We start from the raw sequence: 144,179 nt of genomic DNA on the forward strand, positions 1-144,179 counted from the left end.
ACATCGCTGTTAAAGATTCTGAAACCTATCTATCTAATTCTAAACTAAGCTCGATCGCTGGATTTTCTAAATTATTTGACATCCATTAGGAAACTCCATCCTACCTATCTATCCGAGCGTGGTGTTCAAGAACAATGTTGAAATGAAATCAAGTTTTACGAAAACGTAATGTCATCTCATCTAGAATAGGAATATGTATGTATGCTACAAGCTCACATCGAATGAAATGCGTCAGATGCGTTAAAGGTCAAAATTAAGTAGATTATATATTGCTGAGTCTACGATTGGACTTTGTCTTGATTCTTGATGACGTATTCTCTTAAATAACATTGCGGAAAAAGTAAATATGTATCATAATAAGTTTTTGAAAATAACGAAAATCACCGTAACCACTAACAATTTACGCCTGAAAATGGTGTATTAATTTGGACTTTACCTCTTACTATATTTGACGTTGACAAAAGGATAAGGTTTAACTGAGCTAAGGACATAAATACCCCGAACAAGTATGAAGAAACTTAATAACTTATTCAAACATAGATTTGATCTTTGAAAGACCCATCGGCGCATACAATAAGTAGGGACGTAATCAGGACATCACCTTCAGTTCCCTGTAAGCAGTTAGTAAGAACGATGTGGCCCCTTATAGCATTCTCAGTATTTTTAGCGTTCTATTTCCTCAAAAATAAATTCAAAAGACCACGCCTATATCCACCAGGTTGCATTTTTAAGTTTTCATTTATATTCGTTGCGAAAATATTTTATCGCTTGTAAACTTTTAGGACCGACACCTTTGCCGATTTTGGGAAACTTGCTATCCGTTGCTTTGAACTTGAGGTCTAAGATACCTCACCATACCCTATGGCGTCGTTGGGCAAACCTGTATGGGAACCTGCTGGGTTTGAGACTGGGACTCATCAATGTTGTCATTGTCTCGGGGAAGGATTTGATAAAGGAGGTGTCAACTCGTGAAGTTTTTGACGGGAGACCCGATGGGTTTTTCTTCATGATGAGATCGTTCGGTAAAAAGCTCGGTAAGCTATTTTCATTTTTTTTATAACACTTGGTAGGTAACGCAGTTTTAATCACTGTAACATATTTTCATATAAAGTCACTTTGCTTATCAATGCACCCACAAATATTTTAGGAATCGTTTTTAACGATGGAACCTCGTGGTCCAAGACAAGGCGCATTGTTCTAAAATATCTAAAAAGCTTTGGATACAACACACGTTTCATGGAAAACTACATAAGTGAGGAGTGCAGAGAGCTTGTTAAGTTGAGAACAAACGACGCCGGGAGGCCGATACTAGTGAATAACATGTTTAATATTACAATCGTCAATATACTGTGGAGGCTCGTCGCTGGGAAAAGGTCAGTACTGAGTTTGTTATTTACATACTTGCATATCATAAAACTTTAATCTTATTTATAGCCGCATACCTATACCTAAAGTCAAGAAAATAAGTGTTACTCATTTAGAATCTACAGACCAAAACACACAGCCACAAAAACAAATACCTATAGTTTTGCTGTTTATGTTTATGCACACTCAGTGCATAAATACCTAATTCATTAACGTATTGCAGATACGATTTAGAAGACAAAAGCTGAAATTGCTTTGTGACCTGATAATGAGGCTGTTTCGTGCTGTAGATATGAGTGGGGGTATACTGAATTTCATGCCGTTTATGAGGCATGTGTTCCCAGGACTGTCAGGATACAAAGAATTGAGTGGCATACATAAAGCTCTTCATGAATTCTTGAAGGTGAGGTGACGTATTAATGGATAAATAATCGGTGTGATATTTGCATGATTAGAAGCAGTAGTCAGAGGTGTTTTACAAACTTTTTGAATATTATTTCTACGTTAGCAGTTAAAGTTGTGTTTATTATCTTAACGGTGAACTGCAATGGTTTGAGTCTTATTAGAGTTATTAAAGTCTCATTTTACATTGATTAAATATTTTAAGTTATATTGGAAACTAAGTCAAATAATTGAGACAGACAACGCCAAAACAGAATTTTCCACATATTTTGACTTAGTGGTGGAGGGACAGAAACACGTAAAAATATAATATGGTGAGGTCAAGTTTACAATAACAACATATCTCACCAACGATAAAGTTATTATTCAGTTCAGGGACTGGTGTTGTGCGTAAGAAACTCTGAATACTGTTGACAGGTTTATTATCTTTTCAACAAGTATTTTTATTCTGAACCAATTAAATCTGCTTTCAATAAAGGCGACAATTAGCTCGGTTGACTGGTAATAACTTGCAATGCTTTGACATTGCGTATCGCGGGGCTTTATTTAAATTGACTTAGCATTTTCAAGTACATATTTGTGTGCAGAATAAATTTAAATCTACGTATGATTACCATGAATTATATCAGACTACCGACTGATAATAATATACATTACGTTTAGTCAGAATAAGCCTGTCCGCGCGTATAAAATCAAAAGACTGCTTTATGTATTGCTATCACTAGTTCGAGGTCTCCCACACTTCCTATTTGCTATAATTGTGCTTATATAATTAAATGCAATTTTGTTCTAATGCGTAATCAACAGGAAACCATACAACAACATGAACAAAGCATCGACGTCAACAACCCTCGTGACGTCATTGACGCCTTTCTCATTGAAAAATGGAATGCAAAGATCAATTCTGTACGTACCTATATATGGCCTATTCTATATCTGTGTCTATTATCTATATTACTTCCCCTACTAAGTACTAAAACTACTTTTAACATGAAACCTTGTTAAGATGGTTTCTCTGTTCTGTTTTTAAAGTCTTTTAGGAAAAATCACATACAAAGAAATAGTTTATTAACAAACATGAGAGTTGGAAATTGGGTGATGAATAAGATAAAGTGTAGAGTTAAAAAAGGTATGATGAAAAAAATCAGGGTTAAATAATACAGTTCACAAGTGGAACAAGTTAATGACAATATCTTTGCTTTTGCAAGATAATGTTTAAATGTAATTAACTTATCTTATATTTGTTAATGAAAAATAACTTATTTTTCGCTGACGTAAAAAGCTTGTCAAATAACAAACATGATGTTTTCTTAATTACATGGAAAAGACACTCATTTGTTAGGATTGTGTATTCTATCATAATCGTGTACCGTTTTTTGTTTTAATTTATTTACAGTTCGTTCGGTCATAATGAGTTCACTTGTTTTTATTCGAACTCATATCATAGGACCAATGTGCTACTTTTATCAGTTTTATTAAAGTAAGTTTTCAGTTCAAAATGGACCTAACACCATTGATGAAAAACTTAAAAGCCTCGGTGGGTACTTCTTGACCTAGTAATAGGACTATCTGTATACCATTAACCCTGATAAAACAAAACCAACAATAAAAATCCACGTTCATAGAAACTCCCACTGTATTACAATCTAACACCTTCAAAGACCGCAGAAAAACAAACTTTAATGCGCAAAGCAATTACTTATTAAATTACTTAATAATTTGATGACGAAATATGATTGATTCACAGAAAGACGCTCGTCATCCTAGGTTTATCAATACCGTTACCATCTTTCTATCTGTACTGATACCTATTTGTACGCATACAATATGCTAATGAGTCTGTTTGACTGTTCCAATCTGTGGCACTTTCCTCACAAACTTTCATGTATATGAAATCTATTTTGATATTTTCCTCTTTGCTCATCCATCATCACATTTAGTTACAGATGAAGAACTTCAAGTTGTTTGCCTAGATCTCCTGGAAGCTGGCATGGAGACAGTTTCCAACACCGCGGTATTCATGCTGCTGCACATAGTCTTGAACGATGATGTACAGAGACGGCTGCATGACGAGATTGATGACGTCATCGGTCCCCTCAGACCACCTGCACTCAGCGATAGAGCCAGGTTTCATATTTTCTGTGTGATTTAATAAGATACCGCATAATACTTATCTTTCACCCGTGCATCGGAGAGCACGTAAATGTCAGTCCTGCGCCTGATTTCTTTCCGGTCGTGTCGGATTGCCGTCCCATCGGGTTATGAGAGTGAAGGAATAGGGACTGCACCTGTGTCTGCGCAAATGCTCGTGCAGTATAATTATGTCCTGCGCAGCTGGCTAATCTCCTTAAAATGAGAACAGCCGCCGTGGCCGAAATCGGCCGTGGACGCCATTATTATTATAACAACAATGTTTTATTCACCTTGCTTTGAACAGAGGCTATTGTAGCTCACCTGATTTCATGATGATAGCGGTACTGAGTGCTCTAATTGCAGTCAACTTAGGGAAAATGTCCCTACCTGTTTTAAAGCCCCAGATTTTGATGCAAATGGTCATGTGCTGAATATAAATTCCCTGTACGTAACCGATGTCTGTAATTTGTAAGGATGGTGTACACCGAGGCGGTGTTACTGGAGTCCTTACGAATATCAAGTGTCGCAGCCATGGGCATCCCGCATATGGCCCTTGAAGACGCGAGACTCGGCAATTACATTATACCCAAGGTACTGCACTTATTGGAAACCTTTAACGTTTCGTTCCTATAATTGTGATTGCTTCTAATTTGTTTTAATTAATGGTTAACTAGAGTTTTCTATTGATTAATTGGTCACAACAAAGTTAGATTGAAAATACTGATAAACTCAAAGACAATCATAATTAATAAGGAAATGATTAGTGCCTTTCAACGGCCTAGACGTTGGGGACTTGGGGCTGACTAGATGCGGATAGCGGCGGATAGGTCTCCTTTCAGAATTAAACAGCACAATACTGGTATCTCTGTTTTATCAAGGCTTTGCATTTATCGGTAAATCTACGATTTTTACAATATTTTTATATTTATGAAGTTGATGATTACGGTGCTACAAAATAAATAGTAGTATTATTTAACGAGCATTGAATCAGCTAATTTACGTAATTCAACCATAGTCTGAACAATTTTACAAATGGTTTACCAATCCATTAACTCTTAATGCGTTACGTTATTTAAAAATGCTAATAGGAACGCAAAATTATATAGAAGGTGCGTTTAAATTAATTCGTGTTAATGACTTTCTAATTAGTGTATGTTTCCCAGGGGACATTCATTCTGTTGTCTATGTACGATCTGCACAATGGAACGCATTGGAAGGACCCCGACACATTCCGACCAGAGAGGTTCATCACTAAAGAAGGAAATCTTATTCAAGAAGAGTCGCTTATGCCTTTTGGAACAGGTTAGTTCTTTTTATTCTTTTAAAACCTGTTTTATGTTACCTTTGCTAAAACCAAACAGGCATTCTAATTTTAACTCAATATGTTACAAAAATGGTATGTACGACGTACGTAACTCGTTCACAAACTAAAGTTAGGTTCTTATTTCTGTTGACTGACATTTGATATTTTTTCCAGGAAAGAGACGTTGCATAGGGAAGGGTTAGCTCGATCGGAACTGTTCATGTTCCTTACGCATATTCTGCAAACGTTTCGTATCAAGATACCAGAAGGGGATACAATACCATCTATAGAACCTAACGACGGTCTCGCTGTCCGCCAAACCATTCAGAGTAATTTTTGAAAAAGAATTTGAGTCTTGTCATTTGTTCTAACTGCCTTTACCTACTTGATGAATGGAATAACACTGATTTGATTCTTGTGAATGGAAAGACGGTTTAACTAATTAAATGTCGTTAGCTCTTGCTCAACTTGTTTTATTGATGACATTAGCAGAATTGTTGTGAAATAAGACTTCCTCGTCATGATTTAAAAATCAGATTCTCAAAGCTAATGTAAATTAGTAGGCAGTAACAACACAACGTCTTTGAAATGTTACGAATTCGACTAACGTGGTCTTAACTGTGTAGCCTAAATCTGTATAAAATGTTCATGCATAATGCTAGCTAATTTGATACCTAATTTGTAGGTACCTACCTATTATTCCTAATTATTGCCTAAGTATTTCGAAACTAGTACCTGTAAGTAGTTACCACAAATGTTACTAAGGAACCTGTTAGCTGTTAGTCTTGAGGATGCCTAGGGGTAGCGACTCGCACCCAAACTTGTCCCCTCACTGAAAATCGATGTGTATCGCGCATGCGTAAAGATTTTCTTTCGCTGCCTGTCAAGACCGCCGGCGAAGAATATTGTTTATAACACAGTGAATATTAAATACTCTACAAACAAAACCATTCAAAATAAACCACAAATTTAATAATACTAATACAAAATTAGTAACTCAATCAAATGTGAATATAGTATTAAGTGAAACATAGAAGCACAAAGAAAAATCACGGATATACGTAGGTGTGATTAAAATTGACTCTTATAGATTTTAAAACAAAAGCTATCATCTATTAAAATAACTAACATGCGCACATTTTGTTTTGAACTGATTAAATCAATTGTAATTTAGGATTGTAACTGTAAACAAATAACAAGAGTGATTGTAAAGAAATAAAGGATGTAGGTAAATGTGAGAGTGGTGATACATTTGGCAAAATGAATGAGACGCTAGGCCGGGGTACGCCCGGATCGAGGCGATCCGTGCGGCGCGCGGCGAGCCCTGTCTTCGATGCCGGACCCGGGGGCGCCGCCGCCGGACCGGTACAACTCCGTCTACCTCACGCTGTTCGTGGCAGGAGCTGCATTCTTACTGCCATTCAATAGGTAATCTATCATGTGAAGCCCAAGTTCACCAACAAATAGAAGTCAGTAGGTATAACTGTTTGCTATGTATTTTCACGATCTTCAAAATAGAACAATTGTTTTAAGAAATAGGGACGTTTACACTATTGATGTACTAGGGCTAGCGTGAAGGTAGTTTAGATGTGTAGATGATGTTTTCCCTGATTTATTTTTAACCATGTTTCTTTACCTGCGGACACCGGATATTTAAACCTAAGGAATGCCTTCGATAGTTTTATATCCGTTTGCTCCTGGCGCCGGAAATTCTTCCGGGAAACCAAGTTAAGCAGATAATTGCTATGAGCTTTTCCTCTGAACATGCATAATGTGTTCTGGTCAAGATAAATTGCTTTACCCAGTGAAACTTAGTCCAATCTTATAAAAGGTCGTTCTACATATCTCTTTTAACATATCTTCTTTCTTTATTCATGTAAAACATATTATTAAAGAATTAAGGTCAAAAGTCGAAAACTTTAAGGTACACATCAGGTAGGTACTTATGTACCTGCCTACGTCAATCTAAGTATATGGGATATCAGGTTAATACCTTTGTTGTTATATTTCAGTTTCATCATGGCGGTCGACTACTTCCAGATGCACTACCCGAACACGACGATAATGTTCGACATGTCGACTGTGTACATAGCTTCAGCGTGCGTCGCTGTCTGTCTCAACAATCTCCTGCTCGATCTGTTTACTTACAACACTAGGATCACTTTCGGTTAGTTCCTTATTTATAGACACATTTCTAGAAACCCATTGCTGAACTACGCTGGTATATAATTACTTAAATGGACTCGCTTCATCGAAAACGATAAATTGCAAGCTTCTTCATGAAATGCAGATTTTGTTCAAACAAAACAAAGCCTAGTCGAACTTTCATCTAGTTTCATCAGTTTTTCCACGGAGTCTCTTGCTGGTTCTTCTCCAAGAGATTTACTTTTTATAATCAGCACAGGTGTGCGCCTTCCGTTCCATAATAGTCTGCACAGGCCTATTTAAAATGAAAAATTTTGAGGTTGACTATGGCTCACTTTCAAACAATTTCAATTCATCTACTCTAAATCTTTACTTTTACACTGCAGTCTTGATGACTTGTACAATCCTTGGAAGAACTTTATACTCAATAAGTTTCAATCTTCCAGGAATCCTAGTCTCCCTGGCGACGATGTTATTCGTAGCTGTGTGCAACATTGGCTGGGACGGGTTCTCAACGCGGGTGTCCTACACCATCAACCTGGTTGCCATCGGAGTGGTTGCTTTCGGGTGTACCGTGCAGCAAGCCTCGTATTACGGCTTCACTGGTTGTCTGCCGCCGAGGTACACCCAGGCTGTGATGGCGGGCGAGAGTAAGTTCCACAAAAAATCTTCTCAAGGAGGAAATCGACACTACTAACTTTTAGTCGGCCGATAGTTTGTTTGGGCTCATAAATCAGTACGAAGATCAATGGAAAACACATTACAAGATCTGGTATTTAGCCGGTTTAGAGCGGCTGAATAGTTTGATTGAATTCACGATTTTCCTATTTTCCCCTTATCGGGTATAGGGCCGTAATAGGGCAGATTACTTTAATCGTTACTAGTTACAGTCTTAAAGCACTTATTGTTTTGTCAATTAATGTACCTATCGGTTTTCTGTGTTTGTTATTGTACAACGTAATTATGTTTGGAAAGCTTTAGGATATAAGAAGCACAATTAAACATAAAAAGGAAATTGTATTTAGGCCCTTATTTCCTTCAGGTGCTGCTGGTTTTGGGTGTCCTTAGACCGGATTGTCACCAAGTACGGTTTCCGTCAGCCGCAAAGAAGCACATTCATGTTCTTCGTATTCTCCATACTGATCTTGCTGGGACATTCCATGTTGCATCACGTAATGATGCGCATCCTCTCGTGCAACATTACTTGCGCCTCACTAATGAATCACGCCACAGGAGGCGTATTCAGCTTCACTTGAATCCTAACGAAGATGCTACCTTGGTAAGACTAATAGAGGAATTTCACCTCTATATTGTAATAAATAAATACAGGAAACAATAAGCCTTAATAAATAAAACTGAATTTCAGATGGAAAGCGAAGCTGGTGAAGCTAGTTACGGCGTTTTAAAACTTCAAAGTCCTGTTCTCTCGACAACTGGACAAGGTATGAATCCTATTTCATGTACAAACTAAATAATTATACCTATCAAAGTATTTATAATTATTATTATTTTCAGGAGAAATCGAGAGCAATGCCTTTAGCTTCGCCAACCCAGTGTATTCGCCGACAGCTGTCGCGCCAGTGCCGGCAGAGGGCGCGGTAGAGCAGTTCCCTGAAAGCGTGGCGTCAGAGACCTCCTCCACTCTGCGCACCCCAAGACCTTCCTATAAAGTGGAAGACGTGGTCTTTGAGTCGCCTGAAAGACCCACCTCCTGGAGAGCCTTCAAACGTAAGCATGTTGATTATTTTATCGAATCATAAATGAGAACCAACCTTCTACATAGGCTGTTATTAGAAAGATGAAATTAGTAAATATCGGTTAATGGAATATTACAAACAAACAGGAATACCGAATACCTACAGTGCACAGTACTTTCTTTAAAGACAGATGTCGATGGTAACATTTTGTAACCTTGTCCATCTTAGTTTGAGGATTACGGCTTAGGAAGAGACTGAATATATCGAAATAAAGCTCGTCTCTAGGACAGCAATTGCGCTGTTTACTATCATCATCTGTTTGCCTTTTCCCAACTGATCAACTGCAGCTGAGCACCAGTCTTCTACATAGCACATCATCAATGTTATTACGTGTGCTTCCAGGTGGGGTGTTGGCTCGGTGGGCAGTGGCCCGAGCGATCTACCCGTACATGGTGTCAATCGGACTGGTGTACTTCACCACGTTGAGTCTGTACCCTGGCATCGCCTCCGAGGTGCCCTCCTGCCGGCTTGGCACCTGGATGCCTATTATACTCATGTCTGCCTTTAATCTTTTCGATTTTATTGGAAAAGTAAGTGGTTCTTTTAATGCCTTTTAGTCATAGTTAAGAATGTTAAGAAAGTACAGATACAAGCACGGACCACAAGAGTGAATTTTTGGTACCTACCTTTGGTGGCATAGTTTGGTGGATAAGTTTCACGTTCACGTTAACAATTTAATTGCACAATGGACCGATATTTTTTGTAATTTCCTCAATGAGGTGGCAGAAAAGTTACGATTTTTCACCTTGTGCTTTTGATTTCTCCCATTATCTCTCAGGGTTATAATTTTGCCCTCCATAGCACTGAAGATAAAAAGCTTCTTAGTAAAAGTTATTTTTGTTCAGATAGCGGCAGCATGGCCATATGAATGGAGTCGCAGTCAGCTGCTGATGGCGAGCGGGCTGCGGTTGCTGTTAGTGCCGCTCATGCTGCTGTGCGCTGCGCCCAGACATTCGCCTCACATCGTTGGAGACGTACGTAACCTATCGTATTCTATACTAATATAATAAAGAAGAAATTTTTGCTTGTTGATTTGTACCCCAAAAAGGAAGCTGGACTAGCTAGTAAAATATGCTAGAGGTACTTATATTTTTTTCAAATGCGGGAAGAAATTCTCCAGGTATGTGCATTAAATTGCGGGAAAACAGTCTTAGATACTCGGAAGCAACTTAACCTTATTTCAGTGAGGGCATTCGTCAGTATTTTACTGAGTGCACTACAGTACTATTTTTCTTCTACCTAAGCGAATCGGTGAAATACACAGCAATAAGGTAGCAAGTAGAGACGACCAACACCGACCTCTAGACCGATTTAGTTGTTATGTACCTAGTACATGTTAACTGTGTCATGTAAATAAAATTCATTTCAGGTGTACCCTATATTATTTTCCGTGGTGCTTGGCTTCTCAAATGGCCTGTTTGGCTCGGTACCTATGATACTAGCGCCATCTCGCGTTGGACGGGAACATCGTGAGATTGCTGGTAAGTATACCGTTCCGATTTAATATTTTTTTCAGTACCTAATCTACCTACTCGATATATTCCATTACTTTCTACATATACATATATGTATAAGTCGTTGGAAATAAATGCACTATCTCTGTGGTGCAGATAAGATAAATAATCTCAAATGTATTTGTTGCACAGCTGATTATATGAGATTGTAGAACAAACCTGTAAGTGAAGCAGGCAAAGTTTTAAAACACCCAAGTCATACAATTTTCTTCCTATACCTACCTAAAAGTTTACAAGGCGCACTTGGTTGCCCGGGTCGGGTAACTGGATTGAGGAGGTCAGATAGGCAATCGCTCCTTGTAAAGCACTGGTATTTAGCTGCATCTGGTGAGACTGGAAGCCGACCCGAAAATAGTAGGGAAAAGCCTCGGAGGATGATGATGACCTAAAAGTATCTCGTTGTCAGGTAACATGATGACACTTTCATACAACGGCGGGCTGCTATCGGGCTCGCTGGTATCGTACTTACTGGGCATGCTGGGAGCGCCGGCGGGCGCGCCGTGCCGCGTGTACCCCACGCCGCCGCTGCCCACGCTGCCGCCCGCCACGCCACCCAACGTCACCTATGCCGTCACCGCGTCGCACTAGACTAAGAAGGAAAGATGACCGAGATGATGATGGACATGCCATAAGGCAGGTAGGTCAGGCGCCTTCTTGTAGGTCAAGAAACTTAGGTATGAGTGTCCAAAACGATCATTTATTAGAACTATCCTCATTCAGAGACATTTAATGATTACTAAGTAACTCCTTATGATGGATTGTCAAGGAAATCCTTCACTAAGGAATGGCTTTAGTAACCATTAAATGTCTCTGAGAGGGATAAGAGGCTTTCGCCGTTCGGGTTCCTTGGCGTATGAGGGCGGAGCGAGTAACTTTCCTCGATCCCCGAACACCCGCGTTTAACGCGCTAATTTCTTAGAAATTTTGCGTTATGACATCTCCTCTAGTCATTTGGTTCTCCATGGCCCTATGTGTGAGATCTGAATACTCGCTCGTCGTGAGCACGCTATTGTCCTATGACGATTGATCGCATCTAGTACCTAAAGAAACAAACCTGTATCCATTCTGTTCTCATGTGCACCTGTCGTTATTCTATATTTCAACACAAGATGCAAGCAATCTTCATAGCACATAATGTGCGCATGACCTGTGATTTACTGAACAATAAGCCTTAGGAACTTAATATATATTATGTACTATGTTTTGTCACATTACCTACCTGATGAAAATAATAAGTTACCTGATTTGTATTATTTTCGTTCAGTAGATATATTTAAAAAGAAACTTAATTATTTAATAGCATTACTTATCAATAAATGGGAACGAAATATTTTAGGGCTGAAACGACTTTTCATTTTGTAACAACACGCTAACAAATAGGACAGTTTTATTTGTGAAACTATAAAAGGGAAATGAGTTTTTTTTTGCAGATATTTACCTATGTTAATATATTCTAAGACAACATTAACGATAGATACACACATAGATTAAAATAACGATATCAGGAATAGGCTAGGCTATTAATTCATAAGTTGCGTGTACAAATAACTTTGTAATTTGTAACCTATCAAAATAATAACAGTTGATCCTTATCCCTTTATCCCTAATATAAGTTAACTCGATAATAAGTCGGTTAAATACGAAGCGAGTGGATTTCTTACTGGCAAAGTTTTGATATAGTTTGCCAGTAAGATCCAGTGAATGCTGACACCTATCAAAATAAGTAGATATAGGTAATATTATAAGTAGGTCCATATTATATTGTAATTGAGCTGAAAATGTACAGCCTATATTCACTAAAATATACAACTAATCAGTAAACATTCCGCCGTTACAATTAAGTATGATAAAATATTTCGTGACAGCGACTTTTTGCTATTAAACTTACATAGGCACTTTGATTGTTACGATAGTAGTTAAATAGATAGTAAAATAATATTTTTTAATGATAGTTATTATTTAAATACCCTTACAAGAAAAATAATGACGATCGCTGTCATTAGTTAATCTATATTTTGCAGTTTTGCGTAAAACGGAATGGTTGTACATGTTAAAGAACCCTTGTGAGACTGAACACAAATGTTATTGTGAATGGATAAGTGACTTATTATGACTTGTATGTATTATTGTAAAATATCAAATATGAAATGGCTACCTCTTGCTTTTCTACGAAATGTATTTGTTCTACAATGTAGATATTTGATTGTACATAGCACCTGTGTAAATAATTATCAATTAAATAGAAACATATCTGATTATTTTTTTGTGTCATATTTATTAACTTGCCGAAGCTTTTAGTGCAGAAAATATTTCTTTTGTTCTTCTGCACTCAAACTTCAGCTGATACATTTATCTTTCCCGACTTTCCACCATTTCCCAGGTCCGTGAAAACCTGGAGTTTTAAAATATCCTATTTTAGTACGTAATATAGTGATTTAGCCAATTCAGAAACGTGTCAAAAGCGTCAAGCCTGGTTATTTCTAAATAAATATTTGTTTACACGAGCACATCACACGTAGGACGCATGCGAGTTGTCGACGCGCGACGCCACCCAGGGCGCCTGGCGTCGCGCGTCGCCTCTTAACGAAGGAAGGAGGGTAATGCTGTTCGAACTTATCACAGCATACCTAGTATATTGTTCTTTATAAGTATATATGTAAGTACGTTATTACTTATATTCAAGTACATTATGTTTTAGTTTACATGGGTAACTAAACAAGTATGTAGCAAATTTTTTTATGGATCAAGGAAAAGTTCAGCAGGTTAGGTACGTTTTAACTTCCTATGGTTTTTCCGTCGATTCCGGTGTAATATAAGCTAAAATAATCAAGATGAGGATATTAATACTGTCTTATTGACATTAATTTACGAAAATGCACATATGAATATCGCGGTTCCTAAGGTCCTGTTATACTGAGGTTATTTCCACAGAAATCTTTGCCTTATTATTAACATTTCTTTGGGTTTCTCTACTCAAGTAACTATAAATCCGTAAAACACGAATGTGACGTTGAAAAAGCAACATTTCTTTAACAAGTAAACAAAATCTGCTTCGACTTAATGATAAAGTCAAAAGTTTAATTAACGTAAAGTCGATTGATAAATCATGGCAAAGGTCGTCCTATTTTTAAAGAGGTCTGCCAGACAAAAGAACTTGTAACTGGCGGTTTCTAGTAACTACTATATTTTAATAAGCGCATTATTAGACTTCTTATAGAAAATAATCTAATATCTATGAGCAATTTTCTGCACAACTTCACATTACTGACTTATTTCAGAACGCTTATCAATAGTGTTCATTTGATCCGAGGGCAATGTCCCTACGCACGATATATGTCATTTTAGAATAATCTTCTTTGTCATTCATGAATGTAAGTGAATAGTTTCGCTGCTAAGTAGTTTATCAATTAATTATATTTTTATAGAATAGTAGTAGGCATATAGATAAGTGACTAGCATTCAGTTCTATGTATTGTGCTCTATCAATAGACCGTGCCTTCCGAAATTTGTCTCGTCTGAACATGACATAATAATTCATCCATTGGTTGCTTTAAAACATTATTAAACAACAGTACCTACCTAAATATTAAGTCCCAAGTACACCGCACTGACCACTGACGGATCTACCGTAGTGGACACTATGGGCAATTGGCACATTTCTTATTTTTATACTCTGTCTTACGTTCAGGGTATGTTATAGGTATTTTCCTATATAGGTACTAGCCTACGTTCCTCACCTTATATATATACTCCCTTTGTACCCCTTATTTACCTATCTGTAAGGGGACCTATGTACTCTCTTATGTACTATACCTATACTAATTCTATGAAACCCCGTATATGTTACCCTTTTACTCTTTTACTTTCTACGTGTTATAGGTACCTACTCCCCGAATATACTCCCTTATATAGGTACTACCACAGATTACTATAATAGTTGGTACTACCCTTACGAACTTCTACATGTCCCTGTAGGTATGTGAATATATGAGAGTTTTCATCATATGTTTGTGATGGATATACCGCCACAACCTTTTTAAAGGCTGATCGCCAACCTGGTTCACCAACAACATTTACGACAGTCAGTTTTCTTACAACAACTGTTTTATTTGAAAATTTAACATATAAAATCAAAATAAACAGTTGTTTTAAGAAAAGCTGACGTTTCTGTTGTCGGTGAATTTGGGTCTGACACTCCTAAAAATACAAAACGAGTAGTTTCACCGCGGCTTCACCAGCAGCATAAAGTACAAGTAGGTAGTGGTCTTGAATGGATGTTTCCGAAAATTCATATGTTAACTTATCTACCCAGGTGAACTTAACTACGCAGAAGTGAATACACACTACATACCTACATTGTGATAAGTTCGGCAGCTTTTCTCTGCAGTTTTTTTATTGCACTGACTCGCGCTCGTAGGTACTACTATTTCTTTCGTTACCTAATGTCCATACTTCAACGCTTCTCAACCAAATAACTATATCCTAACCAGAGGTATGCAAATGTGAGTTCGTTTATTTGTCACTCCTCCGCGGTTAAATTGAGAGACCGATTTGAATACTTTAATATTGTAAAATAGATGGGACCCTTCAACCCTTGCAACGGTCACAGCGTCCTGACTTATTTACCAAGATAAAATGCAAACGTTAGATCTCTGAAATGCGCAGGTAACGTTTAATACAGTAGGTAGGTATTTTTGTTAATCTGTAAGTATAATGTTTTCAAGATGAAACACGAGACCCAAAGCAAGCAACCTCTGCCACCAATCACGTTTACGTAAAGACGTAAAAGTAGTGACGTTCGCAACTTATTAGCACCAGATTTAATTGAACTTATGACCTGTTAGTATCGGTCTCGTTTAGGTAGGTACACGCTCGGTGCTTCATTACAATACCATTGTACAAGACTTAAAGATTAGACTAGAAGATAATTAGTAAAAATATAGCGTTAATTAAGATGACTTTGGTGTTATATCAGTGTTAAAGTGTTAAAGAGGTTGTAAGATTACCTACCTTCATTAGTTAATCTGTATGTATCTTTAGCCTGTTTAATATGGTCCAAAGTTTAAGGAGAGAGGATGTGACGTGACCAGCCTTAACATAATCTACTTCTCTTTACGCATCTACCGAATTTCATAGATCCTCAATGCGTCTTGCCTTTAAGCATCTTATCTACTCTAGGTTCACATGCCACGTTTACGACTCTGAATCTTTTCTGAAAAACCCGTAAAAAACTAGTTACTTACATAATTTGCTATTATTTCCGCAACAATGTATTCGATTACTCAGTGCATGATACAACTCTTAGAACGTTACCAAAGAATGAATATCTAAAACGAAACGTTTTACATAGATGAAGGTACATAGAGTACTATTTCATGGCTCATAATTATCAACATGTTATCCGGAAAATGATTACCTACTTATTTAGGGGAAAATTGAGTTAACTAGCGATTAATATTTATGCATCAATGATATAATTTTCCTTTTGTTTCTAAACTGATGATGTAACCACAATATAACTTACCAAATTACACCAAGGTCTGGCAAAATTACTATGTTCCATCCCTTGACAGCGGGCAACCCGTGACTTCCAATTCAATGTAGTTCCACGCTATCATTTCGACCTTGTTTAATACAATATGAAGGGTCATACATTGACCTTTGTACCTGAACTTCAAATGTTTTGCATCCGTTCTGGATGTTTGTGATTTATGAGCACATTAATTGTATCAGCTAGTAATACATTGTGTATCTATATAATTTATTATTCTCAGCTTCCTGTTCAACTGAACATTTATGACAATTTAGATTAAATAGAGGTCTTACTAATGGTATAAAGCGGATAAGATTTCTAATAATAGCATTGTAAATGTTCTATTCGTAAGAACAAGCTCTAAAACTATCATATTACATTACCTAATGAGTACCTACCTAAACCTTACATCAAGCTACTCAAAGACTCAACCATAGACATTGCAATCACATAAAATATCTGGATCTAAGGTTAATGAAAGACAGATTCGATTGTAAATAATAATTTAATTAATATCGTTAACAATAGTAAGTATACATTATGATATCACAATTGGAAGGAGTGGCTGGAGTGCCACCGGGTGGTCGGTCGTCAAGCGTTGGTGTCATCTACCGACGCTATTGAGGGATGGCATCCCTAGATGAAAACTCGAGTGGTGTGTTCAACACTTTCACACTGGCCTATCTCTTGCGGCGGCGCGTGCGGGAGCGCTGCGAGGAGCGCGAGCTCCACTCGAGGCTCAGATCACTGGACGAGGGCGGCGTCTCCGGGAACTGCGCATGCGACGTCCACCGGCACGAGTCACACGCTGATTTCGGGATCTCTGGTATTTTTCCTGGTTTCACATTCGGACTGTACGACTCCAGAATGTGCTTGTAGGCGCACTCCAAAGGTTCGGGACTCCGTCCCCTGGCTGCACACAAACGAGCACGCACGCAAGCTGTGCAATAACCACAACGGTCTTCGCGAAGAGCACTTCGAACCATTTTGAGTAATGTGTGAATATGGTGACGCACTTTGAGGACTGAAGCCGGTTGTCAGAGAGCGATGATATTTATGCGCACGCCGGGCGTCGCGCACGCGCCTCGCCGATAACCCCGGCTCCGGCGCCAGTGTTACCGACCGCGCAACACCAACTGAGCCAGTGCCAGAAAAAATCCTAATAATTTATTATTATATCAACCTAATCAACCACTTTAATGATCGCCAAGTTATCATGTATCTCTACTACTTATGTTATGTCCAAATAGTATGAGTAATAAACGTGAGTTTTTGGATGTTTGTTCGTAAATAAACTTTTAACTGACCTCTGTAAGATGACTGAATTTGCATGAAATGTTCACATGTAGACTACTATCTTATTTACGTACCTACTTAGATGTAAAATGCTTGTATTTGAAAGATTTTTTTCAGGATCTAACCAGCATCTAGGCCAGGCTTCATCCCCATGGAAAGAGGTTTTCAGGTCTAATAGGCACCTTATTACTTAAACAAAACGATGATGATCAGGAATTTCGAGTTGAAGTGACTAGGTATCGCACGATTCTCGTCAAATAGTTAAGGTTTAATATATTAGATAAAATAAATGGTGATTTCAGATGGGAAAAGTTAATTGAAAAGAATTGTACACGAGGCTGCCCTGGTGAGTAGATACAGCGCGCGTGTACGATTGTGCGTGTGTGACACTAGCAGTAAATTATCTTATAGTACCTACACGGATACTTATAGGTACCTAGTAGTAGTAGATACACAATCATATTTCAAGTAATGTCGTAGTAGTAAGTAATATTTTACGATTTACTGCTGCACATGGTTACAATCGGCTTGATAACACCGAGCTCCAGTGTCTATCACAAGCCGAAGTCGTAAAACACTGAAGATAATACTAGCTATCTCAATTAAAAGAAAAGTAAGGATCCAAGATGCAGAACAAATCCTTATAAATACAGTTGCAGTCCTACTTTCTGAAGCACACGACACGAAGCTTCTAAAAGGCTCAATCGTCATGTGTCCACTGCTACTACTGCGAAAAGCCCTAGGTTGGTATTTTGGTGACTAGGATTACCCGACTGAACTAAAAGAAGGGTTATGTTTTCAATACTTGATTAGGAAAGTATGTATCTTAAGAAAAATATTGAGTGAACATACGTTTTTACCCTATTCGGCCTCAAGAAACTGTATAAGTACGAATTTTAACAGATGTTCAGTAGTTGGAATGGCAAAACAAGACACTCGCGTGTAATGAGCTGAATCAAATCAACTAGAATATTAGGTGCGATTGTTATAGCATATTCTAGATAAAGGCAGCTTAGTTGCTCCACATCTCTACCGGTTATTACCAGTCAATGATACTCGTTAGTGATCGTAATGCATTGATGCGATATGTAAATAACTTATCTCTACAAACAAATAAATAAATTAGACGACGCCGAAGCGACGTCTCATATCTGAATTTAAAGCCAAACAGGACATATTCATCAAGTACATTTAAATTTTATGTGTATGGGTCAAGAATCAAAAATAAGTCACTGTATAAATATTAATAACGACTTTGAAGTTTGTCGTGCACGCAAATAGCCGAAGAAATGCATTCTGGAAACATCTGGACGTAGCTGTGGCTGTTATCTATCGGCAACACGGTGTAAACAAGTGGACTATTTATAAAGTCCTGCAAATAACTTGACCACTTTGTGACCGATCGTATCGGGACTTTTCAAAGCCTTCACTCGAGGTCGGTGGGGCCACCCACAATGATTCACAACCAACATTGATAGTAACGTTAAACTAAGCTGATTGATAGAAGTTACTACAATATCTATTAATAAGTAGGCAAGATAACCTTTACCTATTTGTTTTAAATATTTTATTTTCTTCTCTTGTTGCTAGTAGGTAGTACCAGGTTTTGCAGGGTAAAGTAGTCATCATAATTAATGTATTCCTAAAGTTCAAAAAAGGTACATAAGGTTGCAGAAGACTGCCAAATGATTGATTATGATCAGTGGAAACCAGGTTTCAATGACATTTTCAGAGACCGAGAGCGGGACTCTAGAGACTAGGATATGTGCTGTGTAGTATATAGCACACAGGGGCTTCGGGGATCGCATCGGCCCTCTTTTTTTCGAAGTTAAAAATTAAGTATCAAATGGCGATGAGGGAGTGTCAGGCTTTTACTGACTAAAAATCCGCCGTGTTCCTTCTTAGGGCTTTATGTACCTACCAGGGCCGCGGTAATATCCCGCAGCCCAATTCGCAATAGGACCGGCCCTGAACCTGTCATACAATTCCTATTAGCAAGCTTCACGCTACTAATGTCTCGAAATAGCTACCTGTGCATCCGGCTAAAAATAAGTCCCTAGTAAATGGGTTATCTTACAGTGATTTTTCTAATCTTATTTTAATGAAGTTCTGAGCGAGTTCACAATAACTCCAATACATTGCAAAACATAAACAGGACACACTTTTATTTAAAACAATGAGCATAAAAAGCCAATAATTGAATCATTAATTGGTGGTACGCCCTTCGAGATGATGAAACTGTCGTGTCTTATTACGGCCGGATTATTCTCATTCACTAATCAACGCTCGGGGTTGCCTGAGTAAAGTGATAAAATTCTTGCATTATGTCGGCCCAATTGCAAGCACTATTTCATTGATGACGCAATTTCATGTCTGTACACAGTTAGATTAATTTAAACACATTAATTCATTTGTAAACTCCTGTTTTATTTATTAAATATCAACAACACAATAATTATGATTGATGTAAACGTGATGTCTTAAAGATAAACTCCGTTATTGATTAAAGATTTTTAAGAATCATTATTAGGCATTTTTCTGTTGTTATTGTCTAACTGTAATTACTAATTAGCACGATCTGGATGACCGCGTAGCCACGGACATATCTTATCTCCTTTTACAAAATGTTTCTTTAAGAATTATCATATTCTTCATTAAGAGCGAGTGTTTTCCTTTGAAAAAAACCCTGAAAAATAACTATTTACATATTTATATTAAGAAGATTATCTTTTAAATTGAGTATGATGGATCATCACATACAGAAGTCTCCGTTGAGTCCTCATTAGGTGTAATTAAGAAAAATATGTGTAATGATAAGAGGTCATTGACTACAATTTTTATACTGTGCGTATAAAGACGCGATTTGGGAAGGCAACAGTGGTATGTTTTAAATTCTATTAGATAGGAAATTACAAATACTTACATAGAATTAGCTATAAGAAATAAATAAACTTAGGTAAGTAATCGCATATTGAATCAAAATGAACAACACAGGCGCCTGATAGCTTAACTGTACAGAATGGAAAACTAGAATGAAAAAGTGTATTTCTGCATAGAAGGCGCGAGAAAAGTTTAGGGAATTAAATTCCCTTCAAGGCACGTTGTAATTTAATTGAACAATAGTAAAACCTTAATGAGATCTGTTTAAATAGGTATGTATTATGCATATTTGTCTACAAAACCATCAAACGCAAAAACGGTTTACAAAAAAAGGATATTGCTTGTTGATCTGCCAATTCTCACACCAAGCATTACTACTTCGGCTGATGGCAGATAAACCGTATCTTCAACATGATTTCACTTTTACGCTCGCACTCACTGGTCGAACCCCGAAGTGTACAGACGTTTAGAACAATCTATTCACAATTCATTTATTTTATTGTCACATAGAAAGTTTTGGAAGAAACTTAAAATATACCTAACATGTAAGATACGGACTTATCAACAGTTCTAAATTTTCGCAGTCGGGTCACAGCGGCAGTTGGCGCCAAGTCTAAATTTACAAAGTCAAGAACTATAATAGGAATTCAAAAGATTGTGTTTATATAAACTGCCTGTTACCAAGTAATTAATTACATTGAAAAACATTAAACTTAAGACAAATTTGTTATTTTACAGATATTGTTATCTTCACACTTACGTGATTAAACAATCATTTTGTTCACAGACAGACTAAACAGGAATAAGTGCCAGTTGCCAACAGATAAATTGTATCAAGTTGGTGTTCTTTGAAAAATAACTTTAATTTTAGCAACATGATCAAAAATAACTGTTTTATCAAATGTTGCGTAATTATCTACATGTTTATGAGTTCTCGGGTAATAATGATCCATGGTCAGAGTTCGCGGACTTTGAAAAAAAACTTTCTAGCATATCTGATAAAGGCCCTAAATACTTATGCATCTAAAACAACAGTATACCACAAAGAGTTAACACTGGAAAATTACCAACTGGACATTTTCACCATAGTTATTTACATTTAAAAAATATGTAACTATACCATTTACTTACTATTTCCACATTTTGAAATAACTATTATTATTTAAATTAAATATTTTCTAAAATACAATTTACCTACAGTACAAGAAACATTATAAAATCATTCATCTATCATTCATTAAAATTATTAATGTTCAATTTAGTTCCCTCATTAGAACACAAACTGTCACAGAGGTTATCGAAAGTATCACTTTTACAAAGAATACTGAGCGATTTGAGATAGTGGCAGAAGCGATTGTTCCTCTTCATGTTGGTATCATTTTTGTTCTTTTCTAGCCTACATATAGTTCTGCAAGAGGGCCAGTAGTCCAACGCGAGACTTCTCCTGTCCAGCACAGCTGACGCATTCAAATACCCAGTCACACTGCTGTGCCGAGATACGACCCTGTCTCGTTGTCTGAAACAAATTACAAACACAATTAAACTAATTACATAACAATGTTACAAGATATCATTAATACGTAGAATCCCAAGATGACATTAAAACTTGACCCTTTGTTTCGTACCTAACTCCAATCCGTTTTACTCTTTCATTTTGTAACAATCGATTTATCACTCAAAAAAAAACTTGAAAATTATGAACCTAATTAAGAGATACATTTAAAAATCGTTTGTTAATTTGAAGCGGCCAAAGAAGTCGTGGAAAATTGTGGTTAAGTGACGAGAGAATGGCGTAAACATTAGGGCGTTTACACATTACGTCGAAGCTGCACCGGGTTTTTCTCTTAACGCGTAGTTTTTAAGCAGCGCTGCCGTAATGTATGAGCCACATCCATTTGGGACTACCGCAGCCGTGCCGCATACCAAGTCAGTGGTGGTAACGCTGCTGCTGCATGTGTAAAAGCTCTTATTGCAGCATCTGTGAGACTTTCGTGACGAGTTCAAGGGCTAAGTTTCGCTGCACAGCAGATCAAGTCTCAACAAAATAGGCGACCGTCATTTACAAGTAAAATCGTGGCCCGGTTGCGCGAGCCTTCAATATTCTGTAGATAATACAGAATTCGAGAATATGTTATAAAAAAATAATAATATAATAAGTACCTGTGTAAATTCATTCCTGGGAAATGTATGTTTGTGTTCCTATCACACCCCAACACATCTTGAGCTGTCACAATGGAACTGGTGACCATTGTTTGACAAATCTCATTAGTTACTTCATATTCATTATGATAAGAGTCTAAGTTCTCTCTCTCTGAAACACTGTGACCTTCAGGGAAACACCAAGGGTCTGATGCAATATTCGTATCGGAATCTGGATTGATGTGACTGATATAATCTGCTAAAGAAAACGCATCTGCTGCATTAGCCATTGCTTCAAGTTCCAGACTAACATTCTTCCTACTTGGTGGAGAGTCCTCAGATTTATTTTCTGTAGCCAAAAGATGAGGCATACTCCACCAAATATTAAATATCTGTGCAGGATAAGTAAAGTTTGTATGTTTTTCTGCAAAATCATTCCAAATTGTATTTGTTTCCAAATTCACAGTTGGGTCTACTAATGTACCAGTTCTTCTTTCTGAATCATCATTATCTGCCCATGACATGCAAGAATTTTCCTCATCTATATTGGCCTTGTATAAATCTACATTTTGGGATGCTGTTTCGTCTTCTGATGCTGCACCGTTTAAATAACTAGTTATATAGAACTGTAAATAATTAATCGTTTTTCTAATGTCTCCTTTAAAGTAATTAAGGAATTTGGCTCCAGCACCTGGCCAGCATGTCCCACTATCTGCCAGACACATTATATCCAGCCAAGTACCAAGCATCCGAGGTAGAAGTGGATACATCTTCAATATTTTTCCATTTTGCAAAAATCTCTGTAAATGAGGACACACTAGAGATGATGTGATTAATATGACTGGCCGTTTAGAACACTGGACCAACTGCACAATAGCAGAGGAAAATCCATCATCCTGATCAAACACAATGTCTGCGTCATCAATCAGAATAAGAGATGAGTCTGTTCTAGTACTTTCTTGGCTGTATGACTGTCCACTTGATGTACCACTTAGGACTTCGGTTTTTCCTACTTCTTTTTTAGTTTTCTCCTCTATGGACTTTTTTGGTCTTCCTCTTTTCTTAATTTTTATTTTAAAATCAGGTTGACTTTTCTCTTGTGACTTCTGACTGTTTTCCATGTTTCCAGTTCCTCTATTTACTTTATGCGACTGTGTAGCTTCTTGCAAGTCTTGCAACATTATTTTGCCTGTTCTTTTACTACTTGAATTAACTTCAATGACTTTCATAGATAAATCGGATGCAACTGCATAGATACTAGCAGTTTTACCACATCCTGTAGGACCAGTCAATATTAGGAGGTTGTTCATTGACTTCATACTTTCTCGACTGTCTGTGTCAGATTGATAGTAGTCAGAGGAATCTGACCCAGGTTTTGATTTTGCCTTGAATTTAACATTATTCTCAGTCCATGATATCAACCATTTCCTTAATTCCTTTACAGTTTCAAAATTACCTATGATTTGACTTGTTGACATAGCCTTGTATTTGTCAGTCCAGTTTAGTCTGTCTGGGCTATCATTGGTAACATCAACCACATCACCTATTATTTCAATACTGTTATCTACATCTACAAAATTCTGAATACAGTCTTTAATTTCTCCCCTTGCTTTTCCTCTCAAATAACGATATGTTCTGTAAACTGGAAACTTTGGATGCAACTGTTTTATTATTTGTAACATTTTTTGTGTACTCCTCTTCTGATTAGCATCTAAGCAATAAGAATGAAGTGGCTGATTGAGACATAACAATTTTCGAAAAGCATCTTCTCCATAAGACGATGGACAGGTTTCATCAGTTATATTTATTAAAGGAATATTGACAGGAATTTTGTTTTCTTCTAAATTGTTGTATTGGCGGACATGAACAACTACTGGAAAGCTTGTATCTGGAATAGAGTTAATTTTTGTTGTTGAATGATTTTCTTTAATTTTTCTGGCACTCCACTTTGCAAGAATTTTTGCTTAGCTTCTAGAGCAGCAGGATCTTGTTTAGGTGTAAATATGGGAGCTAGTTTTGCTGGTTTCTTAGATATAACTGTTTCCTTGACAACCTTCTCTTCTTTTTCTGGCTCTTACTTTTCACAGGTTCATCAGAAGTTTGATTAGATTTTGTATTCAGAGGTTTTTGTCATTGATTGTACCATTAATGTGTTTCTTCTTTTGGGTGTGAAAATATGTAAATCTTCATCAGAACTTGATAGACACATGTCATCTACATATTTCATTGGTCTTTTCACAGACCTCTTGGGTCTGCTGTCATTATTAAGTATAGTATCTTCAGATTCATTGGGTTTAGCATCAAGTTTAACAGTTCTTTTCCGCTTTTGTCTGTCTTTCTTGCCCAAATTAGCTTCAACCAGAACATCATCACACATTGTGATCTCTTCAACCAATACTGCTTCAGGAACATGAATATTCTCTACATCCACGTCTTCATTTTCATAGCTAAGCCCATTTGCTTTGCTCACTTCCTCTACCTGAACTATGGTGCTCACTTTATCTGGACTATTTTCTTCTATAATGTTGACTGTATCACCAGAATCCAAAGGCTCTTTTATCAAACTCAGCTTTTTCTTCTTTCCTCTCTTTTTGTTTCTTGTTTGTAACTTTACCTTTATAATATTTTCATTCTCAGTACTTGTAGGTGATACATCAGAATCCCTATCCACTTTTTAAAATAACAAAGCATACTTTCCTTTTTCTTTAAAGATGGGGACAATTTCTTTAGAAATTCTTGATCTTCTTTAGATATGAACTTTTAACTGGACTTACATTAATAGGGTCTTCAATTGTGTTAAAGATATCCACATTTGTTAATGTCTTAGGTTGTTTCTTTCTATTATTATTGTTGGTAACTTCTACCTTGTCTTTATGTTTCTTTGGGTCAATACTATCCTTAGAAACAGTTGCCTTTGACTTTTCAGTTTCTTTTACTTTATTGTCCTTTAAAATCATACTTTTCAATTTCTCTGCTCTCTTCTCCAATTGCTTTCTTATTATATTGTCTTGATATTCTTCTATTTCTTTGTTTCAGTATGGACCCTTTCGCTTCATTTTTTTGCAATAATAAGTTTCTTTTTTTTATTTTTTCTTTCAAGTGCTTCTTCATTATCTGAATTCTCACTGCTTTTTCTTTACCAGGAGAATTGGTCCCAAGACTTTTATTTCTAGAGTCCATTAAAAGCTTGAATGCATTAGTCTGTTTCTTTTCTTGGCTTGTGACAGCTAAAGGAATACTATCAGTCACATCTTGTATATCCACTTCTGTATTGGAATTCTTAATGTTGTCACTTATTTTAACAGTTTCCTTTTTTCGTACCATTTTAAAGAGATAGTTTTGGTCTCAATTCTTCAAATTCGCCTTCGATTATAAAAGGTTCTTTCCCACTGTTTGGAGACTTAATAACAAGAGATGAAATTAGGATTTTGAGACATCTAGCACATCTTGATCCTCCTCTCCATCCTGTCTGAGTTTATACTTCCTTAACTTCCTTTTGAGTACTTTGGTGCATTTGTGATTGTATGTATTTTCCTTGGACTTAAGAATATGTCGACGTCTACGATTCTTGCTACAAATTAAAGGATTGGTTTGTCGTCCACTGTGAAGAGTTCAGTCGGTAACAAAGTTGTCATTCCTTCCCTGAAATATAAAAGAATCATCTTAATTTGTATATTTTATTGTAATGAGCAGTTAAAGTGAAAAAATGGATCATGCTTTTCGACAACAAACTGAGTTACATATACTGACTATTTTTCTTCTGACGGATAAAATACCACCAATAACTTTATTGTACGAGGATATATTTCAAAACACTGAAAGTATTTCACGGAATATGTCTAAATATGTTATGAATACATACCGAAATCAATTTTGGCATTATTGTAAGCGACGAACGTCACTTTGACATTTTAAGTACAGTTGTCATTGTCAGGCATGGGCATGGGCAAAGTTGACACATAAAATACAGATTAAATTATTAAAAAAATGCTACTAAAATAAATAAGGCGCTTCCCAGACAAAGTTATTAAATGTGCACATGTATTGACGTGTGTGTGCAGTGCAGTGTAAGTTTACATAATATTGAAGTTTAGCGCAATTTCAGCGCTCTCTAGACGGTCAATATAATTGCGCATCATTTCGAGAATAAATTGGTCGTCAAAATGATTGCTAAATAATATGATGTTGTATTGATTATTTATTTAGTTTTGTTTAGTGTAAGTTTTCACTTCATTTATTATCGCCATTAAAGAGAGATGAAATTAACATCTGTTAAGTTATATACAAATACCATTTTTATGAGCAGAAGCGCTACTACTATATTAATGATATTCCCATTTACGTGTTCATTATCACATAAAATTGGGAACAGGACAGGAGAAAGAAGAAGAAGTGTTCATTTTCACGTAGTTTATTTTGTATTCACTGCAAACCACTCAACAGGGAAACCGATGTGGATCGATTTTAGTATCTGTCAGCCTGTCACTGTCTTTTTACAATCTGTCATATCGATTTTGAAGTTCTGTAGCTCATCCCTAAAACGACGTGCTACTGATTGCAGCGCAGCCTAAAATCAGATTTTTCCTTGAAATGGCATCGAAATCGAAAACTTTCGTAACCCTCTTATTCGTCATGTTACGGTAAATATAGTCAATAACATTCAGTAACTTTACTTAATATCGGACAGCGAAATTAGTGGTATTTTAAAATAAATTAAGTTCTGATCTGTCAAACCCTGTTATGTAAACCCTTTTGACATTTTCCTTCGTTAAATCAGTCGGAAACATGCTCTTTCTTGGCTTACAGACCAGGGTTACGCTCAGGCTGCGCCTGGTGTCAAGAGAGCCCAAGGTCTCCTGTGCGGTCCTGCCGAACAAAACTTTGTAGCCGCATTGGACAATGGGTCCCCAGTCACTCGCGTAACCGTAGCCTTCAAGTAAGTACTTATATTTTAGCAGTCCAAATGAGTAAGGTGTGCCAGCCTTTCTTATTAATCATTAAATAATGAACCAATAGCACTATTCAATTTTGTTTGTAAAGAATACCCCTACCAAGCAGACATTTCTTGGTTTTATTAATCTTTGGACACTCACATGTTTCTAACATAAACATGTAATTTATATTAGAAGTACAATCTGTTGATAATGATAACTTCATTCTTGAGAGGATAGTATGTCATAGTCAAAATAAAAATAGTTTTATATTCAATTTATACCACTTGTGCTGGTGATGTTTGTCTCCAGCCAATTTACTAATACATTGACTACTGTAATTTCCAGGGCTGGTACCCGATATGAGCCTCAAACTGAGCTGGGTATTGCCCATGTTCTCCGGTCTGCTGCGGGCTCAGCACCAGGAATGCCAATAGCTTCATAATGGCACGTAAACTGGCACAGATTGGAGCTTCTGTTACTGCCTCTGGTGACAGGGAGTTTATCTATTACACTCTTGAGGTAAGCTTAGCTACTTAGCTGTTTTATGTTCACCCCATAAAATTTTAATTATATTACTAAGTTTTTGGCAGTGTTAGGGTTGCCTAAAGATATGTTATTGAAATAGGAATGGAACATTTTCATAACAAAGCTTATAAGTGACATGAAACCAACATACGTAACTGGTTCACCAAGTGCATGTAACTTTCGATAGACACATAATTATACAGAATAGAGAATACATTTGTTCGCTTATTGTGTAATCTAAAAGATAATTTTAAGATACCAACAGTATAAGCATTTATTAGAGTTTAGACATTTATGCAAGATATGGTCCCACACACTTGTATATAAGTATATAAATATTATTTACAAACTTAAATACTTTTTAATTGCTACACAAAACCCATTGTTTTCTTTTAAATTAACCTTATGAGCCCAATTAATAACAGAAGACTACATAACTAAACATACATTTCAGACCACCCAAGACAATGTTGATGAGGCAGTAGAAATCCTCACCAACATGGTCTGCTGCCAGGAGTTCAGACCTTGGGAGCTCTCGGACAATAACGCCTCAAGTTTGACATTGCTGCTCTTCCACCTCAGGTATTTACATTAATTTTAGACTTTTAGTGAAAATATACACGTTCTGACATGTTAAAGATAAATCAACTTGTTTTGCAGTAGCTTACTGCTGCAGACTTTAAAATTTGATTTATGGTCAGGATAGAGAATGAAATCCAAATCAGAACTATAGCCAATGATTCATGATTTAGATATTGTAAAAATAACTGAAACAAAAGTTTATGCTTTTAGTAAGTTGATGCTGTCATTTTTCTACTGTACTTTATCTATGTACTCATAGATCCGTGCTGTGGACTTGCTGCACAAGGCTGCCTACCGCCGAGGTCTGGGCAACTCGCTTTTCATCTCTCCCAAGAGGATTGGCAAGATTTCATCTGAGTCTTTGCAGCACTACTCATGCAACTTATTGGCTGCACCTCGTTGCGCTGTTGCCGTAGTTGGAGACTCTCAGGTATGATCAATTTGAAGAAAAAGGGCTGAAACAGGTGTTATACTACTACATGTTTGTGTAAAATAGAGGGTTTACTACAAAACTTTAAACCCTGTTTTACACTTGTCTAATAAAATTTTGGCTGCAAAATGAACCATATGTCAACGTCATAATTTGTAATTTTTAGACAAGGCATAAACTGACGGTTAAAAGTTTTGTGGTAAGACGGAGAATGTTTAACAATTTTGAGGAAAACAAAATTTGTCTCATTGAATTCCAATTGAAGGCATACAAACCAAACTTAGTAAGCAAACATCAACTTTGTGTTTCTTTCTACTTTTCAACCGACTTCAAAAAAGGAGGAGGTTCTCAATAGGGTATTTTAGTCTAGATGAGAAAAAATTAAAAGTGTATTACAATGATTGTTTAGAGGAAAAGCAATCGGGAAATGTTAGTTTCACTTCGTAAGGTACATAAATATATTTTTATTGCAGTTTAAAGTTTTAGGTTTTTTATCTGTCTTTGAACACTACGAAATGTCGCCGCCATGCTAATGACGTCATTACGGTAGTAAACAACTTTAACCAAGTGTTTCTCATATTTATATCCACTGGTACTTGAATCCATAATTTGTCTGGTGTTTTTACACTAGTGTTCTCACATTCAGAAACAACACACCAACGATACGGAGCATAAATACTCATTATTAAAATTTTCAATACATATCAAAATATGTATTACTGACAGCTGTAGTTTGTTTACTAACGTAATGACGTCATGACCAAAACGATCATGGCGTCCGTCGTGTGCCGCGTTTTCGCGAAATACGCGCGAAATTTGAAATTATGATAAAACAATTAATTTATTTTCGTACATAACGAGAAAAAAATATTTTTAATTTTTAGAGATATATTAAGACTAAAGAATTTATTTAAGATATATTTCAAAATGCATGTAATACCCTATTCAGTTGTATGTTTTTTTTTATGTTTGTTACTCACTTTCTCAAAGACGCCTGGACCGATTTCAAAATTCTTTTTATTTGAAAGGGTATGCTTGTCATTTGGTACCATCGTCATCAGGTCAGGATCTGATGATGGAAACCCTGAGAAATCGAGGGAAACCTTCGAAAGTTGTAGGCATACTTAGGGTAAAACTTGACATTCAGGTGCATGCCTGAAAGCACTATTCAACAGTGAAGGTTTGAAGCTGACCTGATGATGGAGACCAGAGAGGGTCGAGGGAACTCGACAACTGAATATGTAAACTACCTCGTTTTGGGCTTATATTCTTTGTATTGATGAGAACTTTCCACATATATGGACAGTGACAACTATTCATATCACTGAAAAGTTGTAATAAAAACTTTTACAAATTAAACCGACTTCCACTAAAAAACAATTTGAGGTGCATCGGCCTAGAAGTCGGTGGCAAAATTAACTTAGTAACATCCATTAGACACCGACTTCTAGGCCGATGCACCTCAAATTCGTTTTTTAACTTTTAGTGTTTTTGAAGTCGGTTTAATTTTTGTAAAAAAGATTTTTGTATATTAACTTTACTGTTAAAAATAATTCCTTCATTTTCTGTTGAATTTACAGGAGAGAGCCAACATGATTGCCCAGAACCTCAATCTGACTGCTGGTGACACCCAACGGGAGAAGCCACCAAATTCCATGGTGGGGAGCTGAGGTAAGGTCTTCTTGTACATATAATATATATCAAAAGAACAAAAATAGGTTTTAAAAGCTGTGAATACCTAGTTGTTACACATTTTATCATCATTATTATAATCTTACATTATGCACTACTCAGGCACCATAATTATTGAGACATGGTGTAGTTCGCGCCAAACTTTTCCCAGAAAACAATTTTAGGTATCAGCAAGTTGTATGGACATATGCACAGACTTTGCTCGGAATTCAGTTTCGAATGACATTGAATTTTACGACTCTAAATTCATTTGTCTCATGTTTTGTAATCAGGAAGGAAATGGGAGGTGATTTGGCGCACGTCGCGCTGGCTGTGCCTGAGCACCCGCTGGCTCTACGCAAGCCCTGGCCCTGGCTGTTGCTGCTAAAGGTAATTCACAAATAATACTACATATATCTTTAATTATATTATTGATTCCCATCCATACTCCAAGTGCTGTTTTATCTGATAACTCCCAAAATTGTAGCAATCCATCTCAATTATTCTTTGTCGTCTTTTCGAGTCTAAAATTATAACCTTTATGCTGCCTGCCTGTTTTACAGAAACAATAACAAAATGATCCTTGATTACAGCTCTTGGCAATGGTCCAGTCACCAAGTGGGTACGGACAACTCGCCCCTGGCCAAGGCAATTGGCAATGTTGGCCCATTCGCCGCGGCTGGATTCAGCGTGTCCTACTCCGATAGCGGTCTCTTTGGTGTTGTCCTGTCGGTGCCAAAGGATGAAGCTTGTGCTGTGAGAATACATTTTTATTATTTCTATTTAACTTGCACCTTCTATACATGTAATCCTCCTACACAAAATTCTGTAAGATTATGTTTTATTGCAAGACAATGTGAAACTGCGTAATGGAAGGGGTGGTATGTTGACAGACGAAAGCTCAGAGTTTCAGTGACGAAAACTTAAGGTTTTAAATTAATTTTACAGGCTGTGAAGGCAGTTGGTGGTCTTTGAAGAAGCCAACACTGAATGACGCTGCCATTAAAGCCGCAAGAACCAACTGAAACTGGAGATCCTGAATGAAGCTGATGCTGGCACTTCTCTTGCTGAGTGCCTTGCAGCACAGGGTCTGTACACAGGCTCCATCAAGACTCCCGCTGACCTTGCAAAGGAAGTTGATGCAGTTTCGCCAAGTGATGTGTCTAAGGTAACTTAGTCTCACCAAAACAATAGTATACACATACAAAATCATTTGAGAATATTGTGCCATTTACCATTCTTAAATTTACTTCTTGTTCCTTATAAGTTAGGTAGGCTCATTAGGCAGTTAATTATAGCAACTAACTTATTTATATGCTTGATACATTATAGCATCTACACTAATCTACAGGCATATTAAGTACCTATAAAATCATATGTGCCGATCACGATATGTAACCACCAAGTAAACATGTAACTTAAATAGAAGATTTACTGACAAGTCCTCATATAAACCAGTCTCAAAACTAAAATTAAATCATATTTTATTTTTACAGGTTCTGTCAGCTGCTGCCGGAAACAAAGTCGCCATGGGTGCTGCGGGAAATCTAGCATTTGTACCTTACGTAGATGAATTATAAATCAAACCTTGTAATAGTTGTTAAAATCACTTATTTTATAGTACGAAACATGATGTGAGAAATTACCGGTATAGTATACTGTGAGTCATGTGTCACTTATATTGATTATAATTTATTGTTCAATCAAAATAAATAAATCATTACTTATTTATGGTTATTTTATTTACCCTTCCAATGTAGGTGCAAAGGTCATCCTGGCATGAAACTGGTAAAGAGAAATATTTCCGAAACAACATAATCCCATTTAGTGATACTAGTTTAGCATGTCGTCTTTAGATGAGATGTCAGTAATATTCTACTACAACCTATAAGTGTTACTGTTATGCTTCTGGAGCACCTTTCGTACCAGGACAGCCAGAACCGTTCAAACAACATAGGAAATTACTCCATGTTGAGCAAGATCAAAACCTAAAATAAATTGTTTATTTGTACCAAAAATATTTTACTATACCACAAGGATTAGTAAAAAGGAACTACTACCTATACACAATTTTTTCTTTATGTGAACTCATCAAATGTGACTCCTCCGCTGTGGATTAAAAAGTGTGAGGGAGTGTCAAACTCTTACTGACTAAAACCAATCATGTTTCTTCTGACGCCCTTCATTTAGGTACCAGGGCAGCATTAACTTTTCGAACAATCCCGAAAATCAGACCAGTTCATGAGATTAAGGCCTCAAACAAACACTTCAGCTTTATAATTATTAGTATAAATAATAGCAATTATTACTTTTTTAAATGTACAACCAAAGTAATTTTCTGGGTTTTTATAAAATTCCTTTTATAATGCTCCAGAACTACTAAACCAATTTTAAAAATTCATTCACTGTTTGTAGCTACGCTTTATTTATATACGAACTTTAAGAGAGTTCCCCAAGATGCGGGTAAAACTGTGGGAAACAGCCTTTATAGACATAAAGTCAGAAATTATTTAAAAACTGCATAAGTAAGACCTTAAAGTATTTATTTTTGGGATCTTGTAAAGAAATCCTTTAGCAGTGTTATTTGGTTTATTGACTGGAATATTAGTCTAATGACGGAATACTCTAATTCGTACTCAGCTTCATCTGGTTAGACTGGAAGCCACCCCAACGTAGTTGGGAAACAGGGTAGGCAATTGATGATGGTTAATGATATAATTACACTATACGAAAATACATAAATAAAAAAATGATTAAATAAATTAATGTTTGGAACAAAATATTTATTGTTGCAATCAAAGTTAAATATTATGTACACTCACATCTCTGTACAGTTATAATGCTAACGTTAAAAAATAATTACTTAGTAATTTAAAAGAAAACTTAAAAGCGTAAATTATAAATAGGTTTATTGTACTTCTGCTTCTGTCAACAACATATTTGGAATTCCCTTGGAGATGGGAAACTGTCTGCCGGATTCTGGGCAAGTGAGATTTCCTTCTTCAACCTCTACTTCAAGTAAGACTTTATGTACTTTCTTCAAAAACTCTTCATTTTCTTCGTATTTTGGTTCTAAAGTTTTGGGTAGACCATCACCATGGCCAATACTATTGGCAGCTGCCCAGAGAACTTCCCAATCCAATTTCGGAATAACACGCGTTATAAATTCTGGATTAAAGTCAATTTCTGTTACTTTTACATCTGTAGCATTTATAGCCAGAGGATATCCAGTCATGACACCTTTTAAGCACTTCGATGTTAACATGTTATGCGTTATGAGCTTCATTTTGAAATCACTGGATTTAAAATTCTGCCAGTAAATATTGTTTTAATTTTGGGTATTCTGTTAACTTTGAAACCACATCCAAAATATAGGTTATCTTAGCTCCTGTTTGTGTTTGGTTGACTGACAGACAGACCGAAGATAGACAAAAGACATTGACATTGGGATTTAAACTTGACAGTAACAGTGACTTTCGTTAAAGTGTCAATATAGAGGTAAACCGAAAGTTAACCAACTAATTTAAATTTAAATTAAGGAATATGGATGCATCATAGTTGCATTAGTTCCCTCTCGGCTGATGGCCACATCCGCAAAAAACATGTCGATGTCAGTTTATATTTTAAGTTTATTTCAATAATACTCGCGATAAATAATTATTCACAACACACACACAATGTAAAACTCACCCAAAAGTATATATTTTGCTTTTATTTAATTTTATTAATCCTACACAATCCACTGCACTCTAAATATATAACTCTCTCGATAACTCTTGCACGACATAGAATGACAAACAATACGTATTGCCCTACTCTCCAAAATACTATAATTGTTAAAACCACCATGACTACTCAGGAACTCATGCTATGTATAGATAATTCGCTACCTATAAAATGTCATTCTATAAACTTAGCAGAGGAGTGCCATGACATCATACATAATCATACATTTAAAACTTTAACACTAAATATTCGAAGTTTAAATCGTAATTTCAACTCCTTCTTACTAGTTTTAAACAGACTTAATGTAGACTTTGACGCTATAATTCTGACGGAGTGCTGGCTAGAAAATTCTCCAACAGTTCCACATATCCAGGGCTATAATTCTTTCCATACAACTAATCACGTGAACAAAGCTGGTGGGGTAGTGGTCTATGTTTTGAATATTTGGTCCCCTCTGGTCCATGAACCTTTAATTGACGATGCTGACTGTATTTTTCTGCGCATTCCAGAGGTTATTAACATCATGGGTGTGTACAGATCTCCGTCTTTTAAGAATACTGACAATTTTATTAACTCTTTACAAAGAATAATAACCACACTCAAAATTAAACCTTGCACCATTTTTACAGGCGATATAAATATTAACATTAATAACCAGGCCTCTAATGATGTCTCAACTTATCTCTGTACGCTTGCTGAACTGGGTCTAAAACCAGCTGTAAACCTCCCAACGAGAGGGGTTCATGTATTGATCACGTCTTCTATGCTGGTGAAGTAGATGTGGAAACTATAATTTGTTCTTCATCCATAACTGATCATAATTTAATTATTACTGGTATGACTGGATCAATCGTTAAACCGGTCCCCCGACCTAGGTATAGACTACGTATTGATTATAATTCTATTTCAGATGAACTGAATAATATTGATTGGTCATCTTTAAATAATGTTTCCAATGTTAATGAACAAGTGGACATTTTTATTGGTGTTATAAAAGGTGTATTAGACAAAAACTCCCAACGTATGCGTCTGTCTAGATCAAGGATCATACTCAAGCCCTGGATGACACAAGGTTTACTAAAATGTTCTCTAGTAAAAGACAAACTTCACCAGGAAACTAAAAAATATCCCTTAAATGATATTAAATCTATAATTTATACTAGATATCGGAATTTTTACATCACTTTAATACGGAAAGTCAGGAATCAGTATCAATCTAACCTACTTGAAAAACACAAAGACAATCCTCGTGAACTTTGGAATACTATCAACGACATTACACACCGGAAAGCCACCACAAAGTCCCATAACCTTGAACTAACAACCATTAAGAGCTGTCCCAATGAATCAGTTAATATATGTAATGACTTTTTTGCTTCGGTAGGTGAATCATTTGCTAATAAAATACTGTTGGAGTTAGATACTACACAAATTGAACTTGCTCATAAAATAGATACTTCTAATTCTCCTTCTTCTTCTTTCTTTTTTGAACCAACTGACAGTGACGAGATCAACAGCATCATTCTCAGTCTAAAATCTAATACTGCACCGGGTCTCGATGGCTTATCAGTTCAGTACATAAAAGCTATTAAGGATCACGTTACTAGTCCCCTTGCTGCTATTATAAATAATAGTTTAACTACTGGTACAGTCCCAGATGCCTGGAAATCAGCAGCAGTTGTACCGATTCATAAAGGTGGTGAAACTAATAGTCCCAATAACTTTAGACCTATTTCTTTGTTGCCAGTATTTTCAAAAATATTAGAAAGAGTGGTCAATAAACGTTTAGTGAGGTATCTTGAATCCAATAGTATTTTATCACCAAATCAATTTGGATTCAGAACAAAACGCTCAACCCAGGATGCAGTAAAGTTACTCACCCATAATATTGTACATAATCTAGACAATGGCAGGGCATGCATTGGTGTTTTCCTAGACCTTGCAAAGCCTTTGACACCGTGTCAATTCCAATTCTACTGCGACGACTGGAAAGCATCGGTGTCAGAGGTATAGCTCTTGATTGGTTCCATAGCTATCTCACTGGAAGACAGCAATGTTTAAAAATAGATTCATGGGTTAGTTCCTCCAGAGAACTGTCCTTTGGTGTTCCGCAGGGCAGTGTTCTTGGTCCTACTTTATTTTTAATTTATTTGAATAATCTTGCCTCGTTAACATTGCGAAATGCTGAAATTATTTGCTATGCCGATGATACCGCTATAATATTCCATGAAGCAAATTGGAGTGAATGTTTTAGAAGGCGGAATACGGAATGACAAAAGTCTTTGAGTGGCTCTCTGATAATTTACTGACGTTAAATACTGCAAAACGAAATACGTATGTTTTCATAAAACCGCGATTTCATCTCCTTGGTCACATCTGATATCAAAATTCATGAGCGTACTTGCAATAATCCACCTAATGTTAACTCCTGTAACTGTAACTTCATTCAACGAACTCATACCATCAAATATTTAGGCGTCAATATCGACGAAAAACTTACATTTAGTGCTCACACAGCAGCTTTATCAGCTAGGGTCAGAAAGTTGATATATGTTATGAAACAAATAAGAGACGTAGCAAACCCAGATCTTGCAAAATATATTTATATTGCTCTTTGTCAATCGATTGTAACGTATTGTATCAATACCTGGGGTGTTGCTGCGTCACATTTAATCTCATTGGAAAGAGCTCAGCGGTCCGTGCTAAAGGTTATGCTAAAAAGCCTATAAGGTATTCCACGGCACTTATTTACAATGAAACGAACTTATTAAGTATTCGCCGCCTTTACATAAAAGCTGCTGTCTGTCTTACACATAAACAAATATTAAAACCTGAATCTTACAACAAACTGCTGAAAAATAGAATATTTAGAATCCCGGTACCCACAGTTAATACTTCCTTTGCACAAAGATTCTCAAATTTTTATTTCCTTATTTATACAACAAAATCTGTAAAATCTGTAAATTAAAAGACGACACGGCGCGCGTAATTCAAAAAGGTTACAAAATATTTAAATGATTTATCATATAACGAAGTAGAACAGCTACTAAAACCCACACAGTAAGAGAGGAAGAAATTTTTTGCACATTACACACACCCTCACACACACACTCACGCACACACACCCTCACACACACACACAAACACACACATTGGCTTCTTGTTATAATTACTTTAAGTCTTGTATTTGCATTTTGATCTCATTAGTCCTTAAGGAAACTGTATTGTTGACAGCCGCGATACAGGCTTTGCCTAGTGCGGTTGTCATTGTAAATTATTACTGTATACTCTGGAATGCCTAATAAAGATTTATTATTATATTATTATTATTATCCTTGGGCCACATGAGGTGGCATTATTTTCCAACAATCCGCATTATGCACACCTTTTACGCATTTAGGTACAACACTTATTTCAATTTATTTCATAATGTTTCATAACAAATTGTAATATAAAATTTTAGGTTGGTAACCTTGGTCTAATTTGTCAACCTTAAATTTTGGTAGATATAAAAAGTCCATAAAATTTTAATTGCACGCTATATTTGTTTTATGGAAATTTGTTGTTTCATCAAATTAAGTTCAAGTTTTTGATAATTTCTTAACGATGTCTCATCTGTGTGATTGTGTATCTGAAAGAAATTTTGACGTAAACAGGCCATCGGGTGCCCAACTTTCCACGTCGCAACCTTTTCGTTCTAAAAGTTCAGTCAACAATAGGATTCAAGAACATCAGAATCACTGTCCAGCGAAAAAAGCTCAAAAGCATGCCTCGCTTTCACGGCATAAACAATCACAAGGTGAGGCTGCAGGAATAAATTCCCAGACGTATACTAATTCGACGATAAGTGATATATCCACTCAGTGCCAAAACATAAATATAAACAGTGAAAACGATGAAGTAGACCAAGGAGACAGCCCAGCCTATCCAAAACGAAAACATTCAAAGAAAAAAGAAAGAATAAAGAATTTAAAAATTCCTTCAAGAGAAGCTATGAATATACCACAAACATCCGAGTCGCATCGCGCCCAAAACGATGAGGCATCATTGCACGAGTTTTTTGCACACCAAATAAGTCCATTGTATGCATCTACTAATTCTCGGTACCTTGAAAACCTTCGTCATCATCCTCAGTTTCAGCTTTCGCAAAATATGCAGGACTCAAGAGAGTATTTGACTAATGCTCAACATGCTGCAAGTTTACCCAACACTCCAAATTTTCAGGCAACACAAAGACCTACATCAGCTAGTATACCAAGCTCACCAGTTGTTTTAGTTGACTCTATGACTCCTAAATGCATACAAAATTTTCTACAACATCCATTACTTAGCAAATCTTTTAGTGTCAGAAGTACGGAACCTTTCAAATTTTTAACAGGAGAAAATGCAGATAACAGTGATGTCAACACAACCCCTAAACATAAAAGGAAAAACAAAAAGAAAGCTAAAGAAACTGGTGATATTAAGTTTGACCCTTACATCTCAGCAGAGAGAATGGAAGCTGGGCTAAAAGATAATGTCTTTATTGAAGGAGTATTGAGGATAAATCCTAAACAATTCCAACATGCATATGTTTCTAGCAGTGACAGAAGTGAACAAGATATTCTTATTGATGGAATAAAAAATCGTAACCGTGCTTTAGAAGGTGATGTTGTAGTTGTACAGTTTACAGACAGTGATAATGAAGACAGCAATGATGACAACAAACAGAAAAAAGGAAAAGTAGTTTATATCAAGGAAGTAGTTCACAACAGAACCTGCATAGGCTCTCTGAAGTTGATGCCTGATAAAAATAGGCAGAGAGCCTTGTTCATTCCACGTGATCTCAGAATTCCAAGGCTTAACATACCATTCACAAGTTGGCCTGACAACTTTTATAATGATGCCAAAACTTATGAGAATACATTGTTTTTAGCCAAAATATTGGAATGGACAGATACCAGATTTGCTATGGGGAAAATCGTTTGTAACATAGGACAATCTGGAGATATGGTAACAGAAACAAAAGCAATATTAGCTCAAACCGATTTAGATGTCAAGCCATTTGGTCCTGAAGTCAGACATTTGTATCCAAGATTAGATTACAAAATTCCTGAAGAGGAGATATCACTTAGAGAGGACTGTCGGAAATTGTGTGTGTTCAGTATTGATCCATTTAACTGTCGTGATATAGATGATGCTGTCTCTTGTAGAGAACTGGAAAATGGGAATTACGAAATTGGAGTTCACATAGCTGATGTTGCTCACTTCTTAACAGAAGACACTATTTTGGATGAAAAGTGGCAGACAAAGCAACAACTATTTATTTGGTGGAAAAAGCTTATCATATGTTGCCTGATGATCTCTGTATGCTCTGTTCTCTTTTTCCCGGGGTTGACAAATTAGCCTTTTCAGTTTTCTGGGAGATAACTAAAGATGGAAAAGTTCTAAGTCATAGATTTGCAAAAACAGTAATTAACTCTTGTTGTCAATTAGCATATGAACATGCGCAATCAGTACTGGAAGATAAAGAGGATTCTGAAACAAGCTTTCCTGAAACATATAATAATTTTGGATATGCTGATATATCAAAAGTAATAAAAATTCTTGGGAGTGTTGCTGCAAAATTCCGCAAGGATCGTTTTGAAAGTGGGGCTTTAAGAATTGATCAAGCCAAAGTTTCCTTTCATTTGAATGCTGCTAATGGCTTGCCAGACTCATTTTGGATATACGAGAGTAAAGAAAGCCATCAACTTATTGAAGAATTTATGTTACTTGCTAATATGACTGTAGCTGAAAGAATTCGAGAGGATCACCCATCATTAGCATTTCTGAGATGTCACCCAAAACCCAGTGGGTACATGTTGAAACAACTTGCTAAATCCTTGAAACCAATGGGTATTGAATTAAATATCAACTCTGCTGGTGAGTTGCATCGCTCCCTTTTGGAACATGTTGGTCCAGACTGTACAGACAAAGGCAAAGTGATGGTTTTAAACATGCTGTGTGCAAAGCCTATGACAAGAGCTAAATATTTCTGTGCTGATGGGTGTCATGATGATGACTTTCATCACTATGCTTTAAATGTTCCACTCTATACACATTTCACCAGCCCTATACGAAGATATGCAGATATTATGGTGCACAGGTAAGAAAATATTTTAAACTAATCAGTAATGTATGACTATGGTTTGAATCCAATAAATAACCAACTCCAATTTCTAGTTTTTCAACACCTTGTGATAATAATTTCAGGTTGCTGGCAGCGAGTTTGAAATATAGAGAGACCCCAAAATGGGATGTAGACAAAGTTCGTATGATCGCAGCCCAATGTAACAAGCAAAAATACAATGCAAAAAAGCTGGTGAATTGTCAACAGAAATGTATACACTGAAGTACATTGAAATGAAGTCACCATTAGTGACTGAAGCTGCTGTTGTAGAAGTGAGAGAAAAGTATATTGATGTTATTATAATAGCCATGGGGTTAAATAGAAGAATATTTTTCAATAATGTAAGTAGTTAATACCTTTTCAGTCAATTATATCCTGCTGACTGTCCAATAAGTAATCCTGTTGTTAATATGATAGCAATATAATAAGTTAAACCTTGAAATTTTCAGGATTTTCCAGGGAAATACCAATGTATTAAAACGGAAGGATGCTCAAGGCTCTCTAAAATGGAATTAACATGGAATGCTACAAATGATTTACCAGAAATCAAACAAGTTATTCAAGTATTTTCTATTTTACAAGTTGAATTATATAGAGGTGATGACATGGTGAAGGTTGAAACCAAACTTGTTAGGCCAACTCAGGAGCCATCTCCTTAATAAGTACTTTTATAATAAAACGAAAGGTACCTACATAGTGTCTTAATGTGATAGTATTTTACAAAATGAAATCAAATGACACCAAAATAATACTATTTTATCATTATTGGCTACTCATAATAAAATATGAAATTCTTAATTGTAATAGTCATTTTAAAGATTGTTGTGTAGGTATTTGTGTTAATTTTTAACTTTTGAATAATGAAATAATGTGTGATTTTATTTACAGTGGTCAGTAGGTATTTATATTCTTACGTATGTTTTAGCTTGCATGTTTACTGTAGACGTTTTACTTAGTACAAGTAAATAGTTAAATATTTTTAGTTTTAGGGCAACAAGCTCAATCAACATTTGAAACCCGCTAATGGCGGAATTAATAAAATTTGTACATAATGTATTGTTTATATTTTCCCTAATTAAATAATCTATATTAGTAAGAACTTGTCTTTTTTTCTTTTGTTTTGAATTGAAAATTTCTTTCACTGTTGGAAAGCTATGGATGATTATGACAGAAAAGGATAAAACGTTTATTTCAAAGAAAAATAGCGGAATGCCACATACGTTTCAATCGTAATCGAGTCGGGATTGGATCGCAGTCGAACGTGAATCGTATGTCGCTTAGGTGAAATTAGGAGAATCGGGCCCCTGGTACCTAATCGGCTGCATCCGCAACTTACTTATGAATAAGGTAGTCAAATGAATATTTACTAAATTCCCTGCGAATCTTATTTAGTTTCGTTTTCGAACACATAATATGTGGAGAGTCGTATTCATTCGAACTGAGTTGGGACTAGTTGGGTTGGGGAGAGATCGACGAACGACTGGAATATCTTTACCGTGACTGGAGCTACCATCATAATAAATAAAAGTTTTATTTGTTCGACTCAGAATGAAATTCCAGAAACATCTTTCTATCAACCTTACCTTGGCACGATTTTTAATTATTATTGTTTTTATTTTATTTTACTGAGAAACTTGGGGAGAATAGGAAACAGGGATCGGGTTGTTATTTCTTTAATTATCTGTCGGCATAAATTTGACAATGTCAAATTGTCAAACGGCCAAATGGCCATGCGCGTCATCCAGTGATGCCAGATGGGGATTCCCCAAATTTGGGGTATTTTCTGCCCACGGGGATTTTTGGGGAAGAACTTTGGGGATCAGCGGGGGATTAAAATTGGCTTGGAGGAGTTGGAGGATTTTTCGAAAAAGTTTTATGACTGAACGCGACCAAATTACTCACTACTTAATTTGAACGCACCATAGAACCACACACAAAACATACACACACTACCACAATAATGCTGCGTGCGGAGAACGACGATGAACGATGATATAATCATCGGCAAGGATATTGACTATATTTATGTTACAAAAAGAGCTGTTCGAGCCATTTAAAATCTGGGTCCAAAAGTTTATCTTAGAATGAAATTCAAAGAAATAAATATTCCGACTGTTGCCTCTCAATACATTTTTGATTTAATGTAAGGTCGTAAAACAAAAATAAACATTGTTTTACGCAAAGTTTAGTTCAGTAGTTTGTAAACAATGTTTATTTTGTTTTACGAACTATTGAGGGTTTTAAATTTTTCTGCCACCGGGTGGCGCCACGTATGCGTCTGGTCCAAACAGCTGTCAAATAGTATGGAATTGTAGGTGCCGAACTTATTGTTTATTGAAATTCTGTTATATTGGAAGTGTTATTGATTTTATTATGGACTACGGTCAGAATAAGGTTTCCGAACTAAAATTGAGCTAAGAGAGAGGGTGCAAAAGTCACTGGTACTAAGGAAAAGCTTGCTGAAAAATTTGTTAACACAATATGATTTAGTTTTTTATTTACTCAACCGCAATACTAAAACAATAATGCAGTGCTTTAATTATAAAATAAAAACCACTAAAATCGTTCACTATTCATAGTAAAGATAAGCACTTTGACAGTTACCTGGACCTGACGACTCGGTGCTGCCACCTCGTGGACGCCATTTTAGAAAACCCTCATCAAAATTTTTCTAATTACTGGGGTTTTTCTCAAAACACTAACATTTTGGGGATTTTGGGTGAGATTTGGGAGAATGCTAGATCATCATCTGGCAACACTGGCGTCATCTCTCGTCAATCAATCTACAATAACAAACAAAGAAGTTAGGTACCTACCTATATTGTAAAAGTCGTAAGGGATAAGGTGTTCTGATATTGCCGAGAAAATAAAGATTTGAACTCAGATCACATATAATTTTTGCCAAAGAAAATGGATAAACTGGGGCTGAATAGCTCTATTACTAAAACTATAGAAGACTTGGATTTGCTATCAGTTTTAGAACGTTTAGACGATTCTTTGCAGCAGAATACACAACTTATACAACTGGTAAAATCGAACCTGCTTGATGAAGACATTTTAAATGAAATAAAAACTATAGTCAGTCTTGGAACACTTCGCTTGTACTTTGGTAAAACTATGAGAGACTTGAAAATTGTAATAGAGGATGATGATAGAGAACACGAAATAAAAGTGCAGTACAAAGGCCCTAAACATTTGATTATATCAGATATAAATTTGCCCAACTCATCAACACATGAACATGAATTTGGATGTATCACAGAGATTACAGAGTTATTCAATCAGAATGTGAAAGACCTGGCTAGATATTTTTATGAATTAGAAAATATTGATGAGTTTTGTACTGTTATGGAACCGATTGTAAAGTCATTCAAGGATAATTACAGAATAATATTCCTTGGTCAGTTTGGAGTGCTATTGTAACAAGAATATAAGATTCATTAAAAGAGAATTGATGATTGTATTAATACTACTGACTGTGCAGCCTGTTAAGCTATTGTGAAAGCTTACATAGATGCTTAAAACGGTACAAGCTAGATAGAAGCTTGAATTAAAAATAAGATATCTTTCAGATGATAGGACATGGCTGCATGTGGAGGTGACTCCTGAAGGCTTTGCCACTAATATTTACCTTGTTGGTCAGTCAGAGAGTTGGCACAATAAGTTACAGGCAGGGCTTCTCCATTGGGATCATGATAAAAATATTGTCGATAATATTATGGCCATATTTGGTAATTTTCAATTTACTATGATACTTAGCGCTTAGTTAAACATTTGCTACATAAGTTATAGTTATTTTTTTGTTGTTTTAGATTTCAGTCAATTTCCACATCCCACGTCAAGTACATCTGAGGTTCCAAAATGGATAGTGAAGATGATAACTCTGCAGCATGTGGAATATGTTTATCCACAAGTCTACCTGATGTTCCTGGATTGCCCCTCCCCTCTGTCAAAATTCATTGTGTGGGGTTTATTACCATAGGACCTGTTTGTATCAGGTATAATACCTATTACCTATACCTACCCACAATAATCATATTTCCAAAATTTTGGTTTATTTCTTTCTTTCCAAAATCATTGTGACAATTCAAGGTCTTGTAACATCATATTTATCCCGTTGGTCGGTCAGTGGGTCGTCTTAGGGCGGACAAACTTTCACAAAGCAGCCTGGACGTTAATGATTGATAACCCGCAATCGAAGAGCATGCTAATGTCGGTCTTCCAGTCGTGTCCGTCCCATAACTGGCATGCTCAATTCCTGATATCAGATATGAGTCTAGGACACTGTTAAAAGCCTGTAAATTTATTTATCTTTTTTCAGTGGTTAGTGGCATGTGCTGGTAGTCGGCCCCTGCCTTTGGCGTCGCGAATGGAAGTTGTCCAACTTGTCTTCAGCCAATTACGTGCAGAGAAAAGATAATTAATAAAATAAATAAAAATGGTACCTGAATGATGTCTAATGTTTATTTGATGCCCAATGCTGTGGTTGTTTACATACCTTATCTAAATAATACGTAGGCATAAAGGTGCAAATAATAAAATGAGGCTCTTAAATGCAAAAGTTAGTAGGTACCTAAGGTTGATGTTTGTATGTATGTTTGTTACTGTTTCACGCTAAAACTACTGGATGAATTTATTTTTGTTATCAACGTGAGGGAATTAGTTTCCACGGGGCGCGGGTGAAACCACAGGCGAAGCTGGTTTATACTTTATCATAAAGAGGACACGTGTTTTACGTTTGCACCTTAACTACTGAAGCGACTTTGAATTATTGTTGGTAAAGTTGTATCCTCGGCCGACAGTCTATATTTAATCCCGACACCGGAAGTTGTGGTTTTAATAAACACCTAAACCGATTTCCTAGGATGCTCCTTCAAAAGTTGCCATGTTAAAATGTTGGGTTGCAACCCGTTACATTTATTGTAAAGACCCATTGTATAGATATGTGGGTAGGTGTAGCAGTTATACTTAAAAACGCTTTCGTTTGCACTGAATCCGAAAAGGGCTCTGACCTGCCTGATGTCTATATGTCTGTACCTTGACCTGTACCCTATTAAAAAAATATTTCAGTTGGGTAGCTACACTATTCCCAGATGATATAGGCGATATTTAATCCGGGTACGCTAAAGCAGGTTACACGGGACGCAAGTGAAAGCAAGAGAAACGGCTACTATTGAATAAGTAAAACAATTGATGCTTTTACTTTTTAATTAAAAATTACGTAGACATAATATTTTGTGGTTACATAGAATAATTCAGTATAAACAATGTTGAGAAAGAATGCTTGCACCAGCTGTTCATGTTTCTGTGATTGCTGATAAAACATTTTCCTTAAAACAATAATTATCAGTAGTTTGCAATGGCAAAACTGTTGAAACTTTGCGGGCCTACTCCTGCAGTCTCATTAAACAAAAAAACATAAGCAGATACTCAGTACACAAAAAGAGTTCTTTTTAAAAATAAGATCTGATTTCATGTGACAATATAAATCCAATTAGAGAGGAGCAGTAACAAAAAAGTCCAACAATGTTCATCTGTATGAAATGCTTGCTCTAAATTGGTTGATAGTGGCATTTAAATTGTCACGACAAAACTTTAAGTAGACTATGAGTAAATTCATCACAACGGCACTGTGTCAAATGTACGTGGAGTGAGGCTGGTGCTGGATCCTGGTGCTTCACCACTTTGCGGGCCTGTGTCTCTGCCAACATTCTGAAAACACATTTTATTATTTTTAATTTTACATAGTTATTTTTATTTAAAACTAGCTGACCCCGAGAAATTCGTATCGTTTAAACCTTCCCTGGACCTCTACAAACATTTTAAAACCAAAATAAGCCAAATCGGTCCAGCCATTCTCGAGTTTTAGTAAGACTAACGAACAGTAATTCATTTTTATATACAGGAATGAATTTTATCCAGTGCGCAAACTTTGTCAACTTATAGTTAAATAAGTTTTATAGATACGTATATTTTTATTTTGTAGTGTTTTAGTACAAAAAAAAGTTATTGATATCGAAAGATGTTTATTTTGTAACCGATAGTATGGTCACAGTCGTCATAGTAGGCACGGCGGAAACGCGAAACCGGTTTACTAACGCGAGCTCCGCTAGGCGCGCGTAAGAATAGTTGGTATCCATATTTTGCTGATTTTGGGGCGGACAAAAGAATGAAAAAAATTTTTTTACTGATGATGTAGAAATGTTCTGTTAATGATTCTGGACCACCAGTTTTTTTTGCGCACTGCTTAAACTTCATTCCTGTATAAGATAATAAAACAACCTAAAGTTTCAAATCTCACCTTCACATGAATTTGATTTTTGAGCATTGCAGCACGTAAAATAAGCATAGAAGTTCTTCGTTGGTATTCTTTCCCCATGGCCAGGCTCCTTTCAAAAGTAGTACTCCTTTGATCCACATCTTTAGCATACAATATTTTGTTGTGGGAATCAATACGAGCTTGGATCTGGCCATCTAGTATTAAAAGCATCAACTCATCCTCCAGAGCATTCACAGTACGATTGAATGCTGCAGCCATCAAGCGCATGTCAGCCGACAGGTATGGACTGAAGTATTGAATCAAAGCTCTGTTCCTTATTTGCATGTACAGTGAGTTTAGATGGGGAGCTAAATACATGTCTAACAGTAGATTATCTCTTATTTCATCCAATAGCCTTAAGCAGGAAGCATACTTAGATTCATAGAATTTAAAAATTATGTCACGTAACTGCGGTTCTAACTCTAAAAATAATTTAAAAGAACTGCTAACTATGACTTGCTTTTGTAATTCAGAACGATCAAATGTAGCAAGTGCACACAATCCACCATAAATGGCAACATTATTGCTGCTAAGAAGTTCAGGGTAGTCACAATGATCAATGCTGGCTGCTAGGAAGTGTTTAGCAGCAGACTTGTACTTCTTTGTAGCTAATTCTGCTAGACCAGCAGCACATTTTAAACGGGTCAGTATTGACTGGTTAGAGTCTTTACCGGGACTTCATTGAAATCTGGAGTGCCTTCTGCTTTAGATAATGTAGTTAAGAACGTGAGCCCAGTTCTGCAGATACACTGAAACTTTCACAACATTTAGGCACATCATTATAATGTGTTTGCCACTTGTACAGTAATCTCTGGCTCTTGAGTAACACTTGAGGGCACTTGTGAGGTCACCACAATCAAGATAATGGTCACCAAGATCATCATGACCTCTTCGAATACTCTCTTTTATTGAATTTGTTTTGTAATTCTTGAGGTCTGTATCTAATTTTTCCAACTTTATAGCAGCCTTCTTGGTTTTTGATTCAATCCATATAGTGTCCAGGACTGGGATATCTTGTGAACCCATTTGTACGGCAACATCAGGCAAGCCTGCAGATGCAACTGCCTCAGCCAGTTTTTTGTGAAGGGTTTGGTAAAGGCTTACGTTATATGTTGTCATGACGTAGGAAATAGCCATTTTCAGAGCTTCCAATCTGAGGGAAGGACAATGGTCGGCTACAAACATCAGTCTATACAGTTTAGCAAATCCAGTATAAGAAGCGGCGTATGTTTCCAGATCCAGAGTAGGATTGTCAACCACATAACATTCAGTTTCATTGTTTTCGTTATCTTCAGGTGGAACATCCACCTGCATAGGTTCAGCTGTGTTCTGAAAATAAAGACATTATCGTTATGTTTGTTACTTGTATTAATGTAATCATTGTCTACAAAGGACTCATAATTGCAAATATACTTACCATTTCGAACATTTTCTATTGTGTACTTGACTTGTAAAAGAAAATACGCGAATTCCACTGTCAACGCAGAAAACCAACCTAAAACAAAGTGTTTTCAACAAATTAGTTGTTCAATATATTTGAAATGGACAAAGGTTAATACCAAAATTAAACACTCACTCAGTATATGTACACAAGATGATGATTGTAACAGTAATAATTATTATCAAAATACCTTTATCATTACGTTTCTTCTTGGCAGCGGCATTTTTCTTTTGACGAGGTATATTTTAGTGTTGCCAATTATCATTTAGTATGTTTTATTTTCATACTATGTTGCCATACATTCTGTAAGTAATTTAGTTGGTTGTGTTGATGTCAGATTATTTGCGGATCAACATAGTGAGTTTCACGGAGGAAACTTCTGTGAGTGCAGTGGCGCTTCAGTCGACTGTGCCATCTCGAAGTTCCGTGACATACCTATTATGATTTTTAGTCAAACCAAAAGAGAAACCCGAGACCCCATTACAGTTTTCTTAAAACTCGATTTTCGAACTCTTTTCGAAACTAAATCCGCGCCTGAGTGCGCTCATGTACATCCCCATACAATACATGTCATGTATGTTCATTCATACCTAGAATTAGTTTGGACAGACTCCTACTTAGACTTCGTTTTCGGTCACCAAGCTGTTTCATAGGAAAATATGATGTATGTACCAAGTTTTATTTTTACGACTATAACAAAATATAAGGTATTATAAATATTTTAGGGGGCCCCTATACCATAAACTAATAATTGCGCTTGAAATATTCACAAAACTAGCACATAGTACGTTTGTTATTTGTGATATTACTTAGATTAAAAGTACCTAAATTGTTGTATCGAAATTAATATTTTTGAGTGGCTTCCATAATAATAGGCGTTAGTTTTAGGGTTTTAGGCATTGGTACAAAATTTTATGTCAAGATGGTCCTAACCACAGACCGACCGACCGACCGACCGCGCCAAACTTTGCTTAACCGACTGATCTGCAATCTGCAATGGGGTCGTTCAAATATTACGTTAGCAGATTTATTACAATTATTTACCCCCCCCATCTCCCTTGTCAGCAAAAGTAAGCCAAGCTTTTACCCCCTCCCCCCATGCTTACGTAAACATTTCTCAATTAAAAATGTATTTTTTTAATATTATAATTATAATGTATAGTATCCGAACAGAACAATACAAGTGAACAGCGCGCGGTAATTCCCCGAATCGATTCTAGGCGAGCGCCTAAACGTATGCGTGTATATTTGAGGGAATCCCCGAAAATGCGTTTCGTTTTCAAGCATAGACAATGTGAGGGTTGCCATTCGTGTAAAAAAGTAAATACCTATCGATGACGTAATCATCATCTGGACTCCCTACCCCCATGTCATCAAAATAAGCAAAACAAAGTCCCCCCAGCCCTCCTATAGTGCTAACGTAATACTTCTGGAAGACCCTAACATTTCTGGGAAAGGGATGATATTGTTTTCGTTTCGAAACATTAAACTGAAAATTATATTTTTATGAAAATAAACTTAATCAACTTCAAAAAGAAGGACATTTTTATTTGTCTTTTTGTATGGTTGTTGGAAATTGAGACATAGGTACCTACCTAGTCAAACAGGAAAAGGTTTAGGATAAAGTTCTCTGCATTCGTACCTTCTTCGAAAATATTTTAATTTTTAAGTAAGCTATGATCATTGTCCAAGCCGTCCGTTTATCTTTTGTCGACTACATAAAAAATATGAAGGACCTACTTACCTACCATAAGCATTTTACAAAAGTGATTAATTTGCGTGATTGCTTAGTGTTGGATAAGACTGATTTCTGTCGGTTATATACCAACCAATATTTTGCCTTAGTATGAATAGGTAGCGTAGTTGAATATCTGTATAGCCGAAGAAACATTTGCACACCGTATTCAAATTTTGAAATTAATTATGATATCCATCATCGCTTCGAAAGAAACTTAGGTAACTTTTCATCGATATTATCGTAATTTCACAGTTTAGGTAGGTATTGCATAATATTATCATGATATTGTGAATTTTGAAACTAGTTGATAATGAAATTAGGTACCTACTTATCATGAAATAACTATGCGAACCGAATTCACCCTTTGTAAACCTTTTTGCTGACCTCATCAAAAGTGCGAGACCACGCATGCGCTACCCATTGAAAATGTCGCTGCCAAAGGGCTGATTTACTTTCCTGTCAAACTCACAACACAAAACAAGATTCTTTGGCTTAAAATTAAGAGATTGTATGAAATGTACTACTTTAGTCAAATCCTTTCAAAATTTCAAGCATGTTCACTGAGATGTTATGTAAATTGTTTTCCCGTTATTTATCCATAAAGAGAACATTACGTTTAGCAATAAAAGGTGAGTTTCAGTCATGTCTTGGTTTTATCTATTGGTCCTCTGCTTGTCCTCTGTAAACATTATTGGAACATTAACAACAAACCCAGCTACGCAATGCTCCTACTTACTTATTGCAATTCATCACTTTGAACAAGTGCGTAAGACGACCAGAGATCTTGATCTCTGGAGAACCAAAAACGAAAATGCTTAAAGAATGCAAGGTATGTAATAACTATGAGATTTCGTCGGTTGGAGAACTACGGAAGAAGGTATGCTGCGCCGAGTCCAAATAAAATAAGGTCATTAAGGTGTAAATGATTTAAATGGCTTGTTTGAAAGATCCAAAAAGCCATTTAACCACATTATTTCCCATGCGCTTCGGAATCGGAAGATGTTCCAATATGAATAAATCTACCAGATTAATCTTATCGACGTTATTTAACTGGCGCAGTTATGCTAGTAGTCCTATATCTTAACGACGGCGAGTCACCCCTTGCTCGCCGTTCGCAAGCTCGGAACTTCAAACCGAAAAGGATTCTTTTGCTTACACGTTCCGCCTTTGTAAGTGTTAAATTCGAAAAAGCAACACTTCATAAGACTGGTTGTAAGGTTTTCTTTATTCTGACTACTAAGGTAAATGTGCGGTGCCATGACAGTCGTAACAAACGGCTCAAAGGGCTTGTCTTTTGGCTTTTTTCGATGGTCGGTGTACCAACCGATGTATTTTTTGACATACTAAGATCCCCGCATCGATAAACAATGTACACTATTTCTTGCATTTTAACAGCCGGTGATCGATATTGATTTATCATTTTAAGGAGTTCGATATGAACATTAACAAGTAGTTAAGATAATGAGCACTTAGTCAATTTGTTAATTTTATTAATTATATTCTGATAATAATCGGTTGCTATCAGGTTAGTTATTTCTTTGTTAACCAGGATTTGTTTGTGGTAATTAAATGCATAGGTAATTAAAATTTGTTTTTAGAGAAGAATTTCAAACAATATACATATTTATCTTTGTCTCTCAATCACGTGTATTAGACACATTGTAGGAGAGCATTATTTTTAGACCACAAGTTTATTATAAATCAGATGCGCGCGCACAGTGCTTCAAAACATCATAGTTTGCTTAGTTAACGATGGTGTCAATATTGTGTTGTTGAGGTTAGTTATTATTTGAGACTATACACAAATCAACATAGTATTTTTTGTATACTTATTAATGCAAATGAAAGCTGCTTAAAAATAAAGCCGGCAACTACAAAGCAGATTTCTTTGATTGAGTATTTCTTATCTGATGTTACGTATTGAACGGACCACTAAACAATAACAGCGATTTGGCTGATAACAGATATGTGTGAATTCAAATAAATTTTAGGTGGATGAGTGCAGTAGACAGTTTGAGCGTGACGCTGATCATGAAGGGGGCTGTGCTGTTGACGGTCGTGTATTTGTTGCACTGCGAAGGTGCCACGGTGGTGAGGACGGATGACTTCCCCGTGGTGAACGACCGTCCGATCATCGGCGTGTTGTCGCAGGAACAGTCCATGTACCTGCACACCAAGTACCCGGAGGAGAATTACACCAGCTATATCGCCGCATCGTACGTCAAGGACGTGGAAGCTTCGGGAGCTAGAGTTGTTCCTATTCTGTAAGTAACGTAATCACACATAGCAAAGAACAAAGTCGCTTTTTCTGTCCCTTTGTAAGCTTTAATATTTAAAACAACGAAACCGATTTTCCTGAAATAGATAAAGTGATTAAAGACTAAAGAGTCTTTAGGAAGGTTCATATGCATAATAACATCCATTAAATAGTGTAAAATGTTTAGTATCAGCATTGCACCCGAGCGAAGCCTGGGCTAGTTATAAATATGTATTAAGAAATGATAATTTAAAATTATGATTTTTCATTTGTTAATACGGTTCATTTATTTGATGTGAAATAATGTTACAGAATTGGAAAAGATCGTGCTTACTATGAGGAACTGATGGGCAAATTGAACGGGTAAGTTCGTCGATAAACCTATCTAAGGACACATTTTAGCCAGATCAACTTCATGGACTTAGATATAGTATTGATAAGAAGTACAATCATACCATAGTTTCATCACAATCGAGCGCTAGATATTTTTCTAAATTGGTACTCATGTTAGTTCTATAGTTTATTAACTTGGTGCTAATTATCCCGAATATTGTTACTGAAGTTAGTCATATGTAACTAGGTAAGTATGAGTAATTGTTGGTTAGATAGCATAACGGGAAACAATACATGGTCTATCGCTAACGGATGTTATTATTTATATCACGTACGGTTGACAAGGAAATTATCCGACAACAATTATACAGAAAATGCAATTACGATGATATTAATAATGGTACAGATTTACTAAGTGCAAATAATTAATACAAAAAGATTAGGTATCCTATTTTTGGTTGTTTCATATTACATTAATACATTTGTCACACGCCTATATTACCTACGTCGACCAGTATGTAACTAGGTATGTAGGGAATCTAAGGTAGGTAACTCTATAATTTAACCATATTCCAAGGATCGTAGCGTCATGAAAATTGGCAGCTATATAAGATACTGTCGAACTAACTATGATCAGATGACGATGGAGCCGGTAGATTTGAACTAGAAAGAATTTAATGATGGAACATCGTATAATAGCTATGTTTGAACCTGTTAGAAAAGGAGTATAATTTATTTATCATACATTCCGCCGTTTATTATTGCAGCGTTCTGATTCCCGGCGGAGCTACGTACTTAACCAATCGGATGGCTACGCCGACGCTGGTCAGCATATATACGAAATTGCTCAAGAAATGAACGACGCTGGCGACTATTTCCCCATATTTGGCACCTGTCTCGGTTTCGAACTGCTCATCATCTTGGCTTCAGGCCGAGGATACCCAGAGAACAGGATCAGGTGCTATTCTTATGGGAATATTCCTCTTGATTTTACTGATGGTGAGTAAACGTCTTCATTTTTTGCATGACCTAAACAAATACCAAGATTAGTATTAGGATTTCGCCGACTGACTGACCAGTAAGGTCGGGATAGAATTTACAGTGGTTTTGTGGTCTGCAATCTTTTACGCGTATTTATACAACATTTATATATTAATCCGATTTCTGACAGTTTTCCATCTTTCTATGAATAAAATTCAGTGATCTAAGGATTAAGGATCTAAGGATTTGACGTAGGAGCATTCATATTCTAAGTTATATATTTATGCTTGCAGATTACCAATCCAGTAAGATGTTCAGAGAAGCACCCGAACAAGTTACAAAGGTTTTGGAAAACGAAAATGTCACAGTAAACGCACATCAGTTCTGCATCATAGATGAGGTATGTAGAGTGACGGTATTAGGTGTTGGAATAAATAATGTAGATATGTTACCAAAGCCTGAAATGCCGCTACACCTAGTTCTAACGGGCTAAAGCCAGATTCAGCCGGCCACATGCGGCTTAACTTAGTTGTGTTCTCTTGTGTTTGGTTGGAACTAGTTCTAGCCTTTATCATAATGGTGAAGGCAGTTTACCTTTACGCAGAATTCATCTCACATCGCGACAATTCGTATCTAGCAGGTATTCGTATGTAGGTAACTTAAATATCTTAGACACCAATGACTGTGTTTCGAATGGCACGTTAAACTGGGTAGGTAGGGTAGGTCCCTGTCATTGAACATCCTTGGCAGTCGTTACGGGTAGTCAGAAGCCAGTAAGGCTGGCACCAGTCTAACCAAGGGTATCAGGTTGCTCGGGTAACTGGGTTGAGGAGGTCAGATAGGCAGTCGCTTCTTGTAAAGCACTGGTACTCAGCTGAATCTGGTTAGACTGGAAGCCGACCCCAACATAGTTGGGAAAAAGGCTCGGAGGATGATATTCATATGTACATAGGTATGCTTCATCATGTCTTATGTACTTGTGTATGTGTCTTATGTATGACCTATGTTTGCAATAAATAAATTTGAGTTTGAGTTTGAGAGTAGAATCACTCTAAAACCTCTTATACTGTTTAAATTTTTAACTTAAAATTATTTAAGTATTCAAATAAGGCAGGTATCCAACACTTTACCAAATGAAATAATAAAAGCTCATTCTTCTTAATTCGTATTTACTGGAACAAGTAATGGGAAAAATTTCTTATACCTTTGGACTACTACTTATTACAACAATTAAATATAAAACATTTTTGTCAAACAAATATAATGTATTTTTCTTTCTTTCTTTCTACATAGAAGTATTTAAGACGTTATTTTTCTTCTAGAACCTGATATCTTACAATTTGACAAATGACTGGCGAGTCACCTCCCATTCATTCGACGACTATGGAGTCAAGTTCATCGCCACTGTCGAACACACCAGGTAATACATTGGTTTGTTTATTTAGCCAACCTCACCAACCCACTGTACACTCTGTTGAAAACTGACGAGGCTCTGACTGATTAGTGGCGGTATAACCAACACGTAGAATCAATCATCCTCCGAGCCTTTTCCCAACTATGTTGCTGTCCTGGTCTTGTCCTGGCTTCCAGTCTAACCGGATTCAGCCGAGTACCAGTGCTTTACAAGAAGCAACTACCTATCTGACCTCCTCAACCCAGTTACCCGGACAACCCAATACCACTTGGTTAGACTGGTGTCAGACTGACTGGCTTCTGACTACCCGTAACAAATGCCAAAGATGTTCAATAACATCTGGGACCTGCAGTTTAACGACGACGAAAACACGTTGATTCAAATAGTATAGTAAATGCTTTACTCGGTGATGGGCAGTAGCATCTCCAAAGGTAAAAACATATCCCACACAGCTCACCAAAGCGCATGGTAAGCGCGGCGGGTATGGGTAAATCCCAATCATCAGTGGAAGTTTTAGGCTCTGACGACTAAAGGGTAATAACGTCTGACGAATAATGAAAACTAGGATGCAGTTAGTAAAATGATACCTTCCGCGTTCCCCTTTGGTTGGCGAGGCTGAAAATTGTTATCGTAATGGATTAGGTTTCCTTATAATGTCAAATCATAAATTGATTGATGATAATATTAATTAACATTAGAATTATTATGTTTTCTTAAGCATTATAAAAAGCCCGATAAGATTATTTGATGTAGCGAAAATTAATTTCCTGATATCCATTTATCTGAGGTCATGGGGAAATCCAACTCTGGCGCAAAATCTTTATATTATTTGTTATGTTCATTATTTACAGAAAGCGGTATTACTACTAATAGTTTGTTCAGACAATAATTTATCTTATTTCAGGTATCCCTTCTACGGTGTACAGTTTCATCCTGAGAAAAGTTCCTTCGAATGGAAGCTGTCGAAGAATTATGCTCATTCATTATCCGCGGTGAAAACAAACCGTTATTTCATGGACTTCTTCGTGAAGGAATGCAGAAAAAGTTTGCATCAGTTCGCAAGCCAGGCTGAGGAAAACCAATACTTGATATATAACTACGAACCTCGTTTTACAGGCGTCTTGGGTAGCGCTTATCATCAATGCTATTTCTTCGAACCAAGAGGCACTAGTGCGTAACGACAAATTACGGAAATATAAATAAATACTTTTATTTCGAAAATGACTATTGAAAAAATGGCATACGATGTAATAGATTTAATAAGTTGTAGGTAAATGTTAAAATAAAGAGTTTAGTTTTTGTTGACTTGTTGATATACAAGCATGGTTTTATTTGAGATGTAATACCTATCTATATTATTCTTTACATGCACTCATTAGCATTAAACGTGAAGTAACATTACATTTAATTAAAATAAACGGATAAGAACATTGAATCATAGGCAGAGTAAATGTTTCGCAAGAGTTAATTACTTACTCATTTCATGTGTCGTAGAGACACGAATTATTTTGTGTGTTGTCTGCAGGTTTAGTATTTCAAACAATATGTTTACAAATTGTAGCCTATGTGTTATTCTGATGTATAAGCTATATTATTGTAAAGTTTCATTAAAATCCATTCAGTAGTTTTGCGTGAAAGAGTAACAAACATCCATACATCCATACATACTTTCGCGTTTATAATATTATAGTAGGATAGCATACATTCGAAATTAAATTCAACTTGCTTATATTTTACTAGCTTCCGCCAGCAGCTTCGCCCGCGTGGTGTGTTGATAAAAGTAGCCTATGTGTTAATCCAGGGTATCATCTATCTGCATACCAAATTTCAATCAAATCGGTCCAGCTGTTTTGCGTGATTGAATAACAAACATACATCCATACATTCTCACAAACTTCCCTGGACGATTATTAGACTTTCTGACCCACCAAGTCCCCAAAATGTACGAGGTCTGATCCATCCCTTTATTTTATTAATATCGAAATAAATTAATATTAAAAACACGAGAAAAATATGCCCTTATAAATGGAAAACTTAATCGTGGTTAAACTAAATATCTTTACTTTTATAACAAGCATAACACGTTATATGATGTTCCATCATGATGTTCCACTTCATATCTTCCGGCTGCATCATCGGATCTTTTCGACATGACGATATTATTGTATTGTCACGAGAACTACATACAACTACAATTTTCATGACGATTATTACCTTTGATATTGTTACATCCTGAGCTGACGTGATCTCTCTCCGAAGAATCGGATTTCTGTCCGACTTTGAGAGTCTGGGCACATTGGTGTCTGCACAAATGCAATTATTACGTAGTTATTCATTTATTAGTAACAGGAACACCAACAGCTTCTGTGTTTAAATTAACAAAATAAAAGGATTACAGGTTGGCTTGCACAGTTTACAGGTGAACCAACATTTACAGATATGTATGTGTGGTAACTAACGGGTGTCCTGCGTGAGCGACGAACGCGACGCGACGCGATGCAACACGACGCGACGTAATGCGACGCGATGCTATGCGCGACAAATGTCCTACGTGATTTTGGTCATTACTTCAAATCATGGAAGTACAGTACAATTTGCTTGAAAGTTCATATTTAAAGTACACACAGCAACATTCTTTCAGTTCTTTGTACTAATAAACGATTTCTATAATGTTTATGTTTTTGTCCCACAACGCTTCTGAATAGTTCGTGGTGTCGCATCTGGTCGCCCTCAAATCAAGAGCGCGTTACGTCGCGTCTCACTAGGCCACATGTACATGCGGTTGAATCGCGTTCGTTTCGCAGCGTCGCGTCGCGTCGTGTCGCTCACGCAGGACACCGCGTTAAACTACCACTGAATAGTTCCTGTCGCTATACAAAATGCTAACCTGACGTGGCAACCTGCGTGCCAGTCATCATAACATATCAAGATAATGCCAAAATACCGCGGATATAGATATCGTGGACATAATCTTGTTTTTATAAATATCTCTTAATCTTATCGTTGCTACTTTGTGTTTCCAGACTCGACGGTCCTGTCAGTCATCTCTGTCTATGACAACAGGTCGAGCTCAGTACTTATTACTTGGTAATTTGTTAAATTATAAGTCAGTACACCCTAAATTGGACCGAGGGAGCCGTAAATAGCCGACACGGCGTTTGTTTGTGAGGGCATATCACTGGCTTGTATGGCCCGACGCTACCAGCGGGGTGTCAATGTTATTGAGAGGACCAATCTGCTAAAATAAACCTAGTAAACGAATGTACAAACGTTACATAATGAACAGTAATGAGGTAGTTTTCTCCCTAGGTATATGACATAAAATTACAACAACTATGTTGTCACATAAGCATCTATACATTCTTTCTATGGTCCCTGTTCTCTTGGAAATCAATGGTCTTATGACTGAGATGATGAAATACCTATACTTTCATGAAAAACATGCGAGTACAATAAAAGTGATATTGTGAAATGCAATTTATGTCTTACAAATATAACGATTGCAAAACATTGTTTTTGTTCCTTCGAAGAAATTCAGGAAACCACCCAGTGCTCCTAATTAATGAAGCTGATGAAGCAAAGGAACTAAGTAAGAATTATGCGATAGGTACCAAGGCATTTGCAAAAAATCTGCATTTATAATAAATACGAGTAAATAGTGTGTATTTCAAAATGCGATATGATTATGAAAATATGTAGGGAACGATCGTCGGTTATGAATCAGGGGTATTGAATATCGGGGAATGTATGAAAGAAAGCAATATTTCATGCTCGTATCTCAGGACGCAGCGTCCACTGGCGCGGTCATTGGCATGCGAATTCAGCTTCATATATACCCACATGTAGGAAATTACAAACCTTTTTGGACGAAGGTTCAATTTGTTCATACGTTGTGTCGTGAATTTTCATTCAAACGAAACAGTCAATGAACTCGAGAATTTGTGTACCATAAGTAATCACGGTTCATTTCCCAGTGTTTGATACGTCTGAAAAGGTTTACCTACATTGAAAAGTTAAACGTACCTACGACTTTTCTGACTGAAGAAATAGGTACATAGTTGGTAAATAACTCGCGCAAAAACTATTGAACGGATGTTGGTTAAACTTGGCAGTAAAGTAACTTATATAATATCGGAATAATGTACAGGCATTATTATATGTTTGGGGTCAAGCAGTTCCCTCTCGGTACGACTGTAAAACCACTGGTTAGTTATGAATAAAAAGCATATTCTTTTAAAAAAATAATGACATAAACATTTTTGCCACTCCGAAAGGTAAGATTAAAATTGGATACAATTTCAGGCTACTTACTAAGCACACTTTCATTACTTAAAGCAAATATTTCCTCCTCGAGATGTACAAATATATTCCTACTTTCGAGGCGAGAAGTCACCGACCGATTGGCCTTGACTTTCACAGACAGATCTTTTATTAATGGTACCAGCACGGTACACCTACCCGTACCCTTATTGAACTGAAAACAGATAAAGTGAACGTGTTACTCGTGTTCTACAGGTTGATTTTATGTTACTATTTCCCGCGGTTTCACAGTTTCACTCATGTCCTGAGGAAATAACTTTATGAATTTGGTGATCATTTTGCATAATCTGACTAAAGTAAGATCATACTCGTTGTATAACTGTGAAACTGCAACTAATAAAGAAAAATGCATTGGATGCTTATACTTCGTAGAACTGATATATTAGCTAAAGTATCTTCTTCTGTCGATTCGCTCTTGGCAGAACTGTCGTGGTCACGTTGAGGCGTCCACATTAGAGGCGGACACAGCTCTTTTAACGATCTCCTAGAGCTAGAGTATGTTAAATACGATAGATACCTATAGAGGTAAGATTCAATGAGGTTTTGAATTTTTCTGCCACCGGGTACGTATGCGTCTGGTCCAAACAGCTGTCAAATAGTATGGAATGAGGGTTTTCTAAAATGGCAATCCACGAGCACCGAGCGTCAGGTCAGATAACTGTCAAAGTGCTTATCTTTATGAATAGTGAACGATTTTAGTGTTTATTTTATAATTAGCACTGCATTATTGTTTCTATTGCGGTTGAGTAAATAAAAACTAAATCATATTGGTTAACAAATAACAAGCTTTTCCTTAGTACCAGTGACTTTGCTCTCTTAGCTCAATTTTAGTTCGGAAACCTTATTCTGACCGTAGTCCATAATAAAATCAATAACACTTCAATATAACAGAATTTCAATAAACAATAAGTTCGGCACCTACAATTCCATACTATTTGACAGCTGTTTGGACCAGACGCATACGCCACCGGCAGAAAAATTTCAAAACCCTCATTGTAGGTGCCGAACTTATTGTTTATTGAAATTCTGTTATATTGAAGTGTTATTGATTTTATTATGGACTACGGTCAGAATAAGGTTTCCGAACTAAAAATTGAGCTAAGAGAGTGCAAAAGTCACTGGTACTAAGGAAAGCTTGTTGAAAAATTTGTTAACACAATATGATTTAGTTTTTTATTTACTCAACCGCAATAGTAAAACAATAATGCAGTGCTTTAATTATAAAATAAAAACACTAAAATCGTTCACTATTCATAGTAAAGGTAAGCACTTTGACAGTTATTAGACCTGACGACTCGGTGCTGCACCTCGTGGATTGCCATTTTAGAAACCCTCATTGGGATGTTAACTACAGTACATACTTGTAAGTATATTTATAGATTAACTAAGTCATTATGATTTTTATACCGTTAAGTTCACAATAAAAATGGCCCCATAATATAATGCAGGCATCGCGTATAATTTTGTTTCAAACCAGTATTAAGTGATATTTTGAGACAGTATTTGGTACATTTCCACTGAAGATTAAATAAAGTGCGTCAACTAGATTGGCGTGACGTGCTGAAGGAATACATTTACATTTTATGTTCGTTGTTTCGTACCTACATTAGCGAGGGTTTAGGAGATTCAAAGTCTGAGTTTTGAAACTTTCTGCCATCGCATTTTTATTTATAATTTTAATTTGGATGATAGCTGAGGAACTAGTAGTTCACTCTGTTTATCCACTAAACCATGGAATCTATCATAATAAAGAGGAAACATGTTTTTCATTGTTTGTACCCTACAGGTTCCGAAACTACAGAAGCGATTTGAAAAATTCTTTCACAGTTGGAAAGCTACACACTTTCCTATTAACACAGACTATATTTTATCTGAGTACCGAAAGAGGTTCCCCGGGACGCGGGTGAAACCACGGGAATACAGCTAGTATATTATTTGTAAGTACTTATGTTAAAGGTACAGTCAATGACCCAGTATCGTGTGTTACTTTAGCCGCTTGACTGGCTGAAGGTTTTGTAAGCAAGTGACATCTGATAAAGTTGTTCAAAAGGATGATTGATGCGCTCTGTGAATAAAGCTCGCTATGTGTATATGACATCCCTTGACTCTTTACAACCTTTATGTTGTTGAGATATTTGTATTAAATAGCTTATAATATCGTTACTAAAATACTTGTGTCATTTTTGTACGGTTCGTTATCGAATATAAATATAATTACGTTGAAAACAATATAATTAATGTATGTAATTCATGAGACTTATTATGGATTTTCGATTGCCAGATAACTTTTATCTGAAAAAATATGTTTGACGTTATACGTTTGACTGCTTTTGTACAGATAGTAAAATATGCCCAACCTCCATATTTGTTCTTCAGATAGAAGTTAACTGAACATTGAATAATTGGCCCTTAACCTTAGTACGTTATTGAAGATAGTATCCGTAGAAACAATAGCGTGCCACATCCTGGCGGGTAATTAAGAACAAAGTTTTATCAAATACTGGAACCCCGTGAATTCAAAGAGGCAAAGTTTATAAACTTTTGTGATATCCTCCTTACGTGTAGATATTCTTGTGATAGTGTCAATGACCTCTTAAACTCCCTGGCAAAGACAGGATATCCAAGAGAAGAGAGGAGAAAAACGATCTTCGAGTTCCAAGAAAAATAATTATGTGCGAGAATTATCGAAAGCCTTTGTTGTTTCAACTTTTAGTCTTATTGTAATGTTTGACACACTTGTAAAAACCATCCTTTATTTGGATACTGAGGACATGAACGTTATACAGGTATTTCCAAGTAGCTTCACCCTCTTCTTGAGAGAGCTACTTTCTCTTACCCGGATGGGAAACAAAAGTGGATAGGCCTGTGACTTTTTACTGAGTGACCCGTATGTTTGCTTGAACCCTTTTGTGTTTCACGGTAACCCCATCAAGCAAAGATTAAGAAAGTTTTATTATTTACAGTTGATAACTAGTATCTTAATGGAAGTTCATCAACCGTATCCCGTTCTATTTATTTGAGTTCAAACCTCAAAATGTTCCACGTTGTTGTATTATTAGCTATAGATGCTATTTATTACGTCGAACTTAAAAGCCTTTTAAGCCTTTCTGTTCAAGTGACTTCCAGGAAGCTTGTTAAATACGTTTCACGTGCCTTCGATGAAGGGCCTATCTTTGTTCCAGGGATTAATAAGTAATAGTATTATATTATATTTGCTGTTTTACTCGTGTCCCGTGGAAACTACTACCGTATCCGAATATAATATAGTCTATGTTACCTGGGGATACTGTAGCTTCCCTATAGTGTAAGAAATAAGTTATAACAAACTTTAGTCTCCGCCGCCGCGGTGTGTGATTGCACCTAGTTCTGGGCGCTTTGATGAAGGTCGTACCTACATAGTTCTAAACGAACAAACTCAAGATCGTGCACTTCTTCGTTAAAGTAACTCAATATTAGTAACTCGCAACTAACTCCTCTACTGGTGCGCGCATGTCGCCATATGAATTGTTCACTGGTGCTCATCATAAGGAAAATAACAAATTATTGAACCTTAGTTTATTTTCTGACCCAGAAAATTATTTTCCGTTTTTATTTATTAAACAAAAAAATAATTGTTTTCTATTGCCGGTTGCTTTCTTTTTCCTTTTCAAGTTAATGATGCCTCGCCGTTAGATAGCGGGCTTTACCTTAGGGTATCCAAACTTTTCTGCCCCATTTATTGGGAGCATAGGTAATTGACTTTTATCGGTCAATGACATAGGGAAACTGAAAAAAAGTTCCCGCCAGTTATTTATTTCGACATTTGAGAATTTGACCCTGTTTCTGTATTGGGTGCTTTGTATTGCGACATCAAAGCAAGCTTTTAAGTTTTTAAGGCCATCGGAATTCCGCATTGACATAATTCGGTTACCTATTTTGATTATGCTCAATGAATTGTACCTATTGGCCTATATTTTGTGTTCTTTGAAAGTTTTCGAAGGCTTCTTTTATTTAAATTTTGCTGTATGTGGGGCACTTAGAAAAATATCTTTACAACTATTTTATTGCTGAAAATTGAAAGGCGTTCTTCAATATGTTTCAGGAAAATACTTACTTCATTAGGTTCCACAGCTTCTGACCTTCCCGCAACACAACCATACACTGATACCAAAAATGGTTTCTGTGCAGCGATACCAAAAGTTTGACGACAACAAGCCGTAGGTAAAATCCTTTTAATCTCAGTCGGTATCAATGACTTGTTAGAATTATCTTAGACACGGCTAATGGACGTTAACACGTGTCTCTTCAGTTACAGGTTCATTGTTAGGCTGTGACGCACGAGGTTGCATTCTTTGCACGTACTTTGTCATCCGATGCCTCATGTTGAAGAATATGTACTTATCTTATAAACATTCAAAAAGAACGCTATGCTTTTGTTCTACGTGTGGAAATAGAAGGAACGTCAGCAGCGTTGGCTTTTACTTTATGATAAGTTTGCGGTGCATGTGAGCACAAATTGATTGATTGCACAAAACACAAAATACAATTGATTGCCAAAATATTTTGGCAATCAATTGTATTTTGTTTTGGAAATCAATATATATAAGCCAAAATATTTAACAAATACCTATTACAAAAGGGATTTATTTTAGACTAGCTGTTGCCCGCAACTTCGTCTGCGTGGGCAAGTTTCATACAAACTTTCATCCCTATTTTATCCCCTTGGGGTAGAATTGATCAAAATCCTTTCTTAGCGGATGCCTACGTCATAACATCTACCTGCATGCCAAATTTCAGCCCGATCCGTCCAGTGGTTTCAGCTGTGCGTTGATAGATCACTATGTCAGTCAGTCAGTCACCTTTGAGTTTTATATATTTAGATAAATGCGTCACGTATTTACATAAGTTCATGATCATCATCATCATCTCAGTCATAGGACGTCCTACTGCTGAACATAGGCCTCCCCTTTGATCTCCACAGATACCTGTTGGAAGCGACCTGCATCCAGCGTCTTCCGGCGACCTTTATACCTTAAAGTGCTCGAGTGGAAACCACGGTCTAGCAAGCGCAGCGTGGGACGTCCACCAACGAGGTGGACAGACGATCTTACATAAGTTATTAGATAATAATTATATTTCAAAGAGTGGTTTACAACTATGTATTGAAAACCTAATATGGGTTGCCTGGATTTACCTTTAGCACTCTATCAATACTTTCTGAGTCTGTGAATTGGCTTTGATAGTAATATAAGCGTGTTAAAGAGGATGATTAAATGGTAGTAAGATAAGACGGACAAGATATTTATTTGATTCAGTGAATGACATTTTCTAACTTTGATCTTTAAACTTCCCATACACTTTACGAACTTTGTTAGGCATATGCCAACTTTGCTATGTTCCAGAATTTAAATGAAAATTTCAGATTTCGAAAATTTCTAGCTATAAGATATGTATGACACATATGTTCGATATCATAATGCATTGTGTTTGGTTCGAGGGCCTTTGACCACCGATGTTCTGACGACCCACATCGATAGCGGATCGTGGGTTTGATGAAGGCAACATGCCTCTTTGTTACATAAATATAAATAGGTATATACCTATTATATGCAGTTAGAAATCTAGACTTTAAATATGTAGTTGTTGTAAAAATATTGAACATTTTATTAATTTTAGCTTTATTTTCAATACAAGTTCCCTTTTGGATACACAATTTAACAAAAAGGCTCGAAATATCATTTCCAACAAAAAGTCTAATAACCTAATATTACGGTTAAAATTCAAATTAGAAGTGACATCGTCTGCACTGCACTTCGCAGCTCTTGTCTAAAGATAGAATGTTCGAGGAGGTCTCGCTCAAACAATAGCTACTGGTAGCCACAGTGGGGAACTATCTATCTTTAACCCACTTGACGTGTGACTGATCCGCAGGACTAATATTTCATCTTTGCACATGTCGTGCTGTAGGCGGGGTAGACATTAATTCCTTACGGACACAGTTTAAACGATGCAATACAATACAGTTTCTTCCATTGTGTTTGCATGTAAACTCATTAATCTTTCTGTTATTACCCAAAAACTTAATTGCACTACAACCACAGCGGGGTCATCTGATGATTTCCCCATCCTAAAAGGACAAAGACTATAAAAATAGATCAAATATCGTGCGGAATATTTCCAACTTATTAAAATAATTTTTACTCCATTATTTTCCCATAAAGGAACAAAGTACAGCCTATTGTGTTCGAAGTTTATTAAACCTGATACTTTGACGCATATTCGACATTAGTGACGCAAACTCATTGAATGCGCCACGGGTGCATTCACTCAGACATATAACAAGGCTGTTATGTTCTACCGTCTGAGTAGGCTAGGCTTTGCTCATACAGAGGTGATTGGACTGAACCGTAGCTCAAATGTCAGCCTGCAATTGTTTTATTGTGACGCATATTTCGAGTTCAAAGACTATGGTTATGACAGGGCAATTTGCAAAATAGTTACAAATACTTATAACTATGGAATGGTTTTGATGACTGTCTGTCTTGCTTTGTTGAAATAGTTGTGTATTTGGATATTTTGGTCTTTTAAAATAATCTCATTTGCCATGAGAAATATTACTAACTCCATTTATAATGAGCGGTTCTATGTAGGTAACTCAGAAGTGTCGAGCTTACCGATTCATTCCCTAATCAATCAACGAGCTTAGTCAAAGGTCTTAAAGGTACTTTCAAGAATTTTAAAGGACATGAAGAAACAATATCACGTACTTGACATTTAACTACTTTGAAGATAATTTTACTGAACAAATTAATGTGAATGGATTGTTTCAGATTTCAATAAAATTAATATTAATATAATGTCAATGGCTATGAATTGTTTTGTTATCGCTCATTAAATACTCAGCGCCAGTACGTTACCATATACGAATAGAAAAAAAATGTGACTATAATTTTAGAGGGTAGTAGAAGAGGCACTAACTGCAAGGCTATCTACACAATTTGTAGTTTTGGGTAGCCACTATCACAAATCAAGAATCGTTTTACTGAGAAATTAAAATACTAGTAAGACTTGATTACTTAACATCAGCAGTCACGTTAGGGACAACGAGATCAAAACGATAGAGTATCTTTTATTTCAATAAATTGCCACTACTTTGTCTTCACAGTGAAACGCCAAAATATGTACCTACATATGTAGCAATCCATCAGGCTATTGTTAAAATGCACTTCTCCTATTAACTATATTGTGAACATTCTGATGGCGAACAAATCATTGTTGAGTGCTAGCACTCAGTGTTAAACAATATTATGACGTCACGTACGTATACCTGGTCAAAGTAAGCGAGGTCTCCGAAACGAAGTAGGCCATACCTTCCATAAATAGTAGCGTGCACTGAAATATGAAACATGGCGCAGTACCTTGGGCTCTATTTATAGCCAGTTGGCGTTGGCTATAGTTAGCGGCTCTGTTCCGGGCTGGTCCTCATTGACGCCGGGCCATCGATCGGAGGCGGGGCCGGGCCTGCTGCTGCAAGCTCTGACCTAGTTTGCAGCCTCAATGAAACAGGGGATGGGACAGACCCCAAGCGAAACCGAATAACTCCGCAAAACAAAAAATATTCCCAGCTATTTGTTTTGGGTTTATCAAACTTGTTTTAGTAAACACAAAAATCAATTTAAATCTGAATCAACCGATCTAATCAAAATTTTTAACTAGCTGCCATGCGTTCGATGTCAATTTAAAGTTGAACGTGAACATTTTGTAATTGCAATGTTTGTTTGTTTCAACAATTTTGTCCACGTGCCCCTTTGTTTGTTGATTGGTTCTGTAATAGTGTAAAACTGTGATCGTTGAACTTGTTAAAAGTCTATGATTTGCTGGTATTTTGTAAAAACGTGTTTGGATTGTTCTAGCATGCAACTAAGCACAACAAAGATGGATGATAAAACAAAAGTTTTCATTCCGACAACATAATAAAAACAAAACAGATCGCGAGAAACTGAAATGTTGTAGTTGGCGCGGTTTGGACGAGCCCCAAGGACAGTGGTGTTGGTTGTGCAGCGGAGGCCGCGGTCGTTGACTGCGCGGCCTAGTTTCCGCCGTTGACGTCACAGTTACGCCTCTCTGACGTCACGCGTGAGCCTCCGCGAGCCCATTCAAAACTAGATCACAGGCTCGGGGTGCACTCCGCCTCACCTCTCTCCGCAGATACACAATTATCATCGAGGCCGCAGCACTGGATGTAACGCCGGAGGTCGTTTCACCCAGCTACTATGCATACCCGCTGGTATTTATACCGGCTTAACTTATGTCTTTAAATATAATCATGGCAATAATATTTTTTCGAAAAAGTATTTGGGAAACAATCACTAGAAAACTTAGTAAATTTTTACATTTAGTAAAAGTTTTGATGAACAAAGTACAAGTAACAGTATAACATAAAATAACCTAGGTTATTTTATAATATAAACACTACCACTATGATGAAATGTATGTATGAATTTAAGAGTTGACACAATAACACCTTTTCCAAATACAATCAAAATATAAATCTTCAAGGTATTTTTTTGACAAAACATTTCTGTAAATAACCACTAGAAAATATTCTAAAATACTATCTGCCTATCTGATAAAATTTTGATGAATTCAAGTATGTAACTAAGAAGCATTTTGTAATGCAATAACATGTAACATAACTACCTGGGTTATTTTATAATAAATACTATTATCTATGACGAAATGTATTTGTGAATATAAGAGTTGACATAGAATTAAACCTTTTCCAAATAAAATCAAAATATAAATCTTTAAGGTGAAGAATAATGAGTAGGTACGGATGGGCTTGGCCTGCTCAGTTAGTTTGTAAACATAACATTTGAAATGTGGAGCAAGGAGCAACTTATTGACGAAAGTGTCTAAATTAGATGCAACTTTGGATTAACTTTCGCATTTTTTTCTTGTAATCTACTTAAGTTTTGAGTTTAGTTACGATTAAATAAATGAAACAAAACCGTTATAAAAATTAGAAGTGTTTATGTCTTTTTTCTACTCAGCCTTTTTGTCCTATGTACCACAGCAGGGCAGAAGTCTCTTCTCATACAGAGAAGGAATGAGCATTAACCCACATCGCCTGCCGAAGGACGCTTGGCGACTTTAAAGTCCAGATTTCTTCAAGATCCTTATCTATAAAGCCTAGGATGCAAGTAGCAAATCCAAACGCTCTATATAAAGAACAATCCTTGACACGAATAGCTCGGGTCGTGCCCTTTTGAGAGCGCAGCCGGAACTCCCAAGGTTTATACTATGAAAATATTCACTGAACGTACACCACAATTTGTTTCAAATCAATTAACATTCAGAAATAACTGTAAACTTGTTATTTTTGTTGTTTCTCAATGTTTGTTTGCTTAACAATTTTATTTAAAGCCAAACAAACTGATCTCCATATTTTTTTATGTTTCAGTGACTTTTGTATAAATTATATTATTGTAAGAATATTAATTCATTTAGGTTAAATTTCATTTATTTAGTCTTCGCTTTCATAGTTTTTCTTCGATCTTCTAAAGGCAAACGAAAATTCCCTTATTTAAGAAAGTAAAAACTTAAGTTATTACCTAATAAAACTTAGTAAGTAAGTAAGAATAGGGAATTAGAAAGCTTCTGATATTCTAGATATTTGTTCAGTATTCGATGTCAGTCAGTAATGAATCGTAATAGTATCCTACAAGGATAAAGAATTCCACGAAGTAAGTCTACATGTGTTACATCACTGGAATGTCAAATAAGAAGATTCCTCTTGAACGTAAAGGTTAATTAGCTTATTTATTTGCACTACATCACTTCAAGGAACTTTGTATGAACTTACATATATGAATATAATGAACAATAAAATTCCTCAATTAATTTTAACATTTCCTTTATTCCGCAATTACCTAAAAAGAAACAAAACGAAATAAAATTAGCTTATAAGTATTTAATTACGTACATAATTAAAATAAATTGATCAGTTTAAGAATAGAAGTATAGAATGGACAGCCGCTTCGTCGGGTGGGCGTGGAAAGTTTCATAAATAACTTCGGACTATACAAAAGGCATGAAGTATTTATTTGCGGCTTGACGTTACGGATCTGGATTTGGCTGGGACTTAAAAAATCTTCAAAATTATCTAATCTTAATTTCTTCTGACGTAATTCATAAAATGGCACGGATATATAGATAAGTAGGCACATTAGTCTTTTAGTAACATTTTATAAGTCAACTTACTGAAAAACTGTTACAGGAAAAACTATTCTTTGTTTGTAAAGGCCTAGATTGATGGTGTTTATGAAACTACTGTGTTAAGCCCACAGTTCTTAATGCCCCAAATCTGGCAAAGGAATAAAATAAACAGAATGTCAGATAGTTAATCTCCTTTCATCCAGTATATCTGGGTCATGATCTATCCCAGTGTGAACATCAAATTTTTTCCCATCTAAGGTTACGACATGACCTAGCTCCATTTACTCGGCCACGTCATATGTATAGCTCACTTTATGTCATTTTATTAAAGTTTCTGGACTGCGGTATATGACTTTGGTCATAACAGAGGATAAAGATGGCTGCTTTACCTTCACACTAAAGGACACTAAGAATTTAGTATCGGCTATTGCTTCAGTTCAGGTACCTTTTACAATATGTAGGAGGATCAATTAAATAGTGCCCATTTATAAGGTCATAGCAACTGAAACGAATCATTGTTAACAAGAATGGAATAGAACAAAGTATGTTCAGGTCAATTAATATATTTAAAGAACTTCTTAGACTTCACTATTATGGTAATGTGTGGTGGTAATTGTAACAAGTAACGTATAATGGTCAAATACACAAAAGATACAAAAGCATTCATAGGTTGACACAAGGTGAGTGACATTTCAGCGTTACTTCACATAATTATGTGAATGCGTAACAATTGAAGTGTTGTAATTGTTAAGTTCATTGTTACGCTACTATTAGCTATAGCTTTAATTGTTCTTCTGTCATCGGCTCGAAGGGGACTTGGGTTCCATGAACATTTGGAAATGTCGTTCACGTCTGGGCATTTTTGAACTTCTGAATAGAAATACAGTAGAGTTCAATAAGTTGAATAGCCAATGGCTTAAGAAATCAATGCAATAATACTAAAGCAGTTTCAAAAGAGAGTTCAAAAGACTTTTGTGTAGGTTATGGTTAGAATAAAGACAGAAACAGTAACCCCATCATAGCTATGTGGCCACTGGCTACTCAGTACTCAGTTTCCATTGATCATTTCAACATAGTCGTCGCTCACTAATTAAATTATGGAGCGTTATCCATTAGCCTTTGGTTGAATTTGTGGGAAACGCGATTATTATTAAATCAACTGTTGATAATGTCCTTTAATGTTTTATTATCGTAATTGACGTCATAGGTCCGTATTGGGAGATAAATAATGTACATATCTCGAAGAGATCAAATTCCGCAAGTTTAAAGCTCTTTCGCCCTGAATCTTATTTATATTACATTAGAGAAAGTTTGTGATGACCTAGAAGCATCACCGCCTTGGTTCAGTCGTAACAAGCACCTTCTTATATGGCTCCCCGCTCGAGGTCGAGTCCAGGGTCGAGCATAAATACTAGGCCTTGCTTTACTGGTTTGCGATATATTTAGAACTTGAACTTTCCCGTTAAAAATGAACAGATGAGAGTAAATCAGAAATCACTTACAAAATTAATTTCCTTATGTAATTTTTTTCACAGAAACCTGCCTTTTTGAGTATGGCGTTATTAATTTATTATATTGTAAGGTTTGAAATAGAGGAGCATGGTGTAACAGCAGTAGTGCGGGGCTCCGGTCACGTTTGCCAGCACGCCGCCGCCCGCCGGCTTGCTCCCTTCAGCGGCAAATAAAAATAACTTACCCCACCGCTGTTTGGCTAGTTGTGCTTGGCAGATTGTGAAATAATGTCATTCATGCTTAAAGTCTTTAGAAATATTTATGTTTATTTTACAGGCTTTTATTTAACTTGTTAATTATAATTTTCGTTTTCTGTTTACCAATTCTGTCTGTTGCTGCGATGCTGTATGTATTAGTTGCCCAAATATTGTAGGAGGCACCATTATGATAATTATGGTCCTTTTGTCAAAAGAAACTCCTCTTTTGGCACCGTGTATGTTATAATGAAATAAATAATAAGATGACTTCATGCAAAGCTGTTAATGTTCATGTAATATAATGGAAACCTTGAACTTTCTAAGACTTGAAATTCCCTGTCAGATTTCTATAACGAAATTATCCATGTGATGGATAAATATTAGAGTAATTATTTTACTTCGAAGAATATATTGACTATCTAAAAGTTCATTCTGTTACAGTAATAAGAAATTACACTGGCTCGACAAATAATACATAACCTACGTATTTGTTTCTTTTTGTAATAGCATGTCCAGTATAATACAATTCGGCTACTCCTTCTAAGAAAAGAAACACAGATGTAGCATTCATACTCCGAAGTACGATGTATATGTTTTACCTGCCTACTAACTGGTAGTCAGAATTCGAGATATAGGTATGTATTCCCGAAAAACATCTGTACAAAGGGCGAGTAAAAATGTGATAGTACACGTGATAGTCTAGGTATTCTTTTCAACAAAACGTGGAGGAAAATCACTGGCGTTCAAAGTTTTTCTTTAATACTTTACAGTTTTCTTTTAATAAGTTTAGGTACTTATAAACTATATTGGCTATCTAAGTCAAGGAACGATTGTGCACAAAATAGCCTAATAGTACCTTATGTACGCAGTTTTGTGGTCGGTAGTCATAGAAATGAGTTTCAATGAAAAATAAGGATAATTCGACCTTATATAGATAGATAAAGCATAAACAGATGAGTTCTGTTGTAAAAAAATGGTCTTTCATAAAAAAGTGATGAAGTTATACCTAATACCTAGGCTATTTAATTTTGAGCACCGCTGGGCGTCACGGGTTGAATTCTTGCGGGCGACGAGCCGCGTGCATTTAAACGAGGCACTATAAGAATTTCTTCTCGGACATGAAAGAAACCGTAAGACGGAGGGTTTTATGTAATTCTGAGCTTAGAATAAAACGGGAGTGGGCGTAACAGGTTGATGCGTAGGAAAAAGCGAGCAAGCTGGAAACAACCAAGAGATTTGAAATAAAAGATAAATTATTGTATTTTTAGCAATGAGATTTGATCAAAAGAAAACATTTCCGATTTTCTAAAATACATACTCATACACGTTCAATTCTATTAACGTAATTTATAATGTAAAATAAACGCTAAATTTATTATGTGACAAATTACATTTCCAAGGGAATATCTTTTACATCCGTGTTCCCCTACCTTATCAAATTCTTTAAACGGAAACTTTAGACTATCCTTCAAGTATTTTCTTGTGCGATCTTCAGTTTCATAGTGAAGCAGATTCCCTCGAAATTAAAATAAATTTTAAAAATCCTTATAGATTCCACAGTTGTTACTCATAGCAACCTTCAAGTACAGCCTTATAAATATAAAATAGTATAAATGAAAGGCATGTACTTATATGTTACTGAATTGATATCGTCACTTTGACCAACAAAGCCAATTTAAACTAAGACTCTCTTACCTGGCCTTCCCTTTGTCAACTATAACATCTATCAGTAACACAATAAAATAATTTGCTTATCGAACTCATTTAGCCAACTAAGTATTAATTAACTCACATTATTATGCCTAAACACACAATCCGCTTACAATGGGACGGCAGATAATAACAAGTAATTGTTTTGTCCGACATTATTGTTTGTTAGACGGGAATAAGGATTAGTGATATCATTTACATTCAATCGTTGTACTAAATACATACATTATGTATCTGACAGTCATTCGTTGTAAAGACTTGTTTATTTGGACCTTTTGGTGATCGTCATCTGTCTAGCCTCTTCCCAATTTGAATAGAGGTCGGTAAACATAGATACCACAAGTCTATGCTGTGATTGTCATATGTTTAAATTTTGCTAAAAAGTGTCTCATGCCGATATTGTTCAACACCAATTGACATAACCCAAAGATCTATGTCCACATACTTAAAATACTACAGTAGTCTTTTAATACTTTGATGTACCAAAATTAAGTAATACGAGAAGTATTATCATTCACGTTTTTTCTATAGATTCCTCTTAAAAACACGAGAAACTTATATCTTCTATTATGCAGCCGTTTTCCTTATTTGACGATATCATATTGGTGGTATGCCAAAATAGTTACCATCCTTATACATTTCTAACATTCTTTGTTATTATACATATTTACTAACCCGTTGTATGTCGGAGTGCAGATATTCGCGAGATAATTGATTTTCTTTTGTTAAACAGTTACATGCATGCAGTTAACCACCCAACAATAGCATTACATTTAAGGCACAAAAAGAAAATCCTCTTTTTCCAAATAGTTTTGCATAGATTGCACAACATAACACACCTACATTATTTAAGTTGTTATTTATGTTACGATAACATTTAAACTGACAGCGATTACAAAGTTTCGACGATGACGACGACGCACGATTATCTCGCAAGTCCCACAATACTTATTGTTTGCACGTTTTACTTAAGTATTGTTTAGCTTTGGAAAATTACTCGTGATCAACAGCTTTGTACAGTCAACTTCAGGTCAGTGGTAACAGTTTTATAGGAAAATCGTACTTATTACTATTGAGTTAAGGTGCATGACAGTTACCACTGATGTGCAGTCTACTGTACGCCTAAATGTCTTGTGACGTCACCTCTATAAGGAGAAATAACAAGTTATGTTATCAATCTGCCCACTTTTGTTATCTCCGTAGTTTGGCCCATTTTACTAGGAGTTACGAATGAGATAGGTACCCTTTTTCAAGAAAAACGCATCTTTTCTATTCTTATATACAAACAGGAAAGATTTGAATGCTTGTTTCTTTAAATCGAATAGGCTTCAGAACTACTGAACTGATTGAATAATTCTTTTACTGTTAGGAAGCTACACTATCTGAACATTGGGCTGTTTTATTCGGGTACGGAAAGAAGTGAATCTGCGTGGAACAGCTAGTACATATTAAATGGTCTGATGGGTAAAATGTTGGGGTCATTGACCTTAGCGTTTCGGCTTTGTGTTTAATTATGAAGGTTTATTTTTGGCTTTTGTCAGAGAAACGTATTAAGCTCGGTCATCCGTATTGTACAAAATTCGAGTAAAACTACATATTACATATTTTTTGGTTCTAAACAGTCTTTAAAATCTAATTTAAAGTTTCGATCCGATTCAATGTTTTAATTGTACTAATAATGATGAGAAATCAAATAATAAGTATAAATAAGAAGTATTTTTGACGATTTCCTATCTCGTTTCAAATATTAATTGCCTTAACTACGGCTAAAGGTCAGTTTCAAACTTAAAAAGTACAAACATAAACTTCGAAAGGAAGAACCCTAATTAAAGGGTATCCCATTCATGTTTCAACGTAATTAACAAGACAGTAACTTTTCTAACAAGCTTTAAGTATGTTCGTAGCGCGTAGTACGCCGACGCTTACTACGCCGTAGCTGGCTACGAACACGGCTACGAACACTGTGAACGTTGATCGCATATTCATGATGGATAGCTTGGACCCAATAAAAAGTACTCCGTCTTTGTATAATTTGTGTCATTATGTTTGACCGACTCATGGTCATTTAATGTATTAGTTTTACTTACAGATTTCTGAATTGATTAACCTAGATAATGGTTGTTGCAATTATCTTCAGTGAAAAAACTAAGACAAAGTTAATGAATGGTCGAAATAAAAATCTGATTGATAACACAGGGGCCTAAAAAGTAGGAAATAATAGTTTACTTTTTAAGTAAGTACATCAAGCCTTGTATTGTATTTAATAAATGTAAATACAACATATTTTTTCAACTTTTAAATCGCCTTGGGATCATACTTTTCTAAGAAATATTTTGTTACTACGAGAAATCTATATGATTTTCAATATTATGACCAACTGATTTGACGTTGTCTAGGTCACGAACACAGCGGGGTCCAATCTTCACTCATTAGTTTATTGACTGTGGAAATATTATATTCATTAGTATCGTTTCTTTAAAATCGACGGTAGAAATAATGTCTTATATTTTTCAGACATCTTGCTATATTATAGCAAGGAAAATATTATTTTTTTTTAATAGTTATTTACCTAGGGATATCTATTTTTTTTTTGTTTAGTCCACCCGACTCTCGCAGTCAGATATTTTTTCGCCTAGATATTTCTTCCAAATATTTTGAGTGTTATTTTCTTCGTATTTTTATGTTCGTCTTTTTATGTTATACCTAAGAGGTTGCATAATATTGTATTCGGAGTAAAATAAAGGAGTTTCCCAACACAACTGCGAGTTAAAACCGTTCTCGAGTTCTTTAAAGTATTCGTAGGTAAGAGGAAACATGCTCTCAACGTGACTACAAAATAGGCTTTATGTCGCAATTTATGACAGTTAAAAAGTTAAAAAAGGAGGCAATGGTGTCTGTACTAAATGTCTATTCAAAAGTGTTTGTTTTGATTGAACGCGTTAATTTTAGATTTGAAAAATTATTTCCGTGTTTGTTGGATAAATGGAACACGTTGGTGGAAGCTATTTTAAAAATAATTAAATGAGCACATATTTTTCGAGGAAGTGTCTGTTATTCATAATGACAACCTGCTAAAAAGTAATCAAATTGTAATATTGAAAAAAATCTAATTTTAAAATTTTGGGAATTTTATAGACAGCAGTCGAGTCTGTAATTATTTTCGTAACACCCTAGTTACTCAATAATACAGTACTTAGTAAAATATACATCTGAAAGCAAAGTTATCCAACGCCAAGATGCCAAATCGAGACACGGCGAAAAAAAAACCCGCAAAAATTGCCCAACATTTACACAACAAATCTAGTCAGTTTAAAGCAGCTATTTTGGTAACCTGCGTTACTTCCGTACCGTATATTTTGTGTTAAACTTTTGAAATGGCATTTCGAAAATGAGGTGGAAATAAAGTGGTTACGTTAAGTTCGTGCGTCACAGGAAGCCGGTTCCTTCGAGTTCGCCTTTGTGCAAGCTGGGGCTGCGTGACCTGCGGATCACGAGTCGCCGGTCTCGTGTACCGTCACATTGCCCAGCTTGATGACTTATGACGAAACGCTCCAGAGCTATTTCATAACAAACCTTTTGGTGTCGATGTGGAAATCTCTTTGAAGCTCCTCCAACATACTGTAATTTTGATAGCTAAAATGACTTCAAAATCTCACTTTTGTTGCATGTTAATGTATAGCTAACTTTGTTCATTGTTTTATTTAATAGTAAAGACTTTTAATCAAATACCTCAAATTTCGTTCTGTGATTATTTTTCACCACGTGATAGACTGACCAGTTGACACATTGTTTTAATTCTAAAATATATTTGAATCGTAAAGTTTTACTATAGTAACATTACTAAACGACTTAACTTTTCTAACAGGGAAGTACTTGAATTGTAGGTAGGTATGTGTCGGAAGAGGAAATAATAATAAGTTCGATCAACTTCTTAGATTTTTCCTCGGCAGTTATTTTAAGCCTCAATTGGCTCAGTGTTTCATTAAAACCCTACCTACGCTGTCAGTCACGGGTTCAATCCCGCTCGGAATAAATATTGCTTCAGAACGATCTGACGACGAGTATTTGAACACGTTATCGGGTAATCGAATTTCGGAAACCTACCTATGGCACATTCAAAAACTCAAAGTAATATAAATTATTTAGAAATTGTTTTACCATTCAATTGATTTGCTACTGTTACATTGCTTATAATACTAAAATCCAAGCTATAATTTAAATACTTAATCTAAATAGATTTTTCTAATAATCGTTTGTTTTAAAATTGACGATGTGACTTAAGACAACAAAAGATGGTTGTATGTTGTAACACACGTAAACAAACGATTGCCTGAGACAAAACTAATTAAATATAACTGTCTGTCGACTTCCTGTAACGTTGTTGAAAGTTTGGTAAACAAATAATTTGACCTGAGAAAGGATATAGTACAGTAAGTACAAACAGTTTTATCCGGGTGCGGGAAGTTGCTCCCCAGGACGCGAACGGCAGGGTCAAACTGGCATTAATACAAATAGTTCAAGAGCCAATAGCAGATATACATATAATAAGTAAGTTGCACTTTAGACTGCAGCCAAGAAGGACATTAGCAAGCCTTGAATAATGTGGAAGAAACCAGGTCATGGCAGGCGTGCAGATTTGCGCATTCTATTGACGTAAGCCACGGTTCAATAACCAATACTTTAGTTGTATCTCAATGTATAATTTTAAAACATATGATGAACAAAAATGGCTTTGTTTTTTGAGATTTGAGTATAAAAATTGAAGGTATAGATAGCAACTCTTTGTCTCTATCTCGAAGGTTCATTCAGAGGGTCCAATTTCAGCTCAATCGGATCAGCCTTTTCCCTTGAAAGTGTAAACAAAATCACCTTCGCATTGATAAATTATAAAGTTAGGATTCACCCTTGCCCATCTTACTGTACAATTCATCCATAGTCTTGTGAATACTCTTTCCCCTATGTCCCAACCCATACTTTGGGTTAAATTGTTTGAAATTAATACTTACAGTTCCAACTTATTCTAGAATACTGGACTTGAGACCTAAGAACCGCTGCCGCGCGGTCAGGGCTTTCAGTTCCAGATGATTGGTTCTTGAGGACAAAGTATCAATCATGCGAGTATTGCATCCGAAACATTTGATCTGAATGCGGTGTGACCTAGTTAGCGTTACTTAGCACCAATCGACCTATTCATTCATCATTTACGCGGGGCGGCACGGGAGGGGTCCAAGGCTCGCACAATGACGTCACAATGTTGGGTTTAAAAATGATACCCCCCTCCGCTTCGTACAGCTGCAGTCCTTTCACGTGACCTACTGACCCAAAATCCAGGGATCCAAGTGACGTAGGCAGTACAACCCGGCATCATGTTCCGCTGCTGAAACTCAAGGATTGTATCGAGTGGATGGCGAAACTTTTGAAGGAGTAGGAACTGCGTTTTCAATGGAACTTTCTACGTCAACTGTGTATGGTAGTGTTGCAATGAACGTGTGTGTGTGAACAGGTTTGGTGTGTGAGTAAAACGGTAGCACCGGTGGGTAAAACGGCCTCCTGGTAGCCTCGGGAGGCTTCATGTATAGATGTGGCTATTGAAGGCCACTGCTTGAAGCTAAAATTAGACGTGTTTGAGCGTCAAGCACTGGTGTGAAGGTTGTGATTGTCTGACATGACATTTCAATCATTAAGCAATTAATCACAAATAAATTACAGCTGTTTTCAATGTTAACGATTTATATAACTTTAGTACTGATTTGGAATTATAATGGTTATGCATTTACCATGTATATGAAATGATGAAAATCTAAATATATAAAACTCAAAGGTGACTGACTGACTGACTGACTGACATAGTGATCTATCAACGCACAGCTGAAACCACTGGACGGATCGGGCTGAAATTTGGCATGCAGGTAGATGTTATGACGTAGGCATCCGCTAAGAAAGGATTTTGATCAATTCTACCCCAAGGGATAAAATAGGGATGAAAGTTTGTATGAAACTTTGTCCATTTTAAACCGATCGGACTGAGACTTTGCATGCATAAAGCTACTATGGTGTAGGCAACCCTTAAGAAAGGATTTTGATAAATTCCATCCCAAGGGATAAAATAGGGATGAAAGTTTGTATACATCTTCTTAGATTTTATGAAGAAGTCCTGATGACGAATCAGAATTTTATGATGACGTTCGCTTAAATACGATTTTGATTAATTCAACCCCATTCAACCCCACGGGTGATAAAATAAGGATGATGAAGGATGTAAAATGTATTAGTTTGAACCTATCAGTACGTAATGGAACAAACAAAATTATGTTTAGTTCTAAATGTTGAGAAGTTCTGCCTATCGGTAATGGTGATTTTCCATCGTTTGATGGCATGTTAACCATTCGGAAGAATTGTGCACAGTTGTTACTACGGTTCAAGAATTGCTGTCTAAAGTTTATCCAGACATTATTCATATACATGACAAGCCTATTGAATGGTTATGTGAGCGTGCCATACTTACTCCAAAGAACGATCAAGCAGCAGCTATCAACGATATCCTGCTCATGTCGGTTGAGGGCGAAAAGGTCTATACTTCGATTGATACTGTAGTTAATACGGATGACGCTACTAATTACCCTGTAGAATGTTTAAATTCATTGAAACCGCCAGGTTTGCCTTATCATAAGCTTATTCTGCGCGTGGGTACTCCAATTATGTTGTTGCGAAATTTAAAACCACCAAAACTTTGTAACGGTACGAGACTGCAAGTGAAAGCGTTACATCGCAATATAGTGGAAGCCACTATATTAACTGGGTGTGCAACAGGGAAACTGTATTTATACCACGAATCCCATTAATACCTAACGATATCCCGTTCGAATTTAAACGATTACAGTTTCCCTAAAAGTCTGCTTTGCCATGACAATAAATAAGTCTCAGGGCAAACTCTCAAATTTGCGGGTATTGACTTGAGAGAACATTGCTTCTCTCATGGACAGTTTTATGTTGCTTGCTCACGAGTAAGTTCACCCAATAACTTAATAGTTTTAGCGCCTAATGACAGATTAGTAAAGAATATTGTGTACAAAGAAGTTTTGTAGGCCCTAATTTTTACACACGCTAAACAAAAGTAAAGCAGCAAAACCATACCTAATTAATAATAATACTTCTTAACGCGAGAAGCCGCGGCAAAAGCTAGTCACAAATAAATTACAGCTGTTTTCAATGTTAACGATTTATATAACTTTAGTGCTGATTTGGAATTATAATGGTTATGCATTTACCATGTATATGAAATGATGAAAATCTAAATATATAAAACTCAAAGGTGACTGACTGACTGACTGACTGACATAGTGATCTATCAACGCACAGCTGAAACCACTGGACGGATCGGGCTGAAATTTGGCATGCAGGTAGATGTTATGACGTAGGCATCCGCTAAGAAAGGATTTTGATCAATTCTACCCCCAGGGGGATAAAATAGGGGATGAAAGTTTGTATGAAACTTTGTCAATTTTAAACCGATCGGACTGAGACTTTGCATGCATAAAGCTACTATGGCGTAGGCAACCCTTAAGAAAGGATTTTGATAAATTCCATCCCTAAGGGGATAAAATAGGGGATGAAAGTTTGTATACATCTTCTTAGATTTTATGAAGAAGTCCTGATGACGAATCAGAATTTTATGATGACGTTCGCTTAAATACGATTTTGATTAATTCAACCCCATTCAACCCCACAGGTCTCAATAAGGGATGATGAAGGATGTAAAATGTATTAGTTTGAACCTATCAGTACGTAATGGAACGAACAAAATAATGTTTAGTACGTAATAATTTTCCAAATTGGCTGACTAGATCAGAGATATTCACAACGTCACAAACTTTACTTCTTTGTTTAGATAAATGGTCACATCCACAACACAACCTTGATCAATGAATCTATGCGACTGCTAAGTGCTAATCCTAATTATACTGTCACGTGAAAGAATGCACCTACGGGATAAGTCGTAGGTATTTTGACTATTCTATATTGCCCACGCAGACGAAGTTGCGGGCAACAGCTAGTATCTACATAAGTTGTGTAACGACTGCTATTTTAAATCTTGTTCCATTACCCATCAAGGTAGAATTCGTAGCCTCGGGGAAACCTGAAGAAATGTGACTTCCTTGAAGACTATTTTGTATCTCTTTGCCTAGTGAACGAATGAAGACTAATAGTTTTAATCAGGGACTTCGAATCGAAATATCTTCTTCGAATGTACTGCAATAAACCTTAGTTCGACAAACGGTTCCTTGTTCACTATTACTTTCATGGTTTTATTTCGTAAGCTTCGCAGATGTTGGACAGAGGCCAAAGAAAGGAGGATTTTGGCGCTCTTTATGTTACTAAATGCCTCTGTTACTATTGGGGGATGCCAATGGGGGCTTATTATTAGTGCTTTTATTATTGAAACATATTATGATGAGTAAGACTTGTTGCTTTAAACCATTTGTTGTTCGAATTGATGATCTTAATAAAAGCTATTTATTTTATAGTTTCCTACACTAAAACACAGTTAACGATTACCTAATTCAATGCTAAGTTGCGTAATGTCTGAGAAGTAGATTAGCTACAAAGTTATTCCTACCACGTGACATAAGCTTTGAACGTGTAGCATTTTCTCAAAGGTTTTGTACTGCGGTGAACTTATGTAGAGTGATAATAATTACGTGTTAGTACGGTGTCTGTTTATACCAGGGGACGTGGCAGCCTGACACGCATACATTATGATAATTTATCACTTCAGCGTCAACGGAGTTCCGCGTGCTTCGATCAGAAGCTGAGGGTGCTGCTCCGGTGCGCGTTTCCATTGAATTCAAACGCTTATATTATGAGTGATAGCAATCACGTAGCAATAATGTGTTGTGTTTTCGAATTGCAATGAATTTGATTTACATAAAAGATGATTTACATAAGTCTGGTTGTATTTTCTACGCCTAAAGCTCAGGTAAAGTCGTTAGAAATAATTTTCATTTTGTTTGCAAAGTTTTATAAGTCGTAGTAAAACTTATCACAGAACACTTAAGCTGAAAATTAAAAACGAAAAATATTTTCTATACTTCATCAATAATGTATGGCTTCATTCTCGTGACACAATGTGCCCGGTGAACCCGGGCCTTGATCGGCCGATGAACTTATCCAATAATCTCCTTATTTCCACATAAAGTAATTTACAGCGATGTCGATGTTAAGTACTTACGATATGATAACCCTTATGTAAAACAAATCGTGCGCCAATATCGCTGTGAAGTCATGTTTTATCCGATATTTTGGTGGAATTCCACTTTAAATATTTAATTAAGCGTAACTTTATACGTTGCAAAGGGTATGTTTGGTAATTTTCAGAGATATCGGAGATGTCAATGACCTGTTTGTTTGGGAAATTGCTGTATTTTTATCAGGCTTAAGGAAAAACAATGTGGTAATTTAATTCTTATTTTCTTAGCGTTGTTTTTAAGGGACACTGTCGTGTCTACAGTATAATTGTCTCTCTATTATTTATTTTTTCGCTTTTGACATCTTATTCCAGTACCATTAGTAATAAGATTACAGAGTTAAAGGATCGGAACTCTGTTGTGAAAGTGTGTTTTACTCACGATGCTTAGTTAAATACCTAATCATATATATAGTAGTCTACGTTGTGGGTATTTAATAGTCCATTAAGCCAGACCATGTGCTATTTAAGTTAAGCCCTTAGAACCACATTCAATATAGGAGAATTAATTACACCATCAACCTTTTATTGTCAAACTGCAGGGTTGCGGCCTCTTCTCACACGGTGAACGAATGAGCGTTAATCACCATGCCTGCTCAAAGCAACCCTATGAATACCATATATAATTAGGCACCTATCTAAAGTTCCGATTAATTTTGCGTATATTAGGATAAGGAAATAGAGTAAAAAGGTGTCAAAAAGGTTCATCCATTAGGCATAAAAGAATAACTTAGAAAACTTAAATATGGGTAAATGTGGATCACTGCTTTTATGTACTTCTACATTGTTATTCTCCTATAAATGTAAGAGAAAACATTTTCTACTGGCACACTGAATGAACACACTGCATCACAATTTATGTGCATAATGATCGTTAGATAACGTGCAAGGGATGGCGGAGGCTGGGCGATCAATAGTGCATCGGTCGTTGACCTCTCTGCCCAACTCTAGCTTAATATAAACCTGAGCCGACTACCAGCCCGATATATACTGGTCTATAAATTGCTAATGGCACTTTTGCCTGCATTGCGATTTTTCATATTGTTGATGCCTACTAATACTTAAGGTAATTTTAAACCGTTATTTTCCTTGAGATGGTAATGCAATTTTAATGGCTATAAATATGAAATTGAGGTTTATTTTTAGACAAGAATAGCGTGACCTCTTTTGTGTGTTTATTTATATAGTTAGCTGCAGTCAGTTTAGGTTGCAGGCTAATGTTAAAGCTTGTAGCGCTTAATTTGACTCACATATTTTGTGAAGTGGGGTAGTGCAGCTTAAATGACATACCTACTTATTTAAAGATGGGTAATAATTTAAGATCTGTAATTCAGCAACTTGAGTAAAGTTTGAGCCTCTCTCTCTTTGCCAAAATTTTACAATATTTTCAAGGTAAACATTGCCTACCAATAACAGATTTTCAACAGCTTCTAAATGATAATAAACTACATATCTTTTTGGCTGCAGTTTTATTGTGATCACGTGTTGCATGGTGCGTAGGCGTCGGTCGTGTGCGGCCGCTCGGGTGACCAACATGTCCACTTTGTGCTGACTTGCTGACAAAGCTAGCGTTTTCATTATGTGTAGGCGAATATATGTGTATCAGTTAGTTTGTAAACGTGATGATGGTATTGTAACGGTTGGTTGAATCCACGTTTATTATATTATGAAATGTTGCTCTGCCTCTCACGCCTTGATAAATGAAAGCAGATACCTACAAACATTTGGGTAAACTTATGTATGACAGAAGCGCAGTTCTTTGTGAGATATGATTGATTGGTTGATTTTTATTATCTTTATAGTTCCAAAGTTTGATCATGAATTTAGTGTGCAAAACAATGCTTCCATTTTATCCATTTTGATAAAAATATGTTTTGAAACTATTATTATCTGCTATTGTAATTACATACATACAATCAGACAATAGATTGTTTGTTTGTTTAGACAAACTTTTAAATGGTTTTGGTGGTTTTCCGTCAGTGTGGAATTTCTACGAACAGTTATGGTATGGACAGAAAACATATGTTGAATATGAAGCAAAGGATGTTTGAATGCCTATATTTACACGTTCGTAGTGTCTACATCAAACATTAGGCATCATGTTAAAGGTTCATCTCTTCCTGGTAATAATGATTTGGGAAAACATCTGAGATTTCCTTCCTGGGACGTATATTACATCAAATATACAAAACAAATAAGCACCTATAAGTAATAAACATGCATAACCTTTTAAGCAATGGGCACGTGTTGATGATTGTGAAAATGAAAATTATGAGAATTTTAATTTACGATGATATGTTTTTGCATAGATAGGATTTATATCTCTGCCAAATTATAAAATTAAACATGTAAAAATATGTCTTAAAATAAGGAAGGTTACCGATCAAAATTGAGGTACATAGCTATTATATTCCTTCATTATTTCCAAAGGCAATTTTACTGAACTGCTGCTTTGCTCAAATCTTTTATACTCAGATAACGTGTGTTCTTTAAACATCATATTTGATCTCGGCGAGTTGAGATTTTAATAATGTTCAATAAATAATCTTTTTCCTGTTTTTAAGTTGAAGAATGTATTGTAAACATTTCCCATAATGTATGGAAACTGGTGTGTTTCTATCTACTATGAGCGTAACACAGTTCACTATTGTTTAAATAACATCGAAATTAACATAACGCATAATTATTTCAAAACGATTAGCGATGTTCCAATCGTGTATTAGTTTGTTACTTGTTTTGATTATTCTGACTCTGTGGAAATTCCAGACATTATTACCTCTTAAATACTCCCAAGTATGTATTGGCCTAAATGATTTATTAGTTCTTGTTTTCAAAGATAATATGAAGAAAATAATCTCTAGGGTATTTCATTTTAGATTTGGGTCGATTGAATACTGTTGTTTGTTGCATCCTCTGAATTTGTATTAAGTAGAACATTGAGATATATTTAGTACGGATATACGGTACCGGTAAGGTCACCATTTATATTATGTTTATTTCAAGTGTGTATTGAGTATGTGTGTAGTCAGGGTTTATGTGAATTTGCTGAAGGTTTAAGGATTGAAAATCAGGCATTATTTCTCATAGTTTTTATTTAAATACGAAAACTCATGTTAGTCGACAATAAAAATTACTTATATCTAATTGATTTAATATTTAAACTAGCTACTTAGTATACGGCAATATCAACTGAGTTTACTGATCAAATAGTAGACAAACAGTATATCTATATGTATAGGTACAAATTCGAAACATTTTCAAGTGATGATTAAGTAAATGTACATTTACGCTATGAAATGTGGGGTATTACGCAGTAACGTACTCAAATTCCATACGGCACACCACACGTTGATAGTATTAACCACAGCTCTTAAAGTAATAGTATACCGTATATCTATATCTACTTAATTTCCAAAGGTGGAAAGGCACTATGCTTGATTAACCAAAATCAAAAGTTCATACATTACAACTCGTTCATTAGACCACTGCAGTACAAACATTACTTACTGAGACTACACTATTATTTAAACGATGTCAAACGCATGCATATATGTGGCGATTCAAACAAGTACAGAATATATCGTGAGTCGATCGAGTTTAGTCTAAAGTAATTTAGATTGGTGTTCTAGAGTGCAGTACAGTTTACAAATAATGACAATATCCAGTGTGTACATATTAGAAAAAGTGTCAACTAGTAATGTTTAACAGACCGACAGCTAGCTGCAATTCAGTACACAGTCTTATGTATTGTCCCTTAACTACTACTAAACGAGTCACAGCTCACGCGCAGCGAGCGCTGCAGAGGCGACCGGCGCCGGAGGCAAGGCTTCTCCCCCGGCGCCGCCCTCGCTTGGTCCTCTATGAAGACATCGTTACGTCGGCTACTCGCCCAGGTTTCAGCATTTATCTACTGATATGATAAGAACTTGCCTCACTAGCGCTTTATTCTACTCATAAATCTTAACCAGTCTTAATCTCCGCCCGTGTCCGACCCGAGTGTTTGCTTCCTTTATCGGTTGAGGCCCATGGATGCGCAGCACAGTGTGTCGCGGCACTCTCTGTGTCGGCAGGCCGGACAAGCCGCGCACGTATGTGTATGTCACTGGGGCCGCAGGATCCTCTTCGGTTGTGTCTGCTTCTTGGGCGGGCGAGACCGTTCCGTAGGCGAGCACGATTGAGAGCGCGATGTAAGGTTTAGGCTTTGGAACACTCGGCGAAGAGAAACGGTCGAACGGTGTCGGCGCTGGCGGTCAGAGCCATCACTTCCGGATTCACTGACGGAGCACGAAGATCGGTCATCAGTACGTCCATTTTCACCAGATACACTGTCGTTGCTGCTCGAGCTGCCGACGGAGTCCGAGTCGTTGGCTCTGCGAGAGGCGACTGCTGAGAGCCTTCAGCAGCCTGCCGCCACGGGGTGCAGAGATAGGTTCCGTCATCTCCTCGATTGGTGGACAGACCACTATCTTCGGAGTCACGGACTCGCGGCGCGGTGGATTTCGGCGTCCGCTGTTGTCCAGCTACGTTCACCGGCAGATCGCCGACGAACTTCTCACTCGTCAAAAGTTGATTCCCAGCTTATTTTTCATAAGGTCGACGTTATCACTTCCGTTCAGAAGAAAACACAGCAGTATATTTTATATTTTGTTGATACAACGAATTGTAACAGTTGTTGTGTTTGCAAACTTTTCGTATTTCGAGAGTTGTTGTTGAGTTAGGCGCGTTAGATCGCTTCGTAAGGTCGAGAGTAGCGAACTGTTGGAGGGCGGGCGGCTGGCAAGGTTTATATGGAGTTTTGGCGCATGCGTAGTGGTAGGCCCAATTGTTCATGCACCGATACACGTAGATGCATGCCTACCATACATCGCCTTCACTGAGATGTCGCCATGGATACCTTTTAATGTCATTTGTGTGGTTATTTTATGCAATATATTGTTTTCTTATTTAGGAAGTTAGAAGAGTTTGTTTTAAAGCTTAAAGTCAGACGAGTACCTACTTGTCAAAGTTAAACTTGTAAAAGTGTTATTTGTAACTTGATTTTACATTTAAAAAAATCTGCGTTCAGAATACCTACCATTCGATCAACAAAGATATCACAGTGACTTCTGACAAGTCACAAAGAATCTTAACGCCTTTGTATCTTTTAAGAGCAACAGTTAGTCGGTTTCAGTGAATTGAAATCTAAGTGTTGTAGGCGATTTACTTTAAGGCTTAACAAATAAAATGTTAATAGTGTTAATACTTAAAGCACAACGACTTGTCTCATTTATGACTTTGATTGTAGTTAATTGTGTAATTAAGGTTCAGTTCAATACTATTTATTTCGTCAATATTGATTATGTTCTAGTCAATAGAGTAGATGAAAGTAGAACATTTCAATGTATGCATATCCAGTGACCATATAAAATTGTATACAAATATAGGTCGATTTTACAGTTATTTCATTGTCTTGGTGTTTGTAACATAGAAATAAATATAGATATATAAGGTCGTGAAAAAGGTTGAGGTCAAAATTCGCTTCAATATATATATCTCTTTTGTGCTGATTTGATATCATAAGCTACAGAGAAATAGCATTTCAGGTTAATCAGATATTGCTCTACTTTTGTATGAGTGAAAAAGCGTGCAAAAATCTGTGCAAGGATTTGCTCTCTGTCATTGGTACCTACTTTTTATTAATATTAAAATTTGGACTGACTTTGTCTAATAATAGTGTATCTAATAATTTTGTAGTCTAGCTAGGATTTGAGAAAGTACGTAGTTTAATTTTAATCCGGGTGATCCCTCAGGACCCGGGGACCAGCTATTAAGGAATTATGTACTCACTACACAAATTTTGAAGTACTTAACATCTTTATAAATGTTAATAAACCTGATTTGTGGACAGCTGATATTTTGTGGTCTGTAAAAGAAGTAAAATTTTAGATAACCTAGCTAAGTTCAAGTATTTAATTACTATAATTAGTATTTATTGCTATATTTGTATAGAGAAGTACTATCTTCAAGGTCCTTCGTATCATTTTGACTTATCAATTAAAGCTATAGTTAGACTGTCTCATGTTACTGTAATTTACGTCGAGCAGTAGTTTGGGATTCCGTTTTCTTTGAACATATACTTACCTTTCCACTTATAAGTAAACCTACGCCGTTGCTTATTTTAGCAACACGTCTTATTAATTGGCTTACTCTACAATCAGTGTATCATTCTGTGTATTTATAGATGAATGTCTAAATGTGTTTTAGTTATCAATCTATTAACTTAATTATTTTTCCTTTATGAAAGAAAATATTAGGTATAATTTAAGACTATAAAAATCATTAAAGATTGTTAACAGCTTTACTCAAAAGTGGTAAATAAATCATTTTGTGGCACCAATTTTGAAATGAAATCATATAGTTCACAAATCGCGTCGTATTTAGGTCATGACGTAGGCTCTGTTGTGTAAGCCACGTGCTTTTCTCAAGACAAGTATCACAGCACTCAAAGTTCAGCACGTGAGCCGTCGCTGCACGAGATCGATTTAATTAATTTCTAATTGAACCTATTTGTCTCGATTCCCGATGGCACGCCAACTTGCCAGTACTTGTGACTACAACAGGTGATTAGGGTCGTGAGGACTGGCTGTTTTCAACAAACCTTTTTCGAATGTGTTTTTTAATCGGAATTTTAAATTTAGAATTTGAAGACGTGATTGGAAAAAGTACGAATGAATAATATTGAAAAAACTCTAGAACACGCTTTTATAAATGCGCGGAAAAATCATTACAAGATGCTTTTTAAAGAGTCCAAACACAGCTATGATTGATATCCAACCATGAAACTTCAGTTTAAATCAGTTTTACATTAACAGGACTACTTCCAGCCAATTTCCATGACTATACACTTCATTACATACCTAGTAACATACAGGTCGACTAAATAAAATGACTTGCTTTAGCAGCTACACAACCACACAATAATCATTGTATGTAATCCTAAACAACAACATGTAAGTATGCATCGCCACAGTTTTGTTATGATTCGTTCAAAATGTATTTTAGTGTTGTTTGTTGCTTTTGCGTCTGATAATAACCTTTTGTTATGATCGTAGTGGCTGTAACCTGAGCATCTGTCTGCTTGTTATTGTCAATGTTACACTGGATTGTTCCGAAGACACTTACTTATTACCTAGTAAATACGCACTTACTACTACGTACATTGTTCATTCCAATTAAGTAAGGTGTTTATCTTACATAATCATAAACCCATGATGGTTTTCCTTTTTCTGAACGTAAAAGCATGGCGAGCACGTTTCAAGTCTTGTGGAGTATGCTAGCCGCGTGTTCGCCACGATGCCCGTGACGTCACCATCAGGTTCCATAGTTTGTCTACAAGTCTTAAGCATTTTTATTGCGTAAAAACACGCCACATAGACTCATGACAGTGTGTCACGTTCTTGAGAAATATAAATTAAATTACCACTAACTGCGGATTTTAATAACCTATCTCATTTTGAGATCGGAGATGTAATTTTGACATTAGCTTCAAAGAAATTATGTTAAAATTCAATCTCTAATCTCAAAATAATGGAAGGATCAATTATTGAAATCCGCAGTTAATTGACTTACTTTCGAAAGACTCTTGAAGTTAATTGGGCATTAACTCTCCTTCCTAATTTGTAAACGCCAATACAGACCGGCTAGTTTGATATATTTATATATAGAAAGGTTATGGACGTGTGTCACAGGCTCGGAAAGTTTTCCCAACACACAATATACGGATTAGTGGAAGCTTATTATTACGTAATAATTGAAATGTTTGCTTTCAAAATCATACGTGGCGCTGACAGACTAATTTTAACCGAAACTGTCGCCTATGCTAATAATAGCTGAGTTATTTCATATTACGTCAATTGTTCATTTTATAACAGTTTGGTAAGTTAATATAGTACAATAGTGAAGTTTTTAAATGCAACCCGTACATGAAGAAATTTAAGATACAATTTTTTAAATATAGTTAGTAAAAAAAAATATTGCCAATATTTAACCTCTAAATACTACCGGTTAAATCTATCAAGTCACAGTACATCTTCTTAACCGATAACCTTTCAATTGCATAGTTCTGTTAAGATATTACCTTATTGTGGCTTCGAATCAGCTTTAATGGGAAATTATAAGTGTAGCCACAAAATTATTTATTGGACACATGATTAAACTTCTAATTTTATACTTAACTAAACAACGGGGAAAATGACATAGCCTCTAATAAACTAATTCGTCTTTTTACAACGCCAACCAAATATTCTATAGAAAGCTTCAAGTAAAGGTCATCAACTATTGTGACTTGTCCTTCTTATTTATACATTGTCATCTAATTTACTAACCCGGCCTCGTTTTAGCATATTGCCATTTATAACCTTCAATTAGAAAACATTGTATTAAAAATTGAAGTCAGTGACGAAAACGAGTCGCTGCAAAACCGACTCCACGTAGTCTTGTCTGCCCTACCCTAGAGTGCAATTCAAAACCGCGTAGGCGCGGAGGGCGAGGCGGCCTGCGAACTGAGGCGCAGGAAGTTTCAACGCTCGCTGATGCGGCTGAGGCTGGCCGGCCGGGCCAGCAAGCCGAAGTTGCGGTGGTGAGCGCGAAAACCATCTGCGACGATAAACTCGCATGGGACCGCTGGAGCCCGCAGCGCCGGAGCCGTGGCAGAAGCCATGCTTGCTGCATGTTGCATGCTTACATTTTAAACGTACTGAGTTAATGCTACACGCATGCCAGCTACAAATTTAGATGCTAAAAATAACCATCATGCTGAGTTGTATTTAGAGTGGTTTACTTAGAAGATAACGAGTGGCTAAACTAGTATTAATCATATGGTTGCTGACTAAGTAATTTAGAAGGCAACATACATTTTGGGGCGATATTAAAAGAAGCCTGTTTAATTAGCACCCGCTTTTAATCTGTTAATAATATCTGTCAATTCGGTATTCTATCAATACACCCGTCCGGCATCCACCGTCATATAACTTCTGCAACATAACAAACCAATAATTTCCCGACGCCTTCTCGACCACCTATCATATACATGACGTACCAAAAGTCTAAATTCAAAGGCAATCTATGTATACGGTATTGCGTCATTATCGGAAATCCAGAGCTTCGCAAATGAGATTACTGCTCATTAAATAGTATCACGTAAGCCGATACGGACAGACGAATCTACTGGATGGACAGTATGGACACACTCCATTGTGTAGGCTAATTACACGGTGCATTGTTGCATAATATTGTCACAGCTCTAATCGCGACAAGCCGATTATTTGTCTAAATTTAGGCGAATATCACTTATTTAGTTATATGATACACATTCAATCCTTTGCGGCACCTATTGTTGGTGTTTGTGATTACGATAAAATGATATAATGTTGAACATTATTTGATGTGCGTCGGTAATATTACGTCGTGCGTAGTTTGTCTATATTACATGCTGAGACAATATGTAATAGGTATACGTAGAGAAAGATTGTGGCAAACTTTTTCTGATTTAATTAACTAAAAGTATTATTACATAATATATGTAGTACACATCTTCACATTATTTTTGCACCCCGTATTCTCTACGAATGATGGTGATGCAAATGATGATCTATTTTAAAAAAATAATTCACTTCACGTGTCTTCATGTTGGCGATGTTCATGTTACGCTGGTATACAAATTGCTATATCACTTAAAAGTTATTCCTAACTTAATAAAACAGTGTTTACTATTTACATACATATTTAAACTAGAAACTAACTAAATCTAAAAACACACTCTTCTACCACATTTAAAGGAAAATGGTTAGCTAAACTTACTCAGTCTTTTGTAACTGAAAGTTAGTCTAAGGATCGGTATTTATTTTAGGAGCGAAAAACTTTTTCATTGAATTAGAAAAAATATTTTTAGATTGTTACAAAATAGCATTTATACAGAGATTACTATTTATAACATAGTATTTATAGAAATATACCAGGTTTACGTTTGTGTTACAACTTTTAGAACTTTACAGGACTCATTACGGTGAAAAGTTTTAGATTTTGAGCATCAGCTACAGACTTTGTTTAAAATTATCTTTTGAAATAAATCGATTTTAAGAAATACATGGTAATTCTTGGAATAACACAGAAAACAAAATAAGATGCATCATTACAGAATGTAGGTATTAATGAATGTAATGGAGTTATTAAAATCTGATATAAATTAACAGAACTTTTAACTTAATTTTACATTCGCATATGTTGTGTTTATTTGATGAGAGGTCCCGAATAAATTCTTTCTGCATTAAAAATCAAGATAAAAATTACGAAACAGGAAAATAAAACCTTAAAAATTAAATAACGAAGTCGCAAATCTATTCCAAGAATACATAACAAGGACCCACTTATGTTCGAATTATACCAAATGTTTTATTTTATCTTGAAATATTTACGTGTGCGCATTCCATAAGTTATTTTGTAAGACTGATGATGTGCGTGTGTGAGTGCATCATTATTCCGAACATGGCTACCGAGTCGAGGGATTGGGCTATTTTAGTAAACATGCATTGTTCAACTGTTGGCCCACAGCTCGAACCGACGTGAACAGACCAACAGAGCTACTGCTTACATATTGATAGATATTGCTAAATTAATCGGTTTTATTTATTGGTTTCGCTTTTTAAAACATTTTGATCTAGGATTCTTTTGAACAGGTAATATTAAATTATGTTGGTTTTGTGACTCGTTAGAGATAGGCATAGGTAAGGAAATTGTGTAGGTATCTAAAGGGATTGGCTAGAAAGAAAATGAAAGTGAATGAAAATGAAAATCATTATTCGCAGAGATATGGTAAATAGAAGAAGTAGAAATAAAGGATATGCAAGTTATTGATTGCAAGTGTTTAAGACTTTTAAGATCCTTCACAAATCCGTGTAATAGTGACACACTACTTTGATGGTCTTGTAAAAATCGTATTGAATCAAGTAGATTGTTCTCACGGATATTATACGTTCAGCACCTACGTGTGAAGTCACTTCGTTATTTTAGTTCAGTAGCGTTACATTTGGTATAAGTTCACTTGATTGATTGTGTGCGGGACGGACGTAGCTCAGAAGCAGGTACTATGGGGTGGCTTCGAGACGTTGACGCCCCGTCGGTCGCTGGTTCTTGGACGTCTGGGCGAGTGGACTGTATTTACGATGTGGCGAGAAACAGGAATTTCAGAAACAAGAATACGTTTAGACGGGTTTTAGACTCTTCTGCTGCTATAGGTTCAGGGATGCCGGTGAAATAATAAGTCTTCATATATTTTTCAGGAGTCTTGAAGGGACGAGCTTCGACGTACTTACCATACTATAATTACACTATTTACTATTTACTTGTTATTATACTATCAAAATCTATACCGATGACTACGATTTGTACGGCGGCGCTTGCGCACCGAATGAGCTCGAAACTTTACCGTGACGAGCACCTCGATTTCTCGTCCCTCCGACCAACTCAGTTTTATTGACCTTTCAATTTAACAGCCGTATTACAAACAATTGGTACATGATATCATTGCAGGACACATAGCGTCAGACGCCCCATGACGTGCGCTACTGAACTATACCACACACACCCTGCATACCTTAAGGGCTGAAATACTATAACCGAATAACTATAAAAAACTATGTGAAATCGGCCCTTAGGTGGAGACTATCTTGAGATAAAAAACAAACTATGGGGGTTATCTCAATACGAAAGGTAGTGTGTGTTAGGGCATTTCATGGGCTATCTGGCGATAGTAATCCTAACAATGTGACCTAAGCCCTAGTATTGTTTATTTGCATGTGAAATGAAAGTCAAAACACAAACATTATTTATTGTTCTATAACTTAAACTATTAACAATATTTCTATAAATCAAGTTATTTTCTATACAATGGGACCTAGGCTTTCAGTTAAACACTATTTCACTAATGAAAGTCTAGGATTTTTGCTATCAAGAAATGTTTACATGGGTAAATCAGGCCTTAAACGGCAGAACTATTAGGTTAATTATACATAATTAGGTAGGTTAAGGTTACCGCTACAAAACTATTACAATTTGGCATCAAAAAACACTATAATTTACAAATTAAAGCACTATCAAAATCTGAACAGAATTCTATAACAATTTAGAAGGAGGGTGCGCGTGAAAAACATACCTTGGCGCGGCTCACGGCACTTTTTGCTCATTACCCTCATCACAAAATTGTTAGAGTATAAATAGTTACGCGCATACACGAACACTCAGGCATTATGATTTTGCACTCGCGGCGCACGGATGCGTCTGTCGCGAACATCTCTCCCGCCGTGCGGCAGAGCGTAGGCACTATCACTTTCACTTTCACTATCACTATTTAGTCTATTAAACGATGACACGATGACACGATGACACGATGTAGGGACTCGAAGCGTTGACCCGTAGCGATGACCCGCAGCGACGACTCGTAGCTCTGGCTCGCAGCGATGCCGCATCTCCGGTGAGCGACGGCGCGGCGATAGCGCGAGGGCGCCGCGACGCCGGTGATGCCGCACCGGTTACTTAGGCAGCGGCACGATTTCTTCGTCGGACGCTTTGGTATGCCACCTGCGGTGCGCACGTCAGCGGTCCGAACTTCACCATCAGCGCCCGGGTAGACGGCCACAACCCGGCCTCGCGGCCAAGTGTTGCGAGGCAGGTTGCCGTCGGCGATGAGGACGGGGTCGCCCAGCTGCAGCGCGGGGCCGCGGGCGTGCGGCTCCCGCCGGTATTGCAGCTCGGGCAGGTACTCGCGCACCCAGCGGCGCCAGAACATGTCGGCGAGTATCTGGGCGCGCCGCCAGTGCTTCTTGCTGTCGATGTCTCGCTCGTCGAACGTGCCGGGCTCGGCAGGCGTGCCGAGCCGCCCAGCAGGAAATGGTTCGGTGTGATGGACTCGTCGTCGTCGCCGCTCACGGATACGTGGGTGAGCGGCCGGCTGTTGACGACGTACTCGACCTCGCAGAGCAGCGTCGCGAGGACCTCCTCGCGTGGGTGGCGCTCGTGCAGCGTGGCGCCTAGCGCGGTCTTAACGCACCGCACTAAGCGCTCCCAGGCGCCTCCCATGAAAGGCGCGGAAGGCGTGATGAAGCGCCAGGCGATGCCGCGTCGGCTGGCCTCCTCCTGCCAGGCCTCACGCAGCTCACGGTCAGCACCGTGCATGTTGGTGCCGTTGTCGGAGTAGATTTCGGTGGGACAGCCGCGTCGCTGCGAACCTGCGCAGCGCCAACACAGCTGAGTCCGCGCTGAGGCTGTGCGCGATCTCGAGGTGAACTGCCCTTGTTGTGAGACACGTGAACAGCGCCACGTATCGCTTATGATGCTGACGACCGACGGTGACTGACAGCGGGCCGAAATAATCAAGCCCGGTGTATGTGAACGGCCTGCGGTGATGAGCTAGGCGTGTCTTCGGGTGGTCGCCGGTTGCCGGCGTCGGCGCGCGCGCGCGACGTATGCGGCAGTGCAGGCAGCGCGCGATGACTTGCTTGACTGTCGGGCGCAGGCGCACAATCCAGTAGTGCTGTCTGACCTCATTCACGACGAGCTCGGTGCCGCTGTGTTGTAGGCTACGGTGTGTCCAATCTATATATAGCTGTGTAATACGGTGATCGCCGTCTAACACAGGCGGACTCTTCACGCTTTTAGCGACTTTGTCTACAGCAGCTATGCGGCTTCGCAGTACTATAACTCCGTCGTTTAGTTCTATGCGCAGCGGGTACAGTCGGCTACTACTTGCGACTGTTTCGTTACTCTCGAGACTGGCTATTTCTTGTTTAAAGGCTTCTTGTTGCACCACACGAACTAACAGCTTCTCTGCTCTTTGAATGTATGTCGCGTCCAATATAATAAACTTGCGTGTGTATATTTGGGCGCGCGCTTCGGCAGGCGCGCGGGGCGCTCGCACCGCTCTCGACCAATCAGGATCGTTTTCTTTGTTTTCTTTGTTCGTTTGTAGAACGTTTTTCTATATGTTGTTTTCTACATAACGATATAAACTGTAGTACTCTGGCTGTGGCGCGCAGCAATCGTTCCCATCTTGAAAATCGAGCGGGGTCGGGAACGACGTCTATGAGGTTTGCTGCGCCCGCTTGTATGAGCGTGATTGTTTTTTCCTCGCCTGTCGGTTGACTGTCAGCTGGTGACTCGGTCGGCCATGTCGATGGGTCGTCGTAGAGGAACTTAGGGCCGCAGTACCACTCGTGGTCGGTGTGAAAATGCGTCGGGACGTCGCGGGTGGCGGCGTCGGCTATGTTACTTTTGTAGGCACCCAGCGCCACTCTTCGACTCTGCTATTTTCCTCTATGGCGGCCAAGCGATGTGCGACGAATGGCTTGTCTATGTTTTCCTCGGCGCTATTCAGTTGATTGACGTAGTGCACCTGCTGTTCCTGTGTCCTAGTGCGGGCACCATGCAGCACCCAGCCCAAAGGAGTTAACGATGCTATCGGCTGATGCTGGGGCCCTCTTCTGATGTCTGTTGCTAGGAGCAGATGCCAGTTGTCTTGCCCGATGATAATCTTCGGCGTCCCTGCGTTATACGTCAGCTGATCTGCTAGGTCAAACAGGTGCTTGCAGTCAGCGATGTCATCCTTGCTGATTGACTGCGGCGACAGGTGCAGGCGTGGTATGGTGCGCGCCCTGAAGGGTATCTTCTTCCTATGGCAGGTCGATAGCGTGAGGTCAACTCTCTTCGACGTGGGCGTGTCGATAGTCACGTCGCTGATGGCGCCTATTTTCATCGGCTCGACTGGTCCCTCTGCACCGATCATGTCTGCCAGCTCTTCGTCAATCAGTGACACGGTTGAGCCGTCATCCAGCAGTGCGTAGGTGCGCACTTCTCCCGCCGGTCCGGACAGTTGCACCGGAACGATTTTCAGGAACGCTTGATTTGTGTGGTTGCGTGAACTTGCGACTATTTCTTGCGCTTCTTGTGCAACTTCAGTAGTGCTCGCCTTCTTCTTGTAGTGAAGCAGATGATGGTGTGATGCTGTGCAGCCCTCGATTCCACATCTCTTCTTCTGACATCTGTGTCCGTGCTGACGATGGCGGAGGCAGCGGAAGCACATGTTGTGCTGCTTGGCTAGTTCCCACTTCTTGTCCGCAGAAGCCTTCACGAACTTGTGGCAGTCTAGCGATCGGTGACCATCCATCTCGCAGATGCGGCACTTCGATGCGGGCTTCTTGTCTATAGTGGTGTGTGTTCTCTGCGTCACACGTCTAAGTCCAGTAGCTTCACTGATGTTTTCAGGCGGTGCAAACGCGCTGCAGTAGCGTGCTTGTTCGGTGATGAAGTCGCTGAAGAGACTCAAGTCCGGCGTCGACTGGTACTTCTCAGTATATGTCTTGTACCACTGTACACGTAGCGAGTTCGGCAGCTTCTCTGTGAGGATGCGCATAAGCTCGGCGTTCATGAGGTAGTGTTCCTTTTTCAGCGCTCGCAGTGTGACGATGCCACTTCGTACACGGCTGGCGAAAGTGCAGATGTCCTTCGGTGCTTCTCCGCAGCGTGGCAGCCCGCGCAGTCTGTCTGTCTCCGCCTGCGCTATTGAATCGGGCGGCCAAACTGAAGCTCCAACTCCTTCATGATGTCATCCGGCCTGGCGTTGCCGATAAGCTCGGAACTAACTGTGTCAAGCGCTCTTCCTCGCAGGCTTCTTCTCAGCCTCGCCGTATTTTCCACATCGTTGAAATATGGTCGCGTTGTCTCATAGATGGCGCGGAACGATAGCCATTCTGTATGCAATCCACTAAAGTTCGGCAGCGTCATGATGACTTTCGATGCAGCAGGGTTGTGGTACACCGGTTTCTCTTCGCTTCTATTGCCGGCTAGCGATGCGATGGCGGAGGTGAGCTCCGTGATAAACGGACGGAGCCCTTCACCCCTGCGGTATCTTCAACTGGTTTCTTCATTGATGGAAGGGCTTCAGTATCTATGGTCTTCGAGGGGGCTCTGGCTTGTCCAGGGTACCCGCAGTCTATGTCCTCCCTCGGCGGCGGCGTCTCTTCCAGGAGCAGTACTTATTCCTCGCAGGACCGGATTCACTATAACCGCGGAGGGCTCGGGTAGGTCCAGGGTATCTGGTGGTCTATGTCCTCCCTCAGCGGCGGCGTCCTGCGGGTCTGGTTCCGGAGCTTCCTCCAACCAGGAACGGATGTACTCTTCATTGGAATTTCTATCATCCATATAATCGTCGTCCGATTCTTCCTCGGCCCTCTGAAGTGCTATTTGCGCTAGCTCCAACTTAATCTTCAATAAGTCTTCACGCGCATTTCTAATTTTTCTATTTGATGCCGTCGATCTGTGCGACGGTGCCTTAAGTTCGGTACGGGCGTCAACCCGGGTAGTCAACGGTACAGCTCGGTTGTATGTCTTGTCGCAAGCCTTCAGTGTTCCTCCTGAACTATATTCTTCAGCACTGGTTCCAGGCGGCCTCAGTGATGACGACGCTTCAGTCTGCATCAACGACGACGGCGCTGGTCGCTCTTCACCCCTCGCGGGGCAGGGGGCAGGGCGGCGCCTCACTTCCCTCTCAGCTGCGGGGCAGGGTGGGTCTTCACCCCCTCGGGGGGGCTGCTCACTCCCTCGGTGGTGGTTGGAGAACGGCGGCTGGTCGTGCACGATGGGGGGTGTGCGGCGGCCCGGTCTGGCGTCGATGATCCAGGCTTGAGCGGCTCTTCCTTGCGATCTTGTCACAGGCATACTTGCTGTTTACAACTCTTCAGTATCTTCAGCTGAAGTTCCTGGCTCGCTTCCCAGGCGATCCGGGTCGCAAGGACCAAACGGATGTGCGGGACGGACGTAGCTCAGAAGCAGGTACTATGGGGTGGCTTCGAGACGTTGACGCCCCGTCGGTCGCTGGTTCTTGGACGTCTGGGCGAGTGGACTGTATTTACGATGTGGCGAGAAACAGGAATTTCAGAAACAAGAATACGTTTAGACGGGTTTTAGACTCTTCTGCTGCTATAGGTTCAGGGATGCCGGTGAAATAATAAGTCTTCATATATTTTCAGGAGTCTTGAAGGGACGAGCTTCGACGTACTTACCATACTATAATTACACTATTTACTATTTACTTGTTATTATACTATCAAAATCTATACCGATGACTACGATTTGTACGGCGGCGCTTGCGCACCGATGAGCTCGAAACTTTACCGTGACGAGCACCTCGATTTCTCGTCCCTCCGACCAACTCAGTTTTATTGACCTTTCAATTTAACAGCCGTATTACAAACAATTGGTACATGATATCATTGCAGGACACATAGCGTCAGACGCCCCATGACGTGCGCTACTGAACTATACCACACACACCCTGCATACCTTAAGGGCTGAAATACTATAACCGAATAACTATAAAAAACTATGTGAAATCGGCCCTTAGGTGGAGACTATCTTGAGATAAAAAACAAACTATGGGGGTTATCTCAATACGAAAGGTAGTGTGTGTTAGGGCATTTCATGGGCTATCTGGCGATAGTAATCCTAACAATGTGACCTAAGCCCTAGTATTGTTTATTTGCATGTGAAATGAAAGTCAAAACACAAACATTATTTATTGTTCTATAACTTAAACTATTAACAATATTTCTATAAATCAAGTTATTTTCTATACAATGGGACCTAGGCTTTCAGTTAAACACTATTTCACTAATGAAAGTCTAGGATTTTTGCTATCAAGAAATGTTTACATGGGTAAATCAGGCCTTAAACGGCAGAACTATTAGGTTAATTATACATAATTAGGTAGGTTAAGGTTACCGCTACAAAACTATTACAATTTGGCATCAAAAAACACTATAATTTACAAATTAAAGCACTATCAAAATCTGAACAGAATTCTATAACAATTTAGAAGGAGGGTGCGCGTGAAAACATACCTTGGCGCGGCTCACGGCACTTTTGCTCATTACCCTCATCACAAAATTGTTAGAGTATAAATAGTTACGCGCATACACGAACACTCAGGCATTATGATTTTGCACTCGCGGCGCACGGATGCGTCTGTCGCGAACAGATTGTTGTGTTTAATGTTACCTGATATAGATCACTTGCCTATTTTTCTTGCTTCAAATAACAATGTCGTCATCTACTAGGTTTCAACAACATAATATACCTTTGTACAATTATATTGATTTATTTAAAACCTATTGTTTACGTTAAAAGATGTTAGTCATTAACTGGTTCAGTCTAATTGAATGCTTCTAATTATTTATACAAAGTTCATAGCCTATACAGGTCTTTAGTCGTTAAGTACTTTATTGTATGTGCATGCTCTTACGTAGGTACATTATTGTTCACTGTTCTATACTTCCAGCTGATCTGCAGTGATCGATAGCTTAGCATGCCAGCGCGTCCCACACTCCTATTGACATTCGAAGAGTCACCAGCTCGATCGGAAGATAAAGTGCAGCTCACAGATGGATTGCGCAATACTAACAAATGTTCTAGCTAAAGTCCGGTTCATAAAAGTCACCATAAGACAAATGTGATAAAATTTTTGCTCCGAACTAGCAATTTGATCCAATAACAATTCAGATACTTACATTGTTTTTGCGAACTGTGTTCGGCATATGTAAATATGACTATGACAAAAACGCGATAATTTTGATGTTGAATATTTGATTACAATTAAGTATACCTATCTCGTTGTATTGTAAATTATAGGATACATTTTATTGCAGTTGCGGTAGTAATTGGCTCGATGATTTGATATAATAATCAAATCAAGCTTTTATAACTTTTATTCTACTTTTGGTTGATCTATTTCTAATCATAATTTGTACCTATAGGTATGACTATCAATATTTATGTAACTAGAAGATAAAAATAACTCTGACGCCCAAGTAAAATCAAGACATGTAGTTCTGAGAGAATTATTATCTAAGCTTATAAACCTTTTCATGCAAGTAAGGTATCAATTAGCAATTTTTGATCAACACATTTTAAATTAGATTAGCTTCATAACATCGGCCCAAACAATTCTAGTACAGGGCCATTAGTCATACATCCCAATTTAGGCTCGGACCACACTGGTCATGTTTGTGAACAATGGCGAGTTATGACATCAGTTGGCACAATGGATGTAAGCTCGCCGTTACGCTGTCATCGGGAAGTGCGTACATTATCATTGTATTTAAAGTTCAAGGTTGTATTGTGTGTGCTTCCTAACTCCTTATACATGTTACGTGTACTTTGCTTGATCCCCTGGTACCACAAGACAGTTTAACGACGACACCTAATTGTATTGTTTGTGATATACGAACAATGTTGTTAAACCGCGTTTAAGTAGGTACTAGGAAAGGTGAGACTTTTAATACGTTAAAAGAGAAACCGTATTTTAATTATTAAGTTTATCTATAGAGTGTGTCCGCCCTTCAATGGTAACCTTATATGAAATCATAAGATTTTAATAAATTCCTACTTCAAGTTCTATTGTATAAATAGGAAATTATTCTTGTCAACAAAGCTATTAAATAGAGGGCAATAATAAATTGTATAGAGTGTAAGTATTTGCATAGCAGGTTACTTGAACAGTCTCCTTTAATATGACAAGCAAACATAATATGAACCTCAACAAATCGAATGAAAAAGTTTTCAAGCAGAACACATTGATCAGGATGATAATGATGATGTTGTGCTAGCCGATTATCGGCTACGGCGGCTGTTCTCTTATAAGGAGAATAGCCAACTTATAAGAGGCAGGGGCACTCACTATTCCTTTACTCTCATAGCTTGATGCGGTGGGCCGGAAATTCGATCGGGATAGGAAAATCTAACCTGGGTGCCCTACACTGTCGAGAAAACAATGAAGAGTAAATAATTACAACTGTAATTAAAACATTGAAAACTGGCTTCGTAAAAATTATCTAGTATTTATTTTTATAATATCTAGTCATGATACGCACGTCTGAACACGATATAGGTATGTTAACCAATTAATGGTTAAATCATAAAGTATTTGAATAACTACATAAACGGCTGCAATTACCATTATACTTTGTTGCATAGCGCGTATATTGCGTATTTGTTATGTAAAAATCGTATTGTATATGCATAATATTAAAATCAGGTGGTAAGACTTAATACAAGTGCCTTCAAATGTCCAGTAAAAGTTGGACCATAATGTAAAGAGCAAAAGATGAAGTAGAAGTATTGACGAACTATTCAATTCGGCCTTTGTGAACAAAACCTCTATGGAGTGTCAAGATATACTGGTCACGTAGTACCTAGTAATTAAAAGACTTAAATTCCTGTCGCCTAGGGAACATCAGCGAAAGTGTTCGAATGTAAATAAAATCAGTACCTATTAACGAGTTCAGACTCTGATGATATGGTAATTGTATTCTTTGTACAAGCGTTGTCCCAGATTTTAGTTGTACTCACTATTTATATGACGAATAGGTTCTTTTCATGTAATATTTAGTGTCGGACATAAGCAAATACTTACTTAGGTATGTATATTTATTTCTGAGCCACAGTTTTTAGGCTTGCGTGAGAGCAAGGTTTAGTGTCAGTTCGAAAAATAATCTTGTAGCATCCAATAGTATTTTGAAAATCATCTCGAATAGTCAAATCATATTAGCTTTTAGTACATTTCATAACCACATTTTAGTATATTTCATAACCACATTAATGAAGTTATGAAGTATACAGCTGCGCATATAAGACAAGTGACTATCTAACAAGACTATGCACATAAATTATGAACTTACGTTAACTTCCACTCGTGCGTAAAAGTCAATAGACTTTCCATGTGTCTTCCACATGTGGCATCATTGGTCTTACGAAGGTTAGTAAGTCAAACTAATACTTGTTTGATTGAGTTTTATTTGCTTGAAATTATTGCATTACAATCGGTTGGATCCATGTTTGAATTGAATAGTGGTCTGAAGCTTGTAGTATGCAGGTCAAAGTCTTCACCGAACGTAGACGGTAGGAGCAGCCGGGTATGCGGAGTAGGCGACGGGGAGTAAGCTGAGTAGACTGAGGGAACCACGCCAGCAGAAGGGATGTAGCCGTAGTCAAGTCCAGCGGAGTAGGCCAGCACTTGGGGCTTGGGGTTGGGGCTGGGCGCAGCGAAGGCCACCGCCAACAGAGCGAAGAGAGCGAACTATAAACAAATTGTGAAGGAATATTAGCTAAGATACTTTAAAATGTGTAAATACGTTAAGTTAATAAGCTTTTTACATATTGAAAACTTCAAAACAAATGACATTACATGTAGTTATTACATGGCACACAGATTAAATGAGTAAAATGACCACTAGAGTTCAAAAGCTTTACTTTTGATCGATCAAAACTTGGATCAAAAGTAAATTTAACCATCGAATTAAGGTCTACATTTACAAAAGATCATCTTGAATATCGTGACATCATATCGACGCATCTCCTGACCTTTAGAAGGAGCTAAGTTTCAGCCCGTTATAAGTTTAATTGTTTTAGACAAAAAGTTTTGCCCCATTTCAGGCAACGTAAAAATGAAGTTCTATTTAAAATCACCGGAGATGACACCTTAGATGACGTCATTATTGGTTTTGGGGACAGCTACGTATATTGTAACCGGGTTGCCTGTACTTTTTGTTTTTCAGTCTATGACTGGATTTGTATCTGATCTTTGTTAATATGATAACTTCTGGCGAGTGATACTTATGATATGGGGACTAATACATTATGGGTAAAATATGGATGAACATATTAAGTTTTTGATGATAAGATACTAAAGCAGTATACTTACGATTTTAGCGAACATGTTGATAGAGCGATGCAGCGTACTGAATCATACAAAGCTCTAATAATGCGAAGCTTATATAACAAAATATTAGCCTTGATCTTTAAACAATGATCGATTTTGTCAGGATGAAAACTGTCATCGCAGAGCAAGGGCGATCGCTGAGGTCGATGATCTTCTAGTTCTTTTGAAAATCTACATCCTGACTCGCCTTGTAAGGCGACCGTATTGTTAATCCGTATCTTTGAATGCTTGATGTATGGCAAACGCAAAGTTTGTATACGAGTAGGTATGTATTAGACATAGAGGAATAGGCAAATGTTTGTGGGGTTTTAAATTGCGTCTGGCCAGTGTGCTCTAAAAGTAATAAAAGTAATTTATTCTTTTAAAATTCGTGGCGTACTTTTGTATAAACAAAGGCGGCCTACTTGGTGATGTAGAGCGCGTCCTCACTACGCTTTGTCTGTGCTCATAATTTACATTGATTCCCAACAGAATCGTTTGTAAGTATAGGTTTTCCGTTATTGTTTGAGTGTCCAAGGACAATTGACACTATAAAATGTCCAGGAGGTTGAAATAAAAACAGTACGAGTGTTTAAGTAAGACAGTGTACCGGGAGCTCTCTGGACTATCCCATTTAAATAAATAAAACTTACAACAAAATGTTTGCCAAACTGGTGAGTAGAGTTTTAGTAGTTTTGGACTTGAGTATTTTAAGTTATTATTGAATGTTAGGTTCCCAGTTTTGTTTGGAAATGTAGGATAATAGACTTAAATTACTAGGTCTTAAATTAGAACAATCGAGATCATTCTCTACTGATGTGTTTTGTTAACGATCCTAGTAATATTTTTTGTTTATCTTTCACATAATTCATATTGAGTCTATAAATAGATACGCATCCGCCCCCGTAATAAGGCGTTAATCATTGTTATGTAACAGTGTTATGATTATGCTTACGACAAAACAACTCAAGCTTTGATGTCCGGGGTATCACATTTTGTTCAATTTATTGGATGTTATATAAAATGTACTTATAATGTCACTTAATCAATCTATGATTTGGTCTGATCCGTATTGCTTTGGGTAAATTTCATAATACGTAAATCTGCCTTATATGTGTTACTTCTTTACAAGTGTAGTTTTTTTAATACCTCGTTAATTAAATTTTATTCAGTCTAAATTGTACTAATAAACGTGTGACATACTATATATATCTGATAAATTCTCTCATACCTATTTTTTATGATCTAAACAGGACGCTATCGGCTTAGCGCTTACATTGGCCGAAAATATATATATATTTTTTATTACTAGATTAATCGCATAGGTACTTATTACGTCTGCCTATAGAAGTGTGTTTATGAGAGTGGAGCTTTAGCTCATTGTAAGTAATACAGGGCGCTCGGTTTTGGCCAACTTTGTCGATTAAAAGCCACTTTATTTCGCAGGCTATCCACTGCCATTATGACCACCTGGCTCTTGATATACTGGGTCGTTGACCCCAGTAAAGTTAACACGGCTAATTAATTTTGGAGGTTTATTGTATAGTAATGATTTATATACTGGGAACGAAATACAGTAGGTATCATTTGTTGCCTACCAGAATGAGAAAGCTCCATTAAAAGTTGGTCGCAATAAACTTAGAGAAGTCTAAAGTCACCCCATGATACATTTAACGAGCCATGTAACCATAGAAGTTACTTCATTCCTAATCATTGTCAGAATGCGTTCCGTATTTAGTTTGTCTTACACGATTTCATGAAAGAATGGCTGGACGACGATAAATGATGCATTAAGATGAAAAAAAATTACCGCAATTACAAACCGGCTGTTTTCCACCTGTGTATTACAACAATAGTGGTTATTTTTCTTCCCAGATGATCTTATTCGCCGTGCTAGCCCTGGCTCTGGCAAGGCCTCAGCTGTACTCTCCCTACGGAAGCTACGGTAGCTACGGGGCTACGGGTCCTCTTACCCCGGCTACTACGGGTACTCCGGCTACTCCAACCCCGTAGGCTACAGCTCCTACAACAACTACGGGTCTCCCCTTCAGCTACGGCTACGGTTACTACTGAAATATATAATGCCCCAATGTCTACGCCTAAATATGTGATGTACCTTTATGTTAATTTCATGCAATATATTACTTAATTATGTTATGATTATAATAGTCTTTTATTTAAGGACCATTTAAATTGTACCCCAAATATAATGGTGAAAAATGTATATGTAGTTTCTTGCCGGTTCTTCTCCATGAGAAACATTCATTGAAAAAATGCACCTAGGTATTGAAGTTACGTAAAGACCTGTAATAGGTCTGTATTAAATAAAACTCCTGAAAATCAGTAAAAATAATCGTGATTGTACATGTAAATAAACATTACAGCCAGATGAGATGTTGTATAAAAATAAATATCTCATAGCACCACTAACACACCGCTTAATCCAATTAGATTAGAAATTAAAATACAAATGCGGATTGTTTTAAATGACTGTTGTAAATTGAATCGATTAGCAAGTTCAAGCTCATACCTACAGTATTTATGATTATTAATAACAGACAAGGTGACAACAACAATGTAGGTACCTATATGTCTTAGGAACAGGACTGACAGAGATGGTTGCCGCCTAACGCGGATGTCGATACCCGATGTATATCAGTATATGGGGCAGGTACTAGCTTCATACGTTACACTGAAGATCAAGGACACTTTTTATCTGACGACAAGTAATCAAGGCGTGGTCGGTGAGGTCTGTATATAAGCCGGGACGGATCGGCAAACAGTATCACTTGTGACAACAATCCCAAGTAACTCTACAACCATGTTCTTCAGACTGGTGAGTTGGTTAATATAATTATTAATTGTATTTTAATTTAAGACTGATTTTCGCATGTAGACACTGAGGAGCTAGGTTTTCGGTTTTATTCCTGAACAAATTAAAAATCCGATTGCCCATGTGGGCGCGTGATTACAAACATACCCTTTGATTTTGGGTCCGATTTTGTAAATTAGATCAAGTTTTTTCGAAACATCTCCTTAGTAAATACATAAATGTGCATAATATGCATTATTGTCAACTCCTAAAAAAATAAAGTAATGAAATTAAAATTTGAGTATATTTATAATGAAAATTCAATAGTTTAATGACATAACAATAACATTTTATAAAATAATAAGCAAAATTTATAGCTTCTCTTGACCCCGTTAAGCTCATGGCTTTCAAGATGGCAATTTTCCCACGTTGCCATTTTATCTTCAAATAAACTTATAAAAGGTCGGCCGAGTTATTAGGAAACACAATTCGGGTAAATATTTTAGTGTCGTTTATCTTGTTAGCGAGATATAACATAAGCGTAACAAGGGTAAGGGTCATTTACTCGCCAATGTCGCCCACTTTCAGGGACCCTTGGCAATTTCATCAGATAGTTTTATATTATCGCACTAAAAACAAAATGCATTTTAGTATCTGGCGATCCCTACTAGTTTAATTGAGTTTGGAAAGCATTCTCGGTCAATTTTTACAGAATATTTGTATTAAATATCAGCTATTTTAAACCAACTTCCCAAAAGGTTAGGAGGTTCTCAATTCAGATGTTTGTATTTTATTCTATTTCAAAATCATGTTTTTGTTTTGAAAATGTGAATGACGTCCCTGCATTCAGTAATTCAGTATAGTTTGCGTGATATTTCGTAATTCCAATAGGACATCCTCATATTTTTATTTATTCAGTCTAATGATGTTATATCTTTTTGCAGTTCGCCCTCTTCGCCGTGTTGGCCGTGGCTTTCGCCAACCCTAAGCCTGAGCCCCAGGTGGTGACCTACGCCGCCGGAGCTGCTGCGTACCCTACGCCTACTCCGCCCCGTCGCCTATTCTGCTCCCTATGCCGCCGCTGCCTACCCTACGGAGCAGCATACTACGTCCGCTAAACCAGATTCACCAGATTTACCTACTTGCTCAATGACACCGACCAAATGTTTGATCATGTTTTAATATAAGTTTTTATGGCAAACTGTTTTTGTTTCATTGAATGTCGCTTGCATGCAGCCCACGTATACACGCTCACATGCGCGGAAGCTCTGTGTTTTTGACAGCTGTCAAATTGATGCGATAACCAATTTATTTGTTTTTATTGAGCCTATTTCGTATGTGAGACGGATTAAGCATTTGGATTTTTATTATAGGTTTTGTGTCGTGTGACATTTTTAATTCAAATAAGTGTCTTAGTTACTTCTGAAAGATTTTTCTAGTAGAATTATTAACATTGGTGCTCAGGATACAGAGTGTTGATACAACCTCGCTTCAATATTCCTACTTCAAAATTCATCGAATGGCCCATATATAAATAAAATACCCGGTATTCACAACAATATCGATAATTCTATTATTAGATTGTTGTTTACATCAAAACCACGAAGTATCGGAAAAAGTTCCTTTCATTATATACAGTTACAAAAGTTGCTACTTCAGTTTATTATAGAGTTGATATTAAATATTATGTACGAATATTTGGTTCAATATGATAACACAATTGAGACTGCAGGGGTTACGTGAGCTCAATGTCAGCGGCAGGTATTTGTGCCTGCCACTGTCATACCTTCGAACGCCAATCTCAATAAGAACACACTCCATTATGTGTTCTTGCGTAATACTTCATCATATAACTAGCCAAAATAAAGATTCCTCCAAAAGTAAGCCTTCCAATTAATATGGCATAAAATAAATATTGTCGTAACTTTCTATTTTCCATTTCATTGCACTCTGAAGATCACATTTTAAAGAGATATGAGGGCTTGAAAGCTCTTAGATAGGCAAACAAATAGGTTCAATCTAATTGATCTAGGTATCATATTTAAAACTAGAAAGAATCTTTATCTACCTGCCTTATGTAGGCAAAGAATTCTGGTAAAGATCACTAATAAAAACAAAATAGGTAGTAGGCGGAACGATTTTATTGCGCATTACTTAGGTACCAAACGGATCACTGCCAATACTTGAACCTCCTTAGTCGTCCAGCTTAGTAATACTTGCTGTAGGCGATGGGTGCTGCGGGTAAGAGGCGAGGTATGGGGCGCTGTATTGGAGGGTAAGCCCGCAGCGGGAGGGCCGCATAGCCCAGCGCTGGGGCGTACGTCAACGGGGCTCGGTACACGGCAGGAGTCAAGATGGCCGCTCCGGGCTCCGGCGCGGGCGCAGCGAACGCAACCGCCAGGATCACGAGGAAAGATAACTGGAAATATAGGTTAATTGTTCATCGAATTATATCTCTGGTAGTTTTAAAGATACTCTATGGTATTGACGGATGATAGGTTAAACTTGCAGCCAAGGTTGAATAAATGATTGTTGATTTTAGAAAAAACTTTAATTCTGTGGAAGAACACAGAAACTGTGGGAAGCACATGCACTTGAAGCAGTAACCCATTAATAATGTGAAATGAAATTGTGAGAGATAGCAACACTCTTTAATGACAGTGGACATTGACTATTCCCCTATCCAGCCTATAAGGGATATTTTCTGAGGTACTAACATGAAGTCACCATCCTTCAAAAATACCAGTACCCACAAAAATATTTATTACACTAGTGTAAACATCGATCTGATTGAAATATTAGACGTGTACGACCCTATCGTATTTATTATTACTTATATACAAACATACATAACTTATATGCTACACATATATGAATTAATAATTCAAAATCTTGCTTTTCTATGTGCTTATATTAAAGGTTTTATTAAATTAATTTCTAATTAAAGCAAACTGATTGACTGTGCGTCTTTTAAGAAGTTACTTATTCAACATTTTATTACTTGTACTCATTGTCTCATAGGTAACTCATAACATATCTATATTCTACATAAACAATAATATTCTATTTTGTTCTTCTATTAAGGTTTCAGACAAAAATAAATAATAATAGTTAACATTCAAGAATGTTAACTTTTAGGACTTAAGATTAGGTCCTAATTCGTTGATTTTGAATAACCTAGAGTAATTTTCATTGTTACGTCCTACACTTTTAATTACACTTGAATAGTGTTCTACATTTCTTTATTCTATTAATTATCTGGATTTAGAACATTTAAACAAAGTATTTAAATAAAATAAGTATTTGCTTACCAGTTTGTACATGTTGCTGGGTGTGTCTCGTTCACAGGGTGAATGATGCCCTACGGAGGGCCGATTCCATTTTATACTCTTGTACTATGCAACCTGCAATTGCAATAGCATTGACCTTCCCAGGACGACTTTATGTGAGGGTGTTAATTTTAGAACGAATTTAAAGAATGAGATATTTTTATTCGTCGCACGGAGTAGCTGCATTCAATTTTTTCTTAAAGGTCAATGGAATTGTTTCTCGTCCGGTAATTAGGTAGGTTCTAGGAATGAGTACCTACTCATTTGTATTCGAATTTATTGCTACGGTTGTCTGAATGTCAGCTGTTAACTGGTTAATTGTAATTTATGGCATATGTCGTTTGAAGAAAATGTTGGCGCTGTATATTTAAAAATAGGTGCTTAGGTGATGTAGTTTATTATTGTATCATATATCAGGTATCAAATTAAGTAAATAAGCAGGGACTATCGTTATCATGGGATCAATGCAGGATGAGCCACATTTCCCGAGCTGGGCAGTGAGATAATTGGGTGGAAAATAAACTGTTCCATATCGAAAGTTTTCTATGCTTTGTTAGAAGTGCTTAATTCTTATGAGTCCAAAGTTGAAAACATTTATACACAAAAGCTTTTGTTCTATCTATCCAAAACCATAATTATTTTTGTGAGAATAAGCTTATTGTGTGACAGATGTTGTATGGTACGACTATAAAATTGTATGAATATAAAACTATCAATCATAAAATCATCATCATAGATCATACATTCAAACTGCACTCAGATTATAAACAAGAACTTTATAGCACTTCCATAAATTAATTCAAAAGCGGTACATAACTATGTACCGCTTTTGAATTAATTTTGTATGAATAATGAATAATTATGTGCGTTAAGTGCAGTGCATGGCACCGACCACGCCGGCTTGTCCTTGGCAGGAGTTATCTCTGAGCTACGCATCTACCAACTCACTAGACCAGTTGTTGCCACTGCCCTACTAACTGTAGAGAGCTGTGAGTACCTAGGTATGTTTTTGGTCAAAACATTCGTTAGCTAAGTCCATGGAGAACAAAATAACCTGGGGAGATGTCATAACGAAAGATCTCCCTCGCACTTACACGCCATTTATGAAACCCGCCTATTATTTTCAAAATAAAATGACCAATCAATCAAAGTATATCTAAGTGATAACAAAATCGTGCATAAGGAAGAGCGTACCAAACAGTTTATTCGGCTGTTATGTTTCAGTACAATTTATTATGTTGAGAGCTTATAAACATTTACCTAATGAATTAAAATCCAGAGATAGGGTTACTATGGGAGTGTTTTTCAGATCACACCAAATAATATTTTGGCAGGCATTCAAGAACAACAATAAATTCGATATCCAAGCCACCTAGATGATATAAAAATGTCTATTATTCGAGGGTACTATCAACTCTGTAAGTATCTAAGTTATTATTATAAGTTACTTACACGCGTCAGAGCACAATACATTAAAATTAAGTTACGAGGCATTTGCGGTATCAGATCACTTGTTGAATGCTTGACGACTCTATTGAAAGTCAATCACCAATTACTTCCATAATGTAATTGTACTGAAGAATTTATGATTGTTTTCAATTAAATGGACTTAATTTTATATGTGGAAAATACAATGGAAGTTATTGGACAGGAATGTGCTTTTTAACCTTATGAGGAACTAATGTAGGCTGCTTAGTGGCTATGTATGAGTGTGTATGTAAATATTCAATTGAATCTGTAATAGGAGTTATTAGTCCTTCATCACTTCATGTATTGTGTTTCTTCCTGTTCTTTATGCCTTCCCGTTTTTAACAACTCTGACTTATAATGTTGTAAGTTTTAGCACAAACTGACCTTATGGATACGATAAAGACAGAAGTGCGTCTGGTACAAAATGGACCAATTTGTTTTAGTAATCTAATCAACGTGCCGTGATAGGGTTCAAGTAATAAAAGACACATTAAAAGCTCAACTTATAATAATATAACAAAATCAAATCGATATCAACGGAACGCTATAAAACAATCATCTCAATAAAAAATCACAAGTCGATAGTCGTTTGTTTAAGAACTTATCATTTGTACAAATAATTGTAAGGAGATGCGTAGACTGTAGCAGGATTGATTAAGGACGCTAACTCTTCAACGCTATAGGAGGAGCCATAAGCTGATATTGCTGGGAGAGTGAGGGTGCAGAGTAGGCTCCGTAAGCTGCAGAGTATGCAGGGTATGATGCCGGCAATGGAGCGACGGCAGCTGCAGACAATGGAGCGACGGCAGCTGCAGATAATGGAGCGACGGCGGCTGCAGTCAGTGGAGCTACTGCAGGGTTGTACAAATCTGCAGTAGTGTATGCTGCTCGGGAGTAGGGCAGTGACGTGTATGGCAGTGTACCATAGTTGTAGCTGTATACGTATGGCTTAGCACACACAGACGCTACGAGTGCCAGGACTGTGATCTGTAACAGTAATTGCAGGTTTGTTATGTTGGAATGGTTATCTTTATTCAAGTTATGGCACAGTTGTAGGTATGTACAATTTGGCTAACCTAAAGATATATCAAAATATATGTTATGAAATTCCTTCTAAAATTCTAAAATGCAACTACAGCTTTGCAAAAGAACATAATGAAAATTTGGTACCACAATTCTATTGCATTATTGGTGTTTTCATAGGAAACTTTTGAAAGTGTAAGATATTGCGGAATGTGGTAATAACCAATCAGTCCTAAAAGGTTCACAAAACACACTAAATAAATGCATCCAAAAGAAGCTAAAACACTTATCTACTCACCAAAATTGACTTCGACATTTTGTAAGTTTTGTTGTGAATACTTATTTCACTTGTTCAGTTTGACACTATTCAATTCGCACTGACTGACATGAAAAATGTCCTACCTTATATATTTGGCCGAGTTTGAAGACAAACATAGAAACAAATGAATATTTGTGTGGAAGAAATTACTGTTTCAATGTGTTGCCAAGGCCTTGTTGAATGGTTTGTAGAAAAACAAAAGAATATGTAATTGCTGCGAAGGAGTGTAAACGCACAATACACGGTCTAATATTGTTAGCTATTGTCCTGTGTGGTAAGTTAGGCGAGAGACACAAAGCCGATGAATTCATTACAGCCGTTGTACACATGAAGAAATATTTTAATTTGCCATGAAATTAACTTCATATCAATTGTTTGTGATATTGGGACTTTTAATGCTAAATAGTGAAGTAAAAGGACGCTTCTACGTTCGTAATGCTGTATATAAAGTTCATAAGTGGCCGAGGGCAGGGCAGTTTAACACTATGGTGTACTGGGTACACTTGTCGCATCAAGATACTTAATATTTGGTGAAGTTTCTCTATGATAGATAGTATCAAAGAGGCAATACTAGATTAGAGTCTAGATTATGAAGGTGACATGATTTAAGCATAATGCTAATAGTTTCACTTTTGGGTAGATATGTACAACATAGGCTGGAATGGAATTTACAAACCTTCGGGGAAAATTGAAATATTTTTCATATTTGTATTATATATTTCTATTTAAATATTAACGATTTTCTTACCTTGGCATTGAGCTGCGTTTCTAACTTCTTATAGTAATAAGATATCTTTATTTACGAAACAAGACTGTTTTAGAAAATGTATGTAAAGTATTTTTATTTTACAATTCCACATGACGGTTTTATGGTAAAAGTATGGTTATTATAGTTTGGGCAAATGTGATTAGTGACAGTTTATTAATACCACACATCAATTGCGATTTTATGTTTACAGAAATACAATCGGCATCATTCCTGATTAAAACATTAATTACGATGTCGCCAAACTTAAGAGTATCCACACGTATAATTTTTGCGTCAATTGGATTCTGTTTCTGAAAACAGAGCAGCAAGATGAGAAAGAAGTCATATAAGTATATGTACTTAAATAGATCAGGTTAGAAAAATAGGAAGACACAAAATATACACTGATTTAAGAAATGTATTGACATATGTACCTAGAAGGAAGTGGTGAGACAATCATGAGTAAGTAAGTAAAGTCTGCCAGCACTTTTAAGATTAATTCTTGCCATTAATTAATTAGTCATGTTTTTCTCATTACTTTTACGACTACATTCTAGGTATTTGTACCTACCAAAAATATCTTTCATTTTCATTGTCAAAAATGTCCACTTTCATTTTAATACGACCATGCAGACGCAACTTAGCTTAACGCACGCAGAGTCACTTGCGTCCTGTATGTAACGTAATTTTGCCCTAACTTAGTTATTAATAAACAGAAAGTAACCTTTACATGATCTGACCTATTGAGTAGCAGGGGTCACTGGTTCCGCATGTGGAGAGGATGAATGAGAGGCAATTGCGAGAGGAAATTATGTCGTGCTTACGTAAGTGGAACTGTCGAGGGAGGCTTTATTAGGGCAAACATAATGAACCTCATTTTGAAAACTGCATCGGTGATTAGAATTAGCATGTCGTTCTAGGTAGGTATCTGACATCTTTAGTTTTGATTTAATATTATCAGAGCGGATGAGGTAATTTATATATGGACACATACAAGAGCATACAGTTTTGTAATGCATATTCCATTTATCTGAGACTCTCAAAGATTTAAAGATGATTTTAAAACAGAAAGCGAACAAATAGCGGTCTCTTTGCAAACTGTTTTTAAAACGTAAAATAAAACAAAGAAGTGGTGTTGGAATGACTGTATTATAATCTAATTTAATTATATTTCATTTTTAATAATATATAATGCTCCTTTCCTTATAATTGGATTAAACGTTGAGGTGTAATGAAATAAAGACCCAAGTTGTGTTCTCTGTGAAAACAAAAGTTTTATTTTATAATCCTATCTTATATTTTGAACACTACAATAACAAATTACAACAAAACATTCACTCACCTGTGAAAACAAAAGAAACAACATTTAATGCCCTTATTTCAGGTATTGATATCCCTTTTAAGAAACGTATTAACTTATAAAATATTAATGATGCAACCAACTTGTAAATTCCAAATGTCGTCCTCTCGGTGATGACATTCAAAATTCATCTATTAAATATAGAAGCGCGAGACGCGCGAAATTCAAAATTAAGAAAAGCGGCAATTTCAAATTAGGCATATGAATGTGATGGTTTTCTTTACATCTCCCTTACAGAGACAATTACAAGTGGGCACGCGCGTAATTGTTCATTAACTAACTTGTACTGGAGACAGCTTCGTTGTATGATAAAGATTTGATTCTGCTTTCTTGTGGCCAGTATCAACCTCATAAATGGAATTGGAAATCTTTTTCAGAATTTTATATGGTCCAATCCGTAGTTCATCCATCTTCTTCCTGTTCAGCCTATTTCCATTTTCAACATAGACCCAGTCTCCCACTTCCAATTTACACTCTTCTCTATGTCTGTCAAATATTTTTTATTATAATTATGGGATTTTAGTGTGTTTTCAAAGGCCAATTTTCTGTCCTTCCTCAGATCTTCTTTTGAATTTCTTAATTTCAATTCAAGTGGTAAAATATTTGTATTTTCTCCTTCCAAAAGGTACTTTGGAGAAAATTTCGTGACAGTGTGTTCAGTTTCGTTATATTTTCTCACACATTCCTGTGCAACCGTTGTCCATGCTGTTTTCTTCACACTCTCATTTGTTTTACATCGTATCTTGTTGACTATTGTTTGATTTAGTCTCTCATTGAGTCCATTTGAAAATGGTGCATCAACAGCAGTGAAAACTATTCTTATGTTTTCTTTATACAGAAATTGTTTAAATTCTTTAGAATTTATACCCGGTATTGGTCGGTTAATACCATATCAATATTGTAACTTTGTGTTACAATTTTATTAGTTTAATGAAATCACTGGAGCTTTGGTTTTAGACGTAAGAATATATGCATACCTTGTGAAGTGGTCAACCAGAAGATGTAAATATTTTTAGTTGATCTTGATCCTCCAAAGCCTCCAATGGTGTCGATGGATACAATTTCAAATGGTCGTGTTGCTGGACCTAAATGTGACATTAAACCATACTTTGACTTCCTCCTTGATTTGTTTTTATACAAATTTCACAGTCATCACAGGTTCGTTTAATGTTTGCAATAATATTCCTTGCTGTGTAGAATGGTGTTATTTTATTTATCATCTGAGTTCTTCCAATATGACAGTAAGTATTGTGGACATCTTTTATTAAATTTTTGCTAAGTTCTTCTGATAGTATAATTTTTTTCTTTCTAGTATTCTTTTGTAATAAATCTCATTCTCTAATGTTAGTTTTATTTTGCTATTTTCCAGGTCAAGATTTGTGCGCTGGTCTTTTTTATGTCTTCCAAGCTTATTAAATTTACTACTTTTAGAAAATCATCCGTATTGTCATAAGATTCCAGGACTGGATTTCTGCTTAAGCAGTCAGCTTCTTGATTTGTTTTTCCGGGGTTATATTTAAGTTTAAAATTATATTGCGATAAGTAATACATCAAATCACCTAGTTCCTCGTCAGTTCTAGCCTTGATGTTCATATTTTCTAGTGGTTTATGATCAGAATAAACCGTAAATTCTCTTCCCATAAGCCAATGTTGCCAGTATTTCAGAGCTTCCTTTACTGCTAGACATTCTAGGTATATTGCCTTTTCTTTTTTGAGATTCAGTTAACTTTTTGAAAAATATGCAACTGGCTTACTTTTTCCATTTGTGTCTTTCTGTTTCAATACTGCTCCCACTCCTTTGATACTGGCGTCTGTGTAAATGTCTATTGGTAGTTCTGGATCAAAAATTTTAGAATTGGTTTTGAACATAGTAATTTTTTATTTTGTCAAATGTTTCTTGACATTCTGCAGACCACACGAATTTGACATCTTTCCTCAATAAATTGTGTAATGGATTCAAGATGATTGCACTGTGTGGGACAAACTTATGATGAAAATTTATTTTTCCTAGAAATTGACGAATATTTTTCTTGTTTCTGGAACAGGAAAATTTTTGACAGCTGTTAGATAATCTTTCAGAGGGCTGACTGAATTGTTTTCAATTGTATGACCTAAATATGTGGCATAATGTTTTGCAAAAGTACATTTCGAAAATTTCAGTCTGAAACCTTCTGTTTGTATTGCTTCCAGAAGTCTTGATATGTGTGCTATATGGTCATCAAATGTTTTTGAAAATATGAGGACATCATCTATGAAATTTATCGCAAATCCAGAAAGTTTATATTTTCTTATGATGTTGCTCAATATTCTTTGGAAGATGGCTGGCGCAGTCTTCAATCCAAATGGGAGGCAAGTCCATTGGAAGTGGCCTTCTTGTGTTACGAATGCAGTTTTATGTCTATCTTGAATTTTCAAAGGAATTGACCAAAATGCTGAATTTATATCAAATGTAGAAAAGTACTTACAGTTTACAGTCTTTATCATAAGGTCTTCAATTAATGGAAAAGGTTGTGATTGAGGGACCACTATTTTATTCAATTCTCTGAAGTCAATACACAATCTTGTTTTTTCTTATCTTCTTTTTATATGCAAGAGTAACTGGCGCAGCAAATGGGCTATATGATTCTTCAATCAATTTATTTTTAAAAGTTTTGATATCTGATTTTCAGTTTCTTTTCTGTCTTCCGCTGTGCATCTATAGGGACGTTTATAGCAGTATTTATCCACCATCAAGTCAATGTGTGCTTCATAATTTCGTACACTGCCAACATCATATTTATCTTTTGCGAAAATTTGACTGTATTTTGTAGTCAACTTATCAATTTCTGATTGTTGATATAAATCTAAATGGTTTACATACATTTCAAATTTTTCCCAGTTAATATGTTCATTGAAGTTTATTTCAAAGTTTTTATAACCTCTTTATTTATGGTCTTCTTATTATCAAGTGAATCAGCACATTTTATCTGTAATTGTTCATCTTGAGTTAATCTAAATTTTTATGCAATCTAAGCCAATCAGGAAGTCATAATTAAAATTTTCATTTTCAACAACAAAACCTCCATTTCATGTTCAGTGTTGTATATTTTTACCTTAACTGTGACCATACCTTTTGTTTTTCTCACCATTAATAGTTTTCAAGTTTACTATTTGTAAATCACTTGGAACTTCTTTTTGTTGGATTTTTAGCAATTTAGCATTTATTAATGACACATTTGAACCAGAGTCATAAATTCCAAAACTGTTAAAGTGTCATTTAATAGCAACTCTATTTTTATTAATGGTGGCACCTCTAGTTTTGGATTCTTCTCATTTAATTCAATTTCCAATTCAGAGTTATTTACACTTTTCACTACTGCTTTTGATTTTTTCCATTAAACCAGCAATTTTCTTCAGGATGGTAACGTTTCCCTTTTTCTCATTGATACAGATTTGGCATGGTTTTCTCTTCAACTTTTTTGGCTTAGTGTCAGAATGTGCATAATTTTTCTTTTCATATTTATTCTTCGCAACTAGATGTTCCAGTTTCCCTATTTCATTGTAGAAATCTTCAGTTTCTTGTACAGCTTCTCTATCAATTTTATCAACCACATAGTTTGGTAAACCTGATGCTATGAGGTCTATAAGTGTCCCAGTATCAATAGTTTTTCTCACTTCGAGTAGTAATTTTTCTTTTCATTTTAATACGACCATGCAGACGCAACTTAGCTTAACGCACGCAGAGTCACTTGCGTCCTGTATGTAACGTAATTTTTGCCCTAACTTAGTTATTAATAAACAGAAAGTAACCTTTACATGATCTGACCTATTGAGTAGCAGGGGTCACTGGTTCCGCATGTGGAGAGGATGAATGAGAGGCAATTGCGAGAGGAAATTATGTCGTGCTTACGTAAGTAGAAACGTCGGAGGGACGCTTTATTAGGGCAAACATAATGAACCTCATTTTGAAAACTGCATCGGTGATTAGAATTAGTATGTTGTTCTAGGTATTTGACATCTTTGGTTTTGATATAAGATCAGAGCGGATGAGGTAATTTATATATGGACACATACAAGAGCATACAGTTTTGTAATGCATATTCCATTTATCTGAGACACTCAAAGATTTAAAGATGATTTTAAAGAGAAAGCGAACAAATAGCGGTCTGTTTGCAAACTGTTTTCAAAAACGTAAAATAAAACAAGGAAGTGGTGTTGCAATGACTGTATTATAATCTAATTTAATTATATTTCATTTTAATAATATATTAGAATAAATAAATCTGTTCATCGAGTGGCCGGTTAGATGTAGTAAGTGTACGGGGATGCGTAACTGTAGGCGGAGTACGCGGCGGGCGAGTAGACACTGTACGCTGAGTAGGCGACGGGTGCGGTGTACGCGGCCGCTACGGGCGCGGTGTACGTGGCCGCTACGGGAGCAGTGTAGCTCAGTACCAGAGGCTTCGCTGAGGCGAACGCCAGGAGAGCGACGAAGATCAGCTGGAATAAAAATAGATTTATTATGTAAAATCGTTAAATAAAGTAATGAAGGCTGTGTTTAAATCGCACAGAAAAAAACACATAAAATTATGTTATTCTCAAAACAAAATAATTAGAGCTTTAATTTGCCTTTTCATTGAACAGAGAGATAGCAATCAAACAATCATCAGGGAATCGAACCCTTATGCAAGGCGGTAATGCTTGCTACCTCTGGAAGGTAGTATCAGATAGGTATCTTAAAATTATAATTAAGTTTATATTTTGAAGAATTGAGGTACTGGTATTTAAACAACAAAACTAATGGGACTAAGACAATTAAGCAATAAAAATAAAAATCTAATTAAATACTTACGAATTTGAACATGTTGATTGTTTGTCTAAGTCAGACGAATACTGCCTACTGGTGAGACATCCCGGCTAATTTATAAGGAGTCAAAGATGGCCTCATTGTATTGGCAGAGGCACGGCGCCCGCGCACCTTGGCCAGACGTGCGCGATCGGGACCCGTGCGTGACATGAATATTTTTGACTGCACTTCGTATTAGGATATACAGGCTGTTGCTTTCGAATAGTCATTTTGACGATATAAATGTCGATTTGAGTTTATTTGTTATGGATTTAGAGTGATTCGCGAGATATCGTACGTACACTCAATTACTCGAACCTACCGCCAACACCAAACCGCCATGTAAAATAAAAATGAATAGCTTGGGTACTCTTGGCTACTGAATAATAATGTTGATTTAATTTTATGTGTATTTTTATATTCACTTCAATATCGAAACGAAATAAAGGTAAATATAGGAAAATCTAAACATTTTGCTGTACATCATATATTGGCGTTGACCTTACCACAGTCTCTCAAGAAGTTGAGTTTTTATAATTCTACATGATGTTATTAAACTATACATAAGTAAGTGTATATCTAATTGAACTTGCTTGACAATTTTTTATTTTCTTGTACTGAATTTCACCATGTTTGAAATAAAAACCTAGACCTAAACCTATCTAGAAAATGAGCAACAAAATACGTTTGTTATATGGGCCCCCAAAATATTTATTGCATTCCAGTTTTCAGTATTTGTTGCAGCGGCAACAGAAATACATCATCTGTGAACAACTCTCTAACTATCACGGTTCATGAGATACAGCCTGGTGACAAACGGACGGACAGAGGAACGAAAACAATAGGGTCCCGTTTTACCCTTTGGGTACGGAACCCTAAAATTGATAGCGTTTTTATACATATTTAAAGAATAGTTTTGGCCACAACCTGTATATTGGCAGTAGCTTCTATACGGCGTAATCTACCCGCAAGGATCTCGCGTCATGCGTGTAGAACGTTCGATGTGCGCAAGCGTCGAGACACTCGCGCCAGCGGACGCACCACTAAATCAGGTGTTGACGTTCAAGGTCACCATAACACTCCCAACTTGGAGTGACCTTGAACTTGATTTTGGTGCTACTATATTTTATAACCGATCCTTCAATGTTTGTGATCGCTGGCTGACATAAGGTCGGACTGTCAAGGCTTGCTTCCGTTACAGGAAAACATTGAAAGTAAATGTAGGTTAATTAATATGCAAATGGTGGGTCATTGGTTATTTTAAAGGAGTTCTTTACAGGGTTATATTAGATGTCTTTCTGGTGGAATTATTTTGCGTTGACTAAAATTCAATTGACAGATTCAAGGTTTAAAACCATCTCCATCTGTAGAATCGAGTGGAAATGCAAGAACAGTATTCTTGCATTTTCCTATATTATTTTCATGTAAAATATAGCAAATGCATATTCAAAAGATGTGTAGTCTCTTCATTCAGAATTTATAACATCAGTGCCAGATTGATAAAATTCTGGGAAGACTGATTTATTCAGGCTAGATTAGAATATTTATAGGAAACGGCTGGTTGCACAACTATGACTGGCTCATTACGATAATTGTTCAGGTTAGACAGGTGAGCATGAAACAAATGACAGTGGCAAATACACGGCTCTGAAAACCTTTTGTGTCTGAAAAGATGTCAATAAACCTATTAATTTTATGACTGAAAACACTATTACCTAAATGTACTGTTGGAGGTGACATTTTAAAACAATTGTCTATGATGTAGAAGGTGCTCTTAAAATATATTTTAACTTGTGTAACTAGATGTTTTTCCGCGGTAAAATATAATCTACGTTACTCCGGAATAGTGAGAAACTAACAAAATATATTCCTCTTTACTATATTAGTGAAGATTTCTACTAAAATGGCATTTTAAATAATTTTCTCTTCAGATAAAGCTATATCTACTACTAATATCTAAGTATAATATACCTACTTTGTGTTTGCCTTTCAATATCATTATATGTCTCGTTTATTATGATTTACCTAATACTGATTGATATTTGCCTCAACTGGGTAATAGCTTGGCAATCACTGCTTATTATTTAAGTCGATCTTAAAAATATTACATGCATAGGTATAAATTACATCATCTAAGAACCCATTTAAAATTTTGAAGCATAGAAATATGTTTGTCCGGCTCGTGACTCGATGAATCAGTAGGTTTTCCCAAACTTGCTTAGTATTCAATCGCTATTTGCATGTCAAATAGAATGTTTCATGAACATACTTTGTGGAACAATAAACAATAATGGCACATAGTTTTGAATTAGCACAATCGATTTTTAAAAATAAATGCTGATTGTTCTGTCCTTTTATTTATATAGGTACCTAAAATCATTGCGGTTGGAGTTCTGTCGCAGTATAAATAAGTAGGTACTTAATGCATAGACTGAATTTTTTACAATTTCAATCACGCATGGCAATATAAAATAGAAAAAGTGTACCTACACACCTAATATTTTATTACTTTTCATAAATATAGGTAAACGCAGTTGAAACCTATTTAATTGCTTCTGTGTCTTTGCCCTTTAGAAGCTTTCGTCACATCTTATGTCGTAATAAAGCTTATTGATTAACATGCATAAATACCTATCTGCTACGTCACAATGTATCGCTTCATGAGTCCATTATGACGTCATTTCACGGAGCAGGTCACAATTAACACCCTCGAAGCAACCCAGTCATGTGATGTAATATTCTGCCTATTGATGTCACACAATACACTGATTGTTCTAACCTATTGCTATGTCAAGATAAACCGGAATAAAACAAAATGATGATTGTCGACCGCATGAATAACAATTCTCCAGAAATTACAAAAATTGCAAATTGTGATGTGGTGCAATCATACATTTATCTGGGGGCCTTAATAACGAACAACGGTGGATGTATCGACGAAGTCAAAAGGCGTATGGCGATCTCCAGATCTGCAATGGACAAGCTGAGGAAAATATGGAGGAATCGCAACATTTTAGAGCCACAAAGATCCGACTAGTACGGACACTCGTATTCCCCATATTCCTGTATGCCGCAGAAACGTGGACCCTTCGGGAGGTAGAGAGGAAGAAGATAGACGCCCTAGAGATGTGGTGCTGGAGAAGAATGCTCGGAGTATCGTGGACTGAATTTCGTACCAACGAATCTATACTTCGAGAACTAGGCATCAAGCAACGTCTATCGTCTTTGGTACAGTCTCGTATCCTCAGTTATTTTGGTCACGTATGCCGCCGAGGTGAGGTGGCTATTGAGCGACTTGTGGTTCAGGGCAGGGTTGAGGGTACCAGGCCACGAGGAAGATCGCCTATGAGGTGGACTGACCAGATAAAAGCGGCAGTAAATGGCTCATCGTCACTCTACGAATGCACGAGGAAGGCGGCCATCAGAGAGGAGTGGCGGCGGGTTGTAAAGCTTGCCACCAACACCTGAAGTGATGACCACGACCACTCTGTCAAGAGTGATAACGACAAAGAAGAAGAATTGCTATGTCGCAACGCACCAAACACTAATTAGTTTATTCGGTTATGATCTAGTTGCTATGTTGAACTAGGTTCTAGTATTTTCTCTATTTTGGTGAATTATGTCATAATGGGATACCTAACAAACATATTATTTACATTTGTTGTAGTAAACCACTACATTGTACGACAGGGTGATTTTTTGACTCATTATGGATATAAAAAATGTGAGTCGTAAAACACTGTAAAGATATATTGGTTTATTTTGAGACTGGGCGATATGGAATAAGTTAAAATGTTGAAATATTTGTACATAAAACTCATAAATCTTTTCAAAATACCTCGGCATTTTACTACTGCAGAAGTACTTGTAAGATATAATCATATGCTTGATTGCAGACCCATGGCGCAGGTTTACTTATTGAGTAGGGTTTTACGTTAACAAGAGAAAAGGCAAAACTTAGGTATTTTAAATTGTCATGTTGCTAATTAAATATATACATTATTTAATTTCAGGCCATAGTCTTCGTTTTACTTGAGTAGGACTGGAGCTTTGTAGGCAGCAGCTACGAGAGGTGCTGAGTAGGCATTGTACGCGGCAACGGAGGAAGTGTAAGCGGCGGCGTAGGGTGAAGCGTAGGCAGTGTACGCAGCTGCTACGGGGGCGGTGTACGCGGCGGCAACGGGGCGGTGTATGCAGCGGCTACAGGGGCGGTGTACGCGGCGGCTACGGGAGCAGTGTACGCGGCCGCTACGGGAGCAGTGTAGGCTGCAGCGACTGGGGCCGCTACCAGAGGTGCGGAGTAGGCCACGGAATGGATACCGGGCTTGGCGGCCGCGACGGCGAAGAGAGCAGCGAAGATCACCTGTAAAGAAAATAAGGTCACGATCAGGTTAATTATAAATTAGATTCATAACTAATAATTAATTATTTTCACAATTTTATAGTCAACTTTGTTCAAACAAAGAACGTTGATGAAAACTTTTTAAACATACCAGTTTGCACATTTTGTTTAGTTGGTTTGTGTGTCTTGTTGAGGACGAAATGAGTGAATGATACTTCTGTTCAAAGCCCAGGACTTTAAATACTAAAGTCACTACGAAAGAAATTCCATGACAATACAATGTGCCAACACATCATGTGCAACGTTGCTCGAATTCAAGATAAACATCGAGGATGAAGTCATGTAAAACGAAACCAGTTCTTTTTTAAATTTGCTCACATTTTGCTCCTTAAAATTGTGACTAGATCTTTTTAAGTACGAATTCCTTCAATAAAACCTTGCAGTAAATGAAAGCTCGATAAGTAGTTAGCAAAATGAAATAAACTACATTTTGGGTTTACTTTCTTGGTTCACTCGCGTATATCACATGACAATCATTATTCAAGATGCGCCACTTTCGTTGCGTCAGAGGTCAGCTTGTGCGTGTCCACTGTTACAAATGTTAAGACTAGTTGCGCATGCGACTATGTGGAGGTCAATGCGCCTATTTAAACTGGATGATTAATCAGATCACTTATAAATGCTTTTTACTATTGTTGGAGTTTAGATGTGTTATCGTAAGTGGTAGTTAGTCTGAACTTGATTTTTTCCAAAGATGGTAGTTCTTTTAGTTGGCACTACGAGTTTCCAGTAATCGTGAACCTACACATCCTTTTCATATTCACCTTTAAGAGCTTTTGATATCTGGAACGTTTCTCTAAAAATGTGAAAAACCTTTAAAACATATGTTACCGGAATACTGGAATGTTCACTCTACATATTAACTTTTAACTTTATGTTTAAAGTGTGTAGTACAAACACAATATAAATAAATATATTTGAATCGCTCATCGATAGATTAGAGTACCTACACTGCAAACCTTTAGTCGACCGATAGTTTTCATAAATCAGTATGAAGAATAATGGTAGTACGCACATTAAGGGTATTTAGCCGGTAACAGACCGACTGAAAATATTGATAGGAATCAAGATTTTCTTTAAAAATATAGCCTTCCTTCGAGTCAATTTTCGGTCATCTGCTTAGCCTGCAGCATGCATTTAAGATCAGTAGGGCCGAAAACCTACTTTTGCACTGCCTGCGGCATGTTAGAAAAATAAATTCAGTTGATTTCTGGAGACATTTGGTAAAGTCATCATACATGGTTCTTCAGGGATACGATCTATTGAAATTTTATCAAAGTTATTTGCGCAAAAGAACGCATTCAATTTTTTCTTTTGGGTTATACAAACACCTATTAATTTTATTTAAGTGAGAATAAATACACTATATTTACAAACTTTAACTACTTTACTAAATATAAAATACTATACACCAAACATAAAACATCATTAATTACTATAAAAACAAACGGGATTGTATGATTAAAATTCGTAACTGTGCTATATACTTAACGCGTAACTGGTATATTCTAAGTATATAGGTACTTAGGTTAGTGGGCTTATATCACAGTACCTACCCTCATATTCATTTTATAATACATGTTTCTTGATGTTACCAGTAGATTAGGATGATCAGATCAGAACAACGCTCTGGAAATTTCTGAACAGGCCTGGGAATGAAAGAATTTCCACCACCGTGGAGCTCACATAGCAGTTAGGGCCGATACTCAATTGTAAATAAATATCGTTCCTAAATGTTACAACTGCAATTTCAGTCGATTTTACGTCATTAGATCATCGGAAAGAGCTCTAATAGGTTTTGGTTCCTTCTGAAAATGTATCCATGTCTCACGAGCCATTTCTTTCAATTGAATTGAGATTAGATTTTTCAGTTTCAGGCTAAACTGGCCTTAGTATAAAGTATCATTTTCATCTTTACATCTCTTTATATTCCTTAAAAGTTAGGTCTTGATGCCTTGACATAATGATAGAAAATAGAGTGATTCTTGTCCAATTTTGTGCCTTATTTCCTTAGGACTGATAGTAAAATAACTGATAGTAAAATAAGCCCTCTTCAAAATAGCATCACAAGGGTTGTTTTTCGTCTGGTGTTCATAACCCCAATTCGCTGAAATTATGAAACAATGCGTTTTTCCTAAGCACTTTCATTAACTATGTTTAGGAAAAGTTCATGTCATGTTATCAAAATTAGGTCGACTCGAATGTACCTAATGGTATTAAAATATAATGTAGTTAGTTGCTGCATCTCCATTACAATTCTGTACTATACGGATTACTAAGTTCTAACATATTTATTGGAGTTAAAAATGTTTTGTTCTATGGTAACTTGCTATTAAACATGCAGAATTCAGGCAATAACCTATATTAGCTACCTACGCTCTGTTAATAAAAATAAAGCTTCATTACAATGAGAGCTTAAAGAATACCATCTAGCGCTGAAAGGATTCATTAATTCCAGATCTATTGGTAAGTTGTTTTGGTTTTATAACTTAAATACTTATTATATTTAGGCTTATGTGCATATATTATGTAAAAGGATATCATTAGTATTATTAATGAAAATACATTTTGTGATCTACGTTATACTTTTATTATTCGTTATCGTCTCTCTCATTTGTCGAAGGTATATAGTTCATTGAGGTGTCCAGTTACTTCTTGAGGTAGTAAGCGGCGTAGGGTGAGGCGTAGGGGTATGCGGAGTAGGCGGCGAGCGGCGCGGAGTAGGCGGAGTAGGCGAGCGGCGCGGTGTAGGCAGCAGCCACCGGCGCGGTGTACGCCGCCGCCACGGGCGCCGTGTATGCCGCGCTGTACAGCACGCCGGGCTTGGGCTCGGCCATCGCTACGGCCAACAGGCAGATGAATACGAACTGAAAGAAAATAAAAACAAATTTAATATTTTTCAGGGTTTAAACCAAAACTTCATCATTTGTTCTTGCTCTTTGACACCAAGTTTAGGTTAAAAGACAATGATTTAAAATTCACTGCACATTAATTTTATGCACTGCACATAACGAACATTACAGTGATTAAAATCTAGTTAAACAAATGTGGTGCGTGACCAAGTAATCAAGAATGTTGACTCACGTATTTGAACATTTTGTTTGTTGTTGTCACTGAGCTGCTGATGCACTGAATGATACCAAAGCTACTGCAGTGACCAACTTTATAGTAAAGACGAAGGACAGTGGACGTAATGCTTGAGGTTAAGCGTGGTTTGGTGGACACTGCGAACGGAATAGCAAGTAGCTACCGTGTGAAGTTCAAACGAAAGTAAGTGTTAAGGAAACTCGTATGCCACAAAGGGTTCGAATGTAAACGGTGCGTTTTGTAAACAAAATTAATTACACTCTTATGGTATTTCTAGCTGTAACGAATATGATATTGAATGTTTCAAAATTAAAATGCAGAAATACAACACAATTTATGGTCAATTCGTTTCAAATTAAATCAAAAAGCTTTTATTTAAAGTAGGCCGAAAATCAGAACTTTTAGAACGTCAGAATCACATGTGGGGGTCAGAATCACTACCCCTAAAACATCTACACTTCATTTTTTAATAGGTAAACTAAATTATATAGTAAGAAGATTTTTTGTATATTAAATTAGCTTATTCACTTTAAGATGTTTAATAGGGTATTTTAGTCTAGATGAGAAAAAAATTAAAAGTGTATTACAACGATTGTTTAGAGGAAAAGCAATCGGGAAATGTTAGTTTCACTTCGTAAGGTACATAAATATATTTTTTATTGCAGTTTAAAGTTTTTAAGTTTTTTTATCTGTCTTTGAACACTACGAAATGTCGCCGCCATGCTAATGACGTCATTACGGTAGTAAACAACTTTTAACCAAGTGTTTCTCATATTTATATCCACTGGTACTTGAATCCATAATTTGTCTGGTGTTTTTACACTAGTATTCTCACATTCAGAAACAACACACCAACGATACGGACTCATTATTAAAATTTTCAATACATATCAAAATATGTATTAATGACAGCTGTAGTTTGTTTACAAACGTAATGACGCCATGACCAAAAAACAATCATGGCGTCCGTTGTGTGCCGCGTTTTCGCGAAATACGCGCGAAATTTGAAATAATGATAAAACAATTAATTTATATTCGTACATAACGTGAGAAAAAAAAATATTTTTAATTTTTTAGAGATATATTAAGACTAAAGAATTTATTTAAGATATATTTCAAAAATGCATGTAATACCCTATTGTGAGTTTGCGACCTAGAATAATTCTTAAAAAGGCATATTTCGTGTTGCAAAGCTCTGTGCTAGAATAAGGTCTCATTGTAATGTGAATCTAATAGCTACCTTATTGTGTCTGTTAGAGTTTCAGCAATTGATACTAGTTTCATGAGACATGATTTTGTTTACTAGAACCAAACTATGAACAGTCATCATCAGCCACAGGATGTAAGTTACTGAATACATAGGCCACTTAAGGTAGAATTCCGTGGATCGCGGCTGTCGCAGCCGCGCGCGCGGCTGCGACAGCGGTGCCATAAATTTTCATAGGTTGACTATTGTCAACGTTGTGTTGTGAATTGTAGCCGCGATCCACGGAGTTCTACCTTTACGTTGATTTCAAAATTTCCGTTTGAAAAAGGCCTGCGATCCGTACCTTTGTCGTTGTTGGCCGTCCCACGCTGCACTTGCTAATTCGTCATCTCCACTCTACTCGAGTGAAGATCCTTTCGGCCATCGTTTCTTCGTGCTATGTGGCCAGTGCATTACCATTTCGTGATTTACGAGTATCCGTACAAACAATAAGTCATCTAAAACTTTAAAGATAACGGGGCTATATTCATGGGGTAGACTGTATCATTGGAGATGAAAAAATATTTTAGTTATTTTAATAATCGTAATCAAATACATAATATAAATACTGTGTACCTCATTTTAAATCAGTTCAGACCGTCAGTGCTACTTTTGCATTTATACTACTAGTAACTATAGATATAGGCTACAGTTTTTCTTTTGTGCCTGTAGTCGTGCCCTAAAAGTTTAAAAAGTTGAGTGTCCGTCGGTATTATCAAGTAGAGGTATACATTAATGGTGGTAATTATAACTTATGGAATTATATCTTTTTGTATCACCGCACAGTGGTTTCATAATGAAAGACAATATTTAACAGGTAAATTGCAGGGTCAGTGTGGAAAATATATGATATAGGGTTCAATGTGATAGTATTTTTTCCACTCCTGTAGTGTGTCCTTAGAGTGCGCGCACGCTAAAAAGATTTAGTCGGCCGATAGTTGATTTTTGATCATCAATCAGTACAGGTAAAGATAAATGGAAATAAACACGTAACAACGATTAGGCATTTGTTCGGTGTCAGACCGACTAAAAAGATCATAAAAGTCAAGATCTTCTTAAAAAATAAACTATCAAGGGCCGATTAAATAGTCTACAGTGTGCTTAGAAAGATAGTGCTGATTCTTTTTTAGTCTTTTTTGTTAAATTTTATTCAGTACATGGGAAAAAAACATCATCGTTAATATGTTAGAGTCGACTTACATAGTCTAACAGGATGCAGCAGAGGAAATTTTCCGCATAATATCTAAGTGTCTTTTTTATTTTATTCGTTTTTATTTTTTCAGAATTACCTGGCTCTGTTACAATTATGTGCCTCGTTAAGTCCCGGTCGGTAGGTCCCGGCTGTCATTGAACATCCTTGGCAGTCGTTACGGGTAGTCAGAAGCCAGTAAGGCTGACACCAGTCTAACCAAGGGGTATCGGGTTGCCTGGGTAACTGGGTTGAGGAGGTCAGATAGGCAGTCGCTTCTTGCAAAGCACTGGTACTCAGCTGAATCCGGTTACACTGGAAGCCGACCCCAACATAGTTGGGAAAAGGCTCGGAGGATGATGATGTGTTACAATTATGTGCCTGTTACAATTGTGTACAATTATGTGCCTACTTGATTTGATTTATACCTAATTCGAAGAATACTCTGTCGATTTTTTTAAATAGGTTCAGCAGTTTCGGAGCTTTTAGGGTACTAATAAACAAAATAATATTTCTTGTCAATATCATCTTTTTTAACCGACTTCCAATAAAGGTCAAAAGGATTTTTCTTATAAAGAAATGGTATCTGAGATGATTTCTCTGCTGCTATTCAGTATTCAAGTATGTAGTGATGAATGTGCAATCTGAGAATAATCCTATTTTTGGGTTTAGTTTATTTTCATGATGTGTGTTGTTGTAAGAAGGGTTGACTTGTGTAGTCCAGTAATAAAAAACATATTTGAGCGGTGGTAGCTACTGTTGTTTATTCATTTGTTTACGAAATTATTTCTTCAGGAGGTAAGCGGCGGCGTAGGGTGAGGCGTAGGGGTAGGCGGAGTAGGCGGCGAGCGGCGCGGAGTAGGCGGAGTAGGCGAGCGGCGCGGTGTAGGCAGCAGCCACCGGCGCGGTGTACGCCGCCGCCACGGGCGCCGTGTATGCCGCGCTGTACAGCACGCCGGGCTTGGGCTCAGCCATGGCCGCCACCAGCATGCAGGCGAATACGAACTGAAAAGAGACACCACATTTTATTACAATCCAAGTGAAGTCTGGCCTATGTTGAGTCCACTTGTGTTTTATTTACAAAAGGCTGTAACTGAAAGCCTGGGGACACTAAGGCAACTGTACGAAATTTGAGTTTGTGAACAAGCTGCTAGGTACACCACTATTGAACCATTGTTAAAAATAGGCAACCACTGTATTTAAAATTCCACTATTAAACCACTTTTACATAGGTATTTCACTTTTATCATGTAAGTTTTGTTACACCTGAAAGCTATATAATACACACCATATATTTGAACATCTTGACTGTTTTCACTGAGTTGCTTGTGCACTGAATGATACTAAAGATGTAATAGCTACGAATTTTATAGTAAGTTGAGAAGGCCAAATGCACGCAACGTGAGGTTAATCGAGAACGCTGGTGCGCGCGGAATATACATGAGTTTCCTTCAATCAGCAGTGTCGGTGAATTGTCAATTGAGCTTCACGTAATATATTAGAAGTTTGTTAATATTTTCATCCTAATATAAGTATAATATTGGTTGTATAGATTTTTTATCCGTCTTAATATTAACTTTCTATGCAACAAATCCTAAAGGAGACAAATATGCGTCAATACATGTGGCCATTGATGGCTATCATGTATGATGTTTTGTATATCATACAATGACTGAATTTTGATAGTTTGAGATCGAGTGGATGAGCATCTGGAATAAAGTTTTGTCACGTTAATAGATATAGATATTAATTATAACTATAACTATTATTATTTATGGATAACTGATTTTAAGACTGTAAATTGAGGTGATGCTCACCTTGCCAAGTAATATTTATTTATTTTTGAGACTATATCTCATCCTATTATAGATCAGCTCGGAAATCCCAGTCATCTTGGTTGGTTACGTAAAGAATTTTTAACGTTAACATAACGTGTCTAGTGTGTCTACTTAGTGAACCTTTTACTATCCAGTATGTTTGTTTGGATTAAAGTATTAGTAAGAATCTTGTTTTATGGTTCCCAAATAACGTAAATTATAGTGAGAATTTAAATCGACCAAAAATATAGATTAATTCTGGGTATTTTATTTTATTATATTAGGGACAACAAACAGCAGTATATTAAATATTACACATGATTGGAGTACTTAAATAACAGGATAAACAAATATACTACTCACAACGCTATCCACAGATTACCATATTAAATACTTAGCATAGGTACTGTAAGTAACTGTAAGGGCAAACTTAAAGGTACTCAATACAAAGTTAAAATTATTACAATTATTACTCGGTTTGTAATTGAAATGGATCTCGGAATATAAAGCAACGTGAAAAATAATAAAAAGCTAATAATAATAGGCACTGCATCTTAATACTAGGGACAAATATAAAGGTTAGTAATAAAATAAAACGGCTTATAAAAAATTAAAAAAAATATACAAAGACAAACATAATGCTAAATACATGCTGGATCAAAATTTAATACATAAAATTTATAGAAAATCATGGCTGTACCTTTAAAGTGGATATAATTTGATTTTTGAACCTATTCTTATTCAGAAATATAATATCAATAGATCCAAACTTTTTATTATACGTGTCGACCAATCGGTGCAGTGGTGCGCGTGCGCCTGAGTTAGTACGACGCAGATTAGTGGCAAATAAACAGCGTGAACGCACTTCTCTACTCTGCACTGTGCGAGGGACCAGGTAGCACAGACTTTTCACAAGATCAGAACAGTCAAACTTATTGCGGCATATACTGAACAGGGTCATCATTTCTAGGAGCGTGCGTCTGGATTGTAGGGTCAGGATATTATATTTTTCGAGCAATGATTGGTAGGAAGCCTTTTTGCGAAAGCATCTGTAGTGCATAGAGCGAAGGTATTTTCGTTGGACTAACTCCAATATTTCTATATATTTTTTGTAAAAAGGATTCCAAATAGGGACTGCGAATTCTAATTGTGGTCTGATTATAGATTTGTATAAGTGCAAGTAAGTGGCGGGGCGGCGGAATTCTCTAGCTGCACGCATTACGAAGCCAAACATTTGATAAGCTTTATTAACTATATTGTTCACATGCACATCGAGATGGAGCTTGGAGTCTAACTGAACACCAAGATCGCGGACACAAGTAACATTATTTAAGACAGAATGTCCTAAAGAATAACTAAATTTGACCACTAATTTCTTTTTGGTAAACGTAATGCTATGACATTTAGAGTAACTAAGCTGAAGTTTGTTAGAAGAGCAGTATTCTACGAAACGATCAAGGTCCTTCTGAAAATCTAAACAGTCAGATTGATTAGTGATATTTTTATATATCTTTGAATCATCCGCATATAGGAGAAATTTCGAAGATTGAAAACAATTTTAACGTCGTTAATAAATAAAATGAATAGTAATGGACCTAGAATGGATCCTTGCGGGACGCCAGATGTGACTTGAATGGGGCTAGACTCATAGCCGTTTATCACTACTTTTGAGTCCTATCAGTGACGTAAGAGACAAACCAGCGAAGCAGATTTCCTCTTATGCCGTTAAAAGCAATTTTATCTAGTAGTAACTTGTGATCCACTTTGTCGAAAGCTTTTTGGAAATCAGTATATACTGCATCTATTTGCTGTCTATTATCAAGGCTATCAAATAACTGCGATGTGAAAAGGAGGAGGTTACTTACGCAGGACCTATCTTTCACAAACCCATATCCACCATCGAAAGGAAGTAGACTAATTTTGAAATAGCATTATAGTACCTGCCATTACCTACCTATAGCTAGTTTGTTATATACAAACCGTTGCGTGTCACCGGTAAAATGACAGTACTGATTTAGAGGATAGGTTTTTAGGCAGAATATAGTGCTTTAGTCCCTAACCATCATGAAAAATGAGTGTTAATTTTCTCTAGTGTTTTCACCTATTTACATGCCTTTCAGCTGCTTTACCTTAAAAGTGTCACTAATAACCAAAGAAACTCATAAAACTATGGAATTCAATATATAACGATCCGCCCATAATAATGGCGTCCACGAGCGATTTCGGCCACGGCGGCTGCTCTCGTAACCCGATGGGACGGCAATCCGACAAGACCGGAAAGAGATCAGGCGCAGGACCGACATTCACGTTCTCTCCGATGCACGGGTGAATCAATCACCAACTTTGTGAAAGTTTAAGAAAACCCACAAAGCGATTTCGGCCCGACCTGGGAATCGAGACCTCGAGCACAGCAGCCGCGCTTGCGACCACTAGACCAACAAGGCAGTCAAGTATGGAAGTCATGTCGATGGCAGTCAAGGATCCGCCCCTAGGTTACTACTGAAGCTTCATGAAGTTATTTTAATGTGAAAGTATCTCTAACAGCCTTTAAAGCACTTCGGTTAAGCTAAGCTTTAATGGGCGTGACCGTTTCATCTCATAATCTTCTTAGTCTCTTTATATCACGGTAGTCATTTTTATAATTTAAGTGAAATCGTGCAAAAGTATTTAGCAAAGTAGGTATGTAAAGAAATGGATTGATATTTTGAGGAAAACTAAAATTGGTACTGTAGATAAAAAAACTTGATGAAAAATATACCTAGTATGTCGCTTCACTTCAGTTCTTAAAATCAAAACAATAAAACCATCGTCATACCGACTAATATGGACTAAAGTCAGATAATTTATTTCATGTAGGCATTCACAAGCACTTATGAATGTCAAAAATATAAATAAGTTCGATTCTAGTTGTATTATAGTAGGTGTAGAGTAGTTAATATATAGTGTCAGAAAACATAGAATCACCCAATTTACAGGTTGTATTTTCAGATACTGATTTGGGGCGGAAAAATATGTTTTAAATTGTAGATATGTATTATAATGTTTATTTGATGATACATTTCGAATCATAACATTCGATTTCTTTTTGCAATCATTAATTAATATTGCAGCGCATATTTTGGTAGAAGAGAGGCACTGTGACCAAATTTTTTATACTTTAAATTTTTATTAATTTCTTCCTCCACATCATTCAATAGGTTCTGGGGATAGGTACTTATTTAATAAATTAAAGATAATTTAGAGGTCCATAACTATTATTTTTATTCGTTTTCATTTCCTATCTTGTAAACATTGAATTACTTCTTGAGGTAGTAAGCGGCATAGGGTGAGGCGTAGGGGTAGGCGGAGTAGGCGGCGAGCGGCGCGGAGTAGGCGGAGTAGGCGAGCGGCGCGGTGTGGCAGCAGCCACCGGCGCGGTGTACGCCGCCGCCACGGGCGCCGTGTATGCCGCGCTGTACAGCACGCCGGGCTTGGGCTCAGCCATAGCCGCCACCAGCATGCAGGCGAATACGAACTGCAAAAATATTGAAAAATTAGGTGAGATAAACCAAAACATCTATCAACGAATATTTTCCTTGATATAACTGCATGCAGGGTCATTATTGATTAACTTGAGTTGCTTTTTCTCTTTAAAGTCCTATTTCTCAACTAAGGCACTCACCATGGATTTGAACATCTTGATTGTTTTCACTGAGCTACTGCTTCACTGAATGATACGAAAGATGTAGCACCCTCCCATTTTATAGTAATATCAGAAGGCCGAATGCACAAAACGTGAGGTCCACCGAGCTTGTCAGCGCGCAAGGAATAGTAATGAATTTACTTCCATGGACAGTGAGTGCCCAATGAATGAAATAGCTGCGAGTCGTTTTAATTAATTAGGTAACGGATTGTGTGTTTTGGGATATGTAAATTATAGACCGCCAATACTAAATCTAATAGTATTTAGTAGTAAATTGGTGCATAATTTTATTTTGTAAAGAATAAGTAGATACTTTGTGTATTTTTACTAATCGCTTCCTGAAGGAACTGCTAACCACCCCAGATAAAAAGTAACCAATATGAAATCAGAAATACAAATAGGATCAGATATACAAGATGAAAATGAAATAAAATCACTTACATAGTTTCGCCTTTATAATGTTAGTGCGATTTCACCTGTTTTTGATGATATGTAAATGCACGTAGATGAATGTCATAATCTTTATTATTGTTTTGTTAGTAATTTTACCATCACAGTCTCATTTTGCATAAAATTATGACGTCCTATTTTCAGAATCGTTTAGTCCTACTCTGACTTGGTTTGTAAGAATGAAGTAATCTATAAAAATAAAATAAGCTTAACATTTATGTTACTTTGTGATTATTGTAATGGTATCCACAGTTCACACAGCCCTATTCGCTCTCGTAACCCGATGGGACGGCAATCCGACACGACCGGAAAGAGATCAGGCGCAGGACCGACATTTACGTGCTCTCCGATGCACGGGTGAATCAATCACCAACTTCCAGACTACGGGCTGCTAAGTTTAAGAAAACCCACAAAACGATTTCGGCCCGACCCGGGAATCGAACCCGAGACCTCGAACACAGTAGCCGCGCTTGTAGACCAACAAGGCAGTTTAAAGTTTGTGATTATTGAAAACTTTGTGCGTACATACAAATTGTCCGGTTGGCGATTGGCGATGTTTACCATATGTAGATTAGTGGACTACGATCATAGGTCGTATTTTAGAAGTTTCGGACATCAGCGATCCATCTATCAGCCTTATTATACATAAAGGTCAAAGGCAAAATAGATCAATTGAATTGTAGCAAGACTTTAGTCATGTTTCTCTTTCATGAAAATGTAATTACTATGATTTGGAATATCCAAAGGCATGTAATGGCTCAGCGAATTTTAACTAGTTGCAATCTTAACGTTAATGACGTCATTTGTCGATTTAAAATTATATTGGCGTTACTAATTTAAATCTGGTAAAAGAATAGTAACAACTCTTTCTGAGCAATATGTAGCTACAGACAGTGTCTTAAATGTTCATATCGATAACATAAAGTCTTTGGTTCAGCTCCGTTTTCAATCTTACAGATTCATATAAGCTCTTTTATTTTTAATACCTGTTCTTCATAGGGGTTGATCCAGTAGGCAGATCCAGGCTCGTACTTTTTAGGTGTGGTAAATAGGTTTAAATACCACAATCAATAGATATGATGCCGTTATTTGCTATAAGAAATGTTTCAACGTATATGACAGCTTGTAATATTTATATAACGAAATGGTAATGGGTAAATATCGATATAGTTGTATATATATATAAGTTTATTTTGACTTTTTAAATTATTGTAAATATTATGTAAATACTTCAATTAAATAAAAGTAAATATCGTACATTCTCAAGTTGTATATGAAGGACTCCAATTAATACATAGCCATTCTAGAGCAACTGGTGTGACTACGATGCTGACATTTTGACTTACAATTCAATTGATCAAGCTGATCCTGTCACAACTTTTCGAAAAACAAATAAGTAATACCAATAAAATTTATTTGTTTTGAGATTTGCAGCGATCAGCAGATTTGATTCTCGAGGTTAAGATGGGACTACTAGTAGTAACCTAAATGCGTATTGCCCATTGTGTATCCTAGTCGTTGTAGGCTTGGGTCATACAAGATTTGCTGGACATTTTGTTGATGTTAATTCTTTGCCGTAGGTCAAGCAGGCCTAATTTGGCCTAAAATTGGATAGATTTCAATTGGCACTGTTCGACCGTGCAGGTGCATAAGGAAAGAAATTAAAATTATTTATTGCTTATCTATATTTTGACCTTGAAGTTTTAAAAATTTAGGTATCGTAAAATAATACACATACAGCTGTTGTTGGGTTACTTATTTATTGTATTTTAGAATTGTGACCGTTTTGTGAGATGTTCATTTTACTTCTTGAGGTAGTAAGCGGCATAGGGTGAGGCGTAGGGTATGCGGAGTAGGCGGCGAGCGGCGCGGAGTAGGCGGAGTAGGCGAGCGGCGCGGTGTAGGCAGCAGCCACCGGCGCGGTGTACGCCGCCGCCACGGGCGCCGTGTATGCCGCGCTGTACAGCACGCCGGGCTTGGGCTCAGCCATGGCCGCCACCAGCATGCAGGCGAATACGAACTGAAAACATAACAACTATTTGTTAATATCAATTGACTAACTTTTGATTTTGTTTTTCTATTAAACTGTTAAATAATTCTCCATCGCACCTGGAATAAAGAAATACTTACCATGTATTTGAACATTTTGATTGTTTTCACTGAGCTAGTGCTGCACTGAATGATATCAAATACACAAAAGCTACGAATTTTATAGTACTCGAGAAGGCCGTATGTTTGTATGCATTGTGACTTGTGACGTTACCAGAGCTCGCACCTGTAGCATGCGTAGAATTGTAATTACTTTCCTTTAGTCAGAAATGTCAGGAAGCAAGTTTACTATAGACTTTGAAAAAAAAAGAGTTACTGTTTTTCCTTTTGTGGTTTTATGGTTGTTAAATAAAAAAAATAAAGTTATTAGATTGTCGTTTAGATGAAAACAAAGATTTGAATTAGAGATGTTTTCTATTTTCGTATCTTCCACCCACCAATAGAAAAGCAGATACGTTTTTTTCTTGTTACATAGTAGTAATTTTACTGCACGGTGGTGCCCACTCTCGAACATTTAAGTTTGAGCACTTTAGTACATGTTTTTAATTTTGTTAAAAGTTCTTATCAACGACTCAATCGTGGTCCATATTAGCCATCTTCTAATTTACTATAGATTTTTAGTAATAAATTAGAAGTCTTTGCCCTATTTTAAGCTTTATGAATCATATTTAGGCTCGGGAGATGATGTTGAAATAAATTATATCAAACAATGTATTCTCTCCAAAGGGATAGTGTTCATCTCATCCTAAAAGGTCTTTGCTTTTACTTTTAATTTGTATCCACATTGAAACGGAAAGCATTCGACGGTCACTTGCTCTTCATTAACACATGATGTTGGGGTCAGCTAATCGGTATTCGAAGCACGGCTCCGCTACGAGAACGAGGCTTTGTCCACATTGCGTGCACTGTCCTTCTTAATTTACTATAAAGTTGGTTGCAGCTGATTTTTGATATCATTCAGTTCAACAAGAGCTCCTTGACAACAACTAACAATATGTTCAAACTTGTGAGTAATGTTTTTGATTAAGTTTGGTAGGGTTGTAAAATGCTCAAGTGTTTTAGTTGAACAGGATACAAAGCTTTGATTAAGTTATTTACATTATTTTAAAGTTTATTTAAAATAATACGAACCTCCTATTGTTTGGAAAGTCGGTCAAAATAGAAGTCGATAGAGAAATTACAGCTCATTGTATATTTTATTTTTCAGTTCGTATTCGTGTGCATGTTGGTGGCAGCCATGGCTGAGCCCAAGCCCGGCGTGCTGTACAGCGCGGCATACACGGCGCCGTGGCGGCGGCGTACACCGCGCCGGTGGCTGCTGCCTACACCGCGCCGCTCGCCTACTCCGCCTACTCCGCGCCGCTCGCCGCCTACTCCGCCTACCCTACGCCTCACCCTATGCCGCTTACTACCTCAAGAAGTAATTTGGAGTTCACAAAATACCTAATTTTGGCAAAATGAAAATGAATTAAAGAAATAGTACTTTCGAAAGCATTAACTTGGTTTTATTAAGTTTGTCATTGCGTTTAGCACAATAAATTGTTGGTAATTTCTATAATATCAGACAAGTATTTTAGTACCTATGTAGCCGATAGGTTGTTTTGAAGGTAATGATAGTATTGGGGACTATGCAATATGAAGTAGATATTTTTGTTCTAACTTTATGAAATTGATTTACTTTATGAGTTTACTAGCTGTTGCCCGCAACTTCGTCTGCGTGGGCAATATAGAATAGTCAAAATACTACTTATCCCGTAGGTGCATTCTTTCACGTGACAGTATAATTAGGATTAGCACTTAGCAGTCGCATAGATTCATTGATCAAGGTTGTGTTGTGGATGTGACCATTTATCTAAACAAAAGAAGTAAAGTTTGTGACGTTGTGAATATCTCTGGATCTAGTCAGCCAATTTGGAAAATTATTACGTATGGTGCGTAAGTAATTTTCACAGGAAACAGTTATAATCTATGTCTATATGCTTTGATCTCAGTGGCGTGCACTTAGAGAGGCCTATGTCCAGCAGTGGACTGCGATAGGCGGATGATGATGATGATGATGATATGCTTTGAGTCTGACAAAGCTGTCATTTGTACATTTTCTGCAGCTGCTGCGACTAATCAGAAGCCAGAAAGTCTGTCAGTCTTACCATGGATATCGGCTTGTGTAGTTGACTGGATTGAAGATAGGTAGATAGGTAGTCGCTCCAAGCAAAATATTGGTACTCAAACAGATTCGGTGACTGGAAGCCAACACCAACATAGTTGGGGAATAGCCGGATGGATGATAAAATGAGTCATCATCATCAGCAGGCGCATAGGGTAGGATAGTTTCACTACTGGGGAGAAACACTTGTATGACGGGGATTTTCTGTGCACTTACTCACTATGGTAAGGCTGACCCCATTAGGCGTGCGCGATCCTCGGGCGTGTGAGTAGCGCGGGCGTCGCGAGCACGCTGCATGAACGTCGCGTTTTGCTGCCCTGCGGCATGTGTGAAGAGTGCAAGCGACGCGGCGCTCGAGTTGCGTTCTTACCCTTCGCCTGCTATCCCCGCCACCCGCTAAACGCCTTAGCAGTTAAACGTCAGGAGAGCGGCGCGTGCGCGCGACCTCGCTGTAGGTAAATGCCGCAGGGCAGCAAAACGCGACGTTCATGCAGCGTGCTCGCGACGCCCGCGCTACTCACACGCCCGAGGATCGCGCACGCCTAATGTGGGGAGGCCTAAGCCGGGACTCCACCGAAATGTTTGCATTAGTTCACGAATAGGCAAAATGTACGTATCTGTGAGAGTCCACTTCATGTGTTCGTACTTGAAACCTGCAGTTTTGCCAAGATTTTCAAAATGTACGCTCTCAATTTGTCATTTCTTGGTGGAGCCAGCAAATCAAAAGAAACATAAGTGTTGTATACTGTGCGTCACTACCGCACACCAGGAAAATTTCGCTCTTGCGTTTATATACCATATTTTGTGTCACACGTAAACAGGACGACAGTAAGTAAAAAAAGTCCACCGAAAAACTTTCAAAGATCTGATGAACGAACAAATCAGACCTGACTTGGTCAACTGGGCCAATCAGAGCTCTATGAAGCGATCATATGCTTTGGCTCCTACTGTTATTGTGGTTTCTGAAAATTTATTCACCTCATTCAACGATGAATGTAATTCTGATGGTACTATTAAGAACACTTGCTTAGCGCAGAAGCTGACGTTGGCAGGTCGACTCTTTTGACTTCTCGAATAGGATACCATTGGTTTTGTGTAATGCACACCTGCAATGCATGCTGGATTAGGATAGGATACAGGTGGATAGGATTTGCAACAGAAAACAATTCTGTCTTTGTGATTGAATGACATCAAACGTAGTTTTATATAAAGGTGTTTTTAGACTTGGCTCGGGTCTTACTGAGACTGTTCGTAATCGTGACCAGTGTATTTGCGATCAGAAGTTGAAAGTAAGCATGTCTCTGGTATGCGACGCGCAATTTGTACGTTTTCAGACGCATAAAGCATTTTACTTGTGTATGGTATTAAATCGAGAAAGCTCCCATTTCTTATCTGCACTTTGTATCTGGGCTTGTTCTTAAAGCTACAGAATCCTACATTACCTACCTAACTCACGCTTAGCAGCACTTGCGAGACAGATCCTCCTTTCTTCTAGGATTAAGTTTCCATACTTTGCATCAGAAAAAATAATGAAGGTCTACTTAATACTATTCACTCAAAGTAATATGTTTTAAGGCCACCACATTAGTGGAAGAGAAGCTAAACTATGTTTATGAAAAATCCTGATATAAACTCCATCTGTAACTTTAAAAGATAATTAATTGTTATACTAAAGTCATCATTTTTGACATAATATTCAAAAAATAATTTAGATGGCACCGTTTTAAATTTGGCTGAGAACTATTATTTTCCTTTCATCAAGGTAATAATTATAATTGGATTTTGATGTGGCACGGCAAACTGACAAACACTATTGAAATGTCTATCGAAAATTACACTACGTGTTAAAATATGGTGAATTACGGAAAATACACAACTCCATCTGTTGAAATAATAAACCTCTATAAAGAATGTATGGTAATTTATTGTCATTTACCACCTCGCTCCTTTGACAAATTTTATGTATTTTATTTAACACAGATTACCAGAGATGGAGCTACTTTAACCTTGGCTAAACACAATTTTCATTTTTATTTTCTTCCGAAGTTACTTATGAAGGTGTGATTTTCTGTGTAAAGGTTAATAATAGGCCGATCAACTAATATAAGTACAACATTCAAATGTACAGTTTTGACAAACAGATTGCGTGTCGTAATATTTTACATCTTGAATTCACAAAATTAATCATATCTTTTGATAGAGTGAATCGATTTCGATGAAACAAAACTAAGTAATACCCCAAGTTACGTAGAATTTTTGTATATAAGCATTGTCTGCATTGAATTCGTAGATTTTACGTGAATCCCGAACGAACAAACAGATAAACAGATAAACAGACAAACAGACAAACAGACAAAATGACAAAAATGATGGAATTGGGTTCTGTAAGTTATCCTTTAACATGCTGGCTATTTTTTTGCCAATTTCTTCAATGTACAAAAATTACTTTTCTACAGATTTATTATATGTATGATGAAAAAACAAACCTTTCACACGAATACCGCTACGGAATCATCAGAGTCCATGGAGAACTGCTATGAAATCTAGTTAGCACGGTGTTGTGTATCATCTAATAATTAACTAAAACTAACAATATATAAGACTAGCCGTTTTCCCGCGGTTTCACCCGCGTCCCGTGGAGCTACTGCTGGCACCGGGATAAAATATAGCCTATATTATTCGTAGATAATATAGCTTTCTAATGGTGAAAGAATATTTAAAATCGGTCCAGTAGTTTTGAGTTTATCCATTACAACCAAACAAAGTTTTCCTCTTTATAATGTTAGTATAGATTGGGAACAATATGGTAAAACCATTGTTTCGTTCCGATGGAAACCATCGAATCGCACGGTAACAATATGTTTAAACCTTTCTATTCACTCATGATTTATTCAGCAGTAGCTAGAATCAAACATGACTCATTAAATCTTTTTCTGACAGAAAGAGGCGTCACAAAACTTTGTGCCATAATAAGTAATCATTGATCTTTTCCTTATACGGAAAAGTCTGGGTAAACTATCTCGCACTTTTCTCTCTTAACTTTTGTCTCTCATGTATTTAACTGTTACAAAAACAGAAACGATGATAAGGATTTTTAAAGTACTTACTAAACATCAGTAATAATACATGTAAGATATTATCAGACCCTACTATTTATTGTAAGGATCTCAACAATAAAAGTAGTAGGTATTGTGGTAACCTTATAGCTGTTTTGTCATATACAGAACCAAATAGACTCTTGGACAACTAATAATGAAATAAAACAATCACTGCAAATAACACTAAATAATTTATTTGTTCGCTAAAATACTCGGTTTAAAGAAACTCTGCTTATTTAAAGAAGTAGTAAGGCGAGGAATAGGAGTATGAGGAGGAGTACGCCACTGGTGCTGTGTATGCGGAGTAGGTCAGGGGTGCTGTGTACGCGGAGTACGCTAGGGGCGCTGTGTACGCGGAGTACAGGGGCGCAGTGTACGCAGCTGTGTAGGAGAGCTGTAGTACAACGCTGGGTTAGGAGCCGCTGCTGCCATTGCCAACATGCAGGCAAACACGAACTGTGGAAAGAAACATAGGCATTAGTATAATAACACAAAATTTTCAGACGGAGGAATATTTTAACAGTTTTCCGAGCCTCTTTGAGGGCTGGAATGGGCCACTTCTTGCACACATATGCAAAGATCTTAAAACAGTCCAAAGTATATGATTACAGGACGATGAGTGCTCCGACAATGGACTTCTATACTTAAAGTTTACTATTCACAACTTTGCCATAGTTTTATTCGATTGATGAATACAAAACGATTATAATTTCAATGGGTTAAAAATATTAATTCCTTACATACACCCAAATCAATTTGAATAAAGCAATAAATAAAATAATGTATGTAAACCCAAACTCTTATGCACGTCACATACCAAAGCTTGACTAAACAATTATTATCTTTATGCAAACAAACATTTGTATTCACACAATTTGTCAGTAAATTAGTCCTTGTCAATCATATTGGAGGATACATTTTTGTAAATACTCCTGTGAAGACAAATACAATATTTTGTGCATTGTTTCGCAGAACTAAATTAAATAAATAAAAGGTCAAAAATAACTGTATAATTGTGATTGGAGTTCGTTTTAATCATTTTTTCAGCAGTATCAGGGAGTAGGTACACGATTTCTACAATATTATATAATACTATTTTGTTGCATTAGTCGTTTTCTACTAATATACCACTGTCAAATGAAACTTAAGCTTACCCTATGAAATATCTTATGTATTAGGTAT

General features: G+C 36.9%; 10 protein-coding genes, 6 long non-coding RNA genes, 2 other non-coding genes and 3 pseudogenes across 18 annotated transcripts in view; 9 read left to right on the forward strand and 12 right to left on the reverse strand.

Annotated features, from left to right (window-relative positions):
• Positions 1-274: 274 nt before the first annotated feature.
• On the forward strand, positions 275-5,740 carry LOC135116669 (farnesoate epoxidase-like; annotated as a pseudogene).
• A 328-nt stretch (positions 5,741-6,068) lies between these two features.
• On the forward strand, positions 6,069-11,658 carry LOC135117484 (equilibrative nucleoside transporter 4-like). Its single transcript, XM_064036822.1, is given in 13 exon segments — positions 6,069-6,479; positions 6,482-6,526; positions 6,529-6,631; positions 7,216-7,370; positions 7,795-8,002; positions 8,391-8,536; positions 8,539-8,627; positions 8,715-8,790; positions 8,864-9,076; positions 9,448-9,635; positions 9,951-10,079; positions 10,475-10,586; positions 11,026-11,658. Coding segments are annotated over 13 exon segments (1,662 nt in total). The 5' UTR covers positions 6,069-6,463; the 3' UTR covers positions 11,208-11,658.
• Positions 11,659-19,854: 8,196 nt separating this feature from the next.
• On the reverse strand, positions 19,855-25,890 carry LOC135117557 (enhanced level of genomic instability 1-like; annotated as a pseudogene).
• A 1,209-nt stretch (positions 25,891-27,099) lies between these two features.
• LOC135117558 (cytochrome b-c1 complex subunit 2, mitochondrial-like) lies at positions 27,100-32,338 on the forward strand (annotated as a pseudogene).
• Positions 32,339-33,517: 1,179 nt separating this feature from the next.
• Positions 33,518-33,895, reverse strand: LOC135117559 (multifunctional methyltransferase subunit TRM112-like protein). The gene has a single exon (XM_064036963.1). The coding sequence runs from the start codon at positions 33,893-33,895 to the stop codon at positions 33,518-33,520; it is 378 nt and encodes a 125-aa protein (XP_063893033.1).
• Positions 33,896-37,778: 3,883 nt separating this feature from the next.
• Positions 37,779-41,585, forward strand: LOC110370058 (DIS3-like exonuclease 2). The gene is given in 5 exon segments (XM_021325767.3): positions 37,779-39,607; positions 39,610-40,462; positions 40,570-40,664; positions 40,667-40,827; positions 40,936-41,585. Coding segments are annotated over 5 exon segments (2,985 nt in total). The 5' UTR covers positions 37,779-37,941; the 3' UTR covers positions 41,146-41,585.
• A 1,744-nt stretch (positions 41,586-43,329) lies between these two features.
• On the forward strand, positions 43,330-44,939 carry LOC110370100 (uncharacterized). The gene is made up of 4 exons (XM_049850717.2): positions 43,330-43,886; positions 44,059-44,217; positions 44,299-44,484; positions 44,808-44,939. Exons 1-3 carry the CDS (start codon positions 43,397-43,399, stop codon positions 44,466-44,468), a joined length of 819 nt encoding a protein of 272 aa, XP_049706674.2. The 5' UTR covers positions 43,330-43,396; the 3' UTR covers positions 44,469-44,484; positions 44,808-44,939.
• Positions 44,940-45,676: 737 nt separating this feature from the next.
• On the reverse strand, positions 45,677-48,536 carry LOC110370079 (COP9 signalosome complex subunit 1). Its single transcript, XM_021325799.3, is given in 4 exon segments — positions 45,677-46,198; positions 46,788-48,134; positions 48,223-48,300; positions 48,382-48,536. Coding segments are annotated over 3 exon segments (1,452 nt in total). The 5' UTR covers positions 48,235-48,300; positions 48,382-48,536; the 3' UTR covers positions 45,677-46,105.
• A 3,002-nt stretch (positions 48,537-51,538) lies between these two features.
• On the forward strand, positions 51,539-56,274 carry LOC110370080 (gamma-glutamyl hydrolase A). Its single transcript, XM_064036940.1, is given in 8 exon segments — positions 51,539-51,561; positions 51,976-52,248; positions 52,554-52,604; positions 53,342-53,361; positions 53,364-53,573; positions 53,849-53,955; positions 54,878-54,975; positions 55,874-56,274. Coding segments are annotated over 8 exon segments (1,041 nt in total). The 5' UTR covers positions 51,539-51,553; the 3' UTR covers positions 56,148-56,274.
• Positions 56,275-103,006: 46,732 nt separating this feature from the next.
• LOC110370116 (uncharacterized) lies at positions 103,007-104,202 on the reverse strand. The gene is made up of 2 exons (XR_002429229.3): positions 103,931-104,202; positions 103,007-103,306 (listed from the first exon to the last, which is right to left on the reverse strand). It is a non-coding gene; the product is annotated as an uncharacterized LOC110370116 (long non-coding RNA).
• Positions 104,203-104,455: 253 nt separating this feature from the next.
• On the forward strand, positions 104,456-106,093 carry LOC135117463 (uncharacterized). Its single transcript, XR_010276925.1, has 2 exons — positions 104,456-104,601; positions 105,803-106,093. It is a non-coding gene; the product is annotated as an uncharacterized LOC135117463 (long non-coding RNA).
• A 363-nt stretch (positions 106,094-106,456) lies between these two features.
• Positions 106,457-107,940, forward strand: LOC110370222 (uncharacterized). Its single transcript, XR_007512231.2, has 2 exons — positions 106,457-106,763; positions 107,684-107,940. It is a non-coding gene; the product is annotated as an uncharacterized LOC110370222 (long non-coding RNA).
• A 922-nt stretch (positions 107,941-108,862) lies between these two features.
• Positions 108,863-110,120, reverse strand: LOC135117469 (uncharacterized). Its single transcript, XR_010276929.1, has 2 exons — positions 110,051-110,120; positions 108,863-109,158 (listed from the first exon to the last, which is right to left on the reverse strand). It is a non-coding gene; the product is annotated as an uncharacterized LOC135117469 (long non-coding RNA).
• Positions 110,121-112,028: 1,908 nt separating this feature from the next.
• Positions 112,029-113,247, reverse strand: LOC110370139 (uncharacterized). The gene is made up of 2 exons (XR_010276964.1): positions 112,860-113,247; positions 112,029-112,525 (listed from the first exon to the last, which is right to left on the reverse strand). It is a non-coding gene; the product is annotated as an uncharacterized LOC110370139 (transcript).
• Positions 113,248-114,815: 1,568 nt separating this feature from the next.
• On the reverse strand, positions 114,816-118,658 carry LOC126055186 (uncharacterized). Its single transcript, XR_010276974.1, has 2 exons — positions 114,971-118,658; positions 114,816-114,886 (listed from the first exon to the last, which is right to left on the reverse strand). It is a non-coding gene; the product is annotated as an uncharacterized LOC126055186 (long non-coding RNA).
• Positions 118,659-123,828: 5,170 nt separating this feature from the next.
• LOC135117567 (larval cuticle protein F1) lies at positions 123,829-124,375 on the reverse strand. The gene is made up of 3 exons (XM_064036974.1): positions 124,307-124,375; positions 123,993-124,176; positions 123,829-123,900 (listed from the first exon to the last, which is right to left on the reverse strand). Exons 1-3 carry the CDS (start codon positions 124,316-124,318, stop codon positions 123,842-123,844), a joined length of 255 nt encoding a protein of 84 aa, XP_063893044.1. The 5' UTR covers positions 124,319-124,375; the 3' UTR covers positions 123,829-123,841.
• A 2,406-nt stretch (positions 124,376-126,781) lies between these two features.
• On the reverse strand, positions 126,782-127,404 carry LOC135117566 (pupal cuticle protein C1B-like). Its single transcript, XM_064036973.1, has 2 exons — positions 127,300-127,404; positions 126,782-127,082 (listed from the first exon to the last, which is right to left on the reverse strand). Exons 1-2 carry the CDS (start codon positions 127,309-127,311, stop codon positions 126,864-126,866), a joined length of 231 nt encoding a protein of 76 aa, XP_063893043.1. The 5' UTR covers positions 127,312-127,404; the 3' UTR covers positions 126,782-126,863.
• A 3,071-nt stretch (positions 127,405-130,475) lies between these two features.
• On the reverse strand, positions 130,476-131,094 carry LOC135117594 (pupal cuticle protein C1B-like). Its single transcript, XM_064037052.1, has 2 exons — positions 131,026-131,094; positions 130,476-130,742 (listed from the first exon to the last, which is right to left on the reverse strand). Exons 1-2 carry the CDS (start codon positions 131,038-131,040, stop codon positions 130,521-130,523), a joined length of 237 nt encoding a protein of 78 aa, XP_063893122.1. The 5' UTR covers positions 131,041-131,094; the 3' UTR covers positions 130,476-130,520.
• Positions 131,095-137,427: 6,333 nt separating this feature from the next.
• On the reverse strand, positions 137,428-137,891 carry LOC126056730 (pupal cuticle protein C1B). Its single transcript, XM_049850570.2, has 2 exons — positions 137,817-137,891; positions 137,428-137,706 (listed from the first exon to the last, which is right to left on the reverse strand). Exons 1-2 carry the CDS (start codon positions 137,829-137,831, stop codon positions 137,446-137,448), a joined length of 276 nt encoding a protein of 91 aa, XP_049706527.2. The 5' UTR covers positions 137,832-137,891; the 3' UTR covers positions 137,428-137,445.
• Positions 137,892-138,615: 724 nt separating this feature from the next.
• LOC135117609 (uncharacterized) lies at positions 138,616-139,226 on the forward strand. Its single transcript, XR_010276994.1, has 2 exons — positions 138,616-138,741; positions 138,943-139,226. It is a non-coding gene; the product is annotated as an uncharacterized LOC135117609 (long non-coding RNA).
• A 3,943-nt stretch (positions 139,227-143,169) lies between these two features.
• LOC110370121 (uncharacterized) overlaps positions 143,170-144,179 on the reverse strand; it is a 1,523-nt gene continuing 513 nt past the window's right edge. Inside the window, exon 2 of the transcript XR_010276985.1 lies at positions 143,170-143,453. This is a non-coding gene — a transcript (uncharacterized LOC110370121). The remainder of the gene's footprint in view (positions 143,454-144,179) is intronic.

This window comes from Helicoverpa armigera, chromosome 11 (assembly GCF_030705265.1).
Source record: "Helicoverpa armigera isolate CAAS_96S chromosome 11, ASM3070526v1, whole genome shotgun sequence".
In the NCBI taxonomy this organism is placed as follows: Eukaryota; Metazoa; Arthropoda; class Insecta; order Lepidoptera; family Noctuidae; genus Helicoverpa; species Helicoverpa armigera.

Excerpts from the sequence above, each read along its gene's own strand:
- LOC135117559 (XM_064036963.1), bottom strand. The coding sequence starts at position 33,895 with ATGAAGCTCATAACGCATAACATGTTAACATCGAAGTGCTTAAAAGGT.
- LOC110370100 (XM_049850717.2), top strand. The coding sequence starts at position 43,397 with ATGGATAAACTGGGGCTGAATAGCTCTATTACTAAAACTATAGAAGAC. Across the intron at positions 43,887-44,058 it reads TTACAGAATAATATTCCTTG|ATGATAGGACATGGCTGCAT; the intron begins GTCAGTTTGGAG and ends GATATCTTTCAG. Across the intron at positions 44,218-44,298 it reads TAATATTATGGCCATATTTG|ATTTCAGTCAATTTCCACAT; the intron begins GTAATTTTCAAT and ends TTGTTGTTTTAG.
- LOC135117567 (XM_064036974.1), bottom strand. Across the intron at positions 123,901-123,992 it reads CGCTGCATACACCGCCCCGT|ATGCCTACTCAGCACCTCTC; the intron begins TGCCGCCGCGTA and ends TTGCCGCGTACA.